Source organism: Erpetoichthys calabaricus, chromosome 1 (genome assembly GCF_900747795.2).
Source record: "Erpetoichthys calabaricus chromosome 1, fErpCal1.3, whole genome shotgun sequence".
Classification (NCBI taxonomy): Eukaryota; Metazoa; Chordata; class Cladistia; order Polypteriformes; family Polypteridae; genus Erpetoichthys; species Erpetoichthys calabaricus.
The window spans coordinates 41347375-41491553 of NC_041394.2; the positions used below are offsets into that span (position 1 = coordinate 41347375).

Below are 144179 nucleotides of genomic sequence, written 5' to 3' on the forward strand. Positions count from 1 at the left end.
CTCCTTTCGGAGCTTCTAATTGGGAGAATGTAGTCTCCGTCCGAGGCGGAAGTAGCTCCAAAGCTATCGGAAGCCAATATAGACTTATTTAGTCCGTGAGATACATCGTGCCGGAGCGCATGGCAATATACCCTGTGGGCAGTGTCTACTGGTATGAAAACGTGAGATCAGCGTGGGTTCAAAACACCGGTGCAGGACTTACTTTAAATCTAATGCTATCGAAACATTTCATAAAGGACAGACAATAAAAGTATATCATTCGATGACATTTTGTCATATAAAAAAGGTTTAGGCTAGAAGTAGGTTACGAAAGTCTCGATAAATATGTGTAATTTACCTCTTCTTTCTCATTTCTGTTTTATAATGCTATTAACGCATACAGCTTATGCATTGCTAACTCTTCGGGGAAAGCCGGCTGTCATCGTTAAGTGTATCTCAACAATGAACATTTATAACATAAGTGCCATTTTTTGCATACCTATGTCTTTTGTAGATGACTCTATAAAAACACAGTTGTATTTTTCACGTAAAATGGTTTAAAATTGAACATTGCTCAGTATTTATTCTAGAACACTGAATGCACAGTCAAGCATTTAAAGTAGGTTAAATATGGTAGAAGAAACTGTGTATCCCGGTATTTACCTCCACGTCTGACAGAAATATACATTATTCAGCCCACATGTAGGTCCTAATTTCAGAGAACACAAATTTTTAATTGTACACTAAACCTCATGTATACCATACTTGTTACATTCTATACATTTTTGCTCTTTACTGTGTAGTAAACATAATGTAATATAAAGAATACATTATTTTTCTACTGTGTTATACAAAAGACAACTGGTTTTTATCACAACTATGGAAACTGCTTGCAAAGTTTCAAGGGACAGCAAGAAGCCTGTGAGGCAAAACTGACTTGTTACATTTCCACATTCACATCTGCTTGGCCCAGTGATAAACCTTATCAACTATACAGAACATCAGGAGGAAAGATCCAAGTGGCATAGCAGGAATGGACAGTGGCAACCATCCAGTGTAAAACACTCCAATTTAACACATGATGAATTTTAAATATGCATTGCGCTTTCATATTACAATAAGAAAACAGCAGTGTTAGTGCACATACTTCCAGAACAGGTACAACACTGTAGCTTGAGATGTTAAGGGACTTTTAGGAAAAGCTGTATTTATTATCTCATTAACAATTTGTGCCAATACTATTGGTCTTAATAAGAGCACTACTGACCACAGCATTTTTAGATGGAGGTAGGGGTGGGTGCGTGTTGGGGAACAGATTATGCAATTTACACAATGTCACTTTTTTCAGTAAAAGACAAATTCAGTCAAATACATGCTTAGTTCAGATCATGTGATGTTAAGTCTGAATGGTGAAATATCTACATAGATATAATCTTCATACATTAAATATTTTATCTGTTGCCCCCAATTATTATTATGAGTTACATTTTCAAGAACTAGCAGTTAAATAGATGTGGCACCACAGTTACTAGTAAAACTAGTATCCTTGGCAGATTTCAGAAAGAGTACAAAAAGTACCATAACCTCCTTCATTTTGTGGACACAAAACATAATATAATTTTACGAAGACTCACTCCAGGTCCTGATATGTCACCTCAACTTTGCATAGAAAAATGCTTCAGCAATGTCTGTACGGAACACACCTCAATGTGATGACCTCTGTCCACTGTTATTAATGTACTTCTAATTCTAAACTATGAATAGCGTCTCCTATAATAAAGCAAAAAAATCACAGTGTGCAGCAATAACAAAATACATTCTTTATAAATGTGTTTTACATTACGTGTGTAATTCAGACATTTTTTGGATTCTAGGTGCCATGTAATTTACTTACCATTTTTAAAATCTACTGCAGCATGTAGATGTGAAATGTTTACAGAGACTGTCATCTCATGCTCCATTTAAAAATGAACATCAGGCAATTAATCATTTCTGACTTAGGCTTACTTGTTTATGAAGCCCCACCAGATCCAGATACACTGCTTCTTGCAAGTATACATACATCAAATAACCAAACACAAAGCTGTAAAGTACAATACAAATTACTTGGGAGTACTGGATATACAGTATAAACAAAGGACAGTTCAAGAGGACATGCTCCATCATGGCAGAAATAGACAGTAAGAAATAGCCTGTAAAGATTCTGGTCATTTTTATTTTAGTATGTAAAAGGTATTAAATCATAATCTGTTCAACAATAATTAGAATGCTTACAAAAGGTCAAAACTGTTTACTTTAGTGGTGACCTAAATAATTAAGTAGAAAAAAAGTTAATAGGTGTTCATCACAGACAACAGGATAACTCAGTATGTAATATTTCTATTCAGTCCTACATATAGATCTTGTCTCTCTATGCAAATTGTGAAGAGATTCTAATATCCTTGCTTTTCATTTCATATCATCTAGTAAAATAATGGGACAGTGTAAAAAGACTACGACATTCAGTTTGCACTACATTTAAAAAGCAATGAAAGATTCCAGAGATATACAAAAGATTAAGTTACTGTGAAGCCTTACCAATTACTACAGATACTGCAGAAACTACAGTGTACTTAAAAAAAAAAAAAAAAGCTACAATGATGTGGCAAGTGTTGCAAAACCAACATTGCTGTGTTCTCTGACTTTGTTATTTTATTTTCTAGCTATGTAAAACTGATCTTACAGTTTATATTTGAATACAATTCTTGTATCTCCAATCTGATCTAGTAATTAATATATTTTTAAATTGTGCTCTGCATACTGCATTTATATGGCTTGCAGTATGCAGACATTGAATGTAAAAGCAATAGTCATGTAGTATACAACTAAATTAAAACTACAGTATCTGCAAACGTAAGGGCATTTCAAAAGTGAAGCAGAGAAGACAGAATAAAAGAACTTTATAAATGAAGCAGAATAAAGCAGATTCTTCATCATTAATTAAGATAACATTTTAAATATCTTACAAGACAATGGGGGTTATTTTTGGACAAATATAAAAATGGTAGAAAATCACCCCATTGGAAACAGGATTTATTTCACAATGAATTGTTCATCAAGCTATTGCAGAATGTTTGGAATTAAAAGGCATGTCTAAAAGTAGTTACTAAAAATATGAGAAGCACACTAGAAAAGGCAAACATCCTGAGAATTTAATGACAGGAAACAATATAAAGCTCCCAACACAGCCCCAGATATTCGAAGAGCATATCTCAATAATTTAAAATGTGTGAAATTGCAAAAATCAATCGGGGGTTTGACCAAGTTCATAATTCAAGAAGTATCACTTTACAATGTTTACAAAAATAAAAAAAAAAACAAACAAGCACCCACCTTAATGTTTAATGAAAACACTAAAGATTTTTGTTTAAATAACATTCAGGAAAACAGCAAAACTTTCAGTGAGAAGAAGAAATGGTCATGCACTTTTGCCTATGTTGGATTGTAATGAAACACTGCTGTGATTTGTATACAGAAATAATCACACAAAATAAAAAAAAGTATTTACAAATTTAATGAAAAGAATAAACACAAAATAAACTTTAAACAGTCAAATTATTTCCAATCTTCAGAGGTAAATATTCAAGCGATAAAATCCAAAGGTCTGTTAAAGCCTCCCTTACGATTCATGTACTGCCTGTGAGAAGCCAAAAAAAAAAAAAAAAAAGATTACATCATCTTTTTCTTCTACATGTTACATCATTTTCAACCAATGAGGTTTCTGAGCACCCTGCAATGGTACACCTGCCCAACAAGATGCTTCAAAGCGTGCTAATTGGCTGCAGACATGTGCTACTGTATTAATACGTTACATTGCGGGGGTCAGGAAAAAATCCTCAAGCCTCTATGTGCAGTTTCTAAATGATACTCATCTTGCAACAATATAACATCTATCCTTTATATTCAGAAGTGCAATGTGTTGTTAAATTAATGGTTAGAAAGTTTCTCATATTTCATTTCATTCAAACCCTAAATCCTCAGATGAATTACAAAAAGAGCTCAGTCTTCTTGCATATGACTAAATCACACATGTAGAAAAAGTGAATTAGGGAGTTTGATGGGGTTAAGCTAGGCCGATTAGCAGATGGGTGACAGCTTTATTTTCATAGACTTGCAGATACTGACCTGTACTTCCTTTTCTGGGATACACTAACAGCATAAGCATTGACAGAACCATCCACTTTCTTACCCTATGAAAGCAAACACAGAATGCTTAAAAGTCTCATTTGTTTTGATTTTTTTTGTTTTAATAAAATGTAATTATGATTAACAAATGCACATTGTTAAGATATTCCATTTGTGCTTTCCACAAGTTTGGAATGGAGTCACCCATAAAATGTAACAAAAGACCAAAGAATACGGTAATAAACGTAACTGGCAGCAGGCTGTATTGGTAAAGCAGAATCTAAGCCCCCAGATTTCATGTATCATTTCATTTATTAGTCAATCTTATAATAAGCTCTGGGAACCTAATGAAGTAACAGTTTTGCAGAGTTCTTTTGCTGATTTTTTTTTTTTTTTGTGACAGTTTATCTGTATTGGTATATAATGAGGATGCTCAACAAGTATTGTGCACAGCCCACTCAGCAGACCTAGGACTGGATGAAAGAGAAGCAGAAAAACATTCAGATTTAAAACAGAGCATTGTTTAAAAAAAAAGTCAGTTGACATCTGGATATGAGAAAAGAGAGAACGACAGAGAAAGAAACTCTACATGCCACGTTAGGTGAGACAGGTTTGAACATGAGAGGGCTGCATCTTGTTCTTTCTGACAGCATCTCGCATAGGGGTGTGAAAGAGAGAGAAAGGGTGTTACAGTACGGCAGGGAGATTTATGTACAATGTGCAAAACTGAGAATGAGAGTGGCACAGGGCCTGCATTTTACTTGCTCAAGCACCACTCTACAGCAGAGTGAATGAATTAAAGCAAGAGTACATGGAATTCTTTTTGCACTGGTAGGGATGAGAGGGTGCAAGAGTGTGCCATGGGCATTTCCTTCTTGCTGACACTGTTGTAATAAACTTTGGAAGTATGGTAGACAGTTACACAGCTGTGACTGGGACAGATCAAAAGGATGAGAGGCTTATCTTGCACAAAGGACATGACCAAGTTACTTACTTTTTTCACTCTTTTCCTTCCATTTTATTTTTAAATTCCGACACCAGCTCATGTAAAGTTAAATTTACACAAGATAATGTTCTCCTGTACATAATTTTCAGGGAGCATGTGCCACTTCAAGAATATTTCTGTATATCAATATAGCAAATTTAAAAAGAAATGAGTGATTTCATCAAACAAACTACTCAACAGCCTGACTTCATAAATGTGGTTCATTAGAAACAACTCCTCCTATTAAAATCAATTTGCAATAAAGGATTAAATAACTATATCACATCATCCACACAGGGCCAATGTAGAGTTTCTAATCTGTCTAACCAGCATGTATTTGTGAATTATAGGACAAAGACTGGAATACCTGGAGGACAACCCACGCAAACTCCACAAACAGCAAAAAGATGAAGGAGGTACACTTGTCGCATGAAGCAGCATTCCAAACCAATGCACTACAATTCTGCCCAGGACTAAACTATGGTTTTCCAAATTAATGAAAGAATAACTCACAGTGGTAATTTTTCCTTGGAAAAGAAAGAACAAGAAAAGCTGGCCGCCAGGAAGCACACACATTTATATGATAGAAAACATCAAATAAACACTTAATATATTTTCAAATTAATATGAGCCTTGCTGAACTAAATTCTTTATTGAACAGACTGTAAAACAAAATGGATTTCTTCATGAATCTATTCCATCTAAAACAATTACTGTTTTGGCAACTCTTGGTGTAAATGAAAAGTCCACAAGAGGAGGATGGATGAATGGATGGAACATCATTTGTCCTGAGGAAAATGTGGCTTTTTTTTTTTTTTGCACATTTACATTCAGTGACTCCTATTATATAAACCTCATTTTTAAATAGTCACTAAGGACGAGAAGAATCTACAATTTTGCTGAACAATTCTATAAATTTTCATTTATTTTACCACTTGGGAGTACATAATTCATAATAAAGTATGTAACTAAAACTATAAACTAAGTCAGGAATTTAAATTATGTAATTTTTAATTTTGCCCAACTCAAAAACCACTAAATGCAAGCTACACATGGAACCATTGTCATCCCAAGTTAATTATCCATATCAAATGGGTTAAAAGTCTCAAGTTTAAAATGAAAATGACTGCATGCTTAGGAATTTCAAGACAGCTACATTAAAACGTGAAGAACAAGACTTAACCATTTGTATATTTTTACTGATTAACTGAAGGCAACTTTCATTTTGTTAACATATGAGCCTGATGCTATTACCGGGTCTGCATCAGGTTTTTTCAGCAATTTAGTCACCCTATCTGCAAAGTAAGTCCTCAAATATACTGTAGTTGTAAAGTCAAATGTCTCACCTTAGTTGTATCAAAATTGCCGAATCCCATCAGTTTCATCATTTCAATTTCCTCTTCAGTTTTTCCCTGCAGGTCTTCCTCTAGTAAACATAATAGTATTAAATACTGCAAACTATCAACATACAAAGTTAACACTTGTCTGATTTATTCCAATAAATGTTACACATAATTTGTTTTTCCAAAAAATAGTAAACATTTAAAAGCTTTATGAATGACTACTTTTGCACAGAAATAAAGTTAAGTCAAGTCAAATAGCTGTTATTGTCATTTCAACCCTATACAGTTAGCACAGTACATAGTGAAAGGAAAACGTTCTTCCAGGATCACGATGCTACATAGAACACAGGACTACAGAAAAAGCTACATATTACAATATAAAGTGCATGTATGCAAGCATGTGCTAACATTGCAGGACAGGGCAAAGACAGACAATGGTACAAAAGAAGACAGTGCAGGGCCAACCAGTACACATTTATGATAAACTGTAAAAAGGCACAAAAAAAAAAAAAAAAAAAGGCAGAAGTGACAAAATGTAACAATACTTTAATAAAAGGAACAGATGTAAAAATGATACTGAAAGCAGGAAGAGGGTAACAGTATAATAATAAATGTAGTAATAAATATAATGACATGAGTTGAGTGGGAAAGTGTGTGTGTGTGTGTGTGTGTGTGCTATCACTCCAGTCCCTGAGCGTTTAGAAGTCTTAGGCCGGGTTTATACTTCACAATGCGACGCATGCTGCAGTGGACGCTCCTGCTACGCAAGCATTTTACTGTTTATACTTGCGCGTGTACTTTACGTAAATCTGGAGGAATCCAGCAGGTGGCAGTGCAAAATATTATCATGGTGAGAACAGGTTTGGCTTCTCTGTGTTGTGAATTGCCTGGAACACCCATTAAATTCCGATGACACCTTACCACAATATCTCTGAAAAGGATGTTTAATGATTAAATCCATCAATCCAGGGATGTGTCCATTGCAGCAAGCATTGGGCACGAGGCAGAAACAATCCCTGGACGGGCCTCAGCTCATCACAAGGTGAATACAAGCACACACATACACTGGAGTCAATTTAGCGGGATCAAATCCCCAAATCTGCCTATCTTTGGAATGAAACCGGAGCAGTGTGGAATCCAAGCAGGGAATACTAGCAACGTGATTCCCTGCAAGAAAGCAGTGCTACTGCTCCGCCACTGTGTCACCCCCATGTGTGTAATTATTAACAGTCTTCATTATTTAAACTAAATTAACGATTTATCTGTAAAATGTAACATGGATACTTTAATGCATTTCATCATGAAAGTGATATCAAGTATAAATCTAAAGATTCTAAATTTGCAGAGAGTTGGGATATCATACATTTAATATGTTCTGTGTGGTGATCTATCGCTGCTTGCCGTAGTGATTAAAAACTGGGATGACGTTTACGATGGTCTGCTTTAATGATAAAGTAAACAACGAGGTTAAAAAAGTGGACATTTCGAGATTAAAGCCGAAATTTCCACTTAATTCACAAAATACACGTTTTCACCATGTCCTTAATTTTTTTCTCAGTGGCTCAAATACAGAGCTGTACATTATGTTGCTGTTGTGAAGTTGCGCAAAAAAAAAAAAAAAAACACGGCACAAAATATGGTATGCAAGACTTTTAAAATGTATCGTGTCATTACGATCGGGAATATGCGACGCTTGAATATAAAAGCACCACGAATGCATCTGTCTGTCGGCATTTTGCTTCACCACATCGAACCATTCATCAAACATAGAAGCGCGCACATCGATTCCGTAGGATCCGCATAGAGGCTTTCTGTCACATGTAGATAGTAAACAAAGACTCTGACGTCATGTTCCAACTTTTAGCACACTGCGCCCCCCGACTTTTTGCTGGTACTGCAACTTGCGCACATGTCGCGTTAATTTCTGAGGACCTGCTCAGAGGACACGTAAAATGAATGCGGGGAATGTGTGGCAGCCATGATGCGGGCGCATATGTGTTCCGAGTGTTAAGTATAAATGAGCCCTTATGGCTTGAGGAGATACACTATTACACATTTTGGTGGTGAAGGCTGCGGTGGGTTGGCACCCTGCCCAGGATTGTTTCCTGCCTTGTGCCCTGTGTTGGCTGGGATTGGCTCCAGCAGACCCCCGTGCCCTGTGTTTGGATTCAGCGGGTAGGAAAATGGATGGATGGATGGATGGTGGTGAAGGCCCAAACGCTTCAGCACCTTTTGCCAGATGGCAAGAGGGTGAATACTTTATGTGAGGGGTGCATTGGGTCCTGCTGGTGGCTTTGTGGGTGCAGCATATGGTGTACATATCCATGATTGAGGGTTCTGCAGGGTCTTGTGATCCATGACAGACCAATTCTCATACCAGACAGTGATGCAGCTGCTCAGGATTCACCCAATAGTCCTCCTGTAGAAGGTGGTGAGAGATGGGCTTTCCTCAGCCTTCACATGAAGTAAAGATGCTGCTGGGCTTTCTTGGCAATGGAGCAGGTGGTGTTGAGGGACCAGGTGAGGTTCTCTGCCTGGTGAATACCAAGAAATTTGATGCTCTTGACGATCTCCATGATTGGGACATCAACGTTACAGCGGAGAGTGGTCACTTCTAGTTCTTCTGAAGTCAACAACCATCTCCTTTGTTTTGTCTAGAGACAGACTGTTGGATTTGCATCAGTTCATTAACCACTGCACCTCTTCTAAGAATGCTGACTCCTCATTCTTGGTGATGCGGGCCACCACAGTCGTGTCATCAGTGAAGTTAATGATGTGGTTCAATCTGTGTCATCAATTAGTAAAATTAACACAGCCCTTTGGAGCACCAGTGATCATTGTGATGTTGCTGGAGATGCTGTTTCCAATCCTGACTGTTTGAGGTCTCTCAGTCAAGAAGTCTATGGTCCAATTGCAAAGGGAGATGTTCAGGCCCAGCAGACTTAGTTTTCCCATCAGGTGCTGCAGGATGATTGTGTTGAATGCAGAATTTCATTTGCATGTACATGTCCTTCTTGTCCAGGTAAGACAGGGCCCGATGGAGGGTGGTGGCTATGGCACTGTCCGCTGAATTATTTCATCAGTATGCAAACTGCAGGGGATCCAGTAAAGGGGGCAGCAGGGGCTTGATGTGCCTCATAATGAGCCTCTCGAAAACCTTCATGATGATGGGTGTAAGTGCAAAGGGATGATAGTCGTTGAAGCAGGACCGTGAGGACTTTTTTGGCACAACAATGGTGGTAGTTTTGAAGCATGTTGGAACAATGGGGTTGCTCAAGGAGATGTTGGTCGGTGAGAACATGTACCAACTGGTCTACACATCCTCTGAGCACCCTGCCAGGGATATTGTCTGGACCAAAAGCCTTCTGTGGGTCGACTCTGCTTAGAGGTTTCTTCATGTTGGCTGTGGTCAGACACAGTACTTGGTGATTGGGAGGAGGGGTGGTCCTCCTCACCACCACGTTGTTCCACACCTCAAAACCATGTGCAGAAGTTGTTCAGTGGATGTGGAAGGGAGGCATCACTATCACAGATTGGTGATGTTATATTGTAGTTAGTGATAACCTGGATGCCCTGCCACATGTGCCCAGGGGTGTAGCGCAGAATTCTGGGCCCCTTCCTCTTGAAATCTGGAATGTAAAGTTTGTTTTTCAAGCGCAAACCCTCAGTAGCGCATGCACCTCTGCAGTAATCCATGACATCTGGTTAGGGCGTGTGGTGATTAACTTGGAGACAGCAACCCAATCAATGCACTTGCTGATGTATCTGGTCACTGATACCGTGTAATCCTTGTTGCAGTCACCGTTGGTTGCAGCTTCTCTGAACATATCCCAGTCACTGTGCTCAAAACAGTCTTGTAGAACAGAGATGGCTCTTGCTGAACAGGGTTTCACCTGCCTCAGAACCAGTTTGGATTGCCTGACAAGTGGTCTGTATGCAGGAATTAGCATAACAGAGAGGTGGTCTGAATAGCCCAGGTGGGGGCAGGGATCCGCCTGATACACATCAGGAATTTTTGTGTAAACGAGACCCAGCACATTCACCTCCAGTGACAATAAAAAAGTCCATCTAGGTGAGAATTCTACAGTTTACTGATAGCATCGTACAGTTCACAGAGCAATTCCTTAGCATTTACGCCGGGTTGGGGAATGTAAACTCAGACTAGAAGCACAGTAGTGAATTCCCATGGTAAATGAAAAGGTATGCATCAAACAGTCACAAACTCCACCAGCAGTGAGCAGTAGCTAGATACTAGCATGAGTTCTTGCACCATTTCAAGTTGATGTAAACACACACTGCCACAAGCCTTACTACACTAAGCAGCATTTCTGTTGGAACAAAACACAGCTTACCCGTGCAACAGAACCACAGTGCCCAGAACATTTTAGTGAAGCCACATCTCAGTGAAAACAAAGACGCAAGACACTAAACTCACACTGGGTAGTCTGTCAAAGTCAGACATAGTCCAGTTTATTGTCCAGGGACCATACAATTGAGAGTATAATGGACGGGAGAGCTGGCCAGCTATAGCTTGGTATTAGCCTCTCACGGACTCCCGCCTACTTTCCGTGCTTCTGCATCATTGCCCACCATTTTCAAGTGCCCCTCCTCTAGCCATCAGTATCCGACGATGCCGAGGTTCTGAAGGCCTGGTTCTCCCAGCAGACAGAGGTAATGTAGCTTCTTCAGCAGTTTGTTCTTTGGGCTGAATTTTGGGCGATTTCTGTATAGCAAAAGTGTCTGGTAATAGTAGACATGAACAGTGGTTGTTCCAATGTCCATTTACTACAGAAGGTCAGGCTAAGAGGCAAAAATAGTACAAAATAGCACCATTTCAGGTCTGGAGAGGCTGCTCAGAGCTGCTGTAGCACCACCATCTTTTCCAGTGGAAACCAAAATCACCAAAAAATAAAATCACAGGCGGATTCAACTTGTGTGAATTTTATCACACAACTCAGTAGTATGTATGGCCACCACGTGCCCGTATGCACTCCCAACAATGTCTGGGCATGCTCCTGATGAGATGGGGGAAGCAATTTGGGGGATCTCCTCCCAGACCTGGATAAGGGCATCAGTGAGCTCCTGGACAGTCTGTGCCACTACTTGGCAGCACAAGATGCACGGATACATAACATCCTCTAGATTTTCAGTTGGATTCAGGTCTGGGGAATGTGCCGGGTAGTCATTGGCATGAATGCCTTCGTCATCCAGGAACTGCCTACACACTCTAGCCACATGAGGCCTGGCATTGTCCTTCAGCAGGATGAACCCAGGGCCCACTGCACCAGCATAAGGTCATGCCGGTACCTAACAGCAATCAAGGTACCATCGTCTAGCATGTTGAGGTCTATGTGACACTCCAAGGATGTGCCTTCCCAGACTATTGCTAACCCACCACCAAACCGGTCATGCTGAATAAAGTTGCAGGCTACATAAAATTCACCCCGGTGTCTCCAGACTCTTTCATGTTTGTCACATGTAGTCAGTGTGAACCTGTTCTTATTTGTGAAAAGAAACGGGCGCCAATAATGGAGCTGCCAATCATGGTATTTTCTGACAAATGCCAATCGTGTTGCACAGTGATGGGCTGTGAGAACAGGTCCCACTAGTGGCTGTCAGGCCCTCATGGAGTCTGTTTCTGACAGTTTGGTCAGAAACATACACACCAATAGCCAGCTGGAGGTCATTTTACAGGGCTCTAGCATTGCTCCTAGGATTCCTCCTCTCGCTTCTAAAGCTCTGTCCAGCTCACTTTGCATAACGGCCCATCTCCTGGTATCTTCTTCATGCACATGAAACTGTGCTAGAAGACACAGTAAACCTTTCTGTGACAGCACAAATGGATGTGCTATCCTGGAGGAGCTAGACTACCTGTGCAACCTGAACTGACTACAGGTACCGCCTCAAGCAACCAGTAGTGAAAAGGACACCAGAAAAAAAAGCAATCAGTCAGGAAGGATAAGGAGAGAGCAATTGTCTGTGGCCACCAACTGCAAAAGCACTCTCATTTTAGGGGTCATCTTGCTGTTGCCTCTCCAGTGCACCTGTTGTCACTTTCATTTGAACCAAAGCAGGTGAAGTTGTTTCACAATCGTTTAATTTTCCTAGCTGTAAAAGCTGATGTCCCTGAAGCTTAACTAACTTGGTGTTAGACTGTGACGATTAAATGTTGCCTTAATTTTTTGAGCAATGTAGTTTTCTTCTATCCTTAACCTAAATGGCGCTTTTCTATAATCAGAATCCAGATTGGCTATACATTTTTAACTTCTTCATTATGTATTTTTTGTTAGTAGACATACTATGAAGAAATTGTACTAGTACTCACTAGAAAATGCTAAATTACACAATCAGTATGCTGATATGCACTTTAATAACTCAGTTATTCATAGAAACCTGGTGGGTAAAATGCCATGTAAACCCTTGTTCTGGTTAGAGAAACTGAGTTATTTGTCTCTAACATACCAGGTTAACACAAGTAGATTTCTCAGTGAGTAACCCAGTTATTTGACCATATAAACCCTTAACCGGCTTACAGCTAAGGATTCCATAGTCTGCGTATGTTTGCTGCACTGAGTTAGCTTTGCACAAATTTCAACCAGCTATACAGGTAGAAGATAGTGGAAGCATCCACAACAACACACTTTTTGAGGTAAATGCTCAGGCAATCACATTATTCATTCTCTCCCTGTGGTGTGCAATTAGTATTACATGGATAACTGGATACCTACTACCAGCTTCCCAAAATTATTTTGAGGTTAACTGCTATGACACATTAATCATTGTACACATCTAATTTATATGGAAGCCTGCCTCATTTATGTCAGGTAATAATTCTTTACATTTATATAGCACTTTTCTCACTACTCAATGCGCTCTCCACACAGGGAGGACCCGGGAAGCGAACCCACAATCTCCTTACTGCAAAGCAGCAGCACTACCACTGCGTAACCAGCCTAGACTGATTAATGTGCTGTTACTTTACATATTACCTTGCTCGAGTAGTTGTTTAGTACACCTATACAGTAATCCCTCACTTATCGCGGGAGATAGGTTCCAAGGCCGACCGCGATAACTGAATTTCCGCGAAGTAGGGACACCATATTTATTTAATTATTTAACGTTTATTTGGACGTTTTTAAACCCTCCCTGTATTGTTTACAACCCACCCTTTACTCTATTAATAACAGGGACAACTGCTAAGCAATATGAAATCGGTAGATAAGTTTACACTTACTGTATAGCGAAGTACACGTAGCTATATATGACGTGATGAATATGCTGCGCAGTAAAAATGATGACGATGAAAGTGATGATCCCCTGAATGCAGTATAAAGAGCACGTTAATATTGAATGAGTGAGATGAGACTTCCTGGTTAATGCAGCACTGCGTCGCTGAGCCAATCAGCAGCACACAGGAACTTAACTGCGTGCTCTGATTGGGTAGCTTCTCAGCCATCCGCCAATAGCATCTCTTGTATGAAATCAACTGGGCAAACCAACTGAGGAAGCAACTATCAGAAGTAAAAAGACTAATTGTCCGCAGAAACCCGCGAAGAAGCGAAAAATCTGCGTTATATATTTAGATATGCTTACATATAAAATCCGCGAAGTCGTGAATCCGCGAAAAGTGAACCGCGAAGTGGTGAGGGATTACTGTACATTAATTTAAGTTTCAAGCATATGATGCATATGCCAAAAAGAAAGCTTTAATTAGAAACATCATTCTCTGAAGTTCTGTGAATTCCTACATTGCACATGTAGTCTTTTATGTCTCACCTTATTTTCTTGTTGGATTTTGTATATTAGGAAAAAAATGTTTGTTCCTACAATATTTTGAGATTGCATGACACTACTCTTGTGGGCCTAGACATGATTCTTGGATGAGAATACATATCTGGGAACAACCTGTTAAAACGCTTGTAGTGAATTGTGGAGAAGTCCTGCACTGCAAAGGCTACAGGGTGTACAGTACAGTGGATCCAGACTGTTATTTTAAAATGAGTTCATCAAGAACACGGGGACACAGTTGGAAACTTGTTACGTGTAAATTTTGCACAAACATTAGGAAATTTTTCCTTTCACGGAGAACCATAGACGCATGGAATAATCTACCCGGTAGTATGGTAGACAGTAGGACTTTAGGATTTTTTAAACTAGACTTCATGTTTTTTTTTTTTTTAGAAGAAGAATTAAGTGAATCGGACTGGTGAGCTTTGTTGCACTGAATGGCCTGTTATCGTCTAGATTGTTCTAATGTTCTTCATTATCAAATATTTTAACATCAGTCCTATTCACAGGGTGTTTGTGTGTGACACACAGTTTATTTTGAATAAATATTTTGCAATTTATATTTTCATGAAAGTAACTGACTTTAAAGTTTAAATTGACTCCTACACTACCACTGTAATACTGAACAAAAGAGAGTACACACAGCAACTGCAACATCATATTTTTCACGTTTGATAGCTTTAAATGCCAATCTGATTGTACTGAAAGTTTTTTCCCCTTCTAATGTGCTCTATCTACACGCAATACACCTGTTTCATAGGTATATTTTTAGGAGACTTTTCAGCTGTACAGTTTATCATAATGAGAGGCTTCCTGTCTGTTGGACAAGGTTAACGAGGGCTCCCCTACTTTTTGCAGTTCAAAATCACTGCCCCTACTTTGAGCAGTGCCTTTAGGATGCGTTGGATTGATTTAGAAATGTGACAGTCAGTGAACTGTCTAATTGTTCCCCTACAGTTTTTAACATGGTGAAACAATATTTGATGTGGAGTGAGTGGTGGTGAACTTGTAACTCTCCTAAATGTCATTTAACCTGCTGCATGTATGTGTAGTATAGGTTGCAAGTCTACATAAACAGACAAAACGAATGTTAAGAATGCTACAGGCGGCATTGAAATATTAAGTACAGTGCATCTGGAAAGTATTCACAGCGCATCACTTTTTGCACATTTTGTTATGTTACAGCCTTATTCCAAAATGGATTAAATTCATTTTTTTCCTCAGAATTCTACACACAACACTCCATAATGGCAACATGAAAAAAAGTTTACTTGAGGTTTTTGTAAATTTATTAAAAATAAAAAAACTGAGAAATCATATGTACATAAGTATTCACAGCCTTTGCTCAATACTTTGTCAATGCACCTTTGGCAGCAATTACAGCCTCAAGTCTTTTTGAATAGGATGCTACAAGCTTGGCACACCTATCCTTGGCCAGTTTCGCCCATTCCTCTTTGCAGCACCTCTCAAGCTCCATCAGGTTGGATGGAAAGCGTCAGTGCACAGCCATTTTAAGATCTCTCCAGAGATGTTCAATCGGATTCAAGTCTGGGCTCTGGCTGGGCCACTCAAGGACATTCAGAGTTGTCCTGAAGCCACTCCTTTGATATCTTGGCTGTGTGCTTAGGGTTGTTGCCCTGCTGAAAGATGAACCGTCGCCCCAGTCTGAGGTCAAGAGTGTTCTGGAGCAGGTTTTCATCCAGGATGTCTCTGTACATTGCTGCAGTCATCTTTCCCTTTATCCTGACTAGTCTCCCAGTTCCTGCCACTGAAAAACATCCCCACAGCATGATGCTGCCACCACCATGCTTCACTGTAGGGATGGTATTGGCCTGGTGATGAGCGGTGCCTGGTTTCCTCCAAACGTGATGCCTGGCATTCACACCAAAGAGTTCAATCTTTGTCTCATCAGACCAGAGAATTTTCTTTCTCGTGGTCTGAGAGTCCTTCAGGTGCCTTTTGGCAAACTCCAGGCGGGCTGCCATGTGCCTTTTACTAAGGAGTGGCTTCCGTCTGGTCACTCTACCATACAGGCCTGATTGGTGGATTGCTGCAGAGATGGTTGTCCTTCTGGAAGGTTCTCCTCTCTCGACAGAGGACCTCTGGAGCTCTGACAGAGTAACCATCGGGTTCTTGGTCACCTCCCTGACTAAGGCCCTTCAACCCAGATCGCTCAGTTTAGATGGCCGGCCAGCTCTAGGAAGAGTCCTGGTGGTTTCGAACTTCTTCCACTTACGGATGATGAAGGCCACTGTGCTCATTGGGATCTTCAAAGCAGCAGAACTTTTTCTGTAACCTTCCCCAGATTTGTGCCTCGAGACAATCCTGTCTTGGAGGTCTACAGACAATTCCTTTGACTTCATGCTTGGTTTGTGCTCCGACATGAACTGTCAACTGTGGGACCTTATATAGACAAGTGTGTGCCTTTCCAAACAATGTCCATTCAACTGAATTTACCACAGGTGGACTCCAATTAAGCTGCAGAAACATCTCAAGGATGATCAGGGGAAACAGGATGCACCTGAGCTCAATTTTGAGCTTCATGGCAAAGGCTGTGAATACTTATGTACATGTGCTTTCTCAAATTTTTTATTTTTAATAAATTTGCAAAAACCTCAAGTAAACATTTTTCACGTTGTCATTATGGGGTGTTGTGTGTAGAATTCTGAGGAAAAAAATGAATTTAATCCATTTTGGAATAAGGCTGTAACATAACAAAATGTGGAAAAAGTGATGCGCTGTGAATACTTTCCGGATGCACTGTATATGGTAATCACGTTAAAAAAATCTGCACTTTCCTGTCTGGTCTTTTCTTTGCTTGTTCTATATGGAGTAATTAGTAATTGTCAATAAATAACTTTATGCTTAGAAATCTAAACACATTTATCATGGCAAATTGTTTGCACAGTTGATTAAGCGGACAAGATTTTTCAGGAATACTTGATGTGTCATTTAAGTAAGATGCTAAACACAATTTCAGATTTTTTTTTTTTTTTTATTTAGCTTTCACACTGTGTGCATAGAAAAATGTCAGGTATTTCTTTTTATTAAAAGCAGTTTGTTTTATGCAAATTATTATAAAAATACACTTATATATACCCACATGCTTTTCCCCACATGCAAAGGATGTGCATGTTACAGTAACTGGCAACTCTTTACAGGTCTGGTGTGACTGTATGAATGCCCAGAAGTGTATCCTGTACCCCATTCAGGATTGGTACTAGCCATACACCAGTTTCTACAGGAATTGGTTATGGCACCATAACACTGTTTAGTGTAAGCTCATACACATAAATTCTCTCTCTTTCCCCCCTCCCCCAGAAACTTGGATACATCTAATACATTGAATAATACTGAATTAAAGACATACTTTACACAAGTACAAAATACTGCAGCATCTCTATATCCCACACAATTTTAAAGATCCAGAAAAAGAAAGACAAAATAACACATTACCAATCTTTACAAACAGTATGCCGAAAATATAAGCTTCTGATTAATTAAACTAGCTTTGATACCTGCAGTGGACAGCTGTACACATAGTTATTTGGGCAACTTTCCACAACTGTTCTTGTGTATCCATTTTTTCTGTATGATTATTTATTATCACACAAACTTTTCTGGCCTGGCAAATCTGCTCAGGATCACAAGAGCTAGAATTATACCATGGCAGTGACTGACATAAGCCTAATCTACAATCAAACCACTACCTAAGAAGGTCAAATATGAAAGGCTGTTACTAGCACTATGCCCACCAGTTTTACATTTTAAAATACTGAAGCATTACTGCGTCCCGTACAATATTAAAAATACTGAGAAAATATCAAAAGAACATTCCATCAATCTTTACAAATGAAGAGCTTCAAAAGATATGGTAACAAATTATGCTAGATTACAATTATTTTTTAATTAATCATATAAGAAGTGGATTAGTAACCTGAAATCTGATGTTCTTTCACAGATTTGGACTCTTTGGCATCCTTCTCATCCTCCCGTCTGTCTTTTTGCCTTGTTGGAGAAAGGGAGCTAGAGCGGTGTCTTCTTGGGGACCTAGAAGTAAAGGGGCAATATTAAGCCAAACATAAGACTATATGATATCAAACACAATTTTTTTTTTGGCCTTACCTGGATCTTCTTCTGTGTGGCGACCGTGACCGACTTCTCCTCCTTTCTCTATCTCGTGACCTTGAACGTTCCCTCTCACGCCTGCGGCGCTCCCGGTCTCGAGATGTGGAACGGGAACGACGTCGTTCTGAAGACATATAGAGCAGATCACTTAGCAATTTATCTAATAAATAATTTCAAAAGGAATTATCAAAATAAAATTGCAGTAAATTTCTAAAACATTGGGTAGCTGTTTTTTGATTAAAAGAGAGAAAAATTCTGAAGGATTATCAGGGAGAGGTTAAGAAAGAAAGGGAAAAAAAATGGATGGAGGGGCTGCAAAAGTCAATGATAATTTTTTGAAGAAGAAGAAAAAAAAAATGTTTTTTAATAGGTAAAATGATGTATAGTACTGTGTTAGCTCCTTATGCCCTAAAGAATTTTTGGAATACTCTGCCAAAATTAGATACCCAAAAATGAATGTCTACTATTCTACTTATTTAATAAAATAACTGCAAATGGCCGAGTGAGTATAACTTTCAGTAAAGTCTTTCTATGAATAAAAACATTTGTTCCACACCAATATCAATTAAACAAAATACAAACAATACTATTTTAGGAATTACTCTCCAAAAAACTGAATTTTACAGTACATACTATGACATTTGATGATTTGATGATGCAGAACGCAGGAATTCAAGTTTCTTTTATGCCCTACTTAGTCAGCTATTATTATAGCAAGTTTAGACTTCATATTCCATAGCATTGCAAAGTTACACTGTTTGGTACAAGGTGCACCCTTTATGGAAACATTTAGTCTCTTGCACCTAAACAATCTCTTAAGACAAGTATTAGCTCTTAAAATAGTTTTTAACCCTCACTTCAACAGTTTAAAATTACAAATCAAATAATTCAGATAGGATTAAAATGCAAACATGAATAAAAAGTGTTGTAATTTGTACATCGCAAGACCAAAATGTATGCAAAATTAAAGCCTACAATGTGTACTTTTATCACAATCTGAATTGTTTGATTAATAATTTTAAAACATTTTTTAAATGTGTTTCTGTCCCAGACATTACGGAGGTCATATTGTGTGTGTGTTTATGTGCATATACTGTAATATATATATATATATATATATATATATACACACACACACACACACATATATACACATACATTCATACATACATACACTGTAAAACCTTGGGTCACGACCGTAATTCATTCCAAAACTCTGGTCGCAACCCGATTTGGTCGTGACACGAAGTAATTTTCCCCCATAGGATTGTATGTAAATACAATTAATCCGTTCCGGACTGTACGAGCTGTATGTAAATATATATACGCTCGCTCGCTCACTCTCTCTCTCTCTCACGCTGCACAGGGAATGCACAGGGGGTGACTGAAAAGTGCGGAAATCATCAGCGCGTACAAACCGGAAGGGAAACTGGCTTGTTCTTCACCCGAGTGTGTGGTCATGAACAGAAACTTTTTGGTCGTAACCCAATTTGTACGTGGTCCGAGACGTTCGTGACCCGCAGTTCCACTGTATATAAATATAGTGAAGCCCTGGGGCACGTACAGCCACCCCAACTCGACACATACAGGCAGAGAGACACACAGTAAACCAGCACCAAAACAGTCCCTCTTGCTTTGTCCTCCTCCTCCCAACTTTGGCTCCTCTGGCTGCACTTTTGGGTGTGCTTCTATGCTCATGACCCATGGCCCCGCCGCAAGCCAAGAGGGCTGCCCTCTGTCGGTCCAGGGGAGAAACCTTCTTAAAAGTACACTCTTCCCCAGTCCTTCCATGCTTCGGGCGTTCCAGCTGGCCACCACTATATACAGTGCATATCACAGCGCATCACCTTTTCCACATTTTGTTATATTACAGCCTTATTCATATGATCAAAGCACATAGAAACTCTCCCTGGTTTAATGAAAACACTCGAGCTCTTAAATTAGAGTGTCGAAAACTGGAGTGCAGATGGAGAACAACAAAGCTACATGTCTTTCAAATTGCATGGACAGAGAGTGTTAATAAATATAAAAAAGCCCTCTTTAAAGCTCGGTCAGAATATTATTCTACATTAATAGATAGCAATAATAAAAATCCTCGGGTACTGTTTAGAACAGTGGCTAAATTAACAAATGGAAATTCAGATCAACAGTGCAAAATACCAACAGATATTAGCAGTACAGACTTTATGAACTTCTTCAATGAGAAAATTAAAAATATAAGATCCCAGATCTCTGCATCACAGTACAAACCAAATACTAGCTTAGCAGACCCTGTCTCACATTGCATTCAGCACTTTAGTAATTTTAATCCTGTAACTGAGCAGGAAGTCTTAACTTTAATTTCTAAAATGAAGCCCACTACTTGTTCCCTAGATCCAGTGCCAACAAAACTAGTAAAAAGTGCAATGGATGTTCTTGCAGCGCCTATCCTAAACATCATCATTATTCATCGTTCATTATTGCACGGCACAATACCTGATACACTAAAAGTGTCAGTCATTAAACCATTACTTAAAAAGTCAGACCTTGACCCACATATATTAAATAATTATAGGCCTATTTCAAATTTACCGTTTCTCTCTGAAATACTAGAAAAAGTAGTCGCCAGTCAGCTTCAGACACACCTTACGCATTACAATTTATTTGAGAAATTCCAGTCTGGTTTTCGCACTGGTCATAGTACAGAAACGGCACTAACACGGGTTGTAAACGACATTCTGATATCCTCTGATGAAGGAAAGTCCACTGTAATTATGTTGTTGGACTTAAGTGCAGCAGTTGACACCATCGACCATTCTATTTTACTACACAGGCTAGAAAATGATGTTGGGCTTACAGGCACCGTTCTCGCTTGGTTTAGTTCTTACTTATCAAATCGATTCCAATATGTACAGAAATGTGCTGACAATACTCCATCATTATACACAGAAGTTCAATATGGTGTCCCGCAGGGCTCAGTACTGGGACCTTTACTGTTTTCACTTTACATGCTTCCACTGGGATCTCTCATTAGGAAACATAATGTTAATTTTCACTCGTATGCAGATGACACCCAGTTATACCTTTCATTTAAATCAAATTAAGTTTCTCCAATGTTGTCTTTAATTAGTTGTGTTAGCGAATTAAAGGAGTGGATGAATGAGAACTACTTGTCTTTAAATACAGATTAAACAGAGATGTTAATTGTTGGAGGGAATGATGCGGATCACAACAATATTTTGTCATCATTTAACTCAGTTGGAATCCCAGTCAATTTTACTGAATCAGCCCGCAATCTAGGAGTTATCTTTGACTCTAGCATGTCATTTAAAGCGCATATTACAAAGTTGTCCAAAACATGTTTCTTCCATCTTAAAAATGTTAGGAAATTAAGGCGCTTTTTAAATAAACAGGATTCTGAGAAACTAATTCATGCATTTATCTCTAGTAGGATTGACTACTGCAATGCGGTGTTCACTGGATGTTCAAACTGTTCTTTATACAGCCTCCAGTTAATCCAAAATGCGGCTGCAAGAATTATTACAAGAACAAGAAAATGCGAACACATAACTCCAGTTCTTAAATCCTTACACTGGCTCGCGATTAAGTTTAGGGCAGATTTCAAAATCCTTCTTTTAACATATGAAGTATTAAATGGTCCAGGTCCGGCTTACTTGTCTGAACTTATCATGACTTACAAACCTGAGCACACATTAAGATCTCAAGATGCCGGTCTGCTTATGATTCCAAGGATTAATAAAATAACAGTGGGAGGTCGAGCTTTTAGTTACAGGGCCCCTAAACTGTGGAATGGTCTGCCTGCTACTATAAGAGACGCCCCTTCGGTCTCAGCTTTTAAATCCCGGCTGAAGACTTACTACTTCAGTTTAGCATATCCTGACTAGAGCTGCTGATTAACTGTACAGACTGCATCTCTGTTGTTAGTCATTAGCACTTAAACATAAGTAACATGACAGTTATAATTGTATACTAACCCTCACTCATTCTGTTTTTCTTCTCGGTACTCAAATGTAGCACTTGGTGCCACGGCCCACCTGCCAAGTTGTTTTGCCTGCCTAAGGAAAAGTCATCCCAGATGGAGGATCACAGGAATCGTGGGAAAGAGGGGTCCTTTCATCGGATTGGCTGGCCCAGCACAGTTTCAGCCGTGGAATGGCCAAATGGGGGAGGCAGCTTGAAGGATGAGGTCTCCAGGACTCTACACAAATCCAAATCTTATTATGGGATATATCATCTACTGTTAAATTCTACTCTGTACTTCTAAAATTTATATTTTTTATTTCTTACTATATTGAGGAATTGTTCTGTTCTGTGTACTGCATTGTATTGTATTGACCCCCTTCTTTTGACACCCACTGCACGCCCAACCTACCTGGAAAGGGGTCTCTCTTTGAACTGCCTTTCCCAAGGTTTCTTCCATTTTTTCCCTACAAGGTTTTTTTTGGGAGTTTTTCCTTGTCTTCTTAAAGAGTCAAGGCTGGGGGGCTGTCAAGAGGCAGGGCCTGTTAAAGCCCATTGCGGCACTTCCTGTGTGATTTTGGGCTATACAAAAATAAACTGTATTGTATTGTATTGTATTCCAAAATTGATTAAATTCATTTTTTCCTCATAATTCTACACACAACACCCCATAATGGTAACGTGAAAAAAGTTTACTTGAGGTTTTTGCAAATTTATTAAAAATAAAAAAACTGAGAAAGCACATGTACATAAGTATTCACAGCCTTTGCCATGAAGCTCAAAATTGAGCTCAGGTGCATCCTGTTTCCCCTGATCATCCATAAGATGTTTGTGCAGCTTAATTGGAGTCCACCTGTGGTAAATTCAGTTGATTGGACATGATTTGGAAAGCACACACGTCTATATAAGGTCCCACAGTTGACAGTTCATGTCAGAGCACAAACCAAGCATGAAGTCAAAGGAATTGTCTGTAGACCTCCGAGACAGGATTGTCTCGAGGCACAAATCTGGGGAAGGTGCTTTCCAGATGCACTGTATATATAATTATTTTTATGACAATAGATAGATGGATATGCGCATGCACACACACACTATATAAATCACTGCAAATCAACCAGTTAACATTTTGTAATTATGTACATATAATTAAGTACTCATCCAAAGCTGTTCTTTCAAAATATTTTTTATGCTGGTCCGTCAAACAATTTCTGTTTAACACTAGACACAGTGAAACATTTCATGTTGTACAATAGATTGGTTTTTTGTGCTCCAATTCACAAATCATCTCCTGCCTTCTGCTGCAGGTGCCCCACAAATACCGAGTATTGTCTGTTTTATTTATTTAGCGTTTACTTTTTTTTTCTACATTTCACGTCGGGAATAATCTACAGTCATGGCCGAAATTATGGGCACCCCTGGAATTTTCCCAGAAAATGCACCATTTCTCCCAGAAAATTGTTGCAATTATAAATGTTTTGGTATACACATGTTTATTTCCTTTATATGCATTGGAACAACACAAAAAAAAACTGAAAAAATGTCACACAGAACTCCAAAAATGGGCCGGACAAAATTATTGGCACCTTTTCAAAATTGTGGGTAAATCATTTTATTTCAAGCATATGATGCTCGTTTGAACTCACCTGTGGCAAGAAACAGGTGCTGGCAATATAGCAATCACACCTGAAGCCAGTTAAAATGGAGAAAAGTTGACTCAGCCTTTCTGTTGTGTGTCTGAGTGTGCCACACTAAGCATGGAGAACAGAAAGAAGAGCAGAGAATTGTCTGAGGACTTGAGAACAAAAATTGTGGAAAAATATCAACAATATCAAGGCTACAAGTCCATCTCCAGAGATCTTCATGTTCCTTTGTCCATCCACTGTGCGGAACATAATGAAGAAGTTCACAACACATGGCACTGTAGCTAATCTCACTGGACGTGGACGGAAGAGAAAAATTGATAAAAGACTGCAACGAAGGATAGTCCGAATGGTGGATAAACAGCCCCAATTAACTTCAAAACATATTCAAGCTGTTCTGCAGACTCAGGGTGCAACAGTGTCAGCTCGAACTATTCGCCGACATCTGAACGAAATGAAACGCTATGGCAGGAGAGCCAGGAGGACCTCACTGCTGACACAGAAACATAAAAAAGCCAGACTGGAGTTTGCCAAAATGTACTTGAGGAAGCCAAAATCCTTCTGGGCGAACGTCTTGTGCACAGATGAGACCAAGGTAGAACTTTTTGGTAAAGCTCATCATTCTACTGTTTACAGAAAATGGAATGAGGCCTATGAAAAAAAGAACACAGTACCTACAGTCAAACATGGTGGAGGTTCTAAGATGTTTTGGGGATGTTTTGCTGCCTCTGGCACTGGATGCCTTGACTGTGTGCAAGGCATCATGAAATCTGAAGACTACCAAAAGATATTGGGGCGCAATGTAGGGCCCAGTGTCAGAAAGCTGGGTCTGCGTCTGAGGTCATGGGTGTTCCAACAGGACAATGACCCCAAACATACCTCTAAAAGCACCCAGAAATGGTTGAAGACAAAGCGCTGGAGAGTTCTGAAGTGGCCAGCAATGAGTCCGGATTTAAATCTGATTGAACACTTACGGAGTTTGCAAAAGAAGAGTGGTCGGAAATTCCAGTTGAGAGGTGTAACAAGCTTGTTGATGGTGATAGGAAGCGCTTGATTTCAGTTATTTTTTCCAAAGGGCGTGCGACCAAATATTAAGTTGAGGGTGCCAATAATTTTGTCCAGCCCAGTTTTTGAGTTGTGTGTGAAATATTGTCAGATTTGGCTTTTTTTCTCTGTTTTTTTGTGTTGTTCCAATGGACATAAAGGAAATAAACATGTGTATACCAAAACATTTGTAATTGGAAGAATTTTCTGGGAAAATTCCAGGGGTGTTGATAATTTCGGCCATGACTGTATGTACAGACATACATTTTAATAAAAGCTTCATTCAGTTCTAGGTCACGGAGAGGAGGCAATGCCTTTCCTGTCAACCTTGGCCACATAGCAGCAAACTGTCCTGGACAGGGCCCCAGAGCTAGTCGCACACAAATACACCCCCTACCCGTTGACAAAAGGGCAAATACAGAGTGTCCAATCAACATAAACAGCACATATTTGCCATGCAAGTCGAAAACTGTCACACTTAAAACAGGTTTTTCATTTTCGTCATTTTTAAACCGAGAACTGAACTTTAGCAATGCCAGTACCCCACAACCCAAGTGAACAGAAAAGCAGGTTTCAGCAGTGCTAATGCATTTAGGAAGTTTTCTCCAATAACCACTTAGCATATAATCATGAGTAATTAAGGATAAGGGAGTTTACCAGTAAGACACTGAAGGGATGGCTGCTGAAAATGGGGATTTGCAGCCATATGTGAACAATATATTTTTTTCTTAAATCAGCCATTTCAAGCATTAACAAACATTATACACACTATAAATGTCTTAGAAAAATGTTTAAAGCAATTCAATGATATCTTGATAAAAAAAAAAAAAAAAGATACCAATATCTATCAAAAACATGAAAGTTTCTGAGTAGCCCCAATTTTTTGGCTCATATCATATGTTGGCTTAAATTACAAACTGAGAAGTTGGAGTTGGTGGTACCATAAAATGAGTAGTCAGAGTTGGAGTCCAAGGTTTTGTGTACCGATACCATAGCCCTGGTAACATGTAATATGAATGACCAATCATAGACAACTACACATCACTGGCATGTTCTGAGCCTCTGCTATCCATTGGTAATGAGTCTTTCACTGTATGTGGCTCAACACAGGTGGGGTTTATGATAGATTCACTCAGTGTGGTATAGCAGGTCAGCAGCTCAGAAAAATGGCAGTTTTAAATAAATAATTGGGTGCACTTGCACTGGGTAGTACAGCTAGTGTTAAGAAGACAGCTCATCTCCGGGTTCTGTGCGAGGCGGTCAGCTGCCCAAGCGTTGCCTTGCTGGCACGTACAGGCGGTCTGATTGTCTCTTTATCAGCCCGGGGCAGCAATCAGGTGATCGCACCTGCAACCACACCACGTCATATAATAAGGGAGCGCAAGATAAGAAAGAAAAATGATCTGGGGAAAGAAAGAAGAATTTAGGTTAAAGGAAGAGAGAGAAGAAGGCAGGTGGCAGAAGAAGCAGGTGCGAACAAGCAAAAGAGCGGGAGAAGGCACACCATCACACTCAGCTGTGACGAACTGCTTGCTTCGGCACACACATCTGCAAATCACATATTTTACTGATGATATAGAGCAAACAACAGGAAAACTTATGATTTATTTAAAAGAAGACACCCTTGAGTATGCAAAAATATTATTGTTTTTCATTTACTTGTATGTTTATTGTGTTCTGCTGGTGGAACACCTTGGCTACTAAATACCTAGGAATGTGAAGACCCTGACATATACTGTAGTAATAAAAATAGGTGAGGTGGGTTGAATGCAGTGTATTACAGAGGTTATGAATGCCACACACAGGTTAAGGAGACTTTATTTAAATCAAGACCTGGACAATTTTAGTACAATGTTTCCAAGTTTTGTGTATAATTTTTATTAAGTATATTAATACGGTGAAGTCAATAAAAATCTTAAAAACACAAGTTATGTTTAAAACTCCTTAGCAGAACACCTCCTTTACATATGGCATCAATATGCATCTTTGGTGATTTGATCACCATCAGATGGCAATAGTAAATACACTTGTGGTCAGATCCGTTTACAAGTGATCAGAAATGGATAATAACCACATTTAACACATGTGTAAATACAAATGTGCATTCTAGCTGCATACAACAACTATAATATCAGGCTATTCTAAATACTGCATGGGGAAGGAAATATAAGGGACCTCATAATTTATACTCGGAAAAATGCACAAGCCATTTCTTACACAAAATTTGGAACTTATAAAACACAAACTTGCCATAAACATTGGCTTAATGTTATTGGAAATTTTGACCATTTGTAAGTTCTACTGTTTCACTGCACATTTCAGTTACATGTCAGTCATATTACAATGTTACTCAACTAAATATATCAAATAACCTGACATGTTCTCTCAATACAGCAGCATTCAATGCTTGTAGTAATGTATAATGCATATGATAAATGTTAATAGGTCTAGTGAGTAGCCTGTCTATTTCATCTATACAAAGGATGCGCCGTATGTTGTACAACCTAACTGGCAATGGCAGCGTTAGCTCTTATAGAGGATATCGCCAGTAGTAGTTTTTGTCAATTTGGATGACAAATGACTTAAGCATATTTAGACTTTTTAGAGCTGTCCTCTTGGAGATTTGTGGTGAATTGGAGCCTATATTACTGAGACTATCGCACAAAACTTGCACAATCCCCATTATGTTGCAGGTTTAAACAACCGTGGGGTATTTGGCAACTGCATGAACTGGCTGAAATAGTCAGGAATCTCACAGTCCTCCCTGAGCCATGTCATGCCATCTGTATGAGATTGTGTAATTATGATGATACCCATACACATTACAATTTGCAGTGATTGCTGATTTTCCTAATGTAATCCACACATTTACTGTACACATTTTGCAATAAAGGCACCATCGCAGAATTAATTTGCTTTTTTTATTTTATCAAATAGTAGTGTGGAAAGCACCTCACAGGGTCATACTGTGTGTGATGGTTAACTTCTTGGTGTCCTGGCCTAATCGATAGGTTTGAATTTAGCTTAGTTCATTACAAAAAACTTTTATATAAATATATATATTTTTTTTTAGGTAATAATGTGTACACCTTCATAGCCCGACTCCTAATACAACTCAGCCACCCACAAACACTACAAGAGAAGAGACATAATGAAAGCCAGTTTTTGGACTCATTGTGTGGCATGGTGCTATACAACACTAGAAAAGCTTGCCACATTGTAATGGTGTGTGCAGTAGTGCACAACATAGCACGAAAATATCAAATGCCTCTGCCACCTAACATAAATGAAGATGAGCACATGGATGACCCAGGCCCTTTTCCTCAGGACGTTAACGAAATAATAATTCAAAGACAGTGAATATAAAAAGACTTGCATATACTGCACCAATAACATTTACTAATTGGCAAAATTATTTTATTTGACATAAGATGTTAGGAGCCTGAATTACTTCTTTTTATGTCTGCAGCACCACATCAATCAGCACATATCACGCAGGTCCCACGGTACACTGGTGGTGGTCTGGGGCACTGCATGATGGCACACTGATCCAGCAGAGAAACCAGAAAAAAATGAAGGTTTTTGAGGTTCTTGGCTTTGGTCAGTAGTACCTCAAGTTCACATTTACTGAAGTTACATTTCCTGTGTTCTCTCATGGTTTGTAGTAAAGACATCACTCAGGAACAAGGCCAAATTTATATCATGAAAATTAAAAAAAAAAGCATTTTTAAGCCATATATAGCTACTGGCAGGAAGATACAGAGAGTCACTTAAAGTGCATGCATGAGCACATAGTTTGAAGTTGTTTTGAATTTTATAAAGGACCTTGGTGTGGAATGCATATGGTTTTAAAAATCCAACTGTTTTTATGTGTACTTTGTTGTTACCTTTTGAGTGTAAGACAAACATAATTATACAACATGAAATGTGCTACCGGGAGTGCACAATCACTAAGACATATAGTTAGTGGGACTACTAAAACAACATACAGTACTTCAGTGCTGGGAAAAAAAATTAACGAACACTTAATTTGCATTGTTCAATGTTCTTTAGTGTAACTAAATATAATAACTATAGTGAAAGCATATATTCTACGTATTTGAATGATTTAGAGGTGAACGTGACACAGTCTAATGTTATACATTATTACTGCAGTTAAAGTCATTCAGTCTTGGTTTACATAGGTCTAAGCAATGATGACTTATAAAAGGCACTTTGGGGAAAAAAAAAAAAGGAATAAAGGATGTTTTAGTGGACATCTTGAACATTGAGATCACAATACCAAATATCACAAACCTGATAAAGTGACTTACTGACAAAACTAACTTTAAAATTGCCTTAATACAAAAGCAGCATTAAAAAAAATGTGCATAAATGAAAATATCATACAAAAATTCATGTGGCAATATTCTATAATGTTTTCAGTTTTAAAGTATTGATTTCATGTTATATTTACTTTTCAGATACTGAAAATAAAACGTTAGTGAATAAATTTTGTATGTGCACATGGTGAGATAAATCATGTAGTTCATGATTATCATATTGGTCTTTACATCCTACACAGAAAATTTTCAGGTTTGTTTCTGGCAAGTGCATTACCAAAGTTATTTTACACTATATGTGACAGCTAGTAATTATGTGAAGCATTTTATTTTCTTTATACATTTTTTTTATATATTTAAGTTATCCAACACCTATATCGCATGTGCAAAAAGGTTATTGCTTCCTTACTTACTCACTCACTCAAACAGCTGACCAACGTTTGTTGATAATTAGACTCAGCTGACTGAACACAGCCAGACTTAACTGCAGCTGCCCTGATGAAATCTAAATTTCACCATATATTGACCCTTACCATGAGAGTGAAGTGGTCACCACAAGGTGTCAAGAAGAAGAGTAGGTCTTGATCATAGGATATTTCAGAAGAGACAGAGGGGGGAAAAACAGGAATGTGTTACAAAGCTAGTTCTATGGCACTGGGAGTTCACTAAACCGTAGTTTCCAAATGGAGAAACAACAATCAATCTTCCCAGTGAAATCCTGCCTGCCAAAATTACACCAAGAGCAAAGCAACAACTTTTTCAAGTAGTCACATATCATCCCAAAAGAACATCCATAGAACGGCAGGCCTCTCCATTCTGCCTCAGAACCTAGAAACTTTCACATTGCTGAAGGAACCATGAATTCCGCACTTTACCACTATTCATAAGAAGGCTGTCTGTTCATGACCTGAACATGAAGTGCAACGTGCTTATGTAGCAGGACAATGACCCAAAACACAAAAGCAAGTCAATAACTGAACAGCTCAGAAGAAACAAAGCCCCAACTTGAACCCAGTAGAGATTCTGTGGCAGGACCTGAAATGAGCAGTTCATATTCGAAAAACTTACAAGTGTGTCTGAATTAAAGCAGTTCTAAAAAAATATTAAAAATTACAGGAAGCATTTAGTTGCAAATGCTGCAGCTAAAAGCAGCTGCAACCAAGTATTGAAACTATGGGGCTGTTACTTTTCACATGGGTGACAAGGGTGTTTGGTTAATTTTGTGCCTTGAATAAAGAAAGTAATGATTTTAAAACTACTCTGTTCACCCAGTTCCTTTTCTCTAATACTGTATTCTTACAGAAAATCACAGGCAATTTATTGTGTAAAGTTTACAGAAACTGAGGATATCAGGAAAGGAACAGTACTATGTGTAGATACATATGCAAGATGACGCATAACATGTTTGGTATCATTTTCCCAATTTCTTTTATTTGTATAATATTCCATCCTTATTTTTATTAAGAGCATGGAAAGGAAAACTACGTAAACTGATTGTTACATCTTATTTAGAGTTAGAAATAACTGTGACAGTACATGGCAGGCTTTATAAACTTTCATTTCTGTAGAGAGTGAGGTTGAGTCTGGTCAACCAGTTCCAACAGGATTATTACTATAGCCACATCCTCAGAAACAGGACAGTCAGGCTGTGATGCTTGGTGAAAAGGATCAGAGGAAGGATCTATAGGATTACTTTGCCTAAACATTTTCAATTTAATACACTAAAGAATATTTACTTTTCTTTACTGAAACTAAATTGTGCTTAAAACTACAGTGTCTATTGGTGATCAACAAATAATGGTACTGCCAATATTAGCCATGTGTAATGTGCTTTTCTGATGTAGCAGATCCCTGCACAATGCAACAAACTTCTTGGGGGGTATCCAAGTATTTGAATGACTGCATATTAATAATATTAAGTATTTGAATATCAAAGACAGGCCAGTAGTTGCACTGCTGTCTCACAAAAAGGAGGACAGGGTTCACATCTCGGGTCCCCCCCTTCATGGAGCCTGCATGTTCTCCTGGTGTTTGTGTGGGTTTCCCCATGGTGCTCTGGTTTCGACCCACAGTACAAAGACAAGAAGGTTAGGCGGCTTGGCAATGCTAAATTGGCCAGTGTGTATGTGTTCACCCTGCAATGGACTGGTGCCTTGTACACAAATTGTTCCTGTCTTACACCAGATGCTTGCTGCACTAGACTCCAGCTTCCCCACAACCCTTCTTAGGATCAAGTGGGTTGGGGAACTGGATTGATGGATGGGGGTTGGAAGCATGCACTGATTTTACAGTATGTTGTTACACCCTCAACACGACAAAGCACTCAGATTGTAACCAGAGTGCAGCCGTGCTGCTGGTGTCACCTCGGCCCCATGGACGAAGCAACTGCAGGTTAAGGATTGGATGGCTCATAATTCAGCCATACTGTCAAGACACTCCTGACTTCTAACAAATCGATTTTACAGACTAAGGCTCGAGCACCCTGTACTAGTAACCAGGGCACTGCAGATCATGCTTCACTGGACTCTACAGGTACACTGGTTAAATTCAAAGCAATGCTGTAGGATAAAGAGATATTGTTGAAAATGTGCAGACACAAAGTGCCCATGCACATTCCACACTGCCAGAAACGGGATTGCAAACTCAACCAAGTTAACACTGTTTTCCATAGAAAACAGAGACTGGTAAATGTGTACAGCAGAAATGCAGGGTGGTCCACATCTCATTATGCAGATCCAGATCGTCTGGATGACTTTGATTTATGCAAGGACGATTCCAGTTCGGCGCGAAGACGATTCTTCATGTCGTCAGTTCGCACACTTCTCGATGGTCCTGGATTTTTCGGGTGATTTTCTATGTAATAAACTTAATATGTTATAGCATAATGAAAATTGCATAATTAGATCTGGAACGCCCTATAAAGTTAAGCATTTAAAACTTGTTGACGAGCGTATGCAATTAATTTTTAAGTAAATATCTATAAAAATACGCCAGAACCATACATTTTGATATAATAAACTATCTTAAATGTGTTGAAATATACATGTTTTATTTTAAATTTTGTATTCTTAATTGCATTTAACAGTGATACTCCTTAACCTAAAAAATTCAATGGTCAGCAGGTGTTCAGGTGAATGCATTAAAAAGGTAATGAAAGCAATCAGCATCTAACACAGTTGGCAACAATGCAAATAACTAGCATGACGCATTTTAATTTCTTACTGATATATATTCTGTAATGTTACCTTACAACAGCTGTGTTCTACGCACATCACAATATGAACATCCAATTTCGTAACTTAAAGCCACATTATAAATGTACCCTAGAAATATTCGGACAACACTATGTACTGTAACGTCGCAAGTGCAGATGCTTAACTTCACTTTTACAGTGATGACTTCAATCTATTTATGAGAAAGGCAGCGCCCTGATAGGGATTTTTTTTCTTTTAAAATTATTAAGCCTACCTACCATCAAAAAAAGATGAGAGTTCGTTTTAAGTACATTCCAATTTGCCAATTTGATCAATATGTTCTAGGAAGTTCTGAACAAACGGTTTCTAGTTTCCGATAAAAATCTCTCCCTTACCTCGTCTTGCAGGAGATCGACTCCGACTTCTCCCCATAAGTAAACAAAATAACCGCGCAAACTATTTCAAATGAATAATAAACACACACAAAATACAAAAGGAGAAAACTCGATGTAGCGCAGCCGCAATTACCACCGCTGCACCACCGTAAACAATCCCCACATATCCCTGCAACTCCGCAATTAAAGTTCCGCCTGTAGCTAACCGAGTTCGATTACGTCATGTATAAAAGAATCTGTATACTCCCATCTGCTGGACGGAGGATGTCAAATTTATTCAACGTCACAACATCCCGGTCGCATTTTGAAGGCTGCTTTGGGGACAAGGAAGAAATAATTCAGATTAATTAGAGAATTATACATATATGTATACAGAGTCCAAGATTGTTTCGAGTACAACTGGGATAGCCTTCAGACTTCCTGGGCAACGCTTGCTAAAATTAAGGAAAACGTAAAACGCGACATAACATTTATCTTCAGGATGACATGAGCTGGGGCAGCTTTTCATTTTTGTTATAACTAACCTGCAAACTCGTCGAAATGGCGGGGTGGTCTTCTCTCCCAGTTCGGTCATGCTGAGGTGACAAGGGCACATCAGCAGGGATTGGGGGCGCTGTATTACCAGATGGCGCAGCAGGGATACTGCGTGTTACTGGCAGGTGACATAATCGGGATATAAAGTGTTGTGCTGTCGTTCGGTGCAGCGTGGCATGTTCAACGCTGGTCAGCTGTAGCCAAACAGGCGAACCTCCTTGTGTGGGGATGCAGATATACCAGTTCTTTGCTGTTTTGCTTTTCTGAAGTGGCCCTGCAAAAGTGATCCAGGTCTGGATCTCAACTTTGAGACTGTCTCTTCACAACACCTCTACGATCTGCCTTGTGCATTTTTACCACCGGCCCTGCTTCTCACAGCTCATTTGGGGTCATTGGCAACTCGATCTGCCATACTTTTCTCCAACTTCATGAGCCTGGAACTCTACCGTCCTGTAGACCTTCACTTTCACTCTTGTTGATAATTGTCTGTCACAAATTACCCCTAACACCCTTCTCCACCCATTCCACCCTGCCGGCATTCTCTTTTTCACCTCTCTTCCACAATCCCTGTTACTCTGTACTGTTAATCCCAAGTTTTTAAACTCATCCGCCTTCACCAACTCTGCATCCTCACCATTCCGCTGACCTCCCTCTCATTTACACACATGTATTCTGTCTTGTTCCTACTGATCTTCATTCCTCTCCTCTCTAGAGCATATCTCCACCTCTCCAGGGTCTCCTCAACCTGCTCCCTTTATATATATATTGCAAATTGCGATTCAGACCTATATATATTTTCAGACACACACACACACACACACACACACACACACACACACACACACACACACACACACACATATATATATATATGCATATGCAAATACACTGAGCCTTTAAAAAGTATTCACCCCCTTTTCACACTTTATTGTTAATAAACGTAGCTTATTTGATACTGATCAATAAAAAATACTCTTGAATGTCAGAGTGATAACAGATCTCTGCTAATTTGGTCTGAAATAATATAAAACACAAAATAATTAATGACATAAGTCAGTATTTAGTAAATGCACCTTTCACAGTCATGACAGCTTTGAGTCTGTGTGCACAGGTTTCTCTTTATCAGGTTTGAACATCTGGGCACTGCCATGTTTGTTTCTCAGTCAGGTTTCATTTTGACTGTGATTGAACAGTATTTGTCAAGTCCAGGTACTGATTCTCAATTGAATTTAGATCAATGTCCGCATTTATCAAGTATCTCAGAATTACTCTTAGGAATTGCACTGACTAGGATAAGAATTTGTGCTACTTTATGATAGGAAGTTATTAAGCATCCTAGTACTAGTGCTGGTGAGGAGTAGGAGTTCAAATTTGAAATGATATCATGAACTGAAAAAACGGCACTCATGATGATATTCTGTAGTTTCCACGGAAATCATGACACTTTCTAGTTTAGTGATACTAATGCTAAGGCTTCACCAGAAAGATAATAATAATTAATAATAATAATAATAACATTCAAAGGAATGTAAATACTTTCACACAGAAGGTTTGTGGCACTCTTATGAAGTACTTTAGAGTCATGCTTGGAACAAGGCTATTTGCAATAACATCAAGAATAATACTGTAATGAACACCAGAATAGAAAGACGGAGACTCACACAAATTGAATGAGATTTAAGCCTGATAATGGGCACATTTATTTAGCAATGAATGATCCACAGCTGTACTTTCAGAAGAATCAGTTTCCCTCTATTATGGCCATGGGAAATGCCTCATAAAGTAATAGTTATACTTAAACTAGCCACATGTATTCCTTCTGCTGTTTCTGAAGTTGCATTTTCTTTTCCACTGTGCTTTGCCATGTCCCTCTCCATGACCCTCCTTTAAATTTTATTCAATGGCCCATTACCTGACATGGAGTGGTGGGGAGATGTATAAATCTGTGCATCATCTCACGCATTGTAAGGGCATTCAGAATTTGTTGCAAAATTCAAGAAATGGTGGTTTGGGAACCAAATCATCAGTTTTGGAAATCTGCATTTCTGGTAGCCAAAAAAATGTTATGTTACCAACATTTTTATTTCGGCTGAGAGCACATATCTTTTTTACACCGATGGAGTGATCACATGGCTTACAAGACTTACTTGGATTATTATTCCATCTCTGTTAAATCAATATCTTTTTATGAGTTAATTGTTGTCCAGTGTTTCTAAAACACCTTTCCCAGAATGTGTGTGAATCTCTGCCTGAACACCATCTTCTGGGAGCTTCTAGCAAGTTAGGACAGCTCACAAGCTCACCTAGATACTGGGAAAGTTAGAATAGTTTTTTAAATCAGAAGAATTATACAGTAAATGCTATTATTTCTATTCCTAAAAGTAGGACCAAATTTTTGTTTAACCCAAGGTTGTTGTGCCAGTTAAGGCAATTTTCCTAGTCTGTGACACATGACTCTAAGTTGCCGCTTCCTATCCACTTCCTCTTATCTGGTTCTACACAACCATCAGCAAAAATCCTGCACCAGGGGGACTGGACTTTTATACCATGACTCAACAGATCCATAACCTGATCAAAGAGGTAAGGACTTAAAGAAGATCCCTGGTGCAGACCTACTCCAATTGGGATCACGTCTGTTATCACAACACTGCTTTTAACTCAAGACTGCACTTCCTCATACATATCCTGGATAATCTTCACATACTTTTCTGGTATTCCTTTCTCTCTCACACTCCTCTAGACCTTCTGATGTGGCTCTCTATCATAAACCATCTCCAAATCAGTAATAACCATATGCAATCCTTTCTGTTTTTCTTTCTGCTTCTCTATCAGCTGTTTCAATGCAAAGACTGCATCAGTTGTTCCTCTCCCTGGCATAAAACTAAACTGCTCTTCCCCTATTGTGGTCTTTTTCATTGTGCATATGCTGTCTAAAAGTGCTTTGATTTTAAGTTTGATCCATCTTTTCATTTTCTTAACTGCTTTCTTTAGCTATCATGCATATCATCTTTCCACGTTTGGAGGCCAGTTGACTACAGTGCACAACCACTCAGATCAAACCAATTTGAATTGCCTCTTTAACGTTTTCGGTATATGTTTGAGAAGTGGGTGGAAATCTCAGTCCCCAAGAAGAATTTAATGCAAGCAGAGGAAGAACTTTATAGTCCACATGGACAACAATGAGGCATTGTGGGGTCAAAAATTAGAGTCATTTGGAATATTCTTCTCAGGTATCAAAGTAAAGCAACTATTATTTGACTTTTACTGAACAATTCATTTAAAACAACCATACAATGCGCTGTGCTGTATCAGATATACTGAATCATACAGAACTCATTACATAGGATTGCACCCCTAGCCAAATGTAAATCACAGTTAAGGTCTCTTTACCTTACTTTACCAAAATGCGATCAATTAAAATTTTAACTATAATTGTATAAATAAATGGTAAGAAAGAAGCATGCATATTTGTACTTTATTTGTACTCAGTGTCCTCATTTTAGTTGGAATTCCCTAACAAAATTTATAGCCTGGAGCTTTGCACTGAATTTTATTTTCACAACTGTTTAACTGCATACATTATATTATGCAAGAAATGCTTTGTAGTTTTGCATTTTAAAACTGTAAAACTGCATCTTACATAAAAACAATAGAGAATTATATCTCTCAGTTTAAACAGTTTAAATAATTAACAATAATGAATTTCCTACCCTTGGCAAAGGTTGACATCAGACAAACAGACACAATAGCCATTAAGTCTAAAACTTAATATCAAGGCATGGGTGTTAAACCCAGGACAGTGGATCCAGGCATCAGCTCCACCTTGCTACCATGCTCCCTAGAACAAAATAATGATTCTCAAATTTATTAAAAGAAAAATGTACAGTGGTAATTCACTTACACAAAAAAGCAAGTTATGAAAAGCTGGTCACTGTGTGAGTCTGTGTAAAGTGCAGGCAAATAATGAGCAGCCTCCGAGCCTTGGTCTTTGGAGTTCATGATGCAGTAGTGCTAACCATTGTGTCACTGTGCCGCCCTCGCTTTTACTTCAAAATTTATCACAGTATTTTTTGTTGTCAAGTCACTTTTCTGTTCAGGTCAACCTGACTCTTTTAGGCATTTTTACAAATATACTGCATAGCTGTTAAAATAACAGATCAATATCATCCACATAGTCAATTCAGCTGAAAACAAGAACAAGCCGTCATGTCTTTCAAATAAAAGAGCGGAGGAGGATACCTGGAGAGAGTGAGCCAGAGGCACTGTGGAGGCGCTCTTCAATTAATGACCTAGCTTGAGTGCAAAAAATAAAAAATAAAGAGAATAAAAGCTAAAATCCCATGTTAGAATCACAGCCCCCACAGTTTACTTATAGGTGGTGGCCTATGAATTTTTAAAATGATTAAACCAAAATGTAAAATTCAAAACTGGGCAAATTGAAATAACAATTTACCACAGGCAAGTACTACATGCAAGTTAAAGGGAGACTAATTAGAAACTCAAAACAGGCAATACACCTACAGGCAGGAAACTTTGGAAAAAACTAGTTGTTCTCAGGGCGGCACGGTGGCACAGTGGGCAGCGCTGCTGCCTCGCAGTTAGGAGACCCAGGTTTGCTTCCCGGGTCCTCCCTGCATGTCTGTGTTGGTTTCCTCCAGGTGCTCCGGTTTCCTCCCACAGTCCAAAGACATGCAGGTTAGGTGCATTGGCGATTCTAAATTGTCCCTAGTGTGTGCGGGTGTGTGTATGTGCGTGCCCTGAGGTGGGCTGGTGCCCTGCCCGGGGTTTGTTTCCTGCCTTTTGCCCTGTGTTGGCTGGGATTGGCTCCAGCAGACCCCCGTGATCCTGTAGTTAGGATATAGCAGAATGGATAATGGATGGATGGTTGGATAGTTGTTCTCAAAAACTGTGTCACCCCAGGGCTGGGACCAGTATCCATGGTTCAATTTGCTGGCTGCAAAAACATATGAGTAAGGAAAGTCATAATCAAATAGTGACATGTCATGCCAGGAGCAGAGGTACCTCTGGAGAAGGCATGGATTTCACCTGGTAATGCACTCTAGTATGACATGGAGCTGGCTAGAGAGGGGTAGTCCTAAGCAATTTACTTAACTGTGCTGCTGGCAGAGAGCACCACACATGGTGGAGAAGTTACAATTCCATTGGCATGAGTATGTGAAGTGGGTTTTTATACCCTGAAAGAAAGTTTACTCTCTCAGCACACTTGAGTTAGTGGAAGGGCCCACCTAGGGAATGGTGGCTGTCTGCTGACTGAAGGCAGGTAATTGAGGTATACATCGCAAGAGAGAGAGAGAAAAATAGTTAGGCTATTTGGGTTCACAGGAGTCCAGTTAAAAGTCTGGAGTAGCAGGTGGTGGCAGGTGGTTCTCTGCTGAGATAGCTGGGACTTTGATCAAGAGAGAAAGAAACAATGTTACCTATAGGGAACCTGAGGAACCATTCCTTGAAAGGCAAATAAGGTCTGTGGGGTTGGGAGACACTTGCACTAGCTTGACCCTGAAAGGTAACCTGAGGCGTGGCTGGAAATGACACAAGGAATTGAGACACCCAGTTGGCCTGCAGCAGGCATAACTTCCTTGAACCTGGACATCGTTAGTCATGACTGGGACACAAAACAGCAAAGGATGGTACAAATCAGTGGATTGAGCAGTTTTCTTTAAACTGTATCTGTCCAATAATAAATAAATTGTGGCACAGTTAAATTGCGGCAAGAATAAATAATCCAATAAAAGTGCTTCATCAGTCAGAGTACATCGATAAATAAATTCCAATAAGGACTAAAATCAAGTATAAAAACAAGGAGATAAAGTTGGGTTACATTTCTTTCCCCATGAGCCTCAGTGACTTTTCTATTTCTGTTATTGTGTGGTCAACCATTAAAACAGCTTGCATCACAGCCACCTGGACACCCAAGCCTGCTTCCATCATCCCACCATCTTCTCTCTCAGGTATCAGTAGGGCAATCTCTTGAAACCCTTTGGTGGCTTCTGCTGCACATCCTACCCCATGAGTGCCATCCCTCTTCCTCACAGCGAGGCCAATTCCTAACCACCAAGCTTCTTGACTTTTCTTCCAGCTTACATGCCCGATCGTTCTCTTTCCGTCTCTCTCACACCAAACTAACTCTCATCCTTAATTTATATCCCACCTCTTTTCTTTACCTTTTTAATTTCTTGTCTATCCTGCTCAGGCTCCTTTATACCATGTAGGTGCAGGTGCAGGTGCAGGTGCTTTGCTTAATGAGCTGTGGAGTGTCAATGGGGAATAGCTGAACTAATCACACCTACACACTAACAAGCAATCATTTCACCTCCCATTGAACACACCTCAGCCATACAATTTTTATTTTTAAATTCTTCACCACCGTGGACCCCATACTTGCTTTGCCCCAAGAGGCAATTTATATCTGCCCTATACCATAGAGTTCATTAATTTTAAAGCAGAAGGAAGAATCAAAAGGTAGGAGGTGTTGTGGGGCTTCTGTATTAAGAGCCAGGTGCAAAATAAGCAGTAAGCTTGCCTAAGAAATTTTACTTATTATTAAAATGTTTATAACATTCTTCAACTTTTTTTTCTGTCATGTACTCAATGTAATTTCTTATCTAGAAGAATTTTGGTTTTTTAGGTATATTTGCTCAAAAAACATAAAGCAACTACTGTGATAGCCATGTCTGTCTGTCCATCTGTCAGCATGTGATCTCTGATGGAGGATTGCAGGAATTCTCAGGTAGAGGGGTCCTTTCATCGGATTGGCTGGCCCAGCGCTGACTCACCTATGGAATGGCCAACAGGGGGAGGCAGTTTGATGGCTGAGGTCTCCAGGACTCTAAACAAACCCAAATCCATCCATCCATTTTCCAACCCGCTGAATTCGAACACAGGGTCACGGGGGTCTGCAGGAGCCAATCCCAGTCAACACAGGGCACAAGGCAGGAACCAATCCTGGGCAGGGTGCCAACCCACCGCAGGACAACCCAAATCATATTATGTGATTTCATCTACTGTTAAATTCTGCTCTGTACTTATATTATTTTTATTTTACTATTATATTGTATTGAGGATTACTTTTGTTGTGTTCTGTATATTGTATTGTGTTTAACCCCTTCTTTTTGACACTCACTGCACACCCAACCTACCTGGAAAGGTTTCTTCCATGTTTTCCCTACAAGGTTTTTTTTGTGAGTGTTTCCTTGTCTTCTTAGAGAGTCAAGGCTGGGAGGCTGTCAAAAGGCAGGGCCTGTTAAAGCCCAATGCAGCACTTCTTGTGTGATTTTGGGCAATACAAAAATAAATTGTATTGTATTGTATTGTATTGTATTGTATTGTATGAAATAACACGGCTCCCCATGGACTGACTTTGGCCACAATTTTGAAGGAAAAGTTTTAGGACAGTTTTATTTTCAACTTTTGAATTGACATCTCCCAAATACAACATGCTTTACATTGTTTTTGAAATTTCCAGATTTCTCATTGAAAAGCTTTGGCAAGTTTACAAATTCATCTATCTTAAAACAGATAAATACGTTATGTGACTTCAATTACAGATCAGTTTACTTCAACTTGTGTATCTTTTTTAGATGTTTGAAAGCTGCTCCTCACAGTAGAACAGTGAAACACCTGCAGGTGTGCACACTGAAGCGATGGGGTGGAGTCAGATGTAGGCGGGGTTGGATGGCTGAATGTTGTCATATAAAGAAAGCACAATGTGAGACTTGTATTTATTTTTTAAATTCATGAATAATGATACTCTTTATTGATTCTGTATGATAATAATGATATTGTTTATTTATCCTCACCATACAAACTACTATCCCTTATTGTACCAGAATGCAGTGGTAGGTCTTGTTATCTGCTAATAGTCTGGCTGCATCTTCCTCCACTCCATCCTGTGCTCATCTCTGTGGATACATTGCATCTTGAGGGACCCTCAGTCACAGCAGCTTAATTCTCCTGCTCCTTGAAATTGAAGTGGTTCATATTTATATAAAGTAAAAAAAAAAACAACTAAACTCATGTAGAAATGCATGAAAGAAAGACACTCACTGACATAACTCATACTCAGTATTTCACTAAAAATAAACTCATACCTGCATTGCCTAAATATTACAGTGATTCAATATTTCTCCGCCACTATAATCTATTTGCAAAGAGCCGCGTTAATCTGCAGTCTACCATATTCTGATGCAGCCAACATCTTTAGTTTGAGACTTTAGAACAGATTTTAAATCTTCATCAGGTACTTTTTTGAAAAATATTATGTTTAAGAAAACTGAACTCCAATTAGCCACAGGCCCTCCACATCTAATGGCAACTAACAAAAGCATCTGCTGTCTTTGAAATCATTTTCAGCTAAATGATAATGTAAAACGGTGTTAAAAATATTTTATGTATACTTATGCATTTAATCACAGTCGTTGCTTTTGTATATGACACACTGTTATAAAAATATGTAATATATTTGTGATAACAAACTCTTCCATGAAGTTAGTCAAAATGCTGTAACTAATAAGAGCAAAGCAATTTTCCAAACATCTGAATGTTCAGCCATGTGTATGTTTTCTTACTTTTTGCTTTGTGTGCTATTTAGCAAACTCCTGGCTGCAGGTTGGACAGCCTCCGGATCTTCAGTCTGAATTGTGGTGGGTTTTCCTTTTTGACCATAAAATGTCTTTTGATTCTAAACTTGATGTGTTGATTGTACTTGTAAAATTTTGATTTTTATACTGTATTGAGGATTTGTTCTGTTCTGTGTATTGTATTGTATTGACCCCCTTCTTTTCGACACCCACTGCACGCCCAACCTACCTAGAAAGGAGTCTCTTTTTGAACTGCCTTTCCCAAGGTTTTTTTTCATTTTTTCCCTAAAAGGGTTTTTTTGGGAGTTTTTCCTTGTCTTCTTAGAGAGTCAGGGCTGGGGGGCTGTCAAGAGGCAGGGCCTGTTAAAGCCCGTTGCGGCACTTCTTGTGTGATTTTGGGCTATACAAAAATAAATTGTATTGTATTATATTGATGTTTCCATGTCTAGGCAGTTCAGAGGCAATAGGTCTCCTTGGACAACATGTGGTTTACTTAACGTTTAAATTTTTACGTCTGTACTTGTCAGATAATGGTGACATCAGAAGGTATCACAATGACCTGATGCCAGGCAGTTGATTTTATGTGATTCGAACTTATGTGTGAACTTACATGTCTCACTAGTCAATTGCAACAGAGGAAGAGATTTTATTAGTTAGGGAAGTTAATATTCCTTTCAAGAAGTCGATGCAGATAAAGGAAAAATCTGGTATGGCAAAAATACTGCTGGAGAGAAGAATAAAATTTCAAACTCACTTAATCCAGACCAGCATTGCTGGGGGGCTGGAGCCTATAACAGCTAGCACAGGGCACAAGGCAAGAACAAACTCTGGACAGGGCTCCAGTCCATCGCAGGACAAACACACATTAGGGCCAATTTAGTGTCTCCAATTCAACTAACCAGCATGTCTTTGGACAGTGGGAGGTAACCCACGCACACATGGGGAGAACTTGCAAACTTCATGCAGGGGTGACCCGGGATGCCAATGCTGGCCTGCTTACTGCACCACTGAACAGAGCACAAGGAGAGAATTTGATAGGGAGGTTGACAAGTGTGCATGCTACCAGTATACTACTGGCAGGAGAGACATCTCAGACCTGAAAGGAAGCACTAGGTCTTTATTGTTTTGTGGGGTTTTTGTTTTTCCCTGTCCATTATTTTGACCATTAAAGGCACTTAAATGGAGATATTTCTGTGGAATGTGTCCTTTTGTAGTGGTGGTGAACTAATCCAGGCAATTTTAAACTGGAATTAAGAAGGCAAATCAAATTATTGTTTACTCACTCCTTGGACCCTTGTGAGTGTTCTCCTGCTTTTTTCATGTGGAGTAGTGTCATCATGCATAAAGAGGGAGCCAAAATAGTGTGCAGAAAGATGCATAACATCTCCATGCCTGTTGGCACATACCTAGTGAAGATTTAGTCCAGATCAAGATTTTTAAATCAACAGATTAGTCTGTGTGAGAATGGGATATTCAGGTCTATATAGAAAGGCCCATGGTGAGGACAGGATCACCATCAAACCCTTTCACAGCTAAAAACTGATGTATTTCTTTCCTCTGTTTCCATATCCCTATTCAGTTATGCTCCCAGTTCCTGAACCCTGCTGGAAGAAAACCCAAGTATCATGGTTTTTGTTATATAGCATTAAAATTATAAATTCCCTGGGCAAGTTAATGACTAATTCATGTGAAACAAGCATTACCATTAAGGAACAATGTCTAATCAAACATGTAGGAGGAACTGTGAGTAGTCTGACACTTAATATTTGTATTCTATGAATACGCTGAAGCTAATAAAATGTAAAACTATTTGAATATTGACACAAAGTGAAAGCTGAGAATGAGATTAAGAAACTGTTCAACAGCCTAAACTTCTTTAAACATATTAAGTCAACAAGTCACACTGTTTGTTCATGAATTCACTCAGTGTGGTAAGTTAGCAAAGCATTGGCTGTTATAAAGGAGAAATCTTTTTTTTTTTTCCTCTGTAAGATCCAAGAGACCCTATAAAGAAGTGTCTCCCTGTGTGAGTGCAAGCATTTAGACAACTGACCCAGCTGAAGCCTCCTTATAGCACTTTGGTGTTACATTTGCCACGCCATCTTGCTTTATGTTTAAAACCAATCAATGAATGTAATGGCAACATGCAGTAGCTAAGAATTGTCTGAAGCATTTATCTCTTTAAAGTTTTTTCTCACCAATTTTTTTAAATTAATATATTTGATTTTCCAGCCTGCACTTATAGCCTTGGAACATCTGCAGATTTTGGTTTTTGTCCAGCTTCTCCCAAGTTTTTATTTTTTTCTGTCTTCCCACGAACCTGAGCTTATCACCCAACATCTTTACAGGTTTAACATGCACTACTATATAAAGACACTGCCTTTCTACCAATTATATTTCTACTTTGTGTGTATTGATTTTTATTGTTTAATCATTATTCTTATCTAATTTTTTTTTCTTGCATCTATTTCTTTATGACATTTTGTAAAGCAGTTTGAGCTACCCCTTAGGTATGAAAATGTGCTATAGAAATAAATATTTGCTGGAAGCCTCCAAATAAACCATTAAAGAGATGGCTTTCCATTTTTCCCCTTTCACACACTTTGACATGCACCATTTCCTTGTACTAGACAAAAATTGTTTAAAAATGACACATGAATGCTCTCTCTCTGCTACTTAAGGGTTTCTTATGGTGCCTCACTTTAGCAGTTAGTTGACAATACTACACAGACTGAACCCAAATAAATAACACTTTGACAGGCTTGGGTGACACCTGCAGTATCCCCTCGAAATAAAACTCCAGTTTATTATTATATGATAGTTCTCATTACAGACAAAAATAAGTTTAATGCTCAGCCTTCATCGCACACTGGTGCACATAGCATCACGTTAAGTCACTTCTCCGAGGCCAAGAAGATGGAAAAAGTGTAAACAGGCTGAATAAGGTCAGTGCTTACTTTAACAAAAATGATTTTTATTGAATAATAGACAAAGCCAACAAGTTAAGTTCTAGGTGGAGATTTACTGAATTATATAGTTAAAGGAGGAAACAGAGTGGTTAGAATGATAAGGCTATACAAGTGGAGCCATCTCAGTTAGCATTTATTGGTATGAGAAGAATTTAGATGAATTTAAAGCAAGAAATGATCAATCATGTAGAACCCAGAATTAAGTGCATGTGAACAACTGTGTACAATCCGGCAGCCGTGTATGTTTTAAGAATGCATGTTTGTCACCTCCAGAGCTGTAAGTGACCATGCTGGCGTATTCTCATTTCAGAAACAGTTATATTTGCCACAGCATCAACTTGTTTTTCTAATTATCTACTTAACAGCTATTACATATTTATTTCAACTTACTTGTATTTACAGCTGGCAGTGTGGCTTGGCGGTGTCGAAGATGTAGCACTAACTACAGACTGCTCCCATGACTGACCGGAACACAGGCTTTTGTATTTTCTTCTGTTAGATATCACAGTAGCATTTGATTATTAATTTTGTCTGTTTTATTCAATGTCAAGTGTCTTTTAAGATAGCAAATTGAATAACTTAATACAGTGCCTTTATATCCCTGCACCTTCTGGTGGTAAGTTGCTTTGGATTATTAATTATTATTAATGTTAATAGTGCACTTTAACAAAGCCCAAGCAAATTTTCACCCATTTCCCTATACAGCACTATATTACATTCTGTGTGAGTATATTATTTAGACACAGAATTCAATAATGTCACTCCACAAAAAGTATTACAGAAAGAAAAAAAAAAGTTACATAGTTAAATTGTTTTTACATGACCTCCAAGCAGGTTCTATGATACACCATAGAAGACCGTGATAGACAGTGCACTGCCCAACTCCATGTAAAGACAGCAGTTATATACAGTGTTATAAAATGATCCAATCGGCAGATATGGAGTGCTGTGGTGTAATAACTGCATCAATTTATAGCAAAAGGGTAAAATGCAAATCCCATACAAATCATCATATCCATCCATCTTTCATGCCCACTTATCCACAAATTTTCACATGACTGGCGGCATCTACTAAAATGCAAAAAGCAGTAGGTCTGCTTCTTCTGAAGAGACACGCCATTGAGATATACAGTTTTGGGTTAATGTTCCTTTAAAAATGAAAAAAAAAAAAAAAACTACTTATTTAACCACATCAGCTTGCCTCAAAATCCAACTTACACACATCATTTACAGCATCACAATCCACTCTAGCAAAGCAAATGGGAACTAAGGCCAGCATTTCCACCTTTGTAGAGCCAGCAGTAGGATCCATTTCAATCCCATAATTTCCAGGATCAAGAATGTCTACATTGGACAGCTGCTAAAGTCCCTCATTAATATAAGCTTTGTGTGCACAGCAGATGAAGACAGGTACTTGACTGGTGAAAATTAGACATCTTAGTAGTTGTAAATGTTACCCAAGGCTTTTTAGATATGGGGATTTTAACACCCTACACCTTATCTCAACTGATGAGGAACATAGAATACAAGAGAAGCAAGACTTCTTGTACAGTATCAGGAAGTGCGGGGCCATATTGGACATCATTCCATTATTCAGTATACAAATCTAACAGGGAGGTGGTTTCCAAACCACTGTATGAAAAGAATAAAAACAATCCAACGCTAAGCATCTGGTATGTATTGCAAAAAGGATGAGGAAGTGTAAGGATTTTATATTCCAAAATACGTGTGAAACAGAAAAAGGCTGATGAGAGTTTCAGCAATTCATACCTAACAAAAGAATAAGCATTAAGATAACAATTATATCAAAACATTATTTAAAAAGTTTACTACAAAAAAAATTGCTTTTTCCTATGATTTTTGTGAAATATTTTCCCTGATGAATAAGCAAAATTTGTCCTTATAATGATTATAAGAAAGAAAAGGTGAAGGTGCAGGAGACAACATTGTAGACACTGTAAGGACAAATCTGTAAATAAATTAGCTTTGTGTATAATTTAACAAACAAAAGGAGTTGCAAGAGTGTGTGTGTGTGTGTGTATATATATAATATAATTATATATATACACACACACACACACACACTTGCACACTTAGCGGTCCTAGAATTCCACTCTTCCCCCCCCCCACCCCCCATGAAGTATGGATATCCTGCATTAAATGCATATTTGAGCAAGTGATTCTGGGTATTTACATCCACTAATCAGTTTTCTGCACCCACTTTTTCCAGTTCACACTCTCGGCAACAAATGGTGCAAGACGGGAGTCAACCCCAGTCAAGCAAAAGCCAATTCACTCACATCAGGCCAGGTTAGAGGCTCCAGTCTACCCAGTAAAAATGATTTGGGCTGAAGGGGAAAGCAAAGACATTTGTGAAAACCACAAAGACATAGGGAGAAAAGAAAAACTTCATGCAGAAGTCACCCTACTGGGAATCACAATTCCAAGGGATGGTATGTGTATTAGTGTGTCTATATATATTCACTTTATATTTTATATATAAACACACATTTATATAAAAAGTGCAGTGCTCTCCGTGGCTGTTAACAGGTTTATGGCAGTGCTCTTCAAAGCCATTTAAGCAGGTTAGATAGCTAAAGTGAAACCAAGGGTTCAGGCATGACACCCAACAGCTTGTTTTTTCTCTTGACATCACTAGTCTGGTTTAAGTTCAAAGTGTGCAAGTTTCCATGTTAAACCCTCCCGCCCCAAAAGTAAGGTATGACCAGTTTCAGGGTGCTCATAAGTGAAGTGCTGCCTAACTAATCATCTCAAATATGCAATTGCTTGTATCTCTTTCAGACTTTTAGGAACTTTAAGGGCCCATAGCTACAGTGTAAACAGCTCTTAGGTATAGACCCCAAATATGGACGAAAGCCGTCAATGGTCCCTGTTCAATTCATGACTCTGTCTCCTTTTTTTTTTTGCTCTTCTTTAGGAATGATGGAGCTTTGAACTTTTTCTTTTTCTTGGACGGAGACTTCGATGGAGAGCCTTCAGGGGATAGTGGGCCACTGGTTACGGATTCAGTTTTGTTCTTTGTCTGTTCATTTTCATTCTCACTTTGTGTTGAAAGTTGTCTCATGCCTTTGGACAGTTCTTCATCTACAGCCTGGTCCTCTTCCTTTCCATTAAATACTGCTGGCTGTTGCTCTTTTAATGGTTTAGTGGAAACATCTGTCATCTTGGAGTCTTTGTCTAAATAATGGAGTTTCAAAAAGAGAAAACCATCACTAAATAATACACATAATGATGGTAAAATGCAATTGGACAGATAACTTCAATAATTAACTGTCTGCATCAAAGCAAATTAGTTAGAAGTTAGGCATTACAATGCAACAAATTGCCTGCTCACAAATATTTCTAAAGATTGTTACCTGCCAGGACCATGTGAATGCTGAAACACATAACAATAGAACAAACATAAAAACCTAGAGCTTGCATCAAACCGAAGAATTCATCTCACAATGGCCAGAAAATGGATTTGTCTACATGTTCTTCAGTGGAAAAACTACTCCGCACAGCAAGAACTTTGAACACGACCAGCAGCCAATGTATGAGAGCATAAAACATTTGAACGTTATGTTTTGTTACAGGTAGTTTTTCATATTTTCTTTTCTTTTCTGTTCAGACATTTACATCTTAGATACTTCTGTGAGCATGAATGTTGATAATCAACTAAATATTTGTTAAACAGACCTTCAGACTTTCCTGGCAGGACATTCTTTAGGTAATGTTGGCAACATTTCATAAAATTAGTAAAAGAAAATTACATACCAAGATATTTTGCCACACACACACACACATATATATATTAAGAGTGGTTAGCAAAGGAAAATGCAGCCCAAGAAGCCAAAATAATAAAATCTTTAGTCGGCTGAATCTTATTATTCTAATGCAGAGGTTTCTTTCATTCTTACAACATGCAAAACATTACTTTTTCATTTTCGCTCACTTCAGTCTTTACACATTCATTTCTTCTTCCCATATGCCTAATGCAATGTGCAACTACTACCAACAAATTCCAGTTTCAACTCACCTGCACCTGACCGTGTTCCCTTAAGCCAGACTTTCATGAATGGAGCGGTAATTACAAAGTGTACTTTGTCCTGCACACTGGCATTCAGTTTCACAGAGCATATCCCCAAAGGAAAGGTCTCACACATTTGATTCCCAGTGTTCCTTTAGACTCAGATGAGTTATTAAAACAGGAACATTACACAGAAGGAACATCTTTAAAAATGCCACTTATAAACATCAATTGTTTGCTAGAATAACGGAACCCGTGATAAAGTAGACAGCAATGTTCCCTGAAGAAAAAACCTGAGAGTGCTGATCAGTTGGTTTGCAGCTTACTTATTGTAATCTCTTAGTCAATTCCATGGTAATATATATTGCTTATAAAACGCCCAGCAAGAAAGACACTGCCTTAGTGACTGGCTTGAAACTTACTATGACAGGATACATTCTAGAATTTAGTTGCATTTAACAATTTTAGGATGGCAAAAGCAATCATCTTGCAGACTCTCTTCATAAAGATTTTACCTATAAACTTTAATTCAACTCTAACTTCAAATTGTGAAAAAGATAATGCATGTTCAATCATTCTGTAGACCTCATCCTTTTAAAACTGATCTACTCCTTCCTTTTCATTCTCTCTTATAGTTAGTAATATTATTCAATAATAAAAGCATGCCGATAAAAAAACGTTAAGAGGAAATGCATAGGGAAATGTAGCAATGCGACATGCACTTTAGTATTTCACACACAAAAAAAAAAAACAATATTGGAAGAAATCTGTGCTGCTCTGATTCTGCATCACAACAGCAGGAAAGAGAAAAGAATTAACTGAAGCTAAGTCATGTTTAAATATGCCGGTTAGTTATTAATATGGCAAAGCCATAAAGTATAAATGTACCTAAAAGGGAGTAAACAAAATTGGACCACATTCACAAACAAAATAGAAAATGTGAGTCTTGCTTTACTTAATCAGACTACATTGGTTTATATTTTTTGAGAAACATACTTTAGATCTGTCTTATGTGTGGAAGAAAGAAACAGGGTAGTGGAGCCATAAGAATTCTTCTGCAAGCAAGCGCTCTAGAATATTTCATAAAAGGTCCTTTATACTTACTACAATGACAAGAACTCAGTGTCAGAAGAAACTCCTAACAGTAAAGTCAGGAAGAAAGGAAGAAAGAGGTGGAAACAGATGGAAGACAAAACAAGACAAAACAATGAAGACAGGAGAACACAGATATTCACTCTAAATTATAATTGGGAATCCCCCACCCTGCACCAAAATGATTATAAATGTTTGTACTGAATTGTAGAGAAAAGCAAAGCAAAATGACTAGGTGTCATTTTGCTTGGCTTTTCTCTACATTCATAATGGCTAACACGGTACAACACCCTAGTACTACTGAATTGTTGAATTGATCGAACTGGATGAACAATCTTATTTTACGGTACTTCCAGCACTAAAGATTTGATAGTGCACTTTGACACATGACTGTAAACTCTGAGGTTGCAGGTCACACAAAACAGACTCACGGTCTAATCCTGAAGGAGTCAAAAAGGGTGCCAATGTTCAAAATGTGAAATTACTGTCAGTCAATCAGCAATTCTCAAACCTGCTTAATCCAAGGCAGGGTTGAAGGGCTTAAGTCCATCCCAGCAGTAGTGGGTGTAAGGCAGGAAACAGTCCTCAGCATGGTAGTGTCCACTTACACACATATTGGGGACTATTTGGAAATGCCAATTAACCAGACCTGAATGTGTTTCAGAATGTAGGCAATGTGCAAACTCTACATGGACAACATCCAGGAGTTGAAGTAGAAAACTATCTATAAAGCAGCAGTGCTAACCATTGTGCTATTGTGCCACCTTTAAGTAATTGTATGATTGTGACTTGTAACTTTCGTTGGTCTATCTCAGTCTTGGACTGTGGGGTAAATGGTCATGTCATTTCTAACCTGGGGTTGTGTTTAGTTGGGGGACTGATGCTAATCCCAGATATCATAGGGCACAAGGAAGGAACAAACCCTGGACTATCCATTTGAGGGGGAACACACACAAATAACAAAACACCATTGTTCATGTTATATAAATTGAATGATCTATTCTTCATTTTCATAGAAATCGCCATGGCAAACTATTTTCAGTGCATTGCACAGTACTTGCAGCTCAAAGTGTGTCAGGCAAGAGAACAGAACTTGCAGCTTAGACATTTACAGTTCAGCCCCTAAGCTACAGGGCTACTCAGTCTGCCAGCACCTTATTGCAGCTAGGAATCCTACACAAGCATAAAAAAATAACATGCAAGTTTAAGGGTAAACCATTGGAATCTCAAATATTTTGGTCTAATCTTCTATTGAAATGTGGTTTCATTTTCTCTCTTTTTTTATTTTTTTATTTTTTTTTTAAGTAATTAAAATCAAACTCCGTTTTTTTTTCATTTACACTTTACATGAATAAGCTCTGTCCTCTTAGGACTGTGTAATCTTATATAATCATCACCTTTACGTACCTCCATTTGACTTTGTTGGTGAAGGAATCGGGCTCTTCGACACCACAGCTGATGGACTTTTTGTAGGAGAGGTAACACCTTCATCCATTGACTGATCCTCCTCTCCTGGTTTAAAAAAATAGCAAAATAAACTAGAAATTAGGCAGCAACAATGACTATTACAATATACCTTTAGAAAACATTAATAGCGAAGTAACATTACTGTATAACCCTCAAAAATACAAGATGCAGAATACAAAGATACTTTTGTATCACATTGTGTAGTGAAAGCAGATCTCTCCAAAAGCTTTACATACAGTACATACATATACAAATACGTAACACTTGATAGATAGTGTCAGTCCATCTGATCACATATCATTAGCCTTTAGTGCATCAACAGATATCTCAGACATGGCACAACTATGTTGCCCAAAATCTTGATGGAGCAGAATTCAGAGTGGAAATGCAGGCATGTGTGGAGATGTGGGGGATGTTAAGAGTGAGTGCACACCTGCCCCTTTGTTCTAACTGCTACTTTCAAGGCTTGTTTTTAAAGGTGAGACTTAGCACTTCTTGCCTCTGACTTCATTGGTGACAGACGGAGGATTCCAGCATAGTACTTCTAAAGAATGATATGATCATCATGGACTACTCTTATTTACCTTACCAAGTGCATTTGCTAAATGTATTCAATGGTATTTTCTGTTCAGTAACCAAACAATACATACTACTTATAATCCATGCTAAAAAATAAAAATGTAAACATATTATAAAGTGCAACATAAAGTGGCGAATTCGAAGATTGTTCAGGATATGCTAAATTTATAAAACTCTTTAAAGCTTTTTAACATCATAACTGTCAAACCAAATTTGTCAGAAAATCACACAGTCAGATTTCTGTTATTTGCTGTTGTGAAATTCAGGTTTGTGTTTGCATCAGTCTATAGTAGAAGGAAATATTAGATGGATACTATTACTTAATACAGAATAACATTTAATTGGCAAGTCCATGTGATCACATATCAATGCATATTTCAAGTGTCAAATTCCAAATGTTATGTCTCCTTGCTTTTTATATTATATATTCCAACTTTGAGATAAGTATGACATTATTGCTTAGCTTTCTGTGATTACTTATAACTGGAGATGGCAGTGTAGCAACTAAAAGCAATATTACTTTGGCATCAAAATCCCAATAAACACAAATTTAGTGTTTGCTGATTGAAGTATGCAGTTTTAATACTGTAAGCCTACTAACCACTTGACTCCATGATATAGGCACTTCCCTTAACAAATTTAAAAATTGCATCCTCAGAGTGGTCGACCTTGTGCTACAAAGCATTATGAGCCGAGACACATCATTGTCTGGCCAATGTGGATGTTTTTTTAACAATAACTAAAGAGATTATATTTTTCAATAAACATATGGAGCAGATTTGTCAGTTTTATACATGAGCCACTGGTATAGATAAGCCAGTAAAAAAATGGATGACTGTTTGATGGAAAAGTGTAGCCATGTCCATTACATTCAGAAGATGAATGCAAAACTTCCACTTTGAGTCTATGGTAAGAAGTGGCATTAAAAACCAAAAAAGTTTGCTATCATTGCTAACTAACTTATTTCGGTGCATGAGAAAAGTTAAAAGGTTACAGCTCAGCCGATTAGTAACAAAGTCACATCATTATGTTCTCAAAGTAAATGGAATCACTGCATTTTTTATTTCCGAACCAAATCCATAATGGAATAAAAGGAGCAATAACAAAAGACGATTCTGCCTTAAATGAGCAGCAGGATTTTAACTTTAAGTTAAACCAGGAAAGATTTTCAAATAATTGATGCGATACTTGCGGTCGTGCACAGAAATGTAAGCTCTATCTAACTGAAGTTGCAAGCCTGCAGTGAATTATTTAATTTCCTTATAAACCCGGGCCTTGCGGGTCTTGTTAACCTGACTGTAGCACCTGCTCCTGCCCCTTTCAAACTTTCTGTATGCCGGATTTTATAGATATGTTTAAAGAATGTACAGTTTCACTAGCACCCTGTAACTATAAAATTGGATAAAGCAGGCTCAGTAAATAGATAGGCAGATGAAGAGTTTATATTAATAAAACACTGCAACTAAGATTTTAAATAGAATCTGGTTTAAACATGGTGTGTGTGTGCATGTGTGTATGTGTGTATATATAAGAATCATGCATATGTTTCAGCTATGAACAAAATGGCTGGAACTTCATCACATTCCCTATGAATGTAAATGGGATGAGGTTTTCTTTGTTCTAATCTGTGTGTTTAAGAATTGTACCCTTGTTCCAACCAGCTTCTGTATTTATTCGGACTCCTAGTCTTAATAAGAAAGCTATTTCCCAGTTTCTATGTTTTTGGATCATATCAGAAATTAGAAGTTTGTTAAATTTCTATTAGAACCTACCAAACATTTGTTTTTTTACCTGGTTTTTAAAATTTTCAGCATTACCATGATTTGTATGCTGCTCTTCTAGGTTTTTGGGTTATTTATCATTTACTTATGAGTATGTTAGTGTGTCTGATGCTAAAGAGGTTGCAGTCTTACTGCATTCTTATCATTTGCTGTGGTATCTGCTCTACAACAATTAAATGAGCAAACTACAAAGAAAACAGGGAAAAGTTAACAGAAAAAAAGATTTCTTCGCAATCATGGTGTTTATTCATTTACCACATAAAATTGTGTTTTAAAGTGAAGCATTTTTTATTGGTTTTACAAAATCCTTATCTGTTCTTGCAGCGTGCAGTGAGGCTAAAAGGAAAATAAAGTGAATAAAAAACCTTAAAACTTACTGGATACACTCATTGTTCAAGCCAAAAACATATAACATTATTGATCTGTGTTTTGAGATTACATACATATTGCCATGTCATTTTAACAAGGAAAAAAAAAAATCACAAACCAAAATATTATTGTGGCATTCACTCATTTTAGAAGACTGCAGTTTAGTTAGCTTCCTCTGTGACATCTTTCAGAGCTGTGGCATGGATTCACCTTGGAAAGTCATTGCCAACCATTGTTAATGACATAATTCAATGTTGATGCCCTGTTGTGAATTTCTTTATCTGTTCTGTACACAACTAGGCAATAATAACTGAAAAAGTCACTCTTACAGTCGCCTTTACTCTTGACTATATGGAAGCTGGATCAGTGACGTATGTGTATGTCTCACTGATAGAATATTATAATGACTCAGGGCCTGAGAAATGGAATTAGTGACTTTACGTTGACTGCTGATGTGGTGTATTCAGTGGCCGCTTCCACCATGTGGTGACACACGCTTCCAGCTGGTTTGCCTTTGTGCCGCTCATGTATGCCGCCTGGCTATGCAACTCTTTACCTTAGCTCCTTCCCAGAGGCTATACATCTGGGCTGATGGACTCTAGTAGCCAAAAGATGTATCTGAAGTGCTCTGTAGTTCTGTGTGTTTGCGCACCTCCGCCACTGTCAACGCTGCTTGCTAAGCACTTTTCATGCTGACTTCACCAGGTCGCGCAGAGCTGTCATTCCTGCATCACAGCGCCAAGATTAATTGATATCAATGAATGTCAGTGAGTTTACTCACTTAAACACATTGTCCTAAGTTCTTTTATTATGATAAAAACAGCAAGAGTGAGTCATGATGCATTCAAAAAGCCAATGATTTGTTTGTGTTGATACAATATGCTCTACTGCACACTCTTGCCTCTTTTTCCTTTTAATCGTGCGCGTGCTGACCATGAAAACTAACATGCAGGTGGTTTGGCTCTTTTAAAAATTTACGGCTTTTCTTAAAAATGCAGTGTAATCAGTTTACTTCAGATGTATTGTTTATACAAAAAATACAATGACACTCCTATGTGCTCTTACTTGGCATAAAGCTCTCTGAAGACTTTGTAAAACACTACAAAATGTAATTAGCTAAAAGTAAGCACCATTTAGGAAAAAATAATCCTATGATGTGAGAGTACACCTGTCTGTTATTACTTGCCATGGCCAAACACAACTGTTGAAAAAAAGTAAGAACTGCAGAAGCAAAAATAGCATGACAAGTGGCCTATAGGTCGGCACAGGGGGCTTGTTGGGGTTGTCATTCCACACATGACAAAGTAAGTGAGCAGACACAAAGAAATTATATTCTTACTTCAAGAAAAATAGTTCCAAGAATCCATGATAAAATAATTATTTCTAGTTTCCTTTTGTTATCACAAGAATGCCTCATAAATGTGGAAAGCACATTTTCTTAAATTGAAGCATTTGCTGCTTCAAAGTGGACATATTTGGTAAGTTTAAGGGTTTTTTTCATTCACCTATGGACCCATGTACTGTTTACCTCCATTATAAACTGTAAGAACAGATGAAGTATTTTTGAAATTTATATTAAAAAAAACTTTATATACACCATGATTGTAAAGAAATACAAAAAAATACTGAACTTATCCTTTAAGCATTTAAAGCAATAGAAAGCTTACAAATATTTCTAGAATGTTTTCTTAATGTAAAAATGAACACCGTGGTGCTTTTCTGAATACACATCAAGAGGAAAAAAAACATCAAATTAAATTAGATCATCTAGAGGTAAAATAACTCTCCAAGTGCCAGACTGGTTAGAATAAAAAACCTGCTGGCACTTGGGTTTCCCAGGGCTTATTTTAAGAACAACTATTTTATCAAAAGGTACTGTTATTTACGGAATGTATTAAGGGCACAAATGTTAAATCTTTACAAATTGGGTGTAAAAAAAAAAATTCAAGTTTTAAAAAAAAAAAAAAAGACCATCACTTCAGCAACTTGCTAAAAAAGTGCGACCTAGCTCTGGAATTGATGTTAGTTTTACTGTGCGTTTTTCCAACACAGAGGATTAAACATGCAAGTCCACCAGAAATAGCAAACTAAAGCAATCATTTGCAAATGTGACATTTAGGAGCAGCAATGGACATTTTCACAACATATTTTGGCATTTAGCTATAACTATCAGTTCTAAACAGGAACAGACATACTCGGATATCATGTGTTCTGTTTAAAAGTGAATTTGGGTCTATGGCTATAATTAATATCATCAGGCATACAATATACAGTAATAAAGGCTAAAAGTCCATTTTTGAAATTGACTTTGTCTGCATAGTTCTGAAGTAATAGATTCTATTCTGGCAGCACCAAAAACTACTCTGATCAACTAAATAGGACTTTGGGATGAAGGAGGAATCCAGAGTTCTCCACAATATAAAAGCTCCATACTTAGAGACCAGGCCTGGATTTTAACCAAATTATATTGTGCCAGGACCACATCCTAAATGCCAAACAGTTTCCCATTATTTCATTAGACTGTTTTTCCACTTAATGTCTTTTTTCATAGTACAGGAATTTAAAAAAAAGTTATTTTTTTCCTATGTAATTCTATGTTAATTTATTATAATTACAACCACAGCAATTTGTCTCCATGAGCCTTCTACACTAGTCACCATATGTAAACCTCCATCCATCCATTATCCAACCCGCTATATCCTAACTACAGGGTCACGGGGGTCTGCTGGAGCCAATCCCAGCCAACACAGGGCGCACCATATGTAAACCTGATATCTGAAAATGTTCAGCTACTGCATATTTTATTAAACCAAAATGTGATTATGTATTTGCAACAGTATATGTCACAACTGGGCTTCTCACCCTCTATGCCAAGTTGTTTCCTTTGCACTTCCTTCTTGTATTCCTCCAGTTCCTGGTCAGTAAGTTGGCTGAAAGGGTTTGGTGGTTCTGGTTCAGGTGTTGTTACTGTGTCTGGCTCCTCAACAGCTTCCTTCTTTCCTCCAGACTCTCCCAATTCACTGTCTGCAGACTGACCCATGGTAAAAACAAGAGGAAAAGAAGGAAAGGGGAATGTTAACAAAATAATGCCAAGGACCTCTTTCTGTTAAAAATGTCAAATGCAAAGAAAACATCTTTTGGTAAATGATAAAGTAAGATGATTAAGTGTCCATTGATAAGCACAGATCAGATTTTAAGTACAGTACCTACAATATTTGGACATAGACTTTTGTTTTTGCTGTTACCATAAAGAATTGTTGTTTCCTGGACTCTGGAAACCTCAGGTCTGACACAAGCAATCATATCTCAGTCACTCAGGCCACGTGCTCTGCCCAGTATAACATCTGTTTGAGAAAGTAAACCTGCTCATCATGTATGCTGTATGATACAGTATATTAAGTGGCATATGAATAGCTGTTTCAAGGAGCAGACTATTTGTGTTGACCTATACATACATAACAAACAGACATTCAAAAAGACTGTTCAAAAGTTTTACTCCAAGCAAGTAAGTCAATGATTACCATAAAGAGTGCTACATGAAAGCAACAAAAAGCATAGTTGATAAAGGATTACCACATAATGAAACACCTGAAAGGTTTCTTGTTTATTTTTTAGTTCTATGTTGTACAGCATATCTTTTTCGTAACACAGTAGGCAGGTTAGGCTTCACCCACTTGTACCAAATGAGACAAGAAGATGGTGGCATAGAAAAAAATTATAATGTTAGAGTGCCAATTAAATAATGGTGTGCCATTTTAGGAAGATGATTCATATAGACCTGATGTTGCTTCATAAGTAGGTAAAAAGTGTAGTGCAGTAAGTTACAAACAAACGCAGTGGCAGAGGGAAGTGGAATTATGAAGCCATCTCTCCCAGAAGCAGAGTCTAATCCAATGTAATTTCTTGTCAGTCCAAATTAAAGAGATATATACAATGTAGGCTTACAGTTTTGAATTAGACCATCTACAGTACAAAATTAAAGAATGTATTCTACCTAGCCTAAACTTGCATTCATTTTGAAAATTTAATTCGAAAGCATTGGTTTCCAGTACTGATTCTCAAAGGTGTTATTACTTTGAAGTCTGCTATACAGTTTAACAGTTGCATTTAGAAACTTAAAAAAAAATTACAGTTCTTAGTTATGTAACTATTGAATGTAAGAGTGCTTTATTTGTTATATACTATTTATTATTAATTTTATTTTTTTTTGTTTACTTGTAACTATTTCTTTGCCATTTTACAAAGCACTTTGAGCTACACCCTTTTGAAAATATGCTTGAGAAATAAATGTTGTGAGGTTACATGTAAATGGGAACTGTGAAAAAAAATTCAATATATTGCCAATATACAAGTCTGTAAAGGTTTTGATAATGTGTCATATATTGAATGTTGTTTATTATTTGCTTGTAGCAGTGCAGATGACAATAACACAAAGGTTTTGCCTTCAGGTATCACAAGCATCAATACTTTTGCATGTGTTCTGTATGTATTATAATGGAAATACATACAGAAACATACAAATTTCAGTATTGTCTTACATGTAAGACACATGTAATCCTAAGTCAGGACATTGTAAAATATACTCACATTAGAAAATAAATTTATAAAGTAATTGCTTGTTTTAATACATTCATAAAATGTTTTGCAGAAATATACATTGTCTGCATTAATTATTAACGAAACCATGCACACTTGAATTATACACAGAAATAATGTGAATACATTAATATTACAGTAGGTCCCAGCTTGTATCCAAATCAGAAACAAAACTATGAAAATGTGATATAAAAAGAGGACCCTCAAAGAAACTCTGATTTTCATAGGGCTCTGCATTTTTATTACACTGGCAGCACCTGGCACAAAGTGAGAAACTGCTCTGAGCGGGTGAGCTGCTTGGCATAGAGCACAATGCAAAACATACAGTATCTATACTCACTAATGTTGAGCCATTTAGAGTTGGTAATCAAAATAAGCCAACTGATTTAATGTGTTATGTTTTTAAAAGTTAGTCAGATAGGGAATTCAGCAACTCTAAGGCTGGCATCACACTACAGGAGTTGGAGAGCAGGTCACCAGACATTCAATAATGCAACAGAACAAGTAATTGGCAGAGGACAATTAACAGCTCAAAGGGATCTTCATAAAGTACAGTATATGGACAATAAGCGCAATATACATATTAAGCTGAACAATAACCAGCAGCTATGGAAGATAGCAACTCCAACCTCTGTCAAACCTAAAGAGAAGCCACTCCCAGTACTTTTACTACTGAACATGAACTTGAAATTAAAGTAAAACAAAATACCACAAAGTCATCTGTAGTTTGTTACAGATGTCCACCTGTCAGTGTGTTCAGCAGTCCTCTTATTCAAAACCTTATTCAGTGCTCCCTCACCCTCTCCTGAATCCTCCATTATTCATGTGTGGATCCATCAGTTTTGCCTGTGTCCCTAAGAGACTGCGTTTTGTTTTAATAGTGTTAATAGGGTGGTTTCCAAAGTTGTGTCTAATGCTTCTCATATTGTGACCAAGTTTCCTCTTGTTTTTATGTACTTAAATAATACTGCTTTAAGAATCATACATAAGGCTGCAGACAAACAAACGTATCCCAGCAGTACTAAGTCCAAATCAGGTCTCCATTCCACTGCAGGGCATACTACTTACTGTGCAGTATATGCCCATATGCTAACAACCAATACTCGCCTACAGAGCACTACTTTAACAGAAGCCACAATGAAGCTCTAAATTCAAAACTGGAAACTCTTTATTTAAACAATCATTCACAGTAACACTGTATGGATCACATGGTCAAAATCCTTTTAATTTAATAAATGCAAATTGGGGAACATGTACAAACATCACACAGGTGCCTGTTTTTTTTCTTGTTTCACTGTATCTGGAGTAATGCAGTGCAAGTGGACTGTAACACCCGGGGAAATAAGACTATTGATTTACTGTATGCAAACGTTAAAGACGCATACAGTGCCACCCCCGCTGCCTGCGCTTGGGAAAGCAGATCATAACCTGGTTCTGCTTCAGCCTCACTATAAACCAAAAGTGAGAGTCCTACCTGTAACCACACGATCATTCAGGAAGTGGACCCCGAAGGCTGAGAATACTCAGAGAATGTTTTGGAACTACAGACTGGGATATTCTGCAGGGATCTCATAGTGAGAACATTGAGGAAGTTGTTGACTGCACTACTGACTACATCAACTTCTGTATGGACATTGTAGTTCCAGTAAGAACAGTACGCTGCTATGCTAACAACAAGCCATGGATTACAAGTGGCATCAAGGGCCTTTTGAACCAGAAGAAAAGGGCTTTTAAAGACGGTGATCAGCATGAGCTCAAGCGCGTGCAGAAGGAACTCCGAGTCCAGCTCAGGGTGGCGAAGGAGCAGTACAGGAGAAAGCTGGAGCAGAAGTTGCAGAATAACAGCATGAAGGAAGTTTGGGATGGCATGAAGATCATCACTGGCTGCAGCTCGAAGCGGGGTACCACCATCGAGAGAGACGTGAAGAGAGCAAACCAAATGAACAACTTCTTTAACAGGTTTGACCACCCTAACCCACTCTCACCTCGAAGTACTGCACTCTCCACACATCCTTCTGCTGATACTAGCATAGGAAAGACATCCCCACCCATAATTACAACAGCGCAAGTGAGCAGAGAGCTGAGGAGACTTTGTGCCAGCAAAGCAGCGGGTCCAGATGGAGTATCGCCACGACTGCTGAAGGTCTGTGCATCGGAGCTGGGGGGTCCTCTACAGCGCATCTTCAACCTGAGCCTGGAACAGGGGAGAGTCCCGAGGCTTTGGAAAACATCTTGTATCACCCCAGTCCTAAAGGTATCACGTCCTAGTGAGCTGAATAACTTTCGGCCTGTTGCTCTGACATCACATGTGATGAAGACCATGGAGAGGCTACTGCTTCACCACCTTAGGCCACAGGTTCAACACGCCCTTGACCCTCTGCAGTTTGCATATCAGGAGAAGGTGGGAGCGGAGGATGCCATCATCTATATGCTACACCGATCCCTCTCCCACTTGGACAGAGGCAGTGGTGCTGTAAGAATTATCTTTCTAGACTTCTCTAGCGCCTTCAACACAATCCAACCTCTGCTCCTTAGGGACAAGCTGACAGAGATGGGATTAGATTCATACCTAGTGGTATGGATCGTGACTATCTTAAAGACAGACCTCAGTATGTGCGTCTTGGGAACTGCACGTCTGACATTGTGGTCAGCAACACAGGAGCGCCACAAGGGACTGTACTTTCTCCGGACCTGTTCAGCCTATATACATCGGACTTCCAATACAACTCGGAGTCCTGCCACGTGCAAAAGTTCGCTGACGTCACTGCTATTGTGGGCTGCATCAGGAATGGGCTGGAGGAGGAGTATAGGGACCTAATCAATGACTTTGTTAAATGGTGCGACTCAAACCACCTACACCTGAACACCAGCAAAACCAAGGAGCTGGTGGTGGATTTTAGGAGGCCCAGACCCCTCATAGACCCAGTGATCATCAAAGGTGACTGTGTGCAGATGGTGCAGACCTATAAATATCTGGGAGTGCAGCTGGATGATAAATTAGACTGGACTGCCAATACTGATGCGCTGTGCAAGAAAGGACAGAGCCGGTTATACTACCTTAGAAGGCTGGCATCCTTCAACATCTGCAATAAGATGCTGCAGATGTTCTATCAGACAGTTGTGGTGAGTGCCCTCTTCTCCGCAGTGGTGTGCTGGGGAGGCAGCATTAAGAGGAAAGACGCCTCACGTCTGGACAAACTGGTGAGGAAGGCAAGCTCTATTGTTGGCATGGAGCTGGACAGTTTAACATCTGTGGCAGAGCGAAGGGTGCTCAGCAGGCTCCTATCAATTATGGAGAATCCACTGCATCCACTAAACAGTATCATCTCCAGACAGAAGAGCAGCTTCAGCGACAGACTGCTGTCAATGTCCTGCTCCACTGACAGATTGAGGAGCGTTCCTCCCCCAAACTATGCGACTCTTTAATTCCACCCGGGGGGGTAAACGTTAACATTTAACATTATACATAGTTATTGTCTGTTTTTCACCTGCATTATTATCATTCTTTAATTTAATATTATTTATTGTATCAGTATGCTGCTGCTGAAGAATGTGAATTTCCAATTGGGATTAATAAAGTATCTATCTATCGATCTATCTATCTATGTTTAGACTTTATTTTCACTTAAAAAAACATTAATAACATACTAATTTTCAATTAGTTTCTAGATTTTAATACTAATACTTAAAAGAAGAAATTGGAACATAGTGACGCTTATGTATTTTTATTTTTCTTAAAAAATTTCATGAATGAAAAGATAATTTGCACTGTGCTGCTTAGCATCTGACACAAGTGTCTGAGTATTCTAGGCCCTCCATTGGAGAGAGTCCTGTAATACAGGTAAAATGAAGTAAAAAGTGTAGCTCACTGATAACAAGGACAATTTTGTAGAATTACTTTTAATTATAAATATTTTAACAAAGACAATTTGTGTGCTGATCAACTAATGTTAGACACTACTGGCCAATAATTGCACACACCTGTTCTCCATACCCTTCTTTTATAATAATTAGGGTCACTAATTTTTACCTATCACTGTAAAAGCAGAATCTCTTTGATTATATTATGCAATCTCTGCTGATAAGCATATGGAAAGTAATGAAGCCTGTTTAATGATAATGCTTTCAAAGGACCATAAGGTAGGACTTTTGGGTAATGCTGTAAATGACAATTTGACAAGCTACATAGACATGTATGACTTACTGTATTAACCATCAGATAATTTTATCATTTATAATTTTTTCTAATTTTGAGCAGTGTATGGGAAGGTAAAATATACCATATTCAACTGGTTAAATTCTGGCTATTTCCATACATACATACAATTAACTAGATTAAATATTTTTAAAGTTTGGTTTGTGCTATGCATTTTGTAGGATCAGTTTTATGCATATCATTACAATATGTATCCATTATCCATTTTTAAATGATTGGATTATTAAACATGTAAAATGAAAAAAGTCAAATAAAAGATTCTTCCTATGAATATACACTTATTATTTATTATAAATATTATAAATGATTGGAAATGCTAAAGATCAAAACAGACAAATCAAAAACCGATCCTAATCTCACCGGACTCCGACTCTTTTCTGTAATGACACTGGCCAGAAGCTGTGACTGTGGTCCTGCTGACTTTACATCCTGACGATTCTGTTCTCGGATCTATAAGTAAAGAGAAGGAGGAAATCTGACCTTCAGGATAGAGTTAAGTTTGAATCTGTGCACAATAAGTAAGCAGAATAGGAAAGCAGGAAGAGAGAGAGTTTGAATAAAACAGTTCAAACAGAATTGGCTAACAATGACTGTAAAGCAGACAATTAGGTAGATGTCTCATTGTACCTTGTTTCTAGTCTCCAACACCTCTCGAGGATCTGTGAAGAGGGGTACAAACTGGTTTGGATTTTCAATCTTAATGGCAGATCCACTAGTCATCTTAATCTCTTCTGCTTTCAGCCACTATACCGAGAAATAAAGAAACATTATAGTTAAAAATAATCAATAGCTTCAGTTACCAGGTATTTACATTACATTTACTTATTTGGCTGATGCCTTTCTCCAAGGGTGATTATAACATTTATGATATAATTGGTTACATTTCTTTTTGGTTTTCAAATTGAAGCACGTGCTTATGGTCACACAGTGTCAGTAGAAGGATTCGAACACATAACCTCAGGATTTGAGATCCAAAGCCTCAACCATTACGCCACACAGGCTGTCTATGAGGCAACTCCATGAAAATTAAATACTAAAGACCTGGAACAAGTTTTAACCTTATTACTTTAACTAGTGTACTAGATGGTTTCAGGTAAGATAAAAACGGGAAAAAATTGGGGAATATTTCAGCCTATTCACAAAATGGCATTGTTAACTTCTGTTTTTTAGAACAGCTAAAATCAACTATCTGGCAAGTATATGCTTGTGTATTCTACATGCAAGTCAACAATCTAACATTTCTGTTTTGTCAGTCAATATTTATAATATCTTGTGTCTTTCACGGAACACATCATTGCAATGCGCTATGCAAATTGCAAAAATACATTCTAGTGCAACAAAATAATGTGGTGACAGAGACAGATCAGGGTTCTGCCTCAGACACTTTACTTTTATCCAGTTTCCCAGCTAGTAGTCCAAACCACAACCAAATTTCTAAATATAGGTCTTAACATTAAAAGTGTCTGTCAAGTAAATATAGGTAACAATTTCATTTGTCAGCTCTATGGGCTGTAAATATAGAGCAGCAAAACTGTTTTTAGGTTATTATGCCTTTTATTCTGTTTAAATGATATTTTTAGGCCATTTATTTTTTCTGCTTATGCAGCCACAGGGGATGCACAAACTAGTGTGTTTCTTTGTGCCAGTCCCAAGACGTCAGGAAGGGCATCCGGTGTAAAATTTTGCCAAATCTATACGCGGACAATACAAATTTCCATACCGGATCGGTCGAGCCCCGGGTTAACAACGACCGTCACCAGTACTGTTAGTCAGCTGGGTGCTGGCGGAAATTGGGCTACTGTTGGCCGAAGAAGAAGGAGAAGAAAAGGGGGGGAGATTGATTGATTGAACGCACATGTGTTAGTATAAATTATCCAGTTTTCTGAAACTGATCAGCTTTTGATGAGAGTTGTTGTAAAACTCTCTATGAGGCGTATGAAAGAATAAAGAAACAAAACTCTGTAGTGCGGTGTCGGCCAGTAGATGGCAGCAAAGGGCTCCGTTACCCCTCTCTGCAATGCAGGACAAAATACAGTGTGACGTTCAGTAATGCTGGCAGCTGTCTCCATTCTAGAATTGGAGAATGACGTTGAAATAGGGTGTATGATGCAAATTCCAGATATGAAATAGTAAAAATTTGTAAAGGAAAGATGTCTAAAAATGGGTGATCAATAGAAGAAAACTCACTCTTCTCCTCCTTGTTTTTTCTGCCTTTATTTTCTTTAATTATGCAAGCAGGCTCTGTTTTCTCAGTATTGCCACATTTGCCCTCACTAAGTCATTCTGTATTTAGGCACATCAATTACGCACCCCTTTTTCCTTCACCTGCATTAAAAGTTAACCTATAATTCACTATTGAAACAGTTGCTTCTGTGCCACTGATAACTCACTGTGGTTTTAGTGCTGGGGGCTTGCCTTCTGACTGCTCACACGCATGTATGTGTTAGGTGTATTTAACCAGCGAGTCTTCTCTTGTTGCTGTCGAGTGTGCATGCTGCTTCAGAGCTGACCGGGGGAATTGGGAGATCTTCAAAGGTGAATGCTGTAACTGTAGCAGGTATTTCCCACTTCACTGCGTGGCGTTTGTTCTCTCTTCTTGCATGAAAGGTGGGCGGTAGGCATATCCTGTCCGATTATCCCTAATAATAATAATAAAAGAACCAAAGTACTTTAAAACATGCTTTTGATTTTAATAAATTCATAAATGATTCCATACATAAAAAGAAATCGACAAACAAGAACCCAGTATTTAAATACAGCTCACCAAATTATCTAACATCCTCATAAGTGCCTCAAACTCATGTTCACCAGACGACTCTTCTGCATCGGTCCAAACGTAGAGCCTGCCCATCCTACTGAGCCAGCCTGATAGGGCGATGTTTCTCCCTGTCCAGAAGAATAAGATCCTCTATTTTTCCTACACTGCAGAGACTTGAGACCTGGAATGACAAACAGTATTAGGAGAAGTACTGGATGCAATATTCTTTTGAAAGGGGTTCCTGCGTCTTTCAAATTACACCACAAATTTCTAAACCAGTTTGAGGCGATTGTGTCAAAGCTTACCTGGATCTCACAAGCAGACTGGATGTGATATACACGGTAGAACGCTTCCTCCACAGTGTCGCCCAGTGCTAAAATCCCATGGGTTCCTCAGGTACCATCACCTGAGAACAAGCACACAAGAGAAGTTTCCCACAGTGGTGTGATGAGCAAGCAGTACTCTTTATTAATCTGTACCCATATTTTCTATATATTGTAGTTGGCACTGAGGACAGGTTTGCACAATTCCTACATACCTAATGGGATGTTTAATTTTATTCTAGTTTTTGACATACACGACCAGCACTACGTTTATCATTTTACAAGCATGAATTTAAGATGTTTGATAATTGAAATTGTCAAGGCATTTTAGGTGCCCAACTACACACCCTTTGAAAAATATGATTGTATATCAAGAGTCAATTCTTCCTTCTTATAAAGAGTACATTTAGGTCCTTCAGCCCAAACTGGAATACATTTGGTAAAATATTTGAATACAAAAATGTCATTCAAGACAAAAAGTGGAGAATAAGCCATTGGGATATTTAGCTGCACTTCTTTGATAAATCAAAATTGCAAAGCAGGAGAAGCTTTCTTTGAGTAAAGATTGGGGGCTTTTAACAGCTATGCTGGTTAGAATGGAAGCAAGAGGTGAAGGTTTACTAGAAAAACAGTAAATCGTAAAAAAATAATCATCGAAGAGCAATACATAAGGAAAACTGAGGAGATAAGATGTGGGGGGAATTATTTGAGGAAGTGGGTGTATACCCCTAACAGAAAGTAATCATATTAGCCAGTTTCATTATATAGAAGATATATTTTATGTAATGTTTGTGTGTGTCTGTGTATCTCTTCAATGTTCTTTTATTTCACCGAGTATTAATTTCCATTTGTTTGTGCTAATGCGATCTTTACTATCTTTTTTTTTTTTTGAGACTTTCAGATTTTTCGTACTTCCATTATCTCTAACTCTGCCTGCATGTGTGCCACGCCAACGTTTTTGGAATCTTAATTCTTGTGGATAAGCCCTCTTCATTGTGAACACTACTTTTTTTTTCCCCGATGGCAACACGAATTAGATGATCTACAAGTCTTCGACTTAAACTTTAAATCCGAACAAGAATATTCAATCTCTTTTCGCTGTTTCCGTTATTTCACCAAGTAATAATTTCTATTTGTTTGCGCTAATGCAATCTTTACCATCCTTTTTTGGAGACTTTCGAATTTTGTACTTTCATTATCTCGAGACATGTTCTATGTGTGTACCGCGCCAACGTTTTTGAATTCTTTACAATGTTCTACTTTGTCATCTACTCTTTGTCTTTTATTTTCGGACCCGGTGAGGTTAAATCTCTTGGCACAAAGCCTCGACTTGCGGGGACGTGAAGTGTCTCTATGAGGAAAATCACGTCTCATCTCTTTTTTTTTTTATAATAGATTATAGAAATTATTATATATAATAATAAAAATAATTATATATAAAGCATATCCCTCTGCTTAGATTGAAAATGTGTGCACTGGGGCTAAACGGACATTTTACATTATTACAGCATAAGTGCATTCTTATGATAGCAGAAATTGATTTAAAGATTAATTATTTTGAATTTAGGAATCGTGTGCAAAAATAAGTTTCTTTTATACAGGGTCTTCAAAGTAGGCATTTTAAACTTTAGACATTAGCACTGCTGTCTGAAATGAAAGAGCACAGTGGTCTGGAGTATATACAGCACGTGGATACGCAACACAGGCAGCCTGATATAGTTAAGTTTGTTTTGCCTATAATAAATGAGGTAAACAACTGAAGGCATTTAGAAAAGAGCCAGTTTTGTTTTAGGAAGGCATATGAATAATAAGAAAATTAAACCAATCTAGGATATTATTGATTGACTGTCTTAGAACCATTTAATTACTTCAGTAGGTGATTGAGATTTGAGGCCCTTTAACAGAGCTTGATCATTTAATTTAAATGAGACACATGAGCATAAGGATACCCTACTTTCCTTTTTGCAATGCCATTTCTTAAAATAGCCAATGACGGCCTCCTGATTTTTTGCAGTATAATTATATCCAGCCACTGTCTGCTTCCATTTTATTCCATTCAGTGTCACATTCAGGAGTTGGAGACTATCCTAGCAAAAACAGGTAAAAAGCAGCAGCCAGAATTTTAAAATAATTAAACTTGTATTTGTGTAAGTTATCAGGTCAACCTAGCATCATATTTTTTTGGACAGTGGGAGAAAAAGGTCTTGTTTATAAAGAAATGCACAGGAAAACAGAGAAAAGTGGAATTCTAACTAAAAGTAAGTCCAACAGCACCTGTGATGCACAAATTCATTTTGTTTAAGAACATGATTTGACTACACAGAATATCCTGAATAGGTAGGCAAATCAAGCCTACAACAGAAAGCTTTAAAAAGTTAAGTTGTACTCAAATAATTGAAAACCCGAGGTTAATTACTTGTAAATGAAATTACTGTTTATAGCAAGGAGTGCTGTTTTTTTTTGCAGTATTATTTTAATGTGTGCAGCAGCTTAATTAGTGTTCATTTTTTTGCTTTTGATTTAGTGATGGTTTAGCTAATGGGGAATGCATTTGCCTGGCAGGAGAAGATGGCATGGGTCAAGGCCAGGATCCAGCAGAGCTTAAAAAGAGAAGGGGACATGATCCATTGTCAGGGTAAGCACATGTTGTCATGGCAGTGGTCAGAAGAGAACCATCAAGGGCTGGTGTGTTAGAGTAAGAGGTGTCCCAGATGGGCACAGACACAAAGAATGATCAACAAAGATTTATGTGCTGGAAGGAAATATCCCTCTACAACAAGACAACAAGGAGACCTGGCAAATATTGGAGGTTGGCAGGAGGGCAGATCACCTACTGCATCCTCAATTGAAGAGTCCATAAGGCTTAAAGTTAGGCAATAAGTTGGGGCAAATGTTCAATGGTGACAGAAAGAGAGACCAGGATAGGAAGAATCTGTGTGTGGAAAGACAGCAGGTGAAGGGAGTGCTTTATGGTGCTTTGAGGTAGGCAAGTGGGTGAGTTGTACCATCATTAAAAAGGGTTTAAGACTCATCTAGGCAGTAGAGTTCATTGCTGTGTTGAGCATTGTATTCAACCAAAATTTGAAATTTTTTAAGTGGTTCGTAGACTACAAATAAATAAAGAGTGGCATATCTGACTTTAACCAAGGGAATTTCTTAAGACTAAAATGAACTTATTTTATAGTTTTGGTCTGGTTTCTATTTTGGAAATATTCTTGAAAACTTTTTGGCAGAACCTACTTTTTTTCATGTCACATCCAAAATGGTGGAAATAAATGTATAGAGAAACTGTAAATCTGTTGTTCTCATGTAGGACAAAGACATTGTTCTGATAGTCCGAAGCAACTGGGAGAGATCAGTTGAGGTCTTTTTTATTTTAAAGGATTTTCAAAAGAGCAGTTAGGCATGTAAAAGCGAAGCTCTAAACAAGCAAGTTTGTCAAGTGTCCTGTGAAGTTCAAGGGAAAATCTAAGTTAAAGCTACAACTTTAGAATTCTTCTCCTAAATAATATTTGTTTGCACTTATTTAATATATTAATGTTCAGACATTTCTCACCGTGCACAGTCTTGCTTTATAATCTAGCAGTGATGATGTCCGACAACATGCATAGAACAGACAGGGCACCAGGCAAGTGTGCTGCATCCACAGAAATAACATAAAATGATGTCACAGGAGGAATGCTAAATATATAAATTAAATAGATATGACAAAAATGACTCGACAAAATAGCAACATGGTACTGACATGTACACTGAAATGTTTGTTTTAATATAATGCCATTATAGATTTCCAGAATTGTAAGGTAATAATTTCTTTGGTTAAGTGCCATCATGACTGCCTGAGACAGTTGAAATATTTATTCAGTTTACTTTTATATTTCCATTTAATTTTAAACAACTACTCCACAACTAACAGGGGTCATCTGTCGGAGAGGTTATGGAATCATATGACATTCTATCATTTAAAAATTTTTGGTGTGCTTTACGACGGACTCTTTCTGAAAAAGATGCAGCACTGTAGAGAGATACATTTACTGCACTTGTAGGGTGTTTAGTGGTTTATTGTTCAAATAATCTAGTACCTTTCTGAACCAGCTTCTGTCAATACAGGAACACATTGGCCATCGTGTTTTCTGGAAGAATTAGGTGCTAAGCAGGAATCAACAATGGATATTCATGCTCACTTAATATGAATCAACACCACACATTTTAAATGTTCCTTACAGTTTTTAAGTGAGTGCTTGAGAGATGAAGAAATTTCTGATCTGACAGGACGCAAACTGGAACAAGCCATCTAATTACATAACATGTCCTTTTAACAGCACAAAATGACTTGTTTTATTTGACTGGATTGACATCCTGCAAAAACGGCTTCTTGGGTAGTTTCATAAATCATCTGTTTTGTGATAAAACGTGTTACTGTGTGAAAATTAGGTCATATAGGAGAATATTTCCTAAAGCTAGCAGAAGGAGATCTCAGAATTGCAAAGAACAATACGAAAGACACAAGAAATGACTGCATGACAGAACATATAACTCCTAGTATATTTGTTTTAATCAAGATGCCAAAGATGAAAAAAATATTTGTTTGTACTGCAAAATAATGGAAAAATACAAAGAAACTGCTAAACAAAGTATACAAAACGCACAGGCTAGTTTCACTAACTAACTGATAGATCAGTCAAGGCAGATTCATGTGCCATTTTCTCTCTGTTATTAAGTATAAGATGCTGACACAAAGTGGGAAAGTTTTTTTTTCTTTTAAATTTATTCATCAAAATTAGGGAACATTTGTTTTTTTTGACAATTTCACTATAAAAAGGTTAAATATAGATTTTTATAGTCTTTAAACTGTATATTAAATTCTGCTTGCGAGCCCCATTTTAATAGATGCTATATAAATAAGGTACGTTTAAGGTCTTACACTGATACATCAATATGAGAAGTGAAATGTACTGTCAAGAAAGATTCAGGACAAAGCAGGAGATAAAATAATTGAATTACAAGGGTCCATCCATTTTTGAATAAAACCATTTAATAACTTGGAATACGTTACTTTACAAGTTTGCAAAATGCAATTTACAAAAAGATTAAAACGTAAAGGTATGTCCAAGAAACAAAAGGGGAAAAAAAAAAAAAGGGAAAAAAGAGGGGAAAAAAGGGAAAAAAAAGGTGAAAAGCGCTATAAAACCTGCTGCAATGAGAAATATTTGTGGAAAGCACTGCATTTTAAATACTGACAGAATCAAATTAAACTTTCAAGATGGATGAACATTTTTGCACATAATTTTATAAATATTTTTTTAAATTCACATTAGCTTTTACATTGAAATCAAAAAGCTTCTGCCTCCACGGTGAATATTTCCTTTGATTGAAGTCTTACCTTAGCAGTGGGCCCTAAGCTCTTCTGGAGCTCCACTCTGTCATTTTCATCTTCCATAGAGCCATTGTAGTCAAAATAGGCCACATCTCCAATCAGCAAGGCTTCATGGGAAAGGGGTAGCATTCCACACTTCATAGATGATACCTGTCAATGAATTAAATTAACATTTATGAAGGCATATTTATAATGGGTACTTTCACATTTAAAGAAACAGAATAGCAAAATTTAATTAAACGAAGGCACAAATGACTAGGTAAAAAGGTACACTGCCATGTTTGGAGAGTATTAGAGAGGATTTGGCTCCTCAATATGTGAAAATAACAAAATTACACAAGAAACTGAGTAGGACTACAAAGCAGAAACATTAAAACATTTGGATAATCAAGATTTTTGCTTTTATGTTAGTAAAAGTGTCCAGTATGTTGTAATCATACCGCTGCAGTAGCAGGTGTTTGTAGGTGAAGAACACAGCGCACATCTGGCCTTGCTGAGTAGATGGCAGAATGGAGGTGAAAGCCATTGGTATCCACAGAGAATGTGGTGCTGCCTTTCTCCACCAACTCACCAAGAATATTGACCTTAACCTAAGAAAAGTAGGAAGAAAACACAAACAAGTCAGAATTAAAATCAAACTATTAAGACATACCCTTCACAGCAGAAAGTCAAGTAACCAAATATAGTAATGGTAACCCTAGATGTTTCTTCGGGAAAACCTGGTAACTTTAGTTTTCATTTTGCTCTTCTTCCGCTGTAATCTGAACCATGTTTTGTTAGCTGAAAACTCTATTAGCATAACTTTAATAACATTTGGATCTCTATATTCTTGCTTATCTAAGATTGATATGTATGTTTATGTCTAATATTTTTTTTTATAATTGTGCATTTCACTTTTCCTTTATTATAGTATATTTGGAAATTTGTGTCAGCACTCTGGACCGGTACTCTTGGTAAAGAGTACTATATGGAAAAAAAAGCAAACCGATGCAGCAATTGCTCACTGTGGAAGTGGATAAAGGAGGAATAGTTTTGGTGGATATTCTAGAGCAGGGGTAGGCAACGTCGGTCCTGGAGTGCCACAGTATGTGCAGGTTTTTGTTCCAACCCAGTTCCTTAACGAGAACTCAATTATTGCTGATGAAGCACATATTGCTTAAGTGACATTTTTAATGCTTCATTTTAGTGGTCTCGCTTGTTAAGGTTCTCCAACCTTAATTGCTTATTTCAATCTTAAACTGCTGCATTCAGTGTTTTAATTGCTCCTTATTAGCAATAAGATGTAAAACAGGGGTAGGCAATGTCGGTCCTGGTGAGCCGCAGTGGGCTACAGGTTTTCATTCCAACCCAATTGCTTAATTAGAAACCATTCATTGCCAATCTCAGACCGTATTTAATTTATGGCTTGTTAGTCTGTGCAATGTAAGGCTTTTATATCGTAGATTTTTTTCCTTTCCAAGGTATATCATCCAAATGATTTGAAGCCTAAAACAGATCATTTTCAGTCTGTCACATTTTCTATTAAGTGTTTTATTAAATCAAACCGTGCATGATGAACACACACAGATGTAATTGGAAAAAAGCTAGCTGAGAACTGCTGGCTGCTTTGTCTTTTACATCTTATTGCTAATAAGGAGCAATTAAAACACTGAATGCAGCAGTTTAAGATTGAAATAAGCAATTAAGGTTGGACAACTTAACAAGCGAGAACCACTAAAATGAAGCATTAAAATGTCACTTAAGCAATATGTGCTTCATCAGCAATAATTGAGTTTCTCGTTAAGGGAACTGGGTTGGAACAAAAACCTGCACATACTGTGGCACTCCATGACCGACGTTGCCTACCCCTTGTTCTAGAGTACAAACGCATACAAACTGAAATTCAAAGGCTACCAATATGCAGGAGCTAAATGTGCTTCTGCGCTGCTTTAAACTGACAACAGAGTGTATGTCTTAGCTGGTGAGATAACAACTGCTTATCTTATCAAGTCCACGCCTCCCAGAACTCCCTTTTGAAGCAGGAACCAAGCAGACATTCCTCAGGTTTCATTTGTCTTGAGGAGCAAATTACTGGGCCATCTTCAAGATGATTTGTGCTGTATGGTTCAACTGATCTGGTTGTCTCATTTAGGTGGTATGAGACAGACAAGTCAAGTAGGGAAAATTCACGTGAAAGTCTGTACTCACATCCACAGCAATAAGTTTGAATAGCCAAGTGACTACACAATGCTGACCGCTCATCTCTGTCAGTAAATCTATTAAATCATAATACTCTGTCTTGTGAATCTTCCACTTAATTTAATGTTATTTATACATTTTATACACTAAGTGCTTCATTTTAGCCTTAGTGGCGAGTTGAAGTGGGGGCATGCAACCTGAAAAATTGCAAATTATTTCAAGATAGTTGTCAATCTTAATGAATATATTGCATGTATAATAAAGCTGAAACCAACTTAAAAACCAGTCTACATGGTGCTTCAAAAATGTAATCATGAAGTGGTAATTGAAATGTATGGTCAGGGGTCTGGGAAGTGGGGGGGGGGGGGGGTCTTGACAGGGTGAATGCATCAGAACAAAAACAGTTGAGTCGAATGTACATGAAAGTTTACAAGTATATTAATGTGGATACAATTTAAACTACACTTTAAGCCTTTAAAAAGTTCAATCAAGAAACAGGGTTGCAATGGCGGTGGGTGCAAATCCAACGCTGCCATTATTAACCAGAATGGTTCAGATGATGTTAACAAACTTGGTATATTGTTTACATCTGGCCCAGCTTACTGCGAGGCTACATTCCAACTGGGTGATTCAATGGCAACAATGGTTTGGGGTGTGTGATGGGGGGACCAGTTGCAACACTCAAAAACAGCGATGTCTGCTTTCACAAAAGTTTGCATGTACATCAGTGTTCATGAAATTTAAAACATAAGGCCCTTCATAGAAGTTTAAGGATTTCTTCGAGTTGCTGTAGTGGGGAAGGCCAAACACCACAAAAACCACGCCTTATTCTTCAAAACACATACGTATGGAGCAGATATTTATGGAATTTTGTATGACTATTAAAGTCAATCCAACTTAACCTCTAGAGTTTTCAAAAGCTTCATCCTGATAAGATATTCAACAGAGGGAACAATGCAAAAAAAAGCAGTAGTTCTGCCATCTTACAGGTCTCATCAAAGATTCAGTTAGTCAAAAAGCCTTCCATGTAGATGTTTAATCCATTGTTAACAGCTATAAAAACCACAGTAAACCAGGAAATACAAACAAGTAGTGTTCATAGTTCCAAATCCAGCGTGGAGTTATTGCAAGTATGAAATTGATTAAGGAGTGTAGATGATAAATGGGACACTTGCATTTCAGAAAGTAATGACAGAACGGTCACAAAAAAAAAACAAAACAAAAACATAAGCATTTGCTTTCTTACCTTAAACAATTACACAGATAAAACTAGGACTGTTTACTGTAGATACTTTGGCTAATGTGAAATTTAAAACAAAATGATCAGCGAGAAAGTGAATTTTTTCTGGTTAAATTGAATTTGAAGCAATGTGATACACCTATGCAGTTTGCTTTTATATTTCTATAATCACTTTTTGTGCCAACCAGTTGGCAGTTCAGCAGCAACTTTAATGCAACAAAGTGGGAAGGTGAGATGTCACAAGTGGGAACTCTGAAAATAATTACATTATGTGAACAGAGCATGTCCTTATATTGTTCAAATCAAACTTCCCAGTCATGACAGGAAGAGAACTACACTCTAAACTATCCATAAGTCACATAAATTAAGACATGTGTGTCCTGCAAGAAAATCTCATCTGAATTTGTTACTGCCAGAAAAGCCAATTGTGAAACTTTCTCAGTATCAATGCAAACTCCATAGGGAAGACATTTCAACAAAGAATTATCTGTCCCAACAACTAATTTTTTGCAGCGCAAACCATCACACTACAATATTTTACACAGCACACATTAACAAAGCACTTAGAATAGAATTCAAAGTGGCAAGTGTATTGCTTCATCATTATCCAAACCCACTCATTCATACAGTGTCACAGGAAAAGTAAGGTTCCATTGGAATAGAATTCCATATCTTATAGACAGGATGCTGCAGAACAAGCTTAGAGGGGGAAATGTTTCATGATGGCTTATAAATACATTATAAAGCATACCAAACAGTGTTTCAATTCCATGATTGTTCAGAGTATAACCTTTTAGCTGAATTATAAACAGATTCTCACTGATTGTAATATCTGTAGGCTAGTTGGACAGTAAAGGGCCATAGTCAGAAAGGTTGTAGAGTGATATGCTCAACAGGAAACAGGATTATAGGCAAGAAGGAAATATCAATTGTTTGCTTCTCTACTTGCACATCATATATCTTGTTCAGGGATTGTGGTAAGGTTGGGGTTATTATTAGTACAAGGCTACAACACTACATATGCAGTATACTATCTCTCCATGACAGTGCAGACCAAGTGGAAGAGAACAGGATTTAAAAAATGCTGTGTGACAGTAGAGCGAGACCTTAAATTGCTTAAGCAGATGCTACTGAATATCACAATATATACAGCATAAACCAAACAGGACAACTGAACAGATATTCATGTTTTTAAGGGAAACTTTGCATGCCCTCGTACCTCTGTCAGTCGCTAGAATATGCCAGACTGGGCCCAGTTTTCAGCCCAACAAAAAGAGAAAAGGAAATTAAGATAACAAAATCTACAATTTTGCAATCAACCTAATTTATTATTAGTGTATTGCATGACTAGACCCTCACTGCTTTACATATTTACAGATATACTAAAAGTAAAATAATAACATTATCTATAATCACACCTATATAATGCAAAATTGACCGATCGCATTCACTCAATAAAACACTTTCCACGTTTAGTTAAAAAGCTGAAATTTGGCAGGATGGTACATTTAGTTCACTAGGTAAACACTTAAGAAAGGCATCTTCGATATATTAAATATTTAGGGGTAAATTCCTCCTTCCAAATAAACAAAAAAAAAAATACCCCAAAGATCTCAAAAACGCATTGATGAAGTTGAATAAATATGGTGATGTAGAAAAAGGAAAATTAGCTAACACGTGCTCTTTTATTTGTCGATACATTTTTTTATTAGTCGATACTTAGTAACACTATGCCCAACTTCTGTGCTCTTTGCTGCACTAAGAGCATGATTTGTGCAAATAAAGAACACAGCAAAAGTGTTTGATAGACCTCACATGAATAGCAATCAGTAACCAAGTAGGGTAGATGGACAACTGCAGATAGGACAGTGTCCTGGACAGGAAAAAGGAGATGTTGATTCTTGGTGTTTTTTTGGGGGGGGGGGGGGGGGGGGGTTATGGGGGGAGGGTTGGTGAAACTGAAGGAAAATTCCAAGTCTCAATGGTTGCAAACACTGTTTTCTTCGCTGTTGACTACCGCCTCTCATCTTTGTTATCAGTTCTGCTTCGTTGACCTCCAGTGAGTGGTAGAGCTGGTAGGGAGGATAGTTGATTCCCCCCTTGGTTAGATTGCACAGGTACTTGTCAGGCGCTTTGGCAGACATTGATGGTTTTCAACACATCTCAGTAACTGAAACAGCATTTTTTTCCTTTCCCTCATGTGCGTGACACATCAGCAAAAGTCACTCAAGACACACACTGACATGTGGATATACAGAAGTGGCGATACCCTTTCAAGCACTGCTTTGCATATAAATGCACATCTGCAAATGTACAACTGCCAAAAATAAATACTGTACTTGAGATAAACTGCATAAAAAAATGAAAATCATAATCTAATAATAATGTGAAATTTAAGTATTCATTCAACTTCCAAAAATGCCAGAAATGACTACACCGTTGGGCCCCTGAGCAAGACCTTTAACCTGCAAATACTTCGTCCTGAGTATAACGTTAATCTGCACCCAACCCTGTAACAAGGTTCTCCAACTTGTGGGTTGGTGGCAGGATTGGCACTCTAGCCACTGTAGATATTTAAAAAAAAAAAAAAAAAAAAATCCTCCCACAGTTCAGTGTGGTTCTGAGGTGTCACCTGTTGCACAGCTGCATTCAGATCTCAATCTGGGCAGTTTGCTGTGTGGTGGGTGCGGCAACAAGATGTAATCTGCGCATGCTCCTATTCTCCTCCTCCTACTGATTACCCATTTAATAAAAAAAAAATACACTTTCCTGTAAAATGGTGTTTGGTGGTGGGTCAGTGATTGTCTGGGGAGGCATCATGTGGCGAGAGTATGCAGGCAGATCCTGGAGGAATTGATACCATTGACTGGCCTCCCATGCTCACCTGACCTAAATCCAATAGAACACCTCTGGGACATTATGTTTCTGTCCAACCGACGCCGCCAACGTTGCACCTCAGACTGTCCAGGAGCTCAGTGATGCCCTGGTCCAGATTCTGGGAGGAGATCCCACAGGACACCATCCATCTTCTCATTAGAAGTGACATTGTCAGGCATGCATACAAGCACGTGGGGGCCATACAAACTACCGAGTACGATTTCAAGTTGCTGCAATAAAATGTCAACAAAATTGACTAGCCTGCCGCATCATTTTTTTCACTGATTTTCGGGGTGTCTTTGAATGCAGCCCTCTGTAGGTTGATAATTTTCATTTCCATCAAATGATGTAGGCATCATTTCTTTCCTAACACATTACCCAGTCCATATCAGTAGAGATATCCAGCAGGATTTTTTTCCCCCCATTGAGATCTGATGTGTTTTCAAAGTGTTCCTTTAATTTTTTTGAGCAGTTTATATTATATAAAAAATTAGGTCTTTAAGTGTGCCTAAACAATAATTAAATGCAATAAATAAAAATTAACCTAAGACTAGTTGGCAAAAGAGACAAAAAAAAAAATCATTCCACATATGTTCCATTTACACTTGGCCAAGTCATGCAACCAGTTTCCTCTACTCTTAAATGGATCTCACCCTCTCTTGCCAGAAACCTGCCTCTCAGCATCTGAATATGTTCAAGTATGACATTTTAAAAATCTGGTCAACCTATAATCCCAGAGTCATGAACTTGAATATCAAAGGAACTAATCAGTAAAGCAATAACTTCCATGATAATATTAATTAAGCTTTCAGACTTCATTAAATTCTAATTTGTGTTTTGGGAAGGACAGTGTAAATTGAAAGTATTTTAATTTAGTGTTCAGGTTTTAAACGAATCCGTAGCAGAGTAGTTAATGTTGCTGCCCCACAGCCACAGGTGACGGAGGTCAAATCCCATGTCGGTTGCTGTCTGCATGTTGCTTACGTTTTCTCCCAAGGTTTGTGAATGGTATTTTGCTACTCTCATTTTCCCTCCGATATTCCAAAGCCATGCTTGTTAGGTTAATCTGCAATTTTAAAATTAGTCCTGTAGTTTTGTAAATGAATGTGCCCAATAACAAACTAGTTTCCAGTACAGAAATTATTCTTTCCTTGTCTCTGGTACTATGGAAAAGCCTTTATATATAGAAGAGAAAAATGGATGGAAGAATAGTTAAAGAAAAGCACTTTAAAATAGAGGCGCCTACTATTTTTGGAGCTCTCTGGTAACCCCTTAAAGAAGGATAGTTTTATAGTTAAGACCACAATACAATGTTTTTCTAACACAAGACTGTTTAGATGTCAGTCCAAAGTATGTTCACCCCTACCCTATCCCTAGTTTTTGTTGCTTACAATTTAAAGATACTTACGAGGCTTGAAGCAGTGACCTCACTGTAAGAGAGTCCTTGAGGAATGATCAAAAAGTGGTCTTGTTCTTTACTAACTCGTAGCTGTGAACACAAAAAGAATCTAGGCTAGTAATGCATGTATAAAAAAAGTAATAAAAGTCTCAAAAAATAAACATGAAATAAACTTTCTGGCAAATACAGTATTTCAAACTGTTGAAGAGACATTAAAACATTTAATGAAAATGTACAAATCAGCAGCCACATTGTTGCAGCCAACTGAAACACAGAAGTGGTTCAGACTGCCTGGACCTTAGGGATTAACTTCAAGAGCGTTCATTGACTCTACGACTATTTACAGAATTCAAGGCAAAATTTGGACAGAACTTTCACCATAAGTGGAACTTGTTTAATCTGGTCAATTCAAGCATTGAGGAATTAATCAGTACTGAGAATGTGTGTGGTATTACTATAGATTTTCCCAAATTTTTCACATGTTGTATACTTTTTGCATTTTCTTCTGATTTAGATGAATATGTCAATTTTCACATTCTTTGCTAATTTATGTTAGTTCTTGAGTGACACCTCATGACTACATGTTATAACAATATTGCTTAGTTATTATTTGTAACTGTTCTAACTACACTGACACATTCCTAGCTTCAAATTGTTTTGCTGCTGTTAATGAATTTCAGACTGAAACGTACAATAAAACCAACGATCCATTGCCATTTTAAGCAGCATTGGGAACCCATCACAAACAAAGACAGAAAGCAAGCTAATGTGAGCAATTAAATGTTTAACATGCTGATTTGTATAACAAATAATTCAGACAAAAAAAATAAAAGAATAACTACAAAAGATTAAGCCAAAAAAGTGTTCTATACCTAACACATCTGTCGAATATATAGACCCTGGGAAGGGTGGCCTGTCTAACTACTGTCAAGTACCCATTTCTCTCGATTTTTGCACTGTGAACAAGTCTCTCTCTGTACCCAACTGTCCCAGCTCAACTACGTAACACGATGAGCTTATCTTTGGTTTTGCTGTCCTAAATGTTCTACTCTGAATGCTTCAAGGCAAATCAACCAGGAAAATCTCAAAGTAAATGTTCTTTGACATGTATTTATACAGGATTCATTAACACGTTTCAATCTTGACTTGAATCAAACAAACACAGAACACACTTCTGGACTACATTGTTTTCTGGCCTGATAGTAAACCATTCTTAATACTTGATTACTGTTTTTAAGTACTTTAATCTCTAAAGCATCTGTATATGCGGACAATTTTCTATATAAATCTGCTAAATGTCCCATGATCCACTGATCCTAACTTTCGTACTATTATAAACCTACTTGTTGCATGTTCTCTTTTCCTGAGTATTGTCAAAGTAAGACTGAAATCCCATCCATTCTCATATTATATTACAAATAAAAAGTATTGACCCCCCCCAACACAACAAGTTCTTACATTTTATTGTTCTACAACTTTGAATCAAAGTGTCTTTTTTTGACACGGACATTAAAGTATTTTTCTGTTCAGTATGAGAAAAAAAAAAAAAGATCTATTCAAAGTGGACTAAACACAAAAACTAAATATAAATCATTGTACAAGTATTCACCCTTTTTTAATATTACACATAAATCACCACTGGTGCAGCCAAACAGCGTTAGAAGTCACATAATTAGTTCAATGGACATCACCAGTCTGAAGTCAATGCGTATTGTAGTATTGATGCACCTTATCTGAAAGGTCCAACTTGTGGAGAGTTGGTATCACACAGTCAATATCTCACAGCTACAGTATACATCTGCCTAGAGCATGGCGTCCATAAAAAAGTGAGTGATCACGCAAAAAAATAACTAGTGAGGGAGGCAACAAAAACACCTATGGGAACTCTGAAGGATTCACAAACTACAGAGGCTAAGACTGGAGAAATTGCAAAGACAACAACTCCTGTCCGAGTGCTTCACCAGCCGCAGCTTTGTAGGAGAGTGGCAAAGAGAAAGCCAATATTAAAGAAAACACACACAACATCTTGACTAGAGTTTGGCAAAAGGCCCATTGAAGAGACTGAAGTCAGCTGGAAGAAGGTTCCAGGGTCTGTACAATTTGGCATTCAGACTAAATGCCACGTCTGACGACTGCACATCACCAAAAACACACCAGCAGAGCGTGGAAAGCTTGTAGGAGTAGAGGGTAAAATTAACACAGCAAAATACAAGGAAATCATGGTGGAAAACCTGATGCAGTCTGCAAGAAACCTGCACCTTGGGAGAAGATTTTTTTTTTTTTTTTTCCCCCCACAAGACCGCAACCCCAAGCATAAAGCCAAAGCAACACAGGGATGGCTTTAAAGCAACAATGTTACTGCCCAGGAGTGGCGAGTCAGAGTCTAGAGGTTTCAATCTACTCGAGAATTTTTGGCTGAAATTGAAAATGGCTGCTCCCTCATGATTCCCACAAAACCTGGCACAGCTTGAGCAGGCTCAAAGAAGAATGGGGGGAAATGGCAGTGTCCTGATGTGCAATGCTGACAGAGACCTCTGCATACAGGTTCAAGGTTTGTCATGGCTGCCAAAAGGTGTGTCTATTAAATCTGACTTGGAGGTGAATACTAATGCAACCAATTACTTGGTGTTTTATATATGTAATTAACTTTGATCACTTTGCAGAGATCTGTTTTCACTTAATATTAAAGAATCTTTTTTGTTGCTCAGATTCAAAAGCGCCAAATTAAATCCGACTAGATTCAACATTGTATAACAATAAAAGGTAAAACTTCCAAGGGGGTGAATACTTTTTATAGACATTGTATTCCACTTGTCCTCCTCCCTGTGGACTCTTTCCACCTCTCACTTCACCAGGCTGTTGCTGTTAAAGTTCCATCCTGGTTTTATCCTTCAATCTGGTAACAGACTACTGATCCTGGACATTCATAATAAAAAGGACTATGCAAATTTTTATCCAGCCAAACAAAACTGAGCTAATAATATTGAGAATCCAAAGCACTATAAATACATACTTTAAATAGCAATAACTAGGTTGTTGTGTTTTATTACTATATAGTATTTGTTATAGCAAATCTTTTCAGATTATTTTTTTTATTTTATATGGTGCTTTAATCCAAACAACTAGTGCATAATGTAACATTTTTATATTTTTCCATCTGAAACATTTGCAACTTAAGTGACATTATTACAATCTAATACATCATCAACTAGACAATTGTTTCATACAAACATTTAAAGACCAGTATATATCTTTTGTTTAATTTACCTTTATCAATTTAATACATTTTCAATAAGCTTATGACCTCAGATGTAGGTTGCCCAATTCTATGCATCGTTCTTAACCAAGAAGCTTTAAATATATTAATGCTGAATTTTCACTCACAGTCAGATAGGCAGAAGTCAACTGAACCCATCCATGTAGGTCCAGCAGTCGGTAAACACTGGATAACTTGCAACGCATTAGCCTCTCTCCTTTGGCTAGGGTTCCAGGTTCAGAACTATGTAGATCATTGATGGGGGTCACCATGGTCATACCTTGGATGAAGGGAAAGAAAAGCCAGAGATGACCATTAATTTATTTTCATACCTGAAATTAAGCCACCTGTATTTAGCAACTGTAAAATAGGTTTCTGGAGCACACATCTTACTAGCATACCATGCAACAGTTGAGAAGATTAGTTTCAGACACTGGTTTCTGTTCTGTTCAAATGATCTTATAGAGTACCTTACATTGGAAAAGTTTTATACAATTAGAAAAAAATTTTCATCTGAAATAAATCAAAACTAAAAGTGTTTTACACCATGTGTGTTTGTGTACCTACTAGAAGAGTAGATAGGCAGGCTGGCTGGCGCACCATGCAAGGCCATGAAGTCCGCAATCTGCTGAAGTGCCAGTAAATTGGAAGAATTGTTCCCTTTCTTCATTTGCTCCTGAATCAAGCTCTCCAGCTCTTCTCTGAAAGACTAAATACAGGTATAAAAATGTTAATAATGTCTAAAAAATATATAAAATATATAAAACCACTGTTTCTTTGTGCCGGTCCCAAGCCCGGATAAATGGGGAAGGTTATGTCGAGAAGGGCATCCGGTGTAAAAATTTTGCCAAATCATATATGCGGAAAAAGATGATCTGCTGTGGCAACCCCTAATGGGAGCAGCCGAAAGAAGAAGAAGATATAAAACATTTAAACAAAACGTTAATGTAGAGAAGCTGTATGAGCCAGTCCTTACTTGGGGTGATTTACAACTTGCCAGATCAGAGAAGACCTTTTGTTAGGGAGAAAGGTGACCTGGTGTGTATGGTGACGCTTTTCGTTCTATGAGACATCACACTCCAGGAAGAAAGTTTGGAGAATGTGAGAGATTTTTAAATTTATGAACCTGTCAGATGTGACTTGGACAGGCCCCTAAAGAAGGAAGTTGTACAAAGTAACAATGAGCTGGCTAAAAAGAGAGCAGAGCAGAGCAGATGACCAGAGAGACCCAAGTGTAACTATGAGTTTATGCGCCGTCTGAAACTATACATCTAGCACAGTGGTTCTCAATCTGTGGGGTGGGCCCCCCTAGAGGGGTGTGAAGTAATAAAAAGGGGGGCGCGAAGATGTGAAAAAAAGAACAAGTATAGAAAATATGAAAAATCTCTATTGAAACCAAAACAAAACTTAAACTACATTCTGATACTAGAAAAATAAAAATAGTTAGATAAATGTCGATAAAAGTTAAGTAGGTATAATAAAATATGCATCTATGATATATTAATTAAAAAAGAACAAATTGGTATTAGTGGGCTCCTTTCAAAAAAACGTTAGGGGGGCGCGATTAAAACTTATGAAAACTCGGATCACAAATACTTAAAGGTTGAGAAACGCTGATCTAGCACAAGAATGTTAAAGCAACGTTTTTATTTGCTTTTATTTATGGCTGTACTTGTAATTTTTAAAGATGACAACTTACTATCTATAATACATAAATACATTTATAACTTTTTCTCCTGCCTGTTCAAGTACTCGAATTGTCTAGGGTTACAGATGTGAAAGGAAGGGAGAAATTCTGAATGACAGTACCATACAGTATGGTAAGAGTATAGAATTGGGGCCCTTCTGTTAAGGTCTACGTAATGAAGAGTAGAAAGGGACATCTGCCACTCCAAAACATAATATACTGTCTTTCAGTAAGGAAGACGTCAAACATTTGTTCTGTTTCAAATGTGCCATAAACAATTTGTAAGAACATACTTACTGGACTCTGCAGAATTACTGATACTCTTTTCTTCTGTTCCATCATGTTGAAGTCCTGTCTTAGGTGTGGAGCCATGTTGCGCAGGCGAAGGTATTCAGGGTCAGCTTCGCTAATTCGCTCAAAGTACCGCTCCTTGTGTGGGGATGGAGAAAGAGAAGGGGTGGAAACCCCTTCAATGGGGCCATCACTGCTCATCTCCTCTGGCAGAGGACTGAGAGATGGTCCGCTGTGTTTAGCTATGAAAGAGAATAAAAAGATAGAGGGTGCCACTTGTTTGTTGTAAGCTTTTTAACAGACATGCATATATCGAAGTGCAGGATGACACATGCTTCATATTGGTTTTTTAAATGTACAATTCTTAACTTTACCATCTACACATGAAATCTCACTACAGGCATTGACTTGGACCAAAATCAAACCCTGTCATTCAAGTACATTTAAAGTTATCATTTAAGGTGTGAGCCATTTCATTCCAAAGACTTTTTTTTAACAATTAAAAAATATATATGCTCTAAATTAAATTAGTCAAGCTTGAATGAAGAAGGGGCGGCACGGTGGCGCAGTGGGTAGCGCTGCTGCCTCGCAGTTGGGAGACCTAGGGACCCGGGTTCGCTTCCTGGGTCCTCCCTGCGTGGAGTTTACATGTTCTCCCCGTGTCTGCGTGGGTTTCCTCTGCTGCTCTGGTTTCCTCCCACAGTCCAAAGACATGCAGGTTAGATGGATTGGCGATTCTCAATTGGCCCTAGTGTGTGCTTGGTGTGTGGGTGTGTTTGTGTGTGTCCTGCGGTGGGTTGGCACCCTGCCCAGGATTGTTTCCTGCCTTGTGCCCTGTGTTGGCTGGGATTGGCTCCAGCAGACCCCCGTGACCCTGTGTTCGGATTCAGCGGGTTGGAAAATGGATGGATGGATGGATGGATGAATGAATGAAGAAGTAACTCAAATATATAATAAAATGACAGCATAAGAATACTTCAAAAGCAGACAAAGTGTATTCAAAACTTTGTATGTGCCATGAAGTTGCTAAATTCAGTGATATATAGACAGGTATAAACAAATCCAATGTTCTTGTATTCCATCCGCCGTGCTGAACAAAACAATAGGCTAAGTGGATACTCCAAAAAGTGTGACTGGACCCAAATTAAACCGTAACTTGCAGCTTGAAGCAAACGCATGAGGTACCTTTTGGATAAACTTTTTCTGCTGGCTTATATATTTGAGAGGAAATTCACTCCACACATTGTCTTTGCCCTTTCAGCTGGCACATGTTTTCTGTTACTGGGCCACATACGTGCCTTGAACAGTTATATGCCATCTGTTGTGTTTCCCTTTAACTGCAAGGCCACGGGTAGATGACAGTTACTAGCAAAGCTAGTATTTAACAAAGCATGATTACCCTGAGCAGTGCATCACAAGGAGCTGTAAATAAACTGCTCAAAAAAATTAAAGGAACGCTTTGAAAACACATCAAATCTCAATGGGGGAAAAAAAATCCTGTTGGATATCTCTACCGATATGGACTAGGTGATGTGTTAGGAATGAAAGGATGCCACATCGTTTGATGGAAATGAAAATTATCAACCTACAGAGGGCTGAATTTAAAGACATCCCGAAAATCAAAGTGAAAAAATGATGCAACAGGCTAGTCCATTTGTCGAAATTTCATTACAGCAACACCAAATCGAACTCAGTAGTTTGTATGGCCCCCACGTGCTTGTATGCATGCTGGGGGTGGGGGAGCAATGAGACAACAGATGGTGTCCTGGGGGATCTCCTCCCAGATATGGACCAGGGCATCAATGAGCTCCTGGACAGTCTGAGGTGAAACCTGGCAGTGTCAGATGGACTGCAACATAATGTCCCAGAGGTGTTCTATTGGATTTAGGTCAGGCGAGCATGGGGGTCAGTCAATGGGATCAATTCCTTCATCCTCCAGGAAATGTCTGCATACTCTCGCCATACGAGTCCCTCCATGGATATGTATCCCAGACCATCACTGACCCACCACCAAACCGGTCAGGCTGAATGATGTTACAGGCAGCATAACATTCTCCATGGCTTCTCCAGCCCCTTTCACATCTGTCACACGTGCTCAGGGTGAACCTACTCTCCTGTAAAAAGCACAGGGCGCCAGTGGTGGACCTGAAAATTCTGGTATTCTATAGCAAATGCCAATCGAGCTCCATGGTGCCAGGCAGTGAGCACAGGGCCCAATAGAGAACGCCAGGCCCTCATGCCACCCTCATGAAGTCTGTTTCCGATTGTTTCGTCAGAGACATTCACATCAGTGGCCTGCTGGAGGTTTTTTTCTATGCTCTGGCAGTGCTCATCCTGTTCCTCCTAGCCCTAAGGAGCAGATACCAGTCCTGCTGATGGGTTAAGGACCTTCTACGGCCCTGTCCAGCTCTCCTAGAGTGACTGCCTGTCTCCTTGAATCTCCTCCATGCCCTCGAGACTGTGCTGGGAGACACAGCAAACCTTCTAGCAATGGCACGTGTGCCATCCTGGAGAAGTTTGACTACTTGTGTAACTTCTGTAGGGTCCGGGTATCGCCTCATGCTACCAGTAGTGACACTGACCATAGCCAAATGCTAAACTAGTAAACAGTCAGAAAAGATGAGGAGGGGGAAAATGTCAGTGGCCTCCACGTGTTAAACCATTCCTGTGTTGGGGGTCGCCTCATTGTTGCCCCTCTAGTGCACCTGTTAATTTCATTAACACCAAAGCAGCTGAAACTGATTAACAACCCCCTTTGCTACTTAACTGACCAGATCAATAGCCCAGAAGTTTCATTGACTTGATGATAAACTCCGATTCAAAAGTGTTCCTTTAATTTTTGAGCAGTATATAATGCATTGTACAGCCCTAGAAAAACACAACATAGTTAAGCAATTTAGTAAAACATCCATCCATCCATTATCCAACCCGCTATATCCTAACTACAGGGTCATGGGGGTCTGCTGGAGCCAATCCCAGCCAACACAGGGTGCAACGCAGGAAACAAACCCCGGGCAGGGCACAGGCACTCACACACGCACACACACTAGGGACAATTTAGAATCACCAACGCACCTAACCTGCATGTCTTTGGACTGTGGGAGGAAACCCACGCAGACACGGTTTAGTAAAACACTTGGGGGAAAAAAAAATCCAGATGTCAATGAATCTAAATTGTTTCCACAAGAGTATACAGTAGGTGTGTGCAGGAGTGCTCCATACGATAGAGTAGTAATGGATTGTGCTATAAAATTGTAAGTACTTTTTAAATAGAATAAACTTAAACACCAAGCAAATTGTATTAAGCATACAGAACATAGAAAAAAACGCAAAATAGTAAAATGTATGAGCGGCACCGAGATCCACACAATAAGAGATTTACCCAGTACAGCAAACATGTTTAAAAATGAAAAAGGGTGGCCAAAATTTTCAACAGTCTTACTCTCATGAGTACTGAATATTTAGAGGAATCTAAACTTGCCACTTCAAAGTATTGTAAAGTATAAACTTTACAAATGCATATACAGTGTTAAGAATAATAAACATTGGCAAAGCTGACATACATTTCAGTGTTCTGGCAACACCAAAAGACTAATAATTTGACAACAATTCACCACTGATCCAGTGTAGAACTATGGGAAATAATTCCATTCAGAATAACAGGTGACTGAAGGATCTTTACAACATTTTTGACTCCTAGTAGCTTAGACGTTTTTACTACTTTAAATTTGAATGTGTGTGTACAGTACTTAATCAGGGGGTCTTCAAATGTGAGTGCTGGTCTTTCACTGCTGTGTTGGGTTTATTTTTATTTTTTTTAAATGTCACACCATCAAAACAGGGAAAAAACACTAAATTCTGTCTGAAAAATAAGATGCTTAGTAAGCTGTATGTTGAGTATATGATTTTCTTCAATGTTTTCCTAAAATATTTTGTAGGTTTAAGTGTTCTTGCCCTAGAAGGAGAAAATTAAATACCAATAAATCAATAAACTAAATTATTGCATTCATGATGAACATTCATCTAAAATGTCAGTAATATATTTCTAGCTAATCATAAATTTACTGAACAGCCAGTCATAATTACAAATACAGTACATATTCTTTTACATAGTATATTGTATATAAATATATAGCTTTATTTCATTCTGTTAATGTACAGTATGTGTTTGTGTATATGGCTTTTAGTTGGTACTGCAGTACTGTTAACTATTCCGAGGAGTAATAATTTCTTTGTGCTATGTACATATGACAATAAACTTGAACTTGACTTGCAGCCTAAAGTGAAAAAAATTAAATGTAATTTATTTATTTTTTTGTAAATAATAATTCAGGGACTAACTGCTCCATCTCTTTCTGGGGTGTATGCAGATTCTTTGAAAAGCAGATTAAAAAAAAAAAAAAAATATGCTGTACAACAACTTTTTTTTGTTCTCTCGGTGTTTTTTCTATTAACAATTTAAAGTGTATACTGTACATGTTTACTCAGACTATATTAACACTTTTTGAATTCATTCTTTAAAAAAAAAAAAAACAAAAAAAAAAAAACAAAATATGTATGTCAATACATATACACTATTGCACATCAGATAAATTTCCTCTCCTGCAAAATCATCTTTCTAATCGTTTTGTATACTGAAGAGGAGAAATTTGCTGTCAAATTAAATTGAACACTGCATGAAATTTCTTTGACTTCAACTAGCAATAGAACTAGAACCACTTGTGAAAGACACATTCAAGCATCTGCCTCCCTTATTAGACACATGTTCTGACTACGTCTTCAGCCTACACCCTACAATTTTTGTGTATTTATCAGCTGCTAGTTCAGCTCCATTTCTTACTTAGATGGAAGAATTCCCCTCTGCACTCTGTAGTATAATCAGGAGGGGACTTTCTCTACTAATTAAAAATAAATAAATACATTTGTTCAAAGGAGAGCATCTCAGAAAATAGTTCATCTAGTGCATCACTTGATCATTAAATTCCTTATCCAACATCATTTGGCTAATCCAGTTTAAATACCATGAACTTTACAGACTCCATTAATCCCAACAGCCTTATATCTATATCTCTCATATATTATATATATAAAATCCTAAGCCCAAAAGGGCAACGATTTCGGGGGAAAGATTATATACGACTTTAGGTCACGTGTTTTGTCACGCTTTAACTTGGGCTTATTTTAAAACCTACATATACAGTATATGTCTGGTATCATTCTTTTCAGAATTTATCAAACTTTAATGTGATGTTCTTAGATTTTCAGATTCTTATTCCTTGTTTAAATTATAAACTAAAAAATATCAAGAACTCACGTCCTGCGAGATGAGACTTTGTGCCAAGAGATTTAACCACGCCCAGAGCTGGAAATAAAAGACAAAGAGTAGGACAGCTGCTGTACAGGTTTTTAAACATTTGAAGTGCCATGCGAGATGCACATCATGCATCACGGCAGCAGTAGCAATCCAACAGCTGATCGAGCAAAGTTTAAAAAAAAAAAACCAAACACACCTGTGTGTCCCATTGTAATCACCGTTTAAGAGGGGGTTTCGGAGGAGCGACCGCGTCTCCTTGGGGTGCGTTCAGCCTCCCTCTTCACAACATGAATGGCAGAGATGCGAACTGGCTGGTGCATAGCGCAGACCGGGGGGTTGTTCAAGCAAATCGAGCAGGAGGTAACCCCCTAATGTATATATCTTCTCATATAATATGCTACCGTGGCTGTTGGTTTGTCTGTCCAGGATTTTAAATCACCTGTAGCTCACAAACCGTTTGACCTGTTGACCTGTATTGAGGACATCAGGATACACCCCCAATGTTGTCTAGGTATCTTATGACCACAGAGAGTCAGGACATTGGTTTTACATTCCCTCCAAAGAATGGCACCATTTTTATAGCGCACCGTATCATCACTGCACTGGGACATTGGGATCCACACACAGACCAGAGGGTGAGTGTCCTCTGATGGCCTCTTCAGTATCTCCTCCAGCAGCAACCCAAGCTTTTCCTGGTTGGTCTCCCATCCAAGTGCTGGCTGGGCCTGAACATGCTTAGCTTCAGGTGGGTGACCTGTTCTGAAGTGCATGTGGTAAGGCTGCTGGATAATTAAGATAATGCTTCATGAAATGCACATTCAATTGACTTTTCCTAAATGGAGCAAATTGGCCATCAAAAGTATAAAGAAGGGAAGAGTTGAATATTAAACATCTCTCTCTGAAACAATCATTTGAAGACAAAAAGGAAACCTTTACATAAACAGCTGGCCACACTGGCTTTTTACTTTGCATAGCAAGCGACATAATAAGAACATTTGACATACTACTAAAAGACATTGTAAAGAAAGATCAAAACAATTTATCCAATATCATGAAAGCAGTAAAATTATTCATACTTGTTATTCATAAATATCATTAAACCGTCTCTGTAACTTAAAAGTATAAAATTATTTGTAAAAGAAAATCCTTTTCTTCATCATTGTAATCATACAAGGAAGGTTGCTTTGATCTGATGGATAATAATGTAATTCTGCTTTCTGTTTGTTATACATGTATTTATGGAAATTTTTTTTTTTTTTTTATTTGTGATAAATCTTAAATAAGGACAAGCAATGGATAAACATGCAGAAGGGGAGTGGAAATGACTCAGTTTGGGTGACAGGGAGCAATTTTGCTGCTCACTGTGGTTTTCTTTAAACACCTACAATTACTTACAAGTCTTAAAAGCACACAGCCAGAAACTGTGCCAGAATTAAAAGCCTGCCAGAAGGATGCAGACAAGCACAGAATCACAACACTGGTACCGACATACTGTATTTGCTGAGGCAGTAACCGCATACGGCCAACACATCACCAGAATAGACTGCAATGTCTTAACACAATCAATGAATGGAGGAAAAAAAAAAACAATATTTGCTCCTACCCAACTAAAGTGGCCATGTGTTGTATGTTTGCCAGATATGCTGGTAAGAATTTCATTGTACATGTGACAATACAACACCGAGCAGAACAAAAACCTGAAGCAGTCGTAAAGCAGTGAGTTGGAAACCACTACATCCATAACTATTACTCACAACTGCTATTATGATGAAGCTATAAATCCAAAAAGAAAATTAACAATATAAGATAACCAAACACACAAAGGGAAAAAACACTTAAATATGGTTCTGAATAAATAAAATTTTGATGATTTAAAAAAAATGCAATACTTTCATTTATGATTATATTTATGCAATAAATGTTCGCTAAACTCTTGAATGTATATTCAATAGTGAATTTGAACAAATGTATGTGCACCATTTATATAATAAAAGACCCTTTCTTTCACAGGTGATTATCATCATGTAAATACCTGGATAGCTATAATATTCTAGTAGAGATAAATACTTACGTAAGTGTATCTTATTACATGGCTACACTCTGCTGTTTGTCTCTTACTGTTTCGTACTTCTCACACTTCTGATCTGGGCAGTGGCATAGTGACCCAGATGAGGCCTTCCTCTGGGGTGTAGTATGTTTACTTGTGTATTTGTTTCTGTGCTGATTTTGGCTTCTTTCTACAAATCAAACATATTCTCTGTGGTTGATTAGCAAAAATTAATCACCTTATTGTTCTGAAACACCCTTTCTACCTGTGTATGCTACCGAGAAGACAGCACTCTCTATTTACATTAATCTATTTATTTATTTGACAGCTCTGCTATCCAAAATGATTGACAAATACCTGGTTTGCATAAAAACTGCTATAAAACAGAATAAAGGCTAAACTACAGGCACTGCATCAAAATAGCTTTTTTGGTATTAGTGAATATTGCACAGCATACACATTCAAAGCTAAAAAAGATTTATATTTAGACATACATTTCCCATTGGGATTAATAAAGTATCTATCTATCTAAGTGAAGACCAGAGAATGAGGTGCACTTCAAATTGGTGGTAAACTTTTCAAGTAAATACATGAATGGCTGGAAAAAGCTGGGCTCTTCTTTTCTGTACATTAAAAAAAAATATTCAAAGAACTTTTAGTAGCAAAATAAGCAGAAGACTGAATGAAGAGTTTACCATTTCTCCACAATTTTGTGTGGAAAGCCTGTAAAAATCCATCTATCCCCACCCCCATGTTCAGATCGAGTTTCAGAATTATCTCTAGCCCCCAGCTTGCAGTGCCAAACTGTAAAAGTGAAGCACCCTGCATGCTACTGATAGTACCCAGTGCTTGTGTCAGAAAGACGCTCTTTAAGAGCATGCGACCAACCGCCACAAAAGGGAGGCTGTATTACACCAGTCCCTTTTCTAACCAACAGAGATATCATTTCTACATTTTTTACTACTCGTATATCTATTAATCCATTTCAACACTCATTTTATCCAAAACAAGGACACTCACAAGACACTCAATGGTGCACCCTCATTCATATAGGCACAAATTAAGGAGTTATCAGTAGTTGCGCAGAATTGGGGACTTACACGTTAGAAGACAAAAATGCTAGCCACTGTGCCTGCCCAGATTATTGCAAGAGTTAATGTCATCAACACTGATGAAACAACTGGAATTTAATAAACCAAAAAACCATAAAAGATGAAGTGTTTGTATAATATATCTATCTATACTAACACAACACATGCCAGTGCACTAGTATCCAGTGCTCGGCTCGGTTGAGTTGCCTTCTGTACAGTGTAAGCATGGCTTAACCGAGATTGTACAGGTTAAAAGGTACAAAAATGTTATGCAAGACATATTACATGTAACAGCTGCACAGTACAATTTTGATATTAGCAGAATAAATCTTTTCTTTCCTCAAGTTAACAAATCGGTCCATTCTAATTAGTTTCTGACCAAGACAAAAAATTAAGTTCTTTACATGTCCCTTATTAGTAAAGTCGTTTCAAAAGGTGCACAATGCCAAGCTCTCATGGCCATGGAGCTGTCCATTAATACCGTTTTTTTTTTTCCTATGGATAAAACAGACATACACACCATGAACTTGGGGGCTGCAGTCCTTCTGCTTCATCTCCAAATAAAGCCCCTTTAGACACTTCTCTGTTCTGCTTAAAGCTTACTTTACCTGTACTCTCCAGCTGGATATTTGTTTTAATAACTCTTCATGTCTACTTCAAATGTGATGTTCATTGACACGGACACTGAAAAGGATTATGTGCATTGATGTTTTGAGAGCTGATTCTTGCTAAGACTACACTGCTGCTGGCACTTTTTGACTTTCAGATAATGGGGGAAATCAAAATCTGCCACGATCAGAGCACAGACGGGATCAGCTACAGTCACTCTCTCATTCTGTGATGGTCACGAACTTAAGACATTGGTAGCTTCAATACCTGCTGCTTTTTAATGCAATCTATGAGTCTGGTAATGTTTAACCTAAATTATTTGCTTTACTTGGACCGAAGACTTTTCATTCCCCGTATGACCACCTATTACACAAATCAAGTTTACAATAATGGTACAACATTGACAGTTAACATACTTGAAAGCTAAAAGGCATCTTCTGAAGGAAAGTGTGCATAATCTGCTTAACACTGCATGAAGTCAAAGAGACAGAGGAAAACATAACTGCTCCACAACAAAAACACTCAAATTCATTTAAACAACAGCAGCAGCCAAATCAGTGACAGCACTTCACTCTACAAACTTTCTCAAACAGCTGTAGGCACATTCACCTCCACTATATGTACAGTAAGTTACCAAAGAAATAGAGGAGCTTCCTTTGACAAACGCCGCTCTCTGCATCTACCATGTGATAACAGGTTACATTTATCTAAACCAGATCACTTCAAGACCTTTTTCTGGTATATTTTTAATTTGATAATTGCATACATGTAAAGAACTAAAGCCGAGAAAATGGTGGCATGGTAGTAAAAGTGTTAGCACTTTTTGTATTTGTTTTTCTCTAGATACTTTGCATTCCTTTAACATTCCAAAAACATTTATTATTTTTTGGCAGTCCTAAAACTGGCCTTGAAAGAATGACTGTGGGTGTATTGCAAACAACTAACATCCCATTCAGGGCTGGTTCCATCCTTATGACTAATCGTACTATCATAGGCTCTGTGCTCCATACCTTTCATTGCAATAAACAGATTTAGAAAATTAATGCTGCCTATAAGTCTCTGAACAACTTTATGACCCGAGATGTTAATGCTACACCTCTACAAAGTCCTAAACTAAATACCATATCAGAGTGGCATCCTGCAATCCAAAACATTCACAGCCACATATAACGAATGGCCCAAGGAGATTTCACTCATTCCCTAAAAGGGGCAAACCTTACTGCAAAAGAATTTTAGTTTTCTGCATTTAAATATCACTCATGTTAACTTCACATTATAGCATTGACTGAGAATGGCACCCTGAGGGCCTCAGATGAGTTGTTGGTGTAAAAGTGTAGCTTGCATTTTTAAGTTTATGTCAATCTGTTCTTTTACAAATTCAGTTTCTGCTTTTACACCTTTTCCAGAAGCTCAATTTGAGAATATACCTTATAATATACATTTTTTACTGGTTTTCTGTTGAATTTTTGTTTGGAAATGCCTTTACGATATTCCCTACAGTCATAAGTATTTATTAAATATTTGCTCATTAATTGTCATAAAGAAACACTGTTAGCCCCAAACCCCCATGTTACAATCAGACCAGGCTCTCTTTTATGGCCAAACTCAAAGCAATTAATTTTATTTATTATCAGCTGAGTTTCTACCCTAATGCTTGGCAAGATTATTTGCAAGTGACAATAAAGAAATACTTTCAATATTTTGGTTAGTGCAGTGTTGCTTCAAGGTGTTTGAACCCTAATGGGTAATTCTAGTCCCACAACAAGCCTATATGGAAATGTATGAATGGGCCATTTGACTATCATGCTTAGCACCTCCTTTCCAAATCTAACTACAAGGTATTTATTACCATTGAACAAATCTCTAAGGAAGACTAAAGTATTGAACTTTGGATCTATACAAAGAAACATGATCCTGAGGACTTGCTCAAAATACTATTGACTCAGGGCAGAACAATCCCAGCCCAACAGTGGTGAGGATGATTGCATTACAGATCTCTTCTTCAAACTACTGATAACTAATTAACAGGTCACTATCATCAGAGGTAATGGGGAATTCTAAAAAAAAAATAAATAGAATTATTCTTTAAACCAAAAGGTAAATATTCCCTACAAATTAGACAATCCTAATTAAAGGATTCATTTGTTAAAATTTAATGTCAGTCTTGGGAAAATGGTTGTGAGGTTCCCAAAAGCAAAATAAAAATTAGGTAACAAGTGAATAAAGTAATTAAACTTCAATAGTGCTTTTTTGTAACAAGAGTCTAGTAAATGCCATAAGAAAAGGAGTGCACCGCACACTACTACAGATTTCTCTTCCTAAGCGTTACTCTCAGGTTACCACAGAGAAGTTACACGACAAAAGCCATGTGACCTACACATCGTCACCAGGGGACGGGGTTGAGGCACGATACTCGACTTTGAGCTCAGTCATGAAGTAGCCAGTGGTTCTCAATCTAGGGGGGCACGAAGATGTGAAAAAAAGAAAACAAGAATCGAAAATATGAAAAATACATCTATTGAAACCAAAACAAAATTAACTTAAACTACATTCAGATACTAGAAAAATAAATACAGAGTTAGATAAATGTCGATAAAAGTTAAGTAGGGATAATAAAATATGCATCTATGATATATCATTAATTTAAAAAAAAAAAGAACAAATTGGTATTAGTGGGCTCCTTTCAAAAAAACAGTGGGGCGCAATTAAAACTTATGAAAACTCGGGTCGCAAACACTTAAAGGTTGAGAAACGCTGAATTGGACAGCCTTACTAATGTCTCGGTTTCAGCTAGCCCTGTATTGTAATGGTCTTTGGCAAATGTGAAGTAGATGTCAGCAACTTGGAATAAAAGACAGCAGTATAGGGTCTGTAACGGACTGGGAAGCCATTGTGGACAAGAAAAGGAAAAAACAAGACACAAACACAAGCAACTATAAATTGTGTGGAAATTCTCTCCTCACCCAGCTCGATGAAAATAAGCAATGAACAGCTCTCCAAAAATTGATTTGTGCAAGGCACCCCCCTCCTACGACCGAGTCTTGAGGCTTTTTTTTTTTTTTTGTTTCCGTTTATATTAAAGTTCTGGAAGATGACAGCTGCAGTATACAGAGAGATCAGCTGCCGCCTAGCTGAGTAGCTTTCTCTTGGGATGCAAGAGGCAGGATAGGAAGCCCATTCAGAGGCCAAGCTGATACCTCATCTTTGTTCAGTGGAGACCCCTACAAGAAAAAAAAAAAACAAAAAACAACAAAACAGAAACAGTTATCTGTGCTCTGCTTTTAAACATGGTGCTTTCTCTCCCTCTGAAGATCTGATGCTTCCAGGATCAGAGAGGCTAACATACTTCATGCCACACCCTGTGGTCCATTAATATTGGCAGCTTGCCGAATGCAGACAGAGCGAGTGCTGATTAAGTTACTAGGCATTGCGCATGTTCTCCAGCACGATGATGCCTGTGGCTAACTTCCCTTGCCATCAGCTACTACCTCCAGGTCAAACTTGATCAACTCCCATATATGCCAGCTAGAAAATGGGTTTTGGGAAGGAGCAAAGTTTAATGTATTGGGCATATAGGATTTAGATTCATTGAGACTTTGCAAACTCTTGGGAGCGTTTTAGAAAGTGAAAATTTGAGTTTGAAAAGTGGGATATGTAAATAGCTTAACAGGAGCAGATGTTCCAGTCTGTGCCGCCACCACCCCCTATTGTGCACAATGACCCACATCTGAAGCTTTAGGACAAGGGATGTAAAAAAATTTAAGACAAAGCTATAGCAATAGAGAGAGCAGTTGTAATCGGTCTTATGTTAAGACCGCCATGTCCTATTTACAGAGTCAGAAATGAAGTGTTACGAAAACAAACCCATTTTACTCTTCAGTCCCCCTCCCACCCCGAAACCAATTGACATATTCAGTTGTGAAGACAAACAAGACACAAGGGATGCAGTACTGAGCTCCCAGCTCTCAGTGGGAATATTTGCAACCTCTTGAATTAACTGTTATTTAAAGGTAGAGCACTCGTTAAACACTGTACATGTATGGAGACGATTAAAGGCAGCACATCCAAAACCTAACTCTCCAAAAAAGGTTTTTAGAGCATACCATTGGTGTCCGCAGTGGCTAACAGTGTAGCCTAGTGTCTGTCATTTGATTTCAAAGCATAAAGTTGCCTATTCAGTCACCATAATGATATGTCAAGGCTTCATTTGTTAACACTATTATATACACTATACATATATATGTATACATATCCATACACACATGCATATAAATATTATATATGCCAATCTTAGAAATGTGAAAATCATTTTAAATAAAATTTCCAAGGTAAAAAAGTATACAAAATAGATCAGAAAACAGAAGATAAAGAGTGTGACACATTTAAAACAGGATAATAGGGTGGTAGGTGACAATACTAAATGCAATTTGATTAAAATGGAACTGAGGACATTACACTTGTAATCGCATAAAGCAAAATTTACAAATGAAATCCTGAAAAAAAGTATAGGATATGTATTTTCATTTGACAGAGCACAATTCTAAAATCAAGGAGCATGTGCAAGTTAAATTAGACCCTCAGTAATTAGTCTGACACAGCTAGCAATGAAGATCTAACATGCAAAATTGAAGCCAAGCTGTGTAAGATTCAGAATGGAGTAAGAAGGCCCATATGGCTGCTGCTATGGGATTAATTATGGTGCAAAGTGCCAACCATGTTATTTGCCCCCAATCATTCCTTGTGTGTGTTTGGGCCACTTATGAGGCTCATTGTAGACTAATTCCCTAGTGTTTTCACAGTATGCTATTCTTATGATACAATAACTTTTGTGAAGTAAAGACAGGAAAGGCAACCTTCTGCTCTAGCAAATCTATTTTGGCATGGTTATAGGGACAGAAAATGTAACAACTATTTAAAGGAGTTGAGAATTGGTTTTCTTCCCAAATAATCCTTACCACTTTAGTACATAAAAATAGAAAGGTGCTTTCATACAAGCAAGTCAAACTGCAGAACAAATATATGGCTTTCTTACACTGCAGGTCAAGAAGAGAATCATTCAGGAGAGATCTGGCTTCTTTTCTGACAGGTCAAGGAAATAGTCATGGAATTTGTATGTTATTTGTTGATGTTTGGTCCAATTCCCAGTCAGTTTTAAACGAAATATTTAACTAGGGTCCTGTAATCTTTCTTTACAGCAATTTGTTGAATTACGCAGAAAAGGAAAATACCCATAAAATGAAAAATGAAACATAACATGCCAACGATAAGGGAGAATTCGCCATTCTGGGAGGATATGCCAAGAATTTGTAAAAATGTTATAAATTGCAAGGAGAAATGACCAAAAGTACAATACTGGCAAAAATGCTGTACGTTTACGTATTTACGATATTACATAAAAAAAAACATTTAGACAAGAACTATTGGAACCTTTCAGCCCCCACGCATGGCTCTCACAGCTCTGATCGCCCCCTCATCCGCTCGGATGCTATGGTAACAAGCCGCATCTGCAGCGGAGAGCTAGCACAGACCCAATTCAACATACGGTTCGCTGTCGGCAAATAAATTAATACATTTGTAATTTATAGGCGAAACACCCAAGATTTACGTGCTGCTTTTTAGGCTCCTCAATCGAGAAGGCTTGTCTCTATCCATTAAGGTTCTGCAGGCCCCAGAATCCAATAAATCAAATACTAAAATCGTATTCGAACGGTCGCTCGAATTCGGGCAGAAATATACAAAACCACCACAATGTCATAAAATTAATATGCATCCATTTATGCTAATACACAAATGCATCTCTATTATCTACATTTAAACACTCGGAATGTTTCAGAAATGAAACAATTTAGCACTACAGCATTTATAAATGTCTGCGTCTCAACATTAGTAGCCCATGGAAAACAAAACGACGAATACTGACAACGTTCTTTTCCGTAAAAATTGAACATACGGTTTGTACTGAATTTTGTATGCTTATCGCTTCACAAAACGGTCACTTTCATAAATAATGGACAAATTACACACGAATTTTCAATTTTTAGCCATTTGACAAGATAGATCGTTAATGTACGGGTAATTTGTATAATACACTTTGCTTCCATTAAAATAGAAAGCATCCAAAACCTGCCTCTTGAACATTGGCATTTCACGTTTGCAATTTACAGTGGTGTAAAAAGCACTGGTGATGAGAAATAAAATAAAGCCTTCTGGCGTTCACACCAATTGAGACAAAGAATAACGTAACAACAACGTTCCTACTGGCCGAAAAGCAGTGGCACTTTGTACGCCCCCCACTCCCCCATTACCAGCAATGGCATTATAAATCTAGAGAGCAATCAACAAAGCACTGGCATGTTATTGTTTAATAATAAAATGACTTTCATTACATTATCAAGGTCTAAAAATTCACACCATCTCATTTTATACAGTGTTCGATTTTAAACAAAGAAAATCAAACGTAAAGGCATAATAATAAAAAAAAAAAAACGTTTATTGACGGCTTACCTACAGTACCGCCTTCATTATCCAATTCCAAATCAATCGATGCAATTAAAATAATGGAACCGGTGTGCTGCTGATTGTTTGCCTGGTCACTCCGTCCCAACTTGCACACTCCCATTGGCTTACTGTCACGATTGTCCGTCTTGCTTCTTCATCATCGCTGGTGTGGTTGCTACTGTACCTGCCACGCCTGCGAGGAGCTCACATCAAGCCGACTACAATTTATTGTGCGACTTTATCGAAGCAATTTTTCCAGAGTTAACGGTAATGTTAGAATGGACTTTATACTGGCGTTTTGCCTTGATTGAAGTGTCTTCCCATCCTACTCCCCATTTGACTTAAATTTCACACCCACTATAACTCCTACGTACCCAGCGCTAACAGCTTTCAAAAGCCTAGAAATACTTCATGGTTTGACACCCCCTAGTGCTTAATGTTGGAAATGCATAGTTTGATATCATGCAGCTTGTGTTTTGCATTAAGCGGAGTAAATGAAAATATTGCATATGGTATACAAAAAAAGCTTTTGCCCATCTTTAATACAAATCAACTCTTACTGCAAATGAAGACCTCAAAGACCAGATTGAACACAATTTATTACTATACTGTATATAAACTCTTAAATTAGTTGCAGTGTATTAAACACTCCGTGCATTTTTTTAGTTCAGGTTTAAACTGGATGCTCCTTCAGTTATATCCCTTCTTGCGCTCATTTAATCCACACGGTCTCTAAATAGAAAAAAGAAAAAAGAATTTAAAAGCTAGACCTCCACACATAAACTCCAAGTTCGAGCCAGTTTAATGGATGATTAACCATTTACAAATATCCTAGATAATTTTGCTGAACAACTCTTTAAATAGTTTAGGTAATTTTCTAGTTTCAAATTTGGTAAAATTTTACACGTTAAATTCATTGACAGTATATGAGCCACTAGGAAGTCTCAAGTCTGCAGCTTTTACTCTAGAGTAGATATACTGTAACTATACAAGTATGATTCTTTTCAAGCTGAAAACTACTTTCAATTTATTGAATCCAAGATAGTGAAAAAAGTGGACTTCCCTCCCCCCCAACTAGCTCTAAAAAGAATGTTTACTTTTTTTTTAAAAAAAAAAAAAGATCAGGAGAGAAATACTCCAGAGGAAGTACAATACAAGGCAAACCAATTCAAGCAAAAAAAAAAAAAAAAAAAAAAGATTTAGAATTAAACTAATTTCAGAAGTTACTAGCTTTTCATCATTCCCATATATGTTACCAGAGTAAGTAACAAACAGCAGTTTTGTTACTCACAGTAGTGCAAACTATGAAGTTACGATTGTTAATACAAAATTCTGTATCACACCAGCAACTTCAGTCACCACACTAATATCCTGTCAAGTTCAGCTTTGACTATTTCTTCACTCAAAATTATATGCATTCTTACCAGATTTCTGTTAGGCTGTAGTTGAATTATATAAGTAGGTAACACACATCTTCTCAGCATCATTGGTGGACAAGTCAGCTCTGAAAGCTCTGGCTGAGTGCAAACAGCATTGGTCTGTATAAACATGCCTGACTGGACAGGGTCAGTGCCTCCAGAAATATCCCTTATCAAGGATATAGGAACAGTCATTCCATCATTGAATTCTGCCTCCACAAAACCTTCCAACCTCTGCAGAAAGACAATTGTCAAGATGGTTTTCAGGGCAAATTTAAAATAAATTCTGAAAAAAAAAAAAATCTCATGTGGCAGGTAAATTAGAATTCAAATGAATGCTAAAACATTTTGGTAATCTTTCTATATATCTATAAAAAAAGACTGATTTAGTAGGTGGGTCATTGGTACTTAATATCTAGAACCATACTACATAGTACACATCACTGAAGAATTACCCTTACTCAAACCCCAAGCCAATAAATACGCAGTTTTTCAGCACTCAAAACAGAATTGGGATGAACAAAAAAATCAAATTTAGGCCTATGCATAAAAAAAAAATAAGTGCAGTTTCAGTACATCTGGGAATATAAACAAAAGAATGTTTTTCTTCATTTGAAATAAACTTAAGTATTTAGTAAACATTCATATTATCAGAAAAGCTCTATCACAAGCAGATGATTTAAAGCAGCAGTTCTCAATTACAATCATTGAGGTCCATATTGACTACAGGTTTCCATTCAAACCAGATTCCCAATTAGAAGCCAGTCTTTACCGATTGGTATTTAATTATGACTTGTTAGTGCTTTCATACATCCAGGACAAATCCTCTTCATATTGTAGATTTCACTTTTCTGAAAACTTCCGTTTCCTTCCTTTTGGACCAGAACAGGTTTGTACTCATCAGTCCTTTCCTTTTCTGTCTACTTAAACATCCATCCATCCATCCATTTTCCAACCCGCTGAATCCAAACACAGGGTCACGGGGGTCTGCTGGAGCCAATCCCAGCCAACACAGGGCACAAGGCAGGAAACAATCCTGGGCAGGGTGCCAACCCACCGCAGGACACACACATCCAAACACACCCACACACTAGGGCCAATTTAGAATCGCCAATCCACCTAACGTGCCTGTCTTTGGACTGTGGGAGGAAACCGGAGCGCCGGGAGGAAACCCACGCAGACACGGGGAGAACATGCAAACTCCATGCAGGGAGGACCCGGGAAGCGAACCCAGGTCCCCAGATCACCCAACTGCGAGGTAGCAGCGCTACCCACAGCACCACCGTGCCGCCCTCTACTTAAACTTTTAAAAGTAATATTCATGATATATACAGAGCATTTTAAAAGGATCGAAGATAAGTGGAGAGCCAGTGGCTCCTTTGTCATTTGCATCTCATTAACTAGTGGTTTTGAATAAGAATCAAGACCTATATGTACCGGTTTATAACTAAAATAAACAAATAAAGTTTCTGTATCATTAAAAAAGTTAAATATGTAAACCCCAAAATAAGCATGTTGCCTTATCAACAAAGAAACGGACTCAAATTAAGAAACTGGTATGAAGTGAATACTTGCAATCACTACAGTCCATCAGACAGGACTGTGGTTTAGGGCAGGGGTGGCAAACTCCAGTCCTGGAGTGCCGCAGTGGCAGCAGGTTTTCATTCTAACCATCTTCATTAATTTTTGCTGCTAATTAACTTCTTTTGCCTTAATTTTAATTAACTTGATTCAGGCCCCTTAGTTTCTTTTTCTTTAATTAGCTGCCAAACAATAATGAAACACAAAACAAGGTGCCACATGACCAGCTCACCTGTGCCCATCACACAATATCTGAAAATAAAGACAGCTGAAGGTCTCAGTAAAGTTGATCTCTCAAGTCCCCAAAACATTTTGACAGTGTTCTTAGAAAAAACAGAAAATCAACAGTTATGGAAATGTCTGCTGTGTCAGAATGAGAGCTGCAACAAGCCATAGAATTAAATAACGAGTTTAATTAACAGCAAGAATTGGCTTCTCATTAAGAAACTAGTTGGAGTGAAATTGGTTTGAGTTTGAAGCCCCAATTTAGCTGGTCAACTGTTGATTTGTTTCACATTTGATTTCTGTTTGGCTGTCATTTAATGAAGAAAATAATTCAGAGCACTGAATCCTTAAAAACAGGGCTATTAAAATGAAGGGAAAAAAGTTAATTAGCAGTGAAAACTGGTCACTGATTAGGAAAAGGGTTAGAATGAAAACCTGCAGCCACTGTGGCCCTCCAGGACTGGAGTTTGCCACCCCTGGTTTAGGGTGAAGCAATGTCGCCAACAAAAACCAAACAGCAGTGACTATCTGGAACTCTCGGTCCACAAAATGCTTATGCAAATTGTGGGCCAGTAAAGCATTAGTTCTAGCATGTGCTGTATGGTTGCAACTTTAACCTTCTTAAAGTACAGTACTCAAATTTACTACTGCATTTTCTTTATATGGAGAGAAAAAATAAATAAAACACCCTGTGATAGAATTGTGATTTTTAAGACATACCCTGTGTAAGGGATAACATTATTAAATGACCTATTTAAAGGTAAAAGCTTACAGTAAAACAATCCTAATGCACAGTTAAAGTTTTTGGTCAAAGTTACCAAATTAGAAGTCAATCCTTACTGTCGCTGGGCATGCCAGTTTATCAGATACCCTCCTATGCTTACACTGTTGGTTTAGCTTTTAATGTTCTGAAACTTAGAAGCTTGTGTTTTAGTTATAGAAATCCCACTTTGGGTTTCAGTATTCATTAATTTGCTTGTTAAGATGTGTACTTATTATCAAGCCGAGGAGTTACGCTATAAAAAGCAAAACAGCCAACAATAGGGACAATGATTTGATAATAAAACCCCATTGGCATGGTCATTGTAAAATTAGATGAATAATATTTAGAAATATGGAAAGGGTGCAGAAAAGTTAGAACATTTCTGCTTGCATTAATTTTGGATGTTAAAATGAATAGGAATAAATCTGCTTGATTAAGTGACACATTAACAAAACTGGATTCTATTTAAGATGATAAACTGACCTTTTACAATCATCTGCTCAAAATATGCTTAAAAAAAATTTATATTATATATATATATATTTTTTTTTTTAACTTTTTAAATTCATGGTTAATTTAGAAGCCTTCAGGATAACCGATGCTGAACATGATTATTTGCTTAACAGAGTATTTGACCCTTCGGTCAGGGTATGTGTGGAAACAAGATTAATTTAACAATTTAAAAAGAAACCAGTTAGAAATTCGCAACATAATTCATAAACTGAAAAGTCACATGCCAAATGACTTGCCTTGACAAAATTTAAAAAATTGTTTTTCCACAACAGTAATAGCTTAAACCGAAGTAAAAGCTTTCAAAATTTTAATAGTTCTAATATAAGCAAGACCAACTCTAAAATTTTAACTTTCATATTAAATTGTTCATGTTGCATAGGTAATAAAAAAACTCCACTCCCCCCACCCCCATTCCCAACAGGCACCTCTATATCTTCAGTCTCATCCAATACATGCTGCAACAGACGAATGTATTCTGCTGCAGCTTTCAAAGTGTCCACTTTACTTGGTTTGCGATCTCTTGGGATCAGAGGAACAAGAGTTTTCAGCGTTGAGAAACCACTGTTCAGATTACGAATCTTAAAGGGAAAAGAAAAAAAAAAAATCAACTTATTAAAACATGGAAAGCCACAAGTTTGGGAGGTCCATCCAAAATAATTATTCAATACATTATACTATAAAGCGCTAATGCAACAACATCAGCATTTAAAGGCATTGCCACTAACTGAAATAAAAAAAACAAGGACAAATACACAAGTGGAAGATTGTTGCAAGATTTTTAATGATCATCGTTGTACTGCAATCTCCAAACAATGCTTTCTCTTTCAATTGACACAAACATGCAAAGTGTTTTTAAATTTTAATCAGCTGCAATCGGTTGACCTAAAGTACATTCCTAAAACAACTTTATTTTCATACTAGTATTTTTGGGAAACATGAAAATGCAATATTAACACTATGACCTTCTGATTACTATATTGCTACTAATTAGGTCCCACTGCAAACTTACAGCATCAGTAAATGTAAAAGGAATATCTGAAACATCATAATTTAATCTTATTCAAAAACTATTCAACTTTGTTTTTCAAAAATCAACACAGAACTGAATGTATTCTTATGTTTAATAAACTTAAGACTTGATCACTGAAGGAATTATTGAAAATCTTAATATTTCTTGAAATACTTGGATAAAGTTGTCTGTTGGTTATAGTTCAGACTCAAACACGAACGAATTATTATTCACTAATGAAAAATCTGTGGTGGCTGCACTTTGGGCAGGAGATACGATTTGTGGAATGCTTTTCTAGCCTGGAAAAGGGGCCTGAGTTGCCTCGAAAGCTTGCATATTGTAATCTTTTTAGTTAGTCAATAAAAGGTGTCATTTTGCTTGGATTTTCTCTACATTCATAATGGCTAACACGGTACAACACCCTAGTACTATAGTTCTTTGTAGAATTTAACACAAAGGGGAATTCATATTCAAGATATAAAAATGCAGTGTGTTTAAAATTAGATTGATTTAAGAACACATGAGTATCTCATTCAGTTTCTGAACACTGCCATAGGCAGCCCAAGAACTTGTCACAGCAGTAAGATTCAGAATTTAAAATGAACACAAACAAGTTTCAGGACATTCCAATATTATTCACTCATGCAAGAGCAAACTAGCTGTGTTACAGCAAGTAAATGATTAACAATTTATTCTTAACCACACTCCCATTTATGAAGCCATAGCATTATTTTATAATTACAAATATGAAAAATAAAGTACAAAAACAAAACAATCTTAACAGTAACAGCAGAACACAAAAACACATACAAAATGATACCTTCAAATACAGGTTCATTTTAACAGACATGGAACAAATTTGGAACATTAAACAGACAAGACATAAATATACAGCTGGAAATCTGGACATAATCCCAGCATGCACTGGACACAAGGCAGGAGCAATCCCTGGATAGGGTGCCAGTCTAACAGAGTGAACACACACACACGGTATATGCCAGTGTAACAAAGCCAATCCACCTAACCTGCATCTCTTGGAATGGACCAAAATAATGAATAGCTACAACTACACTAAATATGCAACAGGGTTACGTTCACAAGAAGATCTCCTAAGTTGTGCACATAGTTTAATGTCACTAAACCGGTTTACCAAATGTTATAACTCTTTACAACTGTTGTAGAGAATTCCCAGTCCCTGCTAAACATCTAGTGAACGCGTTTTATTAAAAAAAAAAAAAAATCTAGGCAAAGTATAGGGAAACCTATCTTTCAACCATAAATGCTTCTTAAAGCACTTAAGAGTAAAAGTGGGTAACAAACTGTTCTTTTCCGGTATATATCATGCATATATCGCTAACAATACACAAACACAAGGAAAGTATACTGTAACTTGCTCTAACTAAAAATGAAGGTAGTCCTCTTATAAAGAAATTCGCAGTGCAGCCGTTAAACAGCGGCAAGATCTTAATTAAAAAAAAAAAAAAAAATTAAAAAAGCACTCGTGCACTTCAATACAGTTAAGCGTGGGCCTTTTACTAGTCGCCATTTGGCGTAAAAAAATACATAAGGTTATAGCATACTAAACGATCACTAAAACCAATGTATACAAACATCTCCCAAAGCACCCATAAAAGCACAATTGTGTCTTCAGTACGAGATTACACCAAATGATGCGTCGATGAACAGCTACCCTCTCCCTCTCTTTAGCGTTGGCCATCTGCCTCTTCCTCACGATGTCGTCCCAGTCGTGGGTCGAGCGGTACACCCCATCCAGACCCCGCTTCAGCTTGGTGATGGGAGCCGGAGAAGGAATGACTCCAGTGCTATACACATGTATGACCACCTCCTCCATGAGCTCCGGTTCGGGGGCGAGCATAAGGGGTGGAAAGAGAGCTTCCTCTAGGTCCATCCTGATACCTCCAAATCATTAGGTTTATTGCGTCAGTTCAGCGGCAGCGTCGTCGGTCAAAGCACCGCAGTTTTGCGCGCCAAACCAAGTCAGCGCCAAAGCCGCGATTATTAAAGCCTCGCACCAGTAATTACCTCCGTCAATATGGCACTGACTTTCGGGTAATTCATTAAAAATCCGGTTTCCTTTTAAAGGTCAAAGGATTAAACTGGCACTATTAGAATTGATAATAAAAAAATACTGATAAGAAGTTGTTGAGAAAAAAGCTTAAAATGATTAAGATGAGGAAAGGCTGGGTCTTAAAGACATTAGATTGGATAATTGAGAGCTGCTTATAAAAAGAAAGGTGTGTGATGCAGATTTAGTGCCTGATCTCGTGGGTGAGGCTGGTTGTTTCTAAAGAATACTACATTTCAGTAGTTAGGACATCTAGTCTCGCCCTGCTGGGGTTATTATTATTATTACCACGCTTATTTTAACTTCACCTGTTTGTTAATAACTCATTACATTTATATAGCGCTTTTCTCAGTACTCAAAGCGCTATCCACACAGGGAGGAACCGGGAAGCGAACCCACAATCTTCCACAGTCTCCTTACTGCAAAGCAGAAGCACTACTATTGCGCCACCTTGTCTGGTACAAATTTTGTAATCGATATTTAATCCACTTCCTACTGTCCAAATGACTTTTGCACACTTACTTCTGATGACAATACACTAATCAATAATCAGTTTCACTAACTGATCAATTAATCCATGTTAAGAAATGATTTTTTTCATATGAAGAATAGTTAAAGATTTCACCAATAGATGGCGCTAGTAACGGATGGAAATATTAAAGGAAGTGGTAAAATATTGATTTCAAAATTATACTAAAACAAACCCAAGCCTAAAAAGTTTAAAATAATATATATAAAAAAATACTTTTTAAAAACCACGCTTATATTAAGTTAAAAAGTGTACTAAAAAGTAAAAAAATAAGCCTCTTATACATCACTCGTAAAATAAAAGGCGGGCGCTTTTATTAAGATTTTAAGAAGTGTTTTTTGAATGTTGATTTTTGAATGTTGATTGATGAAAAGCACCCGCCTTTTATTTTACGAGTGATGTATAAGAGGCTTATTTTTTACTTTTTAGTACACTTTTTAACTTCTTTTAACGGGATTATTTTACACCAACAGCAATATGCCTTTACCTCTCTCTGAATGAGATTGGTCTTTTTTTTTTAGCAAAGTCAATGATATTACATTACATTTATAGAGTCCACCAAAAAAATTAATTCTAATAAATAGAGCAGGGGTCCTCCCCAATTCCATTCCTGTAGGGCTGCAATGGCTGCAGGTTTTCATTCTAACTCTTTTCCCAATTAGTGATCTGTTTTAACTGCTAATTAACATCTTTTGAGTTTAAATGACTTGCTCTTGAAGATTCAGACTACTTAATTGTTTTTTTTTCCTTAATTAGCAGCCAATCAATAATGAGACACAAAATGAGCTAAAACATGGCCAGCAACTGTGTCCATCATACGATATCTGAAAATAAAGAAAGATGAAGGTCTCCGGAATGTTGATCTGCTCTGGTCCCCAAAACATTTTAACACTGCTCTTATAAATGAGAAAATCAACAATTTTGGAAATGTATGCTATTACACAATGAGAGTAGCAACAAGCTATGGAATTATAGAACGGGTTTAGTTGACAACAGGCATCGGTGCCTAATTAAGTAACTGGTTGGAGTGAAACCGGTTGGAGTTTTAGCCCTTGACTTAGTTGATCTTCTATTGGCTCACTCATTTCTGTTTGGGTACCATTTTAGGAAAGAAATTAAGCAATTCAGAGGAATGATGAAGAAATTCAGTGGAAAAAAATCTTAAAAAAACAAGTAATTAAAATTAATTCAAATGAACTTAATTACCAGCAAACACAGGTCACTAGAAAAGGGTTAGAATGAAAATCTGCAGCCACTGCAGCCCTCCAGGACTGGAGTTGGGGACCCCTAAAATAGAGTCTAACTGGGACCTGTGAATCCATTAGTGCACCAAAGTGGCAAGTTTTTTGTGTCCCAAGTCCAGTATTTACAGAGAGCTTAACCTGGAAATACTGTCCTGTTTTGTTAGACATCAGAGTACCCGCATGCCTTTCCTAGTTTGAAACCAAGCTTGGTTGGTGCGCCCATTTTTGCATTCCCTGATCCTAAATTATCTATTTCTTTTGGAAACAGATGCACATGATATTCAGTAGGTAAAAGTAGTGTGTTGCTCACTTGCCTTAATTTTTTGAGGCAAGTTGTTACTTTTTTAAGTAGGCTCCAACAAGATTAAATTATTTATGCTGGAGATAATGCAGGAGATGCAGGAGATAAGTTTGGGCTGTGGTAAATTTTACTGTCTTTTTCTTTAAACCTTTTCTAATGGGCAAGAAATTTGTCTCAGAATGACTATAGATCATTGAGATAGTTGCACAATTATAACCAACTGGTGTAGAGTTAGTCTGGTGCCTGAACTCACTATGGACATGTTTATTGGGAACTGCTTAAAGAGTGGTAGCAGCTGTGGGGGAAGTTTAATTTTTATAATAAAAAGAAATTTGATTCACGATGTGATATGTTGGATGAAGGTGGAGACCAGGGACCTAATGTATAAATGGTGCATATGCCCAAAAACATTGCGTACGCCCGTTTCCACGCTCACGGCGATATATATAAAAACTAAACTTGGTATAAAGGCACGTGCATTTTCACAGCAGCCACAGATCATTCAGGTGCATGTTTCTGCTCGGTTTTGTAAACAGGTGGTACCTAGCATCAAAACAGTGTATGGTTTTCATTTCTTTTTTACATTTGCATCTATGATGTGGGCTTTATCAAATAGACTGAAATTAATTGCATATCATTTACAAATTTAAGGCACTTGATTGTAATTAATGTGTAACAATATACTGGTGCATGAAATAGCCAAACTATCACAATTATCATGGCTGCTTTAGCATTGTTAGAAGACATTGCAAATGGAAGAATTAGAAGAGAACGCGTATTTAGAGATCAAACTGATTTCTTGTCTCATGATGATGACTGGCTTCTAATTCGATTTATACAGTACTGTGCAAAAGTTTTAGGCAGGTGTGAAAAAATGCTGTAAAGAAAGAATGCTTTCAGAAATATAAATAATGATTGTTTATTGTTATCAATTTACAAAATGCAAAGTGAGCGAACAAAAGAAAAATCTAAATCAAATCAATATTTGGTGTTCCTACCTTTTGCCTTCAAACCAGCATCAATTCTTATAGGTGCACTTGCACAAAGTCAGGGATTTTGTAGGATTATAGTCAGGTGTATGATCAACCAATTATACCAAACAGGTGCTAATGATCATCAATGTCACACGTAGGTTGAAACACAGTCATTAACTGAAACAGAAACAGCTGAGTAGGAGGCTTAAAACTGGGTGAGGAACAGCCAAACTCTGCTACCAAGGTGAGGTTGTGGAAAACAGTTTCATGTCATGGCAAGATTGAGCACAGCAACAAGACACAAGGTAGTTATACTGCATCAGCAAGGTCTCTCCCAGACAAAGATTTCAAAGCAGACTGGGGTTTCAAGATGTGCTGTTCAAGCTCTTTTGAAGAAGCACAAAGAAACAGGCAACGTTGAGGATCGTAGACGCAGTGGTCGGCCAAGGAAACTTAGTGCAGCAGATGAAAGACACATCAAGCTTATTACCCTTCGAAATCGGAAGATGTCCAGCAGTGCCATCAATTCAGAACTGGCAGAAAAAGTGGGTCCCAGGTACACCCATCTACTGTCCAGAGAAGTCTGGCCAGAAGTGGTCTTCATGGAAGAGTTGCAGCCAAAAAGCCATACCTCCGATGTGGAAACAAGGCCAAGCGACAAGTATGCACGAAAACATAGGAACTGGGGTGCAGAAAAATGGCAGCAGGTGCTCTGGACTGATGAGTCAAAATTTGAAATATTTGGCTGTAGCAGAAAGCAGTTTGTTCGTCAAAGGGTTGGAGAGCGGTACAATAATGAGTGTCTGCAGGCAACAGTGAAGCATGGTGGAGGTTCCTTGAATGTTTGGGGCTGTATTTCTGCAAATGGAGTTGGAGATTTGGTCAGGATTAATGGCGTTCTCAATGCTGAGAAATACAGGCAGATACTTATCCATCATGCAATACCATCAGGGAGGCGTATGATTGGCCCCACATTTATTCTGCAGCAGAACAACGACCCCAAACATACAGCCAAAGTCATTAAGAACTATCTTCAGAGTAAAGAAGAACAAGAAGTCCTGGAAGTGATGGTATGGCCCCCACAGAGCCCTGATCTCAACATCATCAAGTGTGTCTGGGATTACATGAAGAGACAGAAGGATGTGAGGAAGCCTACATCTACAGAAGATCTGTGGTTAGTTCTCCAAGATGTTTGGAACAACCTACCAGCTGAGTTCCTTCAAAAACTGTGCAAGTGTACCTAGAAGAATTGATGCTGTTTTGAAGGCAAAGGGTGGTCACACCAGATATTGATTTGATTTAGATTTCTTTTGTTCATTCACTGCATTTTGTTGATTGATGAAAGTAAATGATTAACACTTCCATTTTTGAAAGCATTCTTTGTTTACAGCATTTTTTCACACCTGCCTAAAACTTTTGCACAGTACTCCAAGATCCATCCTCCTGGAGCTGTGTACTGAACTGGGGCCAGCTTTACAAAGGCAGAATTAGAGGAATTGCGCTGTATACCTCTTCATTGTCAGGTTTTGTTCCCCCTCTGGTTTTTAGCCACAGGAGCTTTTCAATGTGAACTGGATGACCGATTGGGTATTTCTCCATCATCACTGAATTGCACTATGCCAGCTATAGGGGATGGTATTATCCGCTTGTCATATATAAAATTTCCTTATACTGAGGTTGAAGAGGCAAACACAAAAGTACAATCCATAACAATGTTCAGTTTTCCAGATGTAATCTGAGCGGTCGACTGCACCCATCTTGCTATAAAGGCACCTTCAAAGAATGCATTTGCTTATGTAAATAGAAAGCATTTCCACTGTAATAATGTGCCAATTATCTGTGATGTGAAAATGTGGCTCTTTAGTGTTGTGGTGAGATGGTCTGGCTCAACTCATGATTCATTCATTCTGAGAAATAGTAGTGCTGGGAACAAACTTTAAAATGGTGTTGTGTGTGATGGCTGACTTCTCGGTAAAATAAGACATTTAATTTTACCCCTTTGGTCAAAATTGTAAGTTATCTGTATGATGTAACCATATAAGACAATTACGTGGCTTCTTACCCCTCTCCCCAACCCACCGAGTGAATAAGAGCAACATTATAATGATCTCCACTCTCGGCCTTGGACAGTGGTAGAATGCACTATAGGTTAGCTTAAGGGCTGTTGGATTTGCCTGGATAAGACAGGTGGAGTGCTGCTATATAGTCCACAGAAAGTGTGTCACACGGTGCAAGCATGGAGCATGCTGCCTAATGTGGCACACAATTGTGGCTTGCCCATACATGAAAAGATGCGATATGAGTCTGACCTTGACCCACCAAAAGATCAGGCAGATTGGACAGTGTTACAGTTTTGTTTGAGTGTAATTATTAGAATGTAAAAGCAGGTAATCAGAAGAAGCATTTATTTTTTAACCAATTCATTTAATTTGTGGTCAGTATGACAGCATTTATATTCCTTAATTCCTTTCTCCACATCTGTTACAGAATTCACTATTTGATTTTGTGACACCAGAACAATGTCCATCAGCACACAGCCTGATAGTTGCCCGGCGGTTACAGAGGCAGAGGTGTGTGCACAGCTAGAACCCAAATATTTGCTTGGGACAGACAGCACTATCACTACCTGGAGTTGCGTCCCCGGCATGTGGGTTACCTTTTCTAATATTGTCTGAAACAGAATAAACAGTAATACCACATCTGTTGCATGCTTGTTTGTCTTATTGAACATGCAAAGTATTTGCACAAGTATGGATTATGGCAAGTGAAAAAGAAAATTAAAACTCCCCCTCACCCACTGGTAAAATACCTGCTATAAATTTCTCACCAATAATTGCAGCAGCTCTCTGCACAAATGGTGTGAGCCCTGGAATTCTGCTACCTCCTCCAGTGGTGTTGACACTCAGACAGTGGACTGTGACTCATCTTTTCATGTCAACTGTGATATCTGACCACTTCTTTTTTATTTTGGGCACTGTGCTACTTTGTGAACTTGACCTTTTGAGTGCCTCTACCACGGACCTCCATTTCACAGTCGCAGAATTTTTTTTTTACATGTGCTTTTGCCATTTTAACAAAACACTGAATGGAAGGGGCTAATTATATAGATATTCAAATAGGTGAAATTCTGTGAGGAGTCAAGCTGGGGCTGTAGGCTGTGCACATGCATTAAAATTCATGTTGATTAGAATTTATAAAGGGAAAGTGTGTAGAAGTTTGCTTACGCACAGTTGTATGCATCTGAACTTTTATGTGCGTATGCACATTTCTAGTTTTGTCCATATAATAATAATAAATTTTATTTATATTGCACTTTATATTTTAGCAATCCCAAAGTGCTGCCATATTCTAGTGTGAATTCTACGCAAGGTGCTATACATGAAGCCCCAGGTGTCTGCTATTGAAGAGGAGGATGAAATTCAAGAGGAGGATTGGGACTTAACTGGATCTCAGAAGACTGATTCCAATAAAAATCTAATTATCTAAATTTTAAAGATTTGTGGCCAAAGAAGACACCAAGGTAATGTAGAGACACTGATTTTCATTGGACTAACAGAATTGTAGAATGAGCTGTAATATCTTTATTTTAAAAAATGCATTAAAATGTATTATACAAATTCTAGCAGAGTTTCTTCCTAACTGTACACCAATTTATACAGATTTGAAGGGCAGAGATTCCAAATTTTAGTTGCATGCACCTTAAAGTTTATATATTTATATTTTCCATGACGCAATTTTGTGGATCCTGTTGCTATGATGTTCTCTCTAATTGCTGGGGTTGTGTTCAGAGGTCATGACCCTAGCCCTGTTAGGTCAAGTGTTTAAAGGTCAGCTTGTGCGACCCTGTTTTATGTGAGTTTGATGGATAAATCTTTGAAACACTTTTCAAAAACTTTCTTTTTGATCATTTCCTGATTAACTAATCCTTGACCTTGTTGTTTTCTATCTCTGGATTTTTTATCATCTTTTGGTTCTAATGAAAGACCTCTGATTCTCAGTTTTTGACTTTTGCTTTATTCTCTGACATAGATTCCTGTAATTATCTTTGATTCTGCCTAAAAGGTTGTTTTGTGCTCCCATCATCAAAATTGGTACAGATCTTGTCTCCTGCTCCTCTCATTTAAAATTCTATCTCTAGTCTTTAGATTACTAACTAGAGGTGTTTCATGGCCTTGTGTTGGTGTATGTTTTTGTTTGTTTTGGTTTTTTATTTTAAGCAAGTTACACACAGGTGGTCTTGAAGAAATCATGGTAGATTTTTTTTTGAATGCAGAACACTTTGTGCAACATGCAAGAACTGCATTGGTTGTGGTACAATGCCAACAAAGAATGACATTATTACAGGGTACAGGATAAATAATACACTCACTATAAAATATACATTAAGCTAAATATCTCAGTACAAACCAGAACTTTACAGACACACAGATTCTAAACATTTCCAATCAGCCACACAATGCCTAAACGTTTTCAGATAACCAGTTTATTAAGAGGAATTGTGGTGAATAGCTACAATATGCATACGAATGTGCAGATTACATGAAAGAGCAAAAACAGATGAAAAAAATGGGTGAACAGCTTATTTAAAGATGAAGCTGACAGCCAATGATCTTTTCAGCTGAGTAGACCTTTTGCTCCAGCCTGGTCTTAGAGAGGGAGGAGGCAGAAGCAAACCAGAATTTTTTTGAGGTAGGGAGTTGTAGAATTTATACAAACAGATCAGAATATAGAAAATTTGAGTCCTTTTTGTTTAAGGTATTGTGTAGGTATTGTGATATACATCTCCTTATCATCCACGTCAGATGTACTTGTTGACAGGCTAAACTGTACAATTGTTTTCATCTTTGTGAATTCTAATAGAAATTATTAGGAACAGTTATTGCCTTTTGTAATGATGGCTTGCTATAGCAGTATTCAAGTCAGTACAAAGTTTATTCCACATATGGTTCTTTGGGTAAGATTACATTGATGTTCAAAGGGAACTTGAACCACAGTAGATTTTTATTTTTATTTTTGACTAGACGTCTCCCGCGGCTTCGCCTGCGTAGTAGTAAAACAGGAGAGAGGGGAGAGACCTGCCTGGCTCCCTACTCCTGACGTCACGCTCCCCCCTCCCCTTAGCCCACAGCCTCTGTCTTGGATTAGTGCGAATATACAGTATATCGCTCCTGCAAGCGAACTATGATTTTTAGCGTGATAAGAGAAGTTGCAAAATCAACCGGAATGTTCAAGCAAATCATAGGAAATAACCCAATCTAAATCCGTTAGGTAGTTCTCTTGTTCGCTAGCTAAGCGGAGCTAAGGACCGCCCTGAGGCTGGAGCGTGAGTGATGAGGGCTCCACCCGCTGTGTGTCTCTGGGATTCATGCAAATAAATCGGTACCCCAAGTGAACTATGATAACATAGCGCAATGAGAGAAGTCACAAAATCAACCAGAATGTTCAAGCAAATTATAGGAAAAAAAAACCGATCTAAATCCGTTAAGTAGTTCTCTTGTGAAAAGCAGACAGACAAAGAGACAGTATACATAATGATGGAGTATGGGAATTTTTGAGGAACTGCTCAATTCAAATTTTAACATGTGTAGAGATCTTTATATTGGAATCCAGAAACAAAAGGAATATTATTTTTCTAAAATGTTTATGAAGTGAGTACAGTTTAGGGGCACTCCATGAAAACTACTCTAAATTTCAACTTAAGTTTAAAGGACCATATGTTATCTGGCAGACGTTATTCAAGCTGTGTATTGGGTGAAAGGCAAGGGACATCATAACAAACTAAACAGTTATTTTAATGCAGGGGATCTTAGAGTGGAATCTTCTTTTGGACAACATTGCCTATTCGGGACATACGTGAACAGCAATGGTCCTCCAAATTGCATACAAAACAATACAATACAATACAATTTATTTTTGTATAGCCCAAAATCACACAAAAAGTACCACAATGGGCTTTAACAGGCTCTGCCTCTTGACAGCCCCCCAGCCTTGACTCTCTAAGAAGACAAGGAAAACCTCCCAAAAAAAACCTTGTAGGGAAAAATGGAAGAAACCTCGGGAAAGGCAGTTCAAAAAGAGACCCCTTTCCAGGTAGGTTGGGCGTGCAGTGGGTGTCAAAAAGAAGGGGGTCAATACAATACAATACACAAAACAGAACAAATCCTCAATACAGTATAAAAATAAAAATTTTACAAATACGGAGCAGAATTTAACAGTAGATGATATCATATAATATGATTTTAATATATTTAGAGTCCTGGAGACCTCAGCCATCAAGCTGCCTCCCCCATTTGGCCATTCCACAGCTGAAACAGCGCTGGGCCAGGCAATGTGATGAAATGACCCCTCTTTCCCACGATTCCTGCAATCCTCCATCAGGGATGACTTTACCTTAGGCAGGCAAAACAACTTGGCAGGTAGGCCGTGGCATCAAGTGCCACATTTGAGTCCTGAGAAGAGAAACAGAATAGGTGAGGGTTAGTAACAAATTAGAACTGTCATGTTACTTATGTTTTAGTGCTAATGACTAACAACAGAGATGCAGTCTGTACAGTTAATCAGCAGCTCTAATGAAAGGAAAAAATTGTACCTAATTGGGAAAAGTCCTACAATTTATGTGACTTGGTTACATGTGTAAACTAATTCAAATCAGTTTCAGAGATAATTGTCATAGGAACCAACCCTTTTTGGACTTTTCAAAATAGAATCCATTCCACTGGTCCTTTCATGCAAATTGTTCAGTGAGATGGGAATGAAGATGATCTAAATATTTAGATTTTGTAAGTAAAGTCCCTTTAAAGGCATGAAAGAATGCTTTTTTAAAGGAGGGCATAGTGTAATGATTAAGATCGGAAATGAGTGACAATGAATTGAATATTTCTGAATATTAAAGGGGAGATTGTAAGATGTAGGTGTGAGTCTTTCACCATCAGAGTCAGTAACTGATCTGGCATGTGACGATATCTTGGAACTCAAGTAAACTTTTGATTGGCTAAGTGCTTTCTCTCTTTCTACATCTTAGAGTTAGTGCAGATTTAGCTTTAAAATATTCTAAATGTAAGCACAAACTGCATGCTGTTTTAAGATGATACTGGTGAGATCGTTTTTACACGAATGTTGTCATTTGGCTAGGTTTAAAGGTGTGTGTTTTTCACAACTGCACTTTCAAAAATATCTTAAAATATTTTGTGTGCAATATATGTTATTCATTGGTGAGAGTTTTGACTGAATTTTGTATGAAAAGGTTTTGAGTGATTTTTTTGTTGTTCTTTATTTCACCTTATACAATTTCTTGTATTAGGACTTTGTTCATTTTTGCATACTCCTTGGTGTCAGAGCACAGGGTCAGCCATTGTACAATAACCCTGAAGCAATTGTAGGTTAAGGGCATTGCTCAAGGGCCCAGCATATTAAGATCTCTTTTGGCAGTAACAAGGATTCGGACCAGCAACCTTGATTTCTTATAGCTGTCATTACTTCTTCTCCCTGCTTGACCTCACGCCTGGACAAACTGGTGAGGAAGGCAGGCTCTATTGTAGGCACAGAGCTGGACAGTCTGACATCCGTGGCAGAGCGACGGGCACTGAGCAGGCTCTTGTCAATCATGGAGAATCCACTGCATCCACTAAACAGTGTCATCTCCAGACATAGGAGCAGCTTCAGTGACAGACTGAGGAGATCGTTCCTCCCCCACACTATGCGACACTTTAATTCCACCCCGGGGGGGTAAACGTTAACATTATACAAAGTTATTGTCTGTTATACCTGCATTTTTATCACTCTTTAATTTAATATTGCTTTTTATCAGTATGCTGCTACTGGAGTATGTGAATTTCCCCTTGGGATTAATAAAGTATCTATCTATCTATCTATCTATCTATCTATCTATCTATCTGGCCCACTTGGTGGTAGTAGCATTCACCTATTCTTAGTCAGGCTAGATATACTGTATGTGTTTTTTTTAATTTAAAGTGTGTGATAAGATCTTATAAATTAAATATGTAACATTATACAAGACAACAGAAATGAGGTGTTAAATAGTGTGATGCCAACAACAGTTAGCAACAGAAAATGAATTCTTCCACTATTGAACGCAATGATCACAATACTTTTCTTAATGCTATCTGAGTAAGGTACATTTATGCTGCCCATTCACTCCAAACCCTATATATTTTTATTAGGAATGAGATGATGCACTTAATTCATATACAATAGCATTGCTGTACATGATTCACTAAACTGTGGAGTTTTTGAACACCAGAGAAAATGTATATAATTTTTAGGGAAAAAATGAAAAAGAATAACAATTATGAGCTTTAAAACGTTTAAACGCAGAAAATTGACATTAAAACAATTAAATGTAAAACACGAAACTGAACACGAAAAGAAATTTGACAGCTCCACTCCTCCCGCACGCTTCTTTAAACGGCTTGGCAGTTTCAAATTGTCCTACAAGCTGCATCTGCCTTTCAAACTAAATATGTCGTGTCAAACTTTGAGACTTTTAACAGTTATTGCGACTGACACTCTAATCAGATTCCAGAAATGAACAAAATTTTACAAAATATTATCAGTATTGCAACGATCTGGGAAAGAAGTTGCCACTGAGGCATTGTGATCTAAAAAGTTTAAAAAAAAAAAGGGTCGGGCAGAGACACAACTGCTACTCTTAATAAGCAGCCCCTGGAGTGCTGGGGAGGAGGGACTTTTGGAAAAGGAGGTTCAGGTAAAGAAGAGTGTGTTGAACTCGAGGTGTGGGATGGTTTTTGAGTTCAGTGCTTGTTGTTTGTCCTGACTACGTTGTTTTTCAGCTTGTGAAGTCAGAAGAAAATACTATAAAACCATTGATTAGTTTTTTTGGACAATTACCACCACTTGCTTATTTGCCCGCCTGGGAAGGGACATTACAGTATATATACTGTGGTGGAGTGCCTTCTCAGGGTTGGTAGCGAGTATCTCGGGTTCTTGTTCACTAGTGAGGGAAGAATGGAGCGTGAGATCGACAGCGGATCGGTGCGCATCCGCAGTAATGCGGGCTCTGCATCGGTCTGTCGTGGTGAAAAAGGAGCTGAGCCGCAAGGCGAAGCTCTCAATTTACCAGTCGATCTATGTTCCTACCCTCACCTATGGTCATGAGCTATGGGTAGTGACCAAAAGAACGAGATCGCGAATACAAGCGGCTGAAATGAGTTTCCTCCGCAGGGTGTCTGGGCTTTCCCTTAAAGATAAGGTGAGAAGTTCAGTCATCCAGGAGGGGCTCAGAGTAGAGCCGCTGCTCCTACGCATCGAGAGGAGTCAGATGAGGTGGCTCCGGTGTGGAAACATTCTACCCATCGAAATGAACTACTTACTGATACCACGCATGCGCAGACCAAAAATTACGCAACTTTTCTCGAAGCTTACCAACTGCTTGTCGATCTGTCCTACCTAGTGTTGAAGTTTGAGGTAAGTGTTACTGTATTTCAGTAATATGTATGCTTTTCTTAGCCTTACTACATTAATGCATTTATTACAGTTTACTGCATAGGTATTTTTAACTGATGACATAGTATAACGTTATAAGTTTAATGCTACCACTTACAATAAACGGATGGGTGTAACATATACGGTGTATATACCATTCATGCCAAGTAATCTGTTGCTTTTGTTGACATAGTGTGTAATAAATAAACTGTTAATTTAATGTGCTAATTACAACTTGTTTATTTTGCTTTTTTAAGCTATGGAAAAAAAGTGGGAAGAAATTTATAACTTTTTGTCTGCGGGATCATACCCTGATGGATTCTTCTGCAAAAGTTCTGTTAATGTGAAAGGAGCATCCCAATGTTCTAAGGTCCAATACTTGTTTGTAATGATATCTGATTAACATCTTTGATATTGCATTTTGGAAAACCTAACATGATGCAACACACTTTCAAATTTTAAGTTAGGTTTGCTTGAAAAATTATTTTGTCAGAAGCCGCAAATATTAGCATACTAGCAATAAAATAATTGAAAGGAAATTAAATATTGAGTGAAGATTATTTTCTTATTTTGAATAACAGCAGTATGTTACACCTAACACTACTATTGTTTTTTCAAAATGCTGAAAATTAATCAAATGACTGATGTTAAAGCTTGTATACTAATGAGAACAACTGTGATTATAGGCAATGCAGAAGGTTATTGCTTGGTTTGTTCCAAGCTGGAAGATGATCCCAACAAAAGCACAATTGAAATGGTAACAATATTTCAACATGTACCATCCACAATAATATAATATCCTACTATGCTCATTTTCACTCTTCATAATTTTGTTCTTGGGGTCTAGTAATATAACTTAACAAGTAAAATATTAACTGCTTCTACACCTGCTTGGCCGCATCAGAAGAAATAGTTAATTGAATCAGTCACTATTATTACTGTTTCCATGTTCAGACTAATCGTTATATTTTATTTTTTAGGTGCAGTGTGATATGTGCAGTCGCTGGGCACATTTTGAATGTGCAAAATACAATGAAAAAATTGAAATAGCATATGTTTGTAAAAAATGTATAGATAAATAAGTATTGTTCTTTGGTCTTTGTTGTTGGAGTGTTTTATTGTTCACAAAGGTATGTAAATTAAAGCCTTTCTATTCTTCCTATGATGTGCTATTGTTTTATTTGAAATGCCCTCAAATAAGGTGCTTTATGGACCTTAAAAGTTTCACTTAATATGTTCAATAGAAAATATTACACATACTTTATAATGTTGTAGGTAATACAGCTGTTGTTTATTTTGTTATACTATACTGTATACAATGTGTCAGCTTTGCAGTATATTTCAGTCCTTGGAAATGTGTTACTGATGTACCCATATGCATTATGAAGGTAGGATGTTTAGTTAGTGTTATTTACCCCATCGAGATGATCTACCCATATGCATTATAAAGGTAGGATGTTTCGATAAGGTAGCACCAATCGATAGATACATCTGTCGAAATAAACTACGGTAGGATACTTCGACAAAGTAGGACAAATCATCAGAACACCGGCATCTGATCAGGATGCCTCCTGGACGCCTCCCTGGTGAGGTGTTCCGGGCACGTCCAACCGGGAGGAGGCCCCGGGGAAGACCCAGGACACGCTGGAGGGACAATGTCTCTCGGCTGGCCTGGGAACGCCTTGGGATTCTCCTGGAAGGGCTAGAAGAAGTGGTCGGGGAGAGGGAAGTCTGGGCATCTCTGCTCAAGCTGCTGCCCCCGCGACCCGATCTCGGATAAGCGGAAGAGGATGGATGGATGGATGGATGGATGGATGGATGGATGGATGGATGGATATACTGTGGTGCCTTTGGATCTGGATCTGAGGAGCGCGTAGCCTTTGGGCGATTACAAAACAATGCTATGTGCATGGGCACAGACCCGTCATAAATACTGTGTTTGCAAGAGGGTGCAAAAATGTGAAAGTTACAACATAAATAATAATTCAGCAGCAACAACAATTTATCATAATAGTAATCTTGAAACTGTTATAGCATAGGACACACTGACATGGCAAACTAAAATGAAATTATCACTACTCTATCAGGACTGAATTGTAGATGTTGAATAGGTTGATAAAAATTGAATTGCAAATACTGTATAGCATCTCTCTTACATCAAAACTTTCGTTAAAACTCAATAAATATCCTTCTCTGTTGATAACCATCAGTAAAGATTTGATAACTACATTATTTACAATCGTTAGAGTTACATTTTTACCATCGTGACTTTCTCTAGCACCGTTCCATTATTTCTCACAAATTTTAAAAGGTAGTATATAAATAAGGTACTGGATATGTATGTAATTCTGAGGGTTCACACTTAGCTGTTTAATAATTTCGTAATGTAAAAAAAAGTTACATAATTACGCCCTTTCCAAAGTGCTGCCTGCGGCAATTGCCTCGTCGCCTCATTCCAAGTGCAAGCCAAGATGGTCTTAGTGCGGCTTAATAAGCGTATGAAGCCGGGCCTGCTGCGGTGTGCTGTGCTGCGCGTACACGAGACGACCACTTAATGCTCACATATGAAAACACATGGAAAACTAACTAACGGTCTTCGCGAGCTGTATGTAACATGTTTTCGACACTAATGAAATGGCTAAGGGCCAGTCCTCGAGTTTGACATCCCATACATCTTTAGTTCATGTCTATGGGTTAAAGTACTTCTGCGAAAACTACTGTTTTGGGACAGATAGAGCTGTGGTTATACTTTGCTAATCAATCCTCGGAGACTTGGCCATAAGCACGAAGTTACACTTTGCTTAAATGTATAAACTACTATTTCCTTCACCGGTTGGATCACTAGATTGTAATTCAACGATACGATTTACAGACGTGCTAACGGTTGCTTGATGACTGTCTTGTTTTCACAAATTGTGCAAAATGAAATGATGGCAAGACACTGTTTTTTTAAATATGCAGTTGAACTTGATTTATCACAGCTCTTATATCTACGGCATTCGTGCTCTATATTAACTCTAAAACAAAACAAAATAAAACAATTGATGCCCCTGGTGAATTCCTTAAGACATAGGTGCCTAAACAATGCCTGTTAATAATAATACATTTCAATGACATATCTTAAAACAAAACTGCACACATATGTATTCATATTTTGTTGACACATAATTATTACAATGACCATCTACATCAGACAGAAAGCACTTCAACTGCCACTAGAGGTCAGGCAAGACGCGCGTGTGTGGATTTATTTATTTAGTCATGAAGGGCGGTGCCTGTTCTACACACCATTTTGTGTAAAAGTCACACCAGTCATTTCATCTTTAATTGTTTTCACCCCATGCCAAGAGCTTTCATTTGATACAATTGTTTAAGATGTCGTAATACAAATTGCCTAATATTTTTGCAGGGACATATTTCATCACGCCAACCCGATCCCATCTCCGATGAAATGTACGTATTTGTGCGAATTGGAATCTCCAAGAGTGATCCCTGCCCGTCACATATGAGATACATTTGAAAATAAATAAATAAATATAATGTCAATGATATCGTATTAAAAGGTCAAGTTTTAACTTTGCAATTGTAGGCGCTAGTTGAACCCACATTAACACCCTGTACTACTCTTTATACTATACGTGTACTATACTATATACTTTATTGGATTGAGTTATAAAAACATTTTCGGGGATTTTGTGTTTCTCTATTAGTGTCACCCATTGCAGGGCTCCACTCGGATCCCAATCTGAGCGCTTTGTTTTGTGGTGGGTGCAGCAACGCGCTACAATCAGCGCATGCTCCCAACCTCTCCTGTCCTCCACTGTATAAAGATAATATACAGCAGCCTTATAGGAACATAAAAAAAAAAAACAGTTAAATTCTGGCCAGCTGCTAAATAAAATTCTTTCAGCGGTTTCTTTTGTTTTTATTAAAAAGATGTAGTAGTCATGAACTTGAAGAAGTATATTGAATTACATTTAGATGCTTGCTAAGGGAGTTCATATTGATTAAAAATAGGCTCCACACACAGGCAGTTTCATTATTATTAACACTTGTTATTTGAAACCAGGTTGTCTTTTGAAGCCCCTTTACAAAAACAGTATCCATCCATCCATTACTCATTTTCAGAATCTTTTAGTTTCCATTACATTTCATGGTGATTAGAGGCAAAGCAAAAAACAGCAGGTCATGCACTCATGTTGCTTGCTTTCTTGACTTTGAGATTCTTGTGGACAAATGTGTTTGCTTCATTTGTGATTGACTTAATACTGTACAACTGTTACTTTCTTAAAATTTGAAAAATAGAATATAACAGTACATATTCATAATCACGTTTCCATTTTTTCTCTCCCTCTAAATTTCATACTCTATTGGAACAGTTCCAAAAGAAATGGCCTGATTATAACTGAGGAGGCTGAGTTCAATAGTCTGTTTAAAAGAAAACTGTCTAAATATTTGTTAGAAAAGACAAAGTCCAGGTGTTCATTTACAGTTTATGACTGTCAGATCGGACAGAACAAATGCCTGCCGTCACTTTTCTGTATTTTCACTGCTACTCTGCATTGTGTAGTATGAGCAGCAATGATATGAATGAGTTACTGTATACTATTAAAAGGAAGGAAGAGATGAGTCCTTTTCTTAAAGAAATCCATGAATCCATCTGTCCATTATCACACCTACTTTATCCAGGTATGAGTCGCAGGAGGCTGGGGTCTACCCTCTCTTGTGGTGTGGAGTTCCATCTTGTATCTGGTGTTACCAGCAGTCCCTTGTGTCCCTATAACTTGTGTCAGAGGGGAACATTTCTTTTGTACAATGGGTGATTTCTTTTTTTCTTTTTCTCTTAGGCAAAAAACAACATATAAATATTAAATTTAAAGGCCAGTATGAAGGGGCAATAGGCGACCATTGTTGGGACTGGGGTGATGAGTTGAAAGGCACATTTCCTGGATATTCCTGATTATTGTGATGGCTGTCTACAGGATTTAGGTATTTTTGTCTTTCAAAAGAGTCACCGCTTTGAACTTTTAACTGCTTAAATATAAAAATAATACAAAATTGTGATAACAGAACTGCTCCTTCCTTGGAAAATGTTTGAATTTACCTGACTTGGAAACTAACATGTCTGGGAATATTGGTTTCTAATCATCATATGGGTACTCATTGACAGTTGGCAACAATACTTTTTGTTAACCTGTGTTTACATTATTTGTTAAGCCCTGGAAATTTGGTATGTGCCATTGTTTAATCCATCGTCCCCTGAGAACGCTGCCAAGACCACTCACACAGAGCAAGGGGGCTCGCAGGCAGACTAGAGTCCGTGGCTGGCAAGACGTGAGGCACACGGACAGCAACACCTTCCTCCAGGGAGGAAGAGACAGTTCCACCAGAGAGAGGCCAGTTGTGAGTCCAGCGGGAGAGAGAAGACTCCTGAAACGACTGAGTGAAGCTGGCGGACGTGAAGTGAGGTCAACACAGGGAGAGCCCAGAGTGCAAAAAGAGAGCACTCAATCCGCGAGGAAGAGTACGTTGACAGAATTTACAAAATCTGGTAAAACTTCTGTTGGGAAACGAGTGTCCGGTGAACAGAGAGCATCTGTGGACAGGTGAACGATTAATTGTTGGGGTAACACGGTGCGCAAACTGGACTCGGAAACACTTTATGTTTTTAATGGACTTTTAGAGTGTGGATTGTGTGATTTTCTTTAAAAAAAGGTCTTCATTCCTGATACTGTTAGATTTTATTGTTTGTTCTTCTTTTTGATGTATTTTAAATTGTCTTGTGTAATAGAAGTTACTGTTACTTTTCCTGAAATTGCTGCCGTGTCTTTCATTTTGTGTTTACTCACTGCTCAATTTAAAGAAACCTGTGTGCTATTATCGGTAAATCTCAAGAGTTCCCAGTCTCTTAATAAAACTGGGTGGCATAGTCGGAGGTTATATTACCAGCAAATGTGACCAGACACCTGTCACACTTGGGCCGAGAAGGTTCAGATGGTACAGGTGGATGATACTTTTTAAGGAGTAATTCAACCAAAGTTTGTTTCTCATACCTTTGCACAACTGTTTGGTTTTCATATTAGTAAGTAAACCGATTATGTTACAAACTAAATAAGTAACAGACCATACTTTTGCAAATTCGTTTAGAATATGTACATTTGTCAGTGGTGTTTTTGGCATGAAAATTCGTTTGAGAGCACATACATCGGAGAGAGAGGAGCTGCCAGAAGATAACATGCAGAGACTCCATGCAGAGTGCGTGTGTTTCTTTCTCTCTGTCTCAGTCGCACATGAAGAGAAATCTAACAAATCACTAGGACTAAATAATATTTATACTTGAGTACTTGAGGAGGTTAGTAAGTTTATATATAAACCCTTTATGGCTGATACATAATTTTATAAAGTCACTGCACACTGGGGAATTTCTGAAGGATCTCAAAATAGTAAATGTCCCGTTATGAAAGGACAATTGGGCAGATCTAAGTAACTATGGGCCAGTTAGTTTAATGTGCATCCCTGAGAAATAAATGGAAGTGTTTAACAATGTTAGTTGTTACGTATGCACATATATATCACAGCCTTGTGGCACAATTCCCAAGAGTGATCCAGCTCACATGATCCTCATTGTTGAACACCTGAATGGCTGGATCAGGCCAAGGGGCAGCCCACATTACACCTGGCTATGGCAGATAGATGGTCATTTCTGGAGGGTGGGACTGCCTGGGGGCTTGCCATCTGGGATCTTGAGGTGTTTTGTCGTGTGGTGGGTACGGCTGTATCAGTGCATGCTCCCCAACCTGACCTGACCCGAATTAACAGTGTTTATTTTTAGCACATTTTCATACACATGATGTGGCTCAAAGTGCTTTTTAAAATGTCAAAGTATAGGGTGTTGTACCGTGTTAGCCATTATGGATGTAAATAGTTAGAAGAAAAGAAAACACACTCAATTAGGTAATAATAATGAATAAATAACAAAGAATAAATCAATATGGGCTTACATAACAAATATAGTAGATACAGTATAAGTAGAACCCTTATATACAGTAAAACATTGTACTGTAAGTCTCCAAAGATGAGTATGATGTTAAGGTCAGGAAAAAGGGGTGGAGGGGCTGAGTGATATGGAAATGTTGAGCATTACATGGCAAGAATGGGAGTGGTGCTGATCAGTCAGCATGGGCTGTGAAGAGGGAGGGTGTGTGTTACTGATATGTTGGAATCAGGAGGCAACAAAAGCATAACGATTATTTATGTTAATTTTCAGAATGCTTTTGATAAGGTCTCACATAACAGGAGCATCAAATTTAAAGGTGGAAATTCAGGGTGTGGTGTGTAATCAGTGCAAAATAAAACACAAGAAGCAGAGGGTGATGTTAAGAGTGGTGTTCCTCAGGTGGCAGTGCTGGGGCTGTTTCTGTTTATATATATATATATGCGTGGGTTTCCTCCGGGTGCTCCAGTTTCCTCCCGCAGTCCAAAGAATGCAGGTTAGGTGTATTGGCGATCCTAAATTGATCCTAGTGTGTGCTTGGTGTGTGTGTGTGCGCGCCCTGCGCTGGGCTGGTGCCCTGCCTGGGGTTTGTTTCCTGCCTTGCACCCTGTGCTGGCTGGGATTGGCTCCAGCAGACTCCTGTGACCCTGTAGTTAGGATATAGCGGGTGAGGATAATATATATATATATATATACACGACGGATGTTGAAAAGGTTTCCGCATTTTTTTTTTTTCGTTGGAATTGGTGAAGGCGTAGTAGTAGAAGGAGTAGTAATTGGGCATTAAAAATTTGGGAAAATTGCATCGCAAACGAAGGTGACTGTAGAAATGTGATATAATTTGTTTTTGAAATTCTTAATAAATAGAGTTTAAAAAGTGCGAAAACATTTTGAACGTTCCTTGTATATATATAAAAATGAATAAATGAATAAATTCAAAATGAGAGAAGATTTGCAAAACAACAATAAAGTTTATCAGTTTGAACATTCGATATCTTGTCTTCGTAGTGTATTCAATTGAATATAGGTTGAAAAGGATTTGCAAATCATTGTATTCTATTTTTATTTACGTTTTACACAACGTCCCAACTTCATTGGAATTTGGGTTGTGTATATATATATATATATATATATATATATATATATATATATATATATATATATATATATATATGGAAGAGAAGGTCTGTGATACGGTTTGCATATTTGCAGTTAGAGATCCAAAAAGGGAGAAAAAACGAATCACGTATCATAAAATAGTTTTTATTCCTGAGCTTTCAGGATAATGCTCAGACTTACAAGAATCAAAGGCAATATATAGCATCACATTCAGTATTGGGGGGGATGGGATGGGGGGGTGGGTGTCGGTGACTAAGTCATATATATATATATATATATATATATATATATATATATATATATATATATATATATATATATATACTGTATATATGTATATATACAGTATGTATATATACATGTATATATATGATGTGGAAAGGAGCAGCGTAGGGGCAACACGTTAGAAGTATCAGGTTTACGGATAACACGCAGTACCTAAAAATACCTGCAGTACTTAAGATTTGCGTTACCAAGGAAAGATTATTCCCACCCCTAAAAAAGAGTGTTGACTTTTGTCGGCTGCGGCTGTCGGAGTAAAGCCTGCTCTATACTTGACTTCAGGCGAGCAGATCTGCGGTGTATCCCAAAAGCTGAATTTCGAGAAGAGGCTAATTAAGTGTTTGCCAGAATGCTGGACGCAGGGCTAAATATTACGCAACAGGTCATCAAAGCGCAAGGAACAGATGCCAAAATATCTGAATTGCATCTGTTCATCATGTAGGTCACCCACTCACAAGAATATTATACTTGCTCTCCCTTCGCCGCTTTTGGTTAATGGTTTTGACCTTCTGTATTTTCCTGCTTTTTCCTCCTAAAGCCAGTAATACCAGGCACGATTCTTTTTCTTCAATCAGCAGAGTCTCACTTCTTCTGCTGTGAGATTATTGTATGCGACTGTGATCAAACTGTCACCTGCTGGCTGTAGAATATCAATGTGCAGATCGAACGGGCCACCACAAGTTCAAAGTACGTTTTGGTCGCTAACAGCGGTATACATAAACAAGGCTTTAGGGGGACAGGGAGGCAGAGGTCATCGCAGAAGCGCTGAGAGTAAGAAAGAGCCGATAGTCATTAGAAGCCGGTAAACGCTGTAAACCCTCATCCACCAACCCGCAACAAGCGCCTGCAGAACCATCCACCACCCTGCAGGTGCCGCGCTGCTTATAGCTGATAACTCCAGACATTCCTGGAGATATTTTGTTCAAAGATGAAAAACTAATTTCTTTCTAAATATTGCAATATCACAAGTGGCTAGCATACACCTTTAATATTGATTACCGGTCCTATTTGTCTTCTAAATGTATGAATGAATTAAAAAAAAAAAATCCTTATCTGAGCAAGTAATGGAAGTAAAAACAAACCAGTAAATTCACAGGAAATTTAACAGTAGTGGCTAAAAAGAGTGTACAGTAGTAGCTAAAAGTTTTGGTAGTGACATAAATGTTGTGCTTTGCCAACTTTGCTGCTTCAGCAATTTTTGATTTTTTTGGTATATTGAAGATAATCAATTTTCCATATGTCCCAAACAGTCAGAAGAAGGATTAATCGGAAAAAATAACTTTGCACCAGTCTTCTTCTATCCGATCCTCCTACTTCCTGCAGAATTTCAGTCTGCCCTTGATGTTTTTTCTTGAAAAGAAGTGACTTCTTTGCTGTCCTTCTTGACATAAGGCTGTTGTCTAAAAGTCATCACCTCACTTTGCGTGCAGATGCACTCACACCCACCTGCTGCCAATAACGCACAAGTTCTGCACTGGTGGTAACATGATTCTGTAGCTGACTGCTCAGGAGGCGATGGAGTCAGTCCTGGAGGTTGCTGGACAGTTTTAGTTGATCATTTTGTGCTGCTACCAAAATAAGTGAAAATGGGTTTTTGTGATAAAGTTAACTTTTTATGCTAATAAAGCTCTTTTCAATGCATTAATATGGAATCTGATAACTCTGCACAATAATATGAAAACAATGTGAACTGCCACCACAAAAAATGAAGCCACAGATTTAGCAAAACACAACGTTTGTGTCACTGCCAAAACTTTTGACTACTACTGTAATGATAAAGCTCAGCACCAGTCACACAAGGAGTTCTGCGAGGCTCTGTCCTCTGCACTCTGCTCTTCTGTATCTACATGCTTCCCCTTGGCCCTGTTACTCATACTGTAGATTTGGTCTGGGTTATTGTTTTTATGGAGATGATGCCCATATCTAAGTGAAGGGTCATCAGAGCTTTCTCAACTCACAGCTTGCCTCAGTGAAATTAAAATCTAAATGGGATATAACTCTTTAAAATTAAACTGAAACAAAACCGAAGTCATGCTAATTGGTGCTAAGGATCAGCTTAAGACCCTGAGCTCCTTCTCATTCACCCTTGGGGATGATATCATCAGACCGTTCTCTTCTGCTGAAAATCTTGGTGAAATTTCTGATTGTTATAATTCTTATTTTACCCACATAGACCACATTAAGAAGTTAATTACTTTACTTCCACCTCCGTAACATTTCTCATCTTTGCTCATTCCCTTCCTTTTATCAGTCAGTCAGTCATTGTCCAACCTGCTATATCCTAACTACAGTGTCACAGGGGTCTGCTGGAGCCAATCCCAGCCAGCACAGGGCACAAGACAGGAACAAATCCCAGGGCAGGGCATCAGCCCACCACAGGGCACACACACACACGCACACACACGCGCACACACACACACCAAGCACACACCAGGGACAATATAGGATTGCCAATGCACCTAACCTGCATGTCTTTGGACTGTGGGAGGAAACTGGAGCACCTGAAGGAAACCCACGCAGACACGGGGAGAATATGCAAACTCCACACAGGGAGTACCTGGCAAGTGAACCCAGGCTTTCCTTTTATAATTCTGATAAATGTGTGCATACTTTTATTACATTTTGGCATCTACTTCTGTAACTCCCTGCTGGCAGGTGGCCCTTCTACTACAAGAGTCTTTACACAGACCTGCAACAGCGAGAACGTAACAATCGTCCTGCTTCGCCTTTACTTGCTCCCTGTGTCTTACAGTATAGAGTGTAAAATTCTATTAATAATCTGTAAAACTTTAAATGGTCTTGCACTGGATTACATTGGTACCCTCCTCCATCTCTGTGCTCCTGTCCTCCCACTATGATCCACCGATTCTGTTAATGTCATTGTGCCCGACACTAACCTGCACTTTACGGGACGTCCAGACTTTGGAACGACCTTCTCTAAATTTATGAGATCAGCATACTCCATTAATTCTTTCAAATTGTTGACAATGACAATAAAGATCTATCTATCTATCTATCTATCTATCTATCTATCTATCTATCTATCTATCTATCTATCTATCTATCTATCTATCTATCTATCTATCTATCTATCTCTCAAATAACTACTTAAAACTCATTTATTCAGGAAGGAATTTACTGTAACGTACTCTGACCTTCTGACCTTATTTTTAATTTCCCCTCTCTGTCCAGATGTCTATGAAAATGTTTTGTTTGTACCAAAAAATGATATGTTCAGGGATTTCTTGTAGTATTCTTTTTTTTTTTAAATTATTCTGGTTTATAGTGTCTTATTCCATTTCAGTGCATGTATATCCTGTATTTATCTTTATTTAGAGTTTTATGCAGGTACTATTTGTACCCAATGTTGTGTATTCCCTGATGTCATTTCTGAATTTGTGTAAAGTGCTTTGAGCACAGGAAAGACGCTATATAAAGAAAACGTATTGTTATAATTACTTATCAAGGCTTAACATAACACTATAGCAGTTTATTATTATTATTATTATTATTATTATTATCAAGGTAACATAACACTATAGAAGTTAATTTAACACTGACGATTTTGCTGTGTAATTTTATGTGGAAATCTAATGTCAGTCTATCCATAGATCTCACAACAGAGACGACCTACTGTATTAATAGCAGGCATTGGCTCAAAGTTGCTTGAAATGAGAATCCGTCGCACGGTGTTTTAATTTACGGGTGACATGTTACATTTAGACACCGCTAGATGTCAGGTTTGAGCTAAGTCTGGTCAGTCGCCATTCAGTACGTGATTTGCAGACAGTACCAGATTTCTTCACCTAGTTAATGAATGGGAACGTATTGTATAAGCAACGTTATATGATACTTGTAAAAGAAAACTGGAAAACAGTTATGAGTATAAACATTTTCTTCATATTGAAATAACAAGACATGAAATTACAGACATCATTGTAAGATCCCTATTTCCCAAAACTGTATAATGAAATCTGAGTGTTAAAAATAAATGTTGCACAATAATAGCAAAATATTAACATAAGGTAAATCTTGTAAAGGGAAGGCGTTGTTTTGGACTAAATGTGTGAAAATAATTACAAAAGCTACATACATATTTGTAAATCACTCAGTTCAGAGGTACAGTAACTGAATGTATAAAGTTGAAGCAAGGAGTTGAGTCACAAACTGACTCTGGTTATAAAGTGTGTCAGCTGCACCTTCTGTAACCTGAAGCTTGAGAAAGGAGAGACTTTGTTTGTGGTGGGTTCCTGCTTATATACTGTATCTTGGATAACATGCCACTTTATTACAATGGTGGTAAAGATCGATAGGAAAAATAAGACTTCCTCTTTATGTCTGGAAAATGAATTGCTTATTGTCCAAATATACTGGGGAACTTATCAAGTGTCTTAACTCATTGTTATAAACTTCCTTTTTGTTACATCAGCATTTTTTAAAAATCATATTTGAATAAGGGAATAAACAGTATGTTTTACACTGATCAGCATTATTTTAAGAGATGCTGAAGAACTGTAATTCCCTGACTTGCAATAAGCCGTGATAATTAATACATTCTGTGAACTAATTATTAAGGGTTGATTGGTCTATATATATATATTTTTTTTGCAATAAATGTATTCAACTGCTGCGGTGGGCTGGCACCCTGCCCAGGATTTGTTCCTGCCTTGCACCCTGTGCTGGCTGGGATTGGCTCCAGCAGACCCCCGTGACCCTGTGTTAGGATATAGCGGGTTGGAAAATGACTGACTGACTGTATTCAACTGAAGTGACAACCTAGCTTGTTTTACTTACAGTATTGATGGAAAAAAGATATTTGTGTTTAGATAATACTGTATATATGCAATAAATGCATATTTGATTTGGGATTCATTTTATATACAATAAGAAGAAATAAGACAAAGCAAAATGTAAATTATATGCAGATACCATTGCCAGACCAACTTCATGCCATGCAAAGCCAGTATATAATAACAATGAGATTGTACAGAGGGTTTGAAATCCTTTGAAATTTATCTGCTAATTTTCTTTTTCCTGTTCTGCAAGTAGTTTCATAAATGCTGCAGCTCTCGTCTTTCAGCCACTAGACGCTGGTAGTTGAGCCTCTGTGACCGCAGACAGTAGTGGACAATGAGAGTTAATTGTGGTGTTCAAATTCTGAACAGGAGATGAACTAATAGAGCAAATAGGGACATGATCAGAAGGTGGTGTATAAGAGCCAAAAAAAAGAGAACTTGCTACCAATCACAGTGTAAAGTTCACATACTGTATATAAGGTGCAAAACAGTAGGAGAAGAGTTGCTTTGGGAGTAAAAGCAAAAAATACCAAAACCAAACAAACATTATCTCCAGTCCTTATGTGAATCTAAATGGTACTTGCTGCATATGTAGTATGGGAAAGCGTATTGTAATGAGGTCACAAATACAATATTCTGGACTGATGTTTGCTCATAAGGGCGTCCCTAAAGAAGATCAGAATGGTGGCCTTTACATTGACATGACTGTGTTCTGGTAAGTGCAGCTTTCTAAATAGATTTAGTAGTTACAAGCACCTCCTTCCTTATTTAGCAGGATTATAAAGAAATCATTGCAACTTGTGTGCATGTGGTGTTTAACTTGAAAAGTTAACAATTAGGGAAGATTTGCTCAGGTCAATTTGTGTTTCATTATCTGGCAACAATTCAGTTTAGGTATTTCAAAAATTGCATCAATTACTCATTTACTCTTATGTAAGAAGACCATAACAAAAACTTTATTGGGTATTAGTACCACTTACAAAGGCATCCATCCGAAAAGTGTTTATTCAGCTCTTCAATGCTAACAAAACATCACTTTGGAGTGGTCTGAGGTGGCTAAACTGAGACCCATTTCTCTTGATTTTACGTATTTGGTATAAGATTTGAGAATGCTTCATATTAACAAGTAATTTTACCATCTGGTCACACAGAGATGAATAACCTGTCTACTGGTGTTTTATAAGAGGTACGAAGAACCAAAACAAGCCTTAATTAAGATCTTGTTACATAGGAGTAAATGAGTAATAGATGCAATTTTGCAGCACCTAAACTAAAGTGTTACCCATTTTTCTTTCTGATTCTGATTTAGTCCTTGTAACATGATGAATGAATAGCCATTACTGTGTACTGACTCTGCTAAATATCTCTGGATATGCTTCTGCTGATGCAGTAAATAAACACATTAAAATCTCTGTTATTTGTTACAGTGTTTTTCTTGAACTCTCTGTCCTGTCAAATACCTTAAATTTGACACCACCCACAGATATACTGCTAAAATTGCTTTTGCTCACACCCAAAGAAGATATAGCATATGTTTGTTTTCTTTTTTTTTTTTTATTCTGTGCGTGGACAATCTTTCTAGTTAGTAAATATGAGAAAACATAGCCAATGGATTTACAGTACATTCTTACAAACAAGTTAACATCTAATCCAGATAGGGATACTTCTAATGTAATTGCTTACTGAGCAAAAAGTACACTTTGATCAGATAGTCTCATATAATGTGAACATTTTTCTTTTGGAATGCCAAGTTGTACTGAGCAATCCAGAATAAATCATTTTCACCAGTGACTCCTTTCACGTTCCTCTTTCCATATGTTGTTGCAGGTTTTTGTTTCAACCAGTTTCTTACTGAGTGGTCAATGATTGCTGATGAAGCACTTATTGCTCAAATTCATTTTTCTGCTTGATTTTAGTGGTCTCGCTTGTTAAGGTTCCCCACCCTTAATTGCTTATTTCAGTCTTAAACAGCTGCATTTGGTGTTTTTAATGGCTCTTTATGGCTCTTCGACAACATAAGATGAAACAGGCACGAGTGGAATAGTATAATATATAATAAGTATAAGCACCACAAACCTGATATAGATGTATTGAATGAATGCATAATTAGGCCTCGAGCTGTACAGTAATCCCTCGCTATATCGCGCTTCGACTTTCGCGGCTTCACTCTATCGCGGATTTTATATGTAAGCATATCTAAATATATAACGCAGATTTTTTGCTGCTTCACGGGTTTCTGCGGACAATGGGTCTTTTTACTTCTGGTACATGCTTCCTCAGTTGGTTTGCCCAGTTGATTTCATACAAGGGACGCTATTGGCGGATGACTGAGAAGCTACCCAATCAGAGCACACAGTTAAGTTCCTATGTGCTGATTGGCTCAGCGACGGAGTGCTGCATTAACCAGGAAGTCTCATCTCACTCATTCAGCATTAACGTGCTCCTGCTACTGCTTCAGGAGCCGTGTCCAAGCGTCAACAGAAGATGCAAATGATTGCAGAAAAGTTAAAAGTTTTGGATATGTTGAAGGAAGGGAACAGCTACACCGCTGCAGGACACCATTACGGCATCAATGAGTCCACGATTCTTTTTATTTATAAAGGAGGAAAAGCATATAAGATCTACGGCCACAGTGTCCTTGAACCAGGGCGCAAAACGAGTTGCAAGTGGACGTGGTAAGGCAGTAGTCTGGATGGAATCTGTTTTAGGGATTTATATTGAAGAGTGCTGGAAGAAGAACAACGGCAGTGCTACACAGTCGCCTGAAGAGGCTCCTTTAGAAGAGCTGTAACGCTATCCTTTGTTGTGCAGTAAAATTAAACTCATCGTTATCAGACAAGTCGTCGTGTCATTGTTGGTGAGTAACCATAATTAATTATCTACTTACAGTACTTATTACATGTACATAGTTTAGTGTCACTGTACACACATTTTACTGTATACAATATTTCTTGCATTGTACATGTTTATTGCTGGTAGCCTGTCTGTCGTAATGGCTGTAACATATGTGATATCGGAGAGGCTTGATATCTTTAAAATAATATTTAGGTTTTACTGTATATAAACTGTGTTTACATACATAATTTCAATGAATCTTACCTAATATCTAAGAGAATACAAAGGGTTTATGCTGTATAATTGTGCGGGAAATGTTTATAATAGTGTGGGAGAGTTTATAAGGGCTTAAAATATATAAAAAGAACCATATGAACATATGGTTTCTACTTCGCGGATTTTCACCTTTCGCGGGGGGTTCTGGAGCGCAATCCCCGCCATGGAGGAGGGATTACTGTAGTCGAAATTGCCTTTCAGGCCTCTAGAGCTTTAATCGAAGTCGCCTTTCTCTTTGAATTTTCGCGGCCATAGTTGCCTTTCTCTTTGAATTTTCGCGGCGGTAAATCCACTGCCTGCTGCGATGTTGGTCTCGTAAGGTTTTTCAGGCAGCTGCACAGAAGGTGACTGCGCATTTGGCTTCGGACATGCGCAGAAGGCGATGTGCGCAGAAGGCGACTGCGCATTCGGCTTCGGACAGACGTGAGTGAGTGAGTGAGTGAGTGAGTGAGTGAGTGAGTGAGGAGACTAGCGAATTATGTATTAAGGTAAGATGTTAATGACAAAGGAGCCAGAAGTTCTCCATCTAACATATTTCCATTTACACCTGTGTGTATTCATCATACATAATTTGGTTTAATAAAACACTTAAGTGAAAAATATGTCAGTCTGAAAATGATCTATTTTAGGCTTCAAATCATTTAACTGATATCCTTGGAAAGGAAAAAAAAACTATGATATAAGAACCTAACATTGCAGACTAGCAAGACATAAAATTAAATAAGGTCTGAGGTCGGCAAGGACTGGTTTCTAATTAAGCAACTGGGTTGCAACGAAAACCTGAAGCCACTGTGGCCCTCCAGCACCGACACTGCCAACCCCTGGCATAAAATCTAAACTCAATGCTATGTTAACTATACAAAAGAGTGACATTCAAAGGGAACAAAGAACACTGAGTTGGAAACTAATGCCACTGCGAAGAAGCAGTGGCTGCCTGAAGTTTATGTAGTCCTCTACTACTCAGCTAAACTAACTGCAACTGCTGCCTAATCAAGGTTCTCGACCCTCCACTACCTTAAAATATAATTACATAATTAACAAAGCACAGACAGGAATAAACTAAAAGAGAATGAGATTATTAAAAAATTAAAACAAAAATAAAACAAAAGGAAAAAGGAAACAAAATATGAAAGAAATACAAAACAATCCAGGGGTGAGACCATATACTGTACATATGCAATTACATTTATAAATATTGTCATTTAAGTCAATGAAATTATCTCTAATATTGTCTGCTAGCTTTCACGTACTTTTAACATCAAGTTGTTCAGAGCATATCCTAAAAATCTGGGATACCCCAGCTGTACTGCAGCTTTACCTTTCAAGCTGTTATATTCCTGGAGACTCAAATTGTTCTGCTGAGTTACCTCAACTGAAGCCATCAGAAAAGCAGCACATGGTGTAAATCTCTAGAAGTTCTAGCAGTGAACTGAAAAAAAAAACTATTGTAGGCTTACTCCATTCACCAAAATGCATATAGTCAGACCAGATGTCATGAACAGTCTCCCAAAAAAATAAAAGGAAACTAAAGAGCTTATCATGTTACCCTTTATATATATTAATAGCTGTGTAAGCCCGTGCTGTAAAAAGCCTGGGCTCCTAGAAACCATGGATTCTGGCACTTCAATCAATGAATCGTATCGGTTGTGCATACGCGGTGTGAAAGCCAACCCGACCACAGACAGACAGACACCGTTCTTCAGTCCACCACACACGGTTTATTTACAGTTCTGTATACAATGGTCACAGTCCCGCACAGCACACAGTGCTCTAACACCAAACACCCTTCTCTCGGGTCTCACAATGCTCCTTTTCGGGCCGCCTTCTCTCCACTCTCTGAAGCCTTGTCTTCTTCCACCCGACACCAGCTCCTCGACTGTTGGAAGGCGGCCCCTTTTATACTTCCCCAGATATGCTCCAGGTGTTCCTTGATGAACCTCCTTCCAGGGCACTAGAATCCAGTAAGCGCCCCCTGGCGGTGGCCACGGGCCCCTATAGGGTTGATCCTGTGACCCCTGTAGCAACCAGGGCTGCTGTCCTCTCGTGGCCCAGGGGAGGTATAATCCCTCTCCTGGTCCTTCCAGGCGTCTCAGCTGGGTATGGCATCCAGCCGCCAATGACAGCGGTTAAGCGAGTTTCTCTCTCCTCGGAGGTTTTGTTTTGCTGATGTGTTCGTCTTGTCACACACGTGTGCTTAGGAGGCAGTCAACAAGCCTGGAGATGAGTGATATATTGTCCGACAGGGGGTTGAATTATGGTACTGATATCTCTGTCTCTACCTTTACAGAACCAAAGAGCACAAATAATAACACACAATCATCATCAACAATACCAATACTTGAAAAGGGCTCCACAACAACATCTACTTCAGATTCATTACCACTTCCATCTCCCGCAGATGAGGTCACTTCTGGTCCCTCAGCGATGACATCACTTCAGGCCAATACTGATGACGCAATTTCCAGTCCAGTAATAATGACGTCACTTCCGGCCAATCCCGATGACATCACTTCCGGCCCCGCTATAATGACGTCACTTTCGGTCTCGGCTAACTTCCTGCCACATCATTTCCTGTAGCCATTTTGTCCTCTGTATAAAAGCAAGCCTCACACCATGGTTGAGGTTGAATGGTTGATGTAAATTTTCATTGCTATTTGACCAATTTGAAGACTCAAGATTATACGGGGCAAAACCCCGTTTCATTTTGCTGACATGCTTGCCCCTGTTGCATATCAGCGGAACTGAGCGAGTTTCTCTCTCCTCTGAGGTTTCATTTTGCTGATGTGCTCGCCTCGCTTGTGTATTAGCAGCTAAGTGAGTTTCACTTTGGCGACAGAGTCACTTTCTTTGAGCTTCATGTTGTAGCCTCGCATTTCCAGGCCAGTCAGACAGACGCACACACACTTCCATTCATAGATGTTTATATATAAGATAATAGTGGTGGGGAAGGAAAATGTTCCATTACTAATTAGCACAAAATAAATCAATAAGAAAAGAAATTCCATAAACAAAAAAAAAACCACAATTACAAAGAATAAACAGATCAATTAATTAATTATCATTGATATTAATATTGTCATTTGGTAATTTTTTATATAATGTCTTTTGTCAGTTTAGTTTATTTTTTGGTCTCAGTATAACAATTTGAGTTCCCTCTATTTTGTAGAGGGTTCAAGGGACACCTATCCATCTTCCTCTAGGGGCCGCACCCAGTCCTATAACAGGTGAGGAGAGGAGACAGGCATTTGAATGCCGTATATTGGATGATCTTGCACTTGTTAGTTCTCTGTTGTGCATTTGCTTATTGCTGTATTTGAATTACTGAATTTTTCACCAGTCTATTCAAATTGTGTTTTGAGACTTTGTTTGTTTCTGTGTTGCCTTTTTTGATAACAACTTTTGTGCCTTCTTGCTCTTTGAGCTTTCTTTTATTGTATAGAGCATTTTTTTAACAAATCTTTAAATTATTAAAATTCTTTTCATCTCCTAGGCAAGGGTTTACAGTCATTACTTTTCTAATTGAGTATTTTTGATATATCAGAACATTTTAAGAGTACATTTTTGAACTTTGATTTTGAAGCGTATTTTGGCCCTGGCATAGGCTGAAGCCAGTCAGGCTTAGTGGTCCTCAGGCTGCCTTTGTGTGCACCCCTCAGTGCAAACCAGTGGAAATTCTGTCCTCCTTTCCTGGCCCTTTTGGAGGCCTCACAACTCTTTGGACATTTTGAGTGAGAGGACCACTACAACAGCTATTTAATTTATCACAGATATACTGGAAATATTTGGAAAATTCTCCAGAATCAAAACTACAAAAGAAACTCTGACTATTTTAAACAAGAAAAAAGTAACTAAACTGAGCCCACAGAGGAACTATAAAACAAAGGCTGAATTCTCCAGGCACAGATCTGACAGGAGCAGTTTCAGCTTCACATAGCATACCCCAGATGGGCAGCACAAAGGAAAAATGGACACCAGGATCACTAACAAGATACATTAGGTAGGGCAAGAGTAGAAAATGCCACCACATGGTACCAACCCCACACAGGTGCTTTAAAATAGGGTAAGCCACAGAGGACATAATCTTAATTAATAGTCATGATCATTGGACCAAAATAAAATAAAAGAGAAAACTAAAAAAATAACTAATTGAACAATATTAAAACAAAAACAGATAAGGACAACACCCTGACAAGAACTCAACACTAGAGTGCCTGTTTAAATATAATTAGCTTTTAAGGATTGGTAAAAATAATACTCAATGTTGGAAAAAGTTCCATGAAACAACAAAACCACAAAGAAAAAATGTAATTAACTGAGCCACTCAATAACCACTACTCTTTAAAATGAGAAAAGTACACAAAACATCAGTCTACCTGTTATTGATTTGACTTTTACGCTCAACTCCTGTGAGTAACCATTTGCTCACCACTGGCAGTACATTGACCACTGGAACCACACACAAAACATCTGTCCTCACGGCAAACAACAATCAAAGATGGTGCCCTGGTTATATTATTATCAATGATAAAAATTTGAACCATCAAAACAATGCGTCAGAATTATCCAGAATTGAAACAGTATATGGATTTATAACTGCAATTTTTATATTTATCTTAAAGTATGAGTTTTAAAGTATAAGAAAGCTCTGTACCTGGACTGCTAATTAACCTTGTTCTAAATTAGTATACCATTCCTGATGTTTTGTCATACTTTACTTATGTATAAATGTTATTTTGTTCTATTTTATTTTATTTATCTGTGATACCTTCATCACAAAGCTTTAGGGGTTAAGGTGCTACTTATGGTGTACTTCCATCCATCCATCCATTTTCCAACCCGCTGAATCCGAACACAGGGTCACGGGGGTCTGCTGGAGCCAATCCCAGCCAACACAGGGCACAAGGCAGGGAACCAATCCTGGGCAGGGTGCCAACCCACAGCAGGACACACACAAACACACCCACACACCAAGCACACACTAGGGCCAATTTAGAATCGCCAATCCACCTAACCAGCATGTCTTTGGACTGTGGGAGGAAACCGGAGCGCCCGGAGGAAACCCACGCAGACACGGGGAGAACATGCAAACTCCACGCAGGGAGGACCCGGGAAGCGAACCCGGGTCCCCAGGTCTCCCAACTGCGAGGCAGCAGCGCTACCCACTGCGCCACCGTGCCGCCCTATGGTGTACTTTTTATGATGAAATCTTTTTTTTTTTTTTTTAATGGGATTATCATGGGCACTGATTAATTATCAGGACCTGAGTACCAAATTTCATTTCTGCATATGGATGTTGGAATGACAATTAAGATCCTTGATATTAAACAATTTACATATTGATTTTGGAAGGGCTGCATGGGGCAACATTCCTTTCGTGGTTTTATTGCAGCACTATTTAAAGCGTGCTTTCTTGTGCTAACCTTGATACAAGATATTAGCTAAAGAAGATAACAACCAACTTCCATCCATTATCCAACCCGCTATATCCTAACTACAGGGTCACGGGGGTCTGCTGGAGCCAATCCCAGCCAACACAGGGCACGCACACGCACATACACTAGGGACAATTTAGGATCACCAATGCACCTAACCAGCATGTCTTTGGACTGCGGGAGGAAACCGGAGTACCCAGAGGAAGCCCACGCAGACACAAGGAGAACATGCAAACTCCACACAGGGAGGACCCGGGAAGCAAACCCGGGTCTCCTTACTGCAAGGCAGCAGCGCTACCCACTGTGCCACCGTGCCGCCCTACAACCAACTTTGTAATAGAAATTAAATTATCTCTTAGAAACCCTTCCCAAATAGCTTATAAACTGCATATTAATTCAATTCAGTTTATTACTGTGTGAACTATTCACTGAATGCAGGCACAGAATGCTGTGACAAGTTCTCCAATAAAATTAGAGTATAAAAATAAGTAAAAAAAAAGCAAGTATACAATATCTAGTAGATCTTGATGTCTGGCCCCTAGCTGCCACTGACATTTCAGATATGGCAGCTTTTATTATACTGTGCACATTATGTGAGGACAAAGCACAGGGAGGTATTTTGGACTATTGAAGATGACACCGCCAGTGTTTGACTGAGCTGGAAACCTCCTGTTTTCATTACATTCACCTTACCTACTAGACCATATTTATCCCTGCAATAACAATGTTGCAGACATTCAATGCAGTTTGCTATGCCAACAGATTCCTTCTCCTGTGTGAATAGACTCATGCACTTCAATTACTTGTAAGTCTCTGAAATCACAAACTTGCCACTGGTATGATCACATGTCTCATATTAACATGGCTGAAACATAATATTGGGGTGGTGTATGATGTGTCGAGAAGATACAGAATGTATGACCTTTAGTCATTTCTTTACCTTGGTTATTTCTTCCTCTTGGTTAGAATAAAAAAGCAAAACTGAGTTAAACAAACGATAATGCTTACACTGCCCAGATACTTATACCAGAATTCTTTAATTTAACACAATTGTACCAGAAGTCCTCCAAACTATACTACTATATGTATCAAAAAATTAATTTTGTATCTCTGACTTTGTTAGGAACAGATGCCTTAATGTGTGACAGCCAGGGCTGTCCATATCTTCCTGTCCTCTGCATCTTGTTCTGTTACACCCATCACCTCCATGTCCTCTCTCACCACATCCATAAACCTTCTCTTAGGCCTTCCTCTTTTCCTCTTCCCTGGCAGCTCTATCCTTAGCATCCTTCTCCCAATATACCCAGCATCTCTCCTCTGCACATGTCCAAACCAACACAATCTCGCCTCTCTGACTTTGTCTCCCAAACATCAAACCTGAGCTGACCGTCTAATGTCCTTATTTCTAATCCTGTCCATCCTCATCACACCCAATACAAATCTTAACATCTTTAACTCTGCTACCTCCAGCTCTGTCTCCTGCTTTCTGGTCAGTGCCACCGTCTCCAACCCATATAACACAGCTGGTCTCACTACCGTCCTATAGAGCTTCCCTTTCTTTCTTGCTGATACCTGTCTGTCACAAATCACTCCTGACACTCTTCTCCTCCCTTTCCACCATTAAACAGTTCATAAAACTATGGTTTGGCCGGATAAAAGGTAATTTATGGAGGGTGGGACTGGACTGTGTGTCTGCCTGGGGGGTTGCCAACCAGGATCCTGAGCTGTTTCTTTATGTGATGGGTGCAGCAATATGCTGTACCAGTGCATACTTCCCAACCTGACCTGAACTAGCCACATAAAATGCAAGTAGAAAATTGTAAGTTACCTTAATAGGGAGCATTAAACATTAACAAATCACAATTCCTTAATGTGTATAAATATTGCAAATGTCCATTAATCAGTGTTATGAACTTTATTTTCTCTATTGCAGAGCCTTAGTGAGTTGAAGCATATCCTGGCACTATTGAGTACAATACAGGAATTTTGGACAGAGAACACTCACACAGGGTCAGTTTATATTTGGCATTTGTTAGATTAACCTCAAGAAAGTATCTATGAATTCAGAACATGCACACTTAACACAGATAAGATATTTGTGGAATCAACACAGATACAATACAATACAATACAATTTATTTTTGTATAGCCCAAAATCACACAAGAAGTGCCGCAATGGGCTTTAACGGGCCCTGCCTCTTGACAACCCCCCAGCCTTGACTC

General features: G+C 38.1%; 3 protein-coding genes across 3 annotated transcripts; all 3 read right to left on the reverse strand.

Annotated features, from left to right (window-relative positions):
* Positions 1 to 3516: 3516 nt before the first annotated feature.
* snrnp27 (small nuclear ribonucleoprotein 27 (U4/U6.U5)) lies at positions 3517 to 33110 on the reverse strand. The gene is made up of 6 exons (XM_028798606.2): positions 32943 to 33110; positions 18385 to 18511; positions 18197 to 18309; positions 6475 to 6554; positions 4144 to 4208; positions 3517 to 3655 (listed from the first exon to the last, which is right to left on the reverse strand). The coding sequence occupies exons 1-6, from the start codon at positions 32977 to 32979 to the stop codon at positions 3601 to 3603; spliced, it is 477 nt and encodes a 158-aa protein (XP_028654439.1). The 5' UTR covers positions 32980 to 33110; the 3' UTR covers positions 3517 to 3600.
* An 11705-nt stretch (positions 33111 to 44815) lies between these two features.
* add2 (adducin 2 (beta)) lies at positions 44816 to 100487 on the reverse strand. The gene is given in 22 exon segments (XM_051930452.1): positions 44816 to 48240; positions 51572 to 51676; positions 57223 to 57391; positions 63533 to 63622; positions 63800 to 63916; positions 65563 to 65596; positions 65598 to 65659; positions 65662 to 65757; positions 65760 to 65840; positions 65937 to 65983; positions 65986 to 66042; positions 66045 to 66111; positions 66236 to 66321; positions 68208 to 68340; positions 71637 to 71780; positions 72071 to 72220; positions 79334 to 79414; positions 82709 to 82860; positions 83148 to 83289; positions 84565 to 84800; positions 96583 to 96840; positions 100124 to 100487. Coding segments are annotated over 20 exon segments (2307 nt in total). The 5' UTR covers positions 84760 to 84800; positions 96583 to 96840; positions 100124 to 100487; the 3' UTR covers positions 44816 to 47941.
* A 133-nt stretch (positions 100488 to 100620) lies between these two features.
* Positions 100621 to 107643, reverse strand: figla (folliculogenesis specific bHLH transcription factor). The gene is made up of 4 exons (XM_028798637.2): positions 107317 to 107643; positions 105043 to 105195; positions 101542 to 101769; positions 100621 to 100849 (listed from the first exon to the last, which is right to left on the reverse strand). The coding sequence occupies exons 1-4, from the start codon at positions 107533 to 107535 to the stop codon at positions 100808 to 100810; spliced, it is 642 nt and encodes a 213-aa protein (XP_028654470.1). The 5' UTR covers positions 107536 to 107643; the 3' UTR covers positions 100621 to 100807.
* Positions 107644 to 144179: the final 36536 nt, after the last annotated feature.

What these genes read in the sequence shown, in the direction of transcription:
- figla (XM_028798637.2), bottom strand. Translation starts at nt 107,535, where the DNA reads ATGGACCTAGAGGAAGCTCTCTTTCCACCCCTTATGCTCGCCCCCGAA. An exon ending in ACGCTAAAGAGAGGGAGAGG is followed by an intron (nt 105,196 to 107,316) that starts GTAGCTGTTCAT and finishes TTTCCCTTTAAG; the next exon opens with ATTCGTAATCTGAACAGTGG. An exon ending in TACAGCCTAACAGAAATCTG is followed by an intron (nt 100,850 to 101,541) that starts GTAAGAATGCAT and finishes TTTTCTATTTAG; the next exon opens with AGACCGTGTGGATTAAATGA.
- snrnp27 (XM_028798606.2), bottom strand. Translation starts at nt 32,979, where the DNA reads ATGGGGAGAAGTCGGAGTCGATCTCCTGCAAGACGAG. An exon ending in TCGATCTCCTGCAAGACGAG is followed by an intron (nt 18,512 to 32,942) that starts GTAAGGGAGAGA and finishes ATATGTCTTCAG; the next exon opens with AACGACGTCGTTCCCGTTCC. An exon ending in TCCCAGAAAAGGAAGTACAG is followed by an intron (nt 3,656 to 4,143) that starts GTCAGTATCTGC and finishes GGCTTCTCACAG; the next exon opens with GCAGTACATGAATCGTAAGG.